The 144179-nt window shown below is 45.7% G+C and overlaps 1 protein-coding gene across 2 annotated transcripts; it reads right to left on the minus strand.

The window, feature by feature from the left end:
- Positions 1 to 4397: 4397 nt before the first annotated feature.
- Positions 4398 to 66111, minus strand: LOC142576561 (3-oxoacyl-[acyl-carrier-protein] reductase FabG-like). 2 transcript variants are annotated; one of them, XM_075686734.1, is made up of 9 exons: positions 65994 to 66111; positions 63974 to 64116; positions 59638 to 59730; positions 34941 to 35079; positions 21889 to 21929; positions 21200 to 21269; positions 19079 to 19115; positions 11217 to 11280; positions 4398 to 4676 (listed from the first exon to the last, which is right to left on the minus strand). In XM_075686734.1, exons 1-9 carry the CDS (start codon positions 66043 to 66045, stop codon positions 4470 to 4472), a joined length of 846 nt encoding a protein of 281 aa, XP_075542849.1. In that variant the 5' UTR covers positions 66046 to 66111; the 3' UTR covers positions 4398 to 4469. The 2 variants fall into 2 exon arrangements, with proteins under 2 accessions (XP_075542849.1, XP_075542850.1); XM_075686735.1 differs by having other exon boundaries at positions 63974 to 64155.
- Positions 66112 to 144179: the final 78068 nt, after the last annotated feature.

Consider the following 144179-nt stretch of genomic DNA (forward strand, 5'->3'; position numbering starts at 1 on the left):
GACAACCATCCTCTTACGGAAGCGAAAATTCTAGGACCCTGGTCGCAGCCGACGTCGGCTCGAGCTCGTTTAGAAGCGCTAGTGCGGTTTTTAAAAGAAATGAGACTCATTGGAAAACTATAGAATGTACGAGCGGATGTGACCCTCATTTGTTAATGTTCTCTTGTTTTACTTACCTTTTGTGCCCTTGTCCTATCCTCCTGTGCATTGTAGCCAACCGCACACTTAATCTGGTTAACTCTCTGCCTTAGACCACTTGTTTTCCCTCCTTCTACCTCCTTGTCTACGAGAGTGTCATGCTGCGCATGGATTGCCCTCAACGCTGCAGACGGGTTCGAGCACTGGCTCTACGATAATAATGTGTACGTTCATTGCTTTTATTCAATATGAAAGAAAAATTGACGAAAACCACCTATAAGTCGACTGAATAATTTACTTTTGATGCTAATCCATGCGAGCTTTAGCAAAGACCATCTCTCTAATATTAAATGAGTTGAATGTTGGGCTAGTTGGAATTTTCACGTGAGAACCATCTTGAAACAGTCCGCAGCGGGTTGCCACAACAGAAAGGAAGACAAACACAAGCCCAAACTAACAACTGATTTTCTTGAAGTCAGACCCCTGATGTATTATATCCACAATCTGCACAGACGCACCGTTACAAGGAAAATTGGAATCGTCAAACAGGAAGCGGTACTCACTCTTGCCGGTGTTCCATTGTTGAAGCCCTTTGTTTCAAGGCTCACAATACAAAGGTGGCGGATGAGTGAATTTCTTTAACTTCAAGGAAAGCCGTGCATTGCGAAGGGCTGACAACACAGCTAGTTCTTGCGTAGCAGCGCACAGACGTGTTTTACGCGCAGACGCATCTTCACGAAGCTTAGGAGCAATACTACTCCAGGAACATGAAGGTCGTCTGCACCCAGTATCTGACACAAGCCGGAAAGTACTATCCTGTCAATTAGCCTATTCTACAATTGAAAGCGAAGGCCTTGTCCTAGTTAGAGCAATTCATAAATAGCATGTTTTTCTGCATGGCCAACTGTTCACATTGCAGTGCGATCATCACCAACTGACATACGTTGAATCAGCGAAACACCTTAAAAGGAAGCTTTAGCTCGGGCCGAAATCCGACGCGGCCTATTCAAATACATGTAAAACGCAAAAACGTTTTTCTGAGATAACCCCTGCACCAATTTTGATGAAATTTATTGCAGTTGATAGAGAAAGTTAAATGCTAGTAACTGTTGGAAGCGGTATTTCGATTTGGGGTTGGAATTTTGTTTAAAAGATTTTCAAATATTCGACAGGCTGAAAAAAATAGAAGCACGAAGTTTACAAATTCATAGCTCTGCATCAAGAACAGATATTGCTGTTCTCTAAAAAGCATCCATTAGATCATTCAAAGCGGACAAATTCGATATGTCATTTTACATCTTACGTGAATGTGTTACGTTGGTTACAAAGGTTCTGCAAAAGCTGTATTTCCATATTATAAAATGCTTTCATATTCATTCGTAACATATAAATTTTATCCGCTTTAGATGTGTTATTAGATGCAATTAACAGAATTGTATTATCATTTTTCGTTGTTGAGTTACAGAGTTGTAAACTTGATAGTTTTGTTTGTTGCAAATTTTCGATTTTCGCCAATTTTTAATAAAAAGTTGACGACCTAACTCAAAAAATCGAAACCAACAGTCACTAGATTTTAAGTTTTTCTTTTAAATTTCTTGTAAAATTTGGTGCAGTGCTTGCCGAGAAAAACGAATTCTCTTTTTACGTGTATTCAGATAGGAGCGCCCGAGCTATAAGCTTCCTCTTTATAACAGGGTGCTGCCTTGGAGTTTACTCGCTATGGAGTAGGACTTTAGAGTTGAATATAATCGCGGTGTGGGGGACAATGTCGGCGCTAAATATATGAGTCGGTGGATTTCACTGAACAGTTGTGACGTGCGGTCGTTGTACACACCGTCTCATTCGTGAAGTATGTTAGTGGTGCACTGATTCGTCCCTTGTAAGGTGTTGTTAGTTTGTGTTTGAACTTGTATTATACGATCAAGTACTGCTAGCTAAGTCTGTACAACGTATTGAAGTTGGAGTTAGTGCATTAATAACGTAGCATGGCTACCTGGAAGACGCCAACTGAAGCCACGAAGAAGTGAAGGCGTGTGCTCGCAACGAACATCGATGGAAGCGCGCGGCTCTCGGAACGGAACACAGCTGAGCTTCCGCTGCCAGGCTAGCCTTGGCATGTACGGGCTCAACCTGAGACACAACAGGGACCGAATCCGTGCTGCCAGAGCAGGCGGGACGAGACTGGCGCGTTCTGCTGTGAAACAGTGTTAGAGGATAGAGCTAAGGTGCGGACGAGACAGAACGGGTTGGTGTTGTTCCAGCGATGAACGAGCGTGCGAGCCCAGCGGTAGCAGGGGACCCTAGTCGAGAGTGCGATGTTCGAGCGAGCCACGTAAAAGGGTCCAGCACAACCCACCTGCTCGGGTCGGGGCCAGGGTGTCGCGTTGCTGTCAGCCTGTGCGTGCCATACTGTCACGCGAGCAGTTCCAGCTCTGCTCGTGCGCTGGTCGCCTGTACGATTTCGTCGTAGAACTGCACTGCAAGTCTGCAAGCGCCGATGCCTCCGACCACGTCACCAACTACTGTGAGTGACCTTCTTCAGAAGACTCATCGTATCGTCAGTAAGGACATCTGTTGTAACAACTCACATGGGCCATGGACGGCGCGGAGCGCTATAGAAATAGTTCATCGTCTTGCCGGCTCATCATAAGTGTTATTGTTGCCGGCTGTCGTTGACAACTTTTTGTTGCCCCATCTATGACTTTGCTACCTCTATCTGAGAATCTCTGCGCACGAGCCATCACAACCACGCATTTCGGATGCCATGGGCAGGCTTCGTGGCGGTAACTTTAGTTGACACCGTGTGTTCTTAGGTAAGCAGGAAAGACAATCCCGCTGCTGTATTAGTCTAATACAGAACTCGCTTCGACTGCGACGATAGGTGGTGTCGTGTCACCGTCTCCTTCATTACGAACCCATTACGTTCGAGGGACGCTGTTACATGGTTTCGGGAGCAATTTCTTGTGCAGCAAACTGGTCTGGTCCGAGTGATTTGCTCAAACGTGTCCTATATCAATTTATTTTGGCGCTGAAGAAGTCTGGTTTGGTGTGCTACTGTCCCAAGCAGGTTCTTTCTAGCCCTGCTTAGGTGTCGAATACTTAGGCGAATTTACCATTTTGAGCCTGTTTGTCTCTCTGTTTAGGAGGCTTTAGCTCCCGGTCCCAACATAGGACTAGCTAGACAGGTGGCAACCCCTTGTACAGGACCTGAATGAAGTTTTTTTCCTGTCTGTCCGTCTGTCCGCCCGTCCGTCCATCTGTCTGTCTGTCTGTCTGTCTGTCTGTCTGTCTGTCTGTCTGTCTGTCTGTCTGTCTGTCTGTCTGTCTGTCTGTCTGTCTGTCTGTCTGTCTGTCTGTCTGTCCTCTCTCGCCGACACACCGACTCACTGTCTACCTGTTTGGGCCTCCACTAGGTATGTGCTCCATGTTGTGATGCGTCGTAGTCGTTCGATTGTAGTTATTGCCGTTCCGTGGCCTAACTCATGTAATGCCTTAGTCGTCAAGAGTTCAACCCCAAACCTATGGCTCATTTTGTCTAATAGCTTGTGCCCCTAGGCAAAGGATCATGGTCGAGATGCGGTCCTGGTCGCTGCATCCTCGTCATTCTAGCTGCATCATCAGACACTCGTTTTGTCACGTCGTGGCACCATGGTCGTCATGCAGTGGCAATGCATTCGATGTCACACTGCCATTGCGATGCCGTCGTGGTCTTTCAATCGTCATCATCTCAGCTTCGTGGTTTTAGGCGTCATACTGTCGCCGCATTGCCTTTTAATCCCACCCAGTGGTCCAAGCTGTCTTACAGTCTGGGTCCGTTACACCAGCATCATAACTTATGTATTGACATATTATTGTCCCCATGCCGTTGCTCTTACACGCCGTAGTCGTTCCACCGATATAATTTCTTCTTCGTCATTCCATCGTCACTCTGTCGGCGTCATGTATTCGTCGTATTTCGCATTAACGTCAACATTGATCGGCAGATTAGTCCCACCGTAATATTTTTGTGTCGAATTTTTTTAAAATTCAAACGGGTTCCATGCGAACTACTATTACTGTCTTCCGGGACCTGTTCAAACTGCTTTCGTTCAATGTATGGTTGCAAGCCCAATATTACGTTTCCTTAGGGATTTATCTCTGATTATTTTGTGTGTAATATATCCTACAAGCAGCCCGCATTCTTCGCCAAGGACTAAATCCCGTTAATAGAACCATATTTAGGGAGTTCTGTCCAAAATTTACGCTGTGTCGAGACCTCATAATGAGCTATTTAACTTTATTAGAGTGCACACAGAATCAGGGCAGTTGATTCGGCGTTTGATGTGCTAATTCTAGTTGGCGGTAGGCTGATCTGCACCCTTCTTTACCGGCAGCATTGGCGCAATTGGTCCGACTAGGAGAGTGCCACCATCAACCGGCAGTGAGTGACCGGTTATGAACGAGGCGTTGTCAGAAGCCAGAAAAGCAATTGCATGGGCGGCTGCTTCGACGGTTCCAATGCGACCCATAAGGTTTGATTTTTCCATCCGAGATCGGAGCTGAAAGAAAGAGAAATACTGCAATGATCAGCTCTTACACTCTTGTAGGCGATGGCGAGAAGATTGGTAGAGTTATGGATAATTGGCGCAAATCTTTTTAATTTCTTTATTACGATGTCGTTTTGTTGACAATGGAGAACTCCTATATAAAGCTGTGGCATCGCGAATTTGGGCTCTGTTGGCTGTATCAGGTCGCCAGGTGCAGTGATGGTAAGGTCTCGCGTTATACGCATGGAGTTTATAAATAACCCGTGTTCTCACTGTGACATGGGAACTGGTGTTCACTTTCCCAGTTATTTTCTTAATGTGCATCGTCTAAGGCCAACATTCGTAGAAGCTGTTGAATCTAACCCGTAGATGGTCGCACGTATTCCGACGATTTATATTCGTAAACAACGAATACATGTGATTTTGAGAAGGGTATATTTCACAGGACCGGGTGCAGCCACACTCTATTGTAAACTAAGAAGGATTCTTCAACTTTTAAGCCCATTTCTCTACCACACCGCATAGCTTTTAGTTTGCCTTGATACGAGTTTTCTTTTTCGCGGTATCCTTCAAGCATGCTACGATTTCGAGGAAGAGAGACATCGTGAGGCGCTGTCTCCAAAGACACCAGTGACCAGCAGCGCCAGCAGAGCGAGCCGAGCGTTGGCGGTGTTGCTGCACGCAGGCACGTTTTCTTCACAATTGTCCCGCAAAAAAGAGCCATTCTGGTGGCCTAAGGTGTTGGAGGCTGAAGGTAATGGTAGGGCATGGGATGCACCACGTTGGCGAGGTCACATCCTCCCCGGCGCAAGTCGTACGTGTGGTGAAGAAAGTTGCTCGATCAGAAAATTCACCGGCGACGCCCGCTCCAAGACGTAGTAAGGCCCCTGATACTTTGGGACTAGGTTTGCGGAAAGCGCGCGGGAGTTTGGCAACAACAATAAAACACTAGAGACCCTGGGGCATAGGTGGGATTTGGGAGTGAGTCGGTGCGGCCTTTCTTCTGGCGCTGTTATCCTTGTGATGCAAAGGCGCGCGCCAGCCGACGGCACTCTTCGGCTTGTTGGGAAGCTTCGTGCTCAGGCGGGCACTCCGAAGCGTCAGGACGGTATGGAAGGAGACTCAATGTTCAGCGAAAGCTCCCGTCCATAAGGACGCAGAAAGGTGAAAATCCCGTGCTAACATGTATGGCGGTGTTGTATGCGAACGTTACGAAAGGGATTACGTGGTCCTAGTTACCATGCTCAGGTGCCGCGTACATCGCGAGCGTATGACTTGAGAGCGCGGTTAAACTGTTCTGTGAGTCCGTTGATCTGCGCATAGTGTGCAGGGCCCGTACAATGAATAATGTGGTAATCCGAAAGCAGAGCTTCGATGACTTCGGAGAAGGTGCGACCTCTATTATTAAGGGGTTCTCCAGGTTCACCATGTCGAAGGATAAAGTGACGTAGGACGAAAGAGCCTACATCCTGCGCTGTAGCACTTGGAAAAGCAGCAGTTTCGGCGTAGGGTGTCAAATGGTCCACAGCAGTTATGATCCTCCGGCCGTCACCTCGTGTCATTGGAAGCGAACCGTGGAGGTCGATGCGGCAAGCTCGAAGGGTTTGGCAGAGAAGAGAAGTGGCTGCAAGGCGTCAGATGCACGCAAAGGTGATAATTTTTGTAGTTGACAGTCAGGGCATCCCTCAACACACTTTCGTACAAAAATGTTCATCTTCTTGCAGTATTAGCGGTGGCGAATACGTTCGTCAAATCGATGGCCGTATAAGTATCGGTGTAACTTGCCAAGTGCCCAAACTAGAGCCAAGTACTTTTTTTCAGTCACATGTCTAATTGGATTCTGCTTATGTGACCGTACGACTCGCGTAGGCGATGACGTATTCGGAGTAGCCGGGCTTTGGTTGGCGAGGACGGCGCCAAGGAGAACGCCACTGGCATCTGTAGGTACTCAATCTGCAGCTGTCGGGTCGAAATGGCGAAGACTAGGTGGAGAGGTAAGAAGACGACGCAGCGTAGCAAACGCAACGCATGAGGTGCGGCCACTGCTGGCTGGTTGTATGACTGACAGAAACAACTTCAGTGACCTCTTTGGTAATGGATGTGGGGAGCGTTGAAGGTAGATGACAGGGCGGCTACTGAATCAAGGTAAGTTGACGAGAAACGTTTTCGCGCACGACGTCTTGAATGTGTTGAAGCAGTGGATACAGTTCCGAAACGGTAACAAGACTCGATAGCGAGTCGGCGGTTGACTGAGGCTGTCGAGTTAGGGTGCGTTGCTTGTTCTACTATCGTAGCTTTGACCTAAGACGATGACTTCCGGAGGGGTGCGCGGATTCCTGGCCAGGAATGTGTGGAATTCACCATCGTCGATGCCCTTGAGAATATGCTGAACCTTATCAGCTTCGGGCATGGCAGCATTCACACGTTTAAAAAGGTCGATCACTTCTTATAGTTCTTGTAAGTTTCACCAGTCTGCTTTGCAGGGGCTCGCAAGTGCTCTTCAGGGCATTGTTTACGGACAGCAGGTCGACCAAACACAAAGTTGGCCATGTTGGCATGTAGTTTTCACAGTTATGGTATCTGATCTGGGCAATGCCAATAAGATAAAGCATGACATTCGTCAACTTCGCGTGTCGTCCCACTTGTTGGATGCGCTAAACTATGTGTACGACGTAAACCAGTCCACCTGTCGGTTACATCTGTATTGCTAAAAACCTTAGGGTCACGTTTGCGAGGAGCCCCTGTGCACATGACGGACTCGGGCAAAGGCACCGGCAGGTCTGTGTTGTCGTTCATGATACGCGGAAGCGTTCGGGCTTGAACATCCAGCGTGGAGGTGATGGGGGAATTGCAGTAACCTCCATCATTTGGTAAGAGTTCTATTGGCGGTGTCCTTCAATGCCGCTGCGAGGTCAAGGAACGGCGAGGTAGCGTGAAGCACTGTCTAGGAAGACACCAGCGACCAGAAGCGCGAGCCGATCGTTGGCGATGTGGCTGGACGGAGGCGCGTCGTCTTCTTCCCAACCTCTTTATTTAAACGTTCATATTTTGCCTTATATTCTGATTAGCGGACCGCGTGACTGTCTTTCCTTCTTCGTAAAAATTGTTCAAATAATGTCAATACAACATCAGAAAACCCTTATCTACGGTTTACAAAACTCCCTGCAATACCACATAACAGAAACGGCTACCATGTTAGTATAGCATAAATTTACAGAAAGCGTCGCAGAGAGAGAGAGAGAGAGAATGTATTGGCAAGAACGCAGGGAGGTCGGCCTGAGCTGAGGCGCTCTGGTCTGCTACTCTACATAGGGGGAGGGGGAACGGAGACATAAATGTGTGATGAGGAAAGATTATGACATAAAAAGAGGGTTGCACAACGGGGAAGGAAGTTCAAGAATGTGATGATAAACATTCAGAAATCTCATCTATGAAGCCACTATCGCGCTACGTATCTTGTCTGCGGTCATTTGTTCAAGCGAACCTAAAGATAAAGGCGCTAAGACAAAGCTGGTGTGTGGGCCTCCCCTGCGTGAACAGCACAGGCACCAAACCAAAATTTTACAACAGGTAAAGAGTGCTGATAAGCGGCTGCAGTACGGAGAGCACTTGCAGGGCAATTTTAGCGGCAGTATTCTGGAGACCACCGAGAATCATGCGTATTGAGTACACCAAGTGCTTCAGCATTTATCGAAGGCTTTCCTTCTCATTGTATCTATCTCCTTGCCTGCCCGTAGTGTCACCACTTTTAATGGCCCTATCCTTCTTGGCTTCATGGCGCGGAGGACCACCAGGGCCCGCTGTCATGGTCATGGGTGTAGAGGGCCGCAAAGACTGTTCTGTGTCTGATCAGCCGGCGTTGGTGAATATTCACCCCGTGCTCTCATCGACCTTAAATTACCAGTAGGAGCGGTTACCGTCGTCGATGCACGAACAGATAGAGGTGGTCGTGGCGCCTGCGCCTTGCTATATAGTTAATCTGAAATGGCTTTGTGGCGCTTCTCTCCCGAGCGATGTTCACTTTGGCGAACAAATTTAGCAGCCGCTTTACGTGAAAATTGGTGTCGTGCCGATTTTCGAAGAATACGAACTTCTTGTTTAATCTTGGGAATTCCTTCGAAGTCGCTTCGTGAGAGCCAACGCACTTGCGACATTTAAATGAAGACCCATCACAGTTGGTGGTATTACGCCCTCCGCCGCAACGCGAGCACTTGACTTTACTTCAACAAACAGCGTCCACGTGTCCTATTTTTAGAAATGTCCGGCACTGAAGAGGCCTCGGAAAGAATGGTCGTACATGGTGTATCACGTAGCTCACTTTGACAGATGCTGGTAATGTCGAACAAGCAAATATTACTTTGACACATCGGGAGTTCCCTAAGCGGTGAACCTCAAGCATGCGCACCGCTGACCACCAAAGGAGTCTTCAGGTCCGCATACTTGATTTCAAGCTCCGCGTCACAAATCACACCAGTCGATAATGTCCTTCCCGTAAGTACTGAAGGAGCTGACGGTGATTTCGCCTAACAGCGGAGTCGTCTTTAACTTCTCCAATATAACGGAATTTTTCACATTTATTGTCAGAATAACCTTGCGAGCGTTGATCCTGATCTCGTTGCTTTGCCCAGGGGCGCCACTTTCAATATATCCAGTTAGACACTTCCTGCTGTGGGAGTTCATGCTGTGTGACATCGAGAGCGGCACGTAAGAAACCATAAAGTGTTCCTGCTCACTCTGAATCGATGAAGTCGCCTCAGTCGACATGCGGCGCATCCTCTTCATACGGTGGCTTATGGTTACGGTGTACTCGTTGTGAGAGACCATGATTGCTGGCGTTGAGCTCTCCCAGCAATCGAGCTTCTCCGATCTTCCAAAGGCACATCTTCCAAAAATGACCGATGAAGCAGACGACTGCCCTTGTTCAGGTGGTCATGGGAGTGTCTTCTTGCTCATCCTTGATGAAATGTCTCTCACAAAAATGGTAAAAACGTAAAAAAATGGACAAAGGCCTCGCAGGTTTACAAAGCGACGCAGGCACTGGTACGTTTAACAAAAGTGACTGGCCTCAGTGAGCGAATATAGGCGTGATGTTATGGACAACCGCACGTATTCATACTAATAGTACCTTCTTCTCTCTCTCACCTTTCTTTTCTGCCCTTAAACCCCTTCCCTTGTATAGGGTAGCAAACTCGACGTGCTCTTGGTGACTTCCCTACCTTTCTTTTCTTCTTTTCCTCTTCCTCTTACAGGAAGCGCGCTACGAGCTATGCCGGAAACACCACGAAGATTGTGCATTTTTGCGAACCTGTTCAGCTCAACCTACTAGAAACATCTCATGTCACCAACAAGAAGCTTTAAAAACGAGAACTTCAGCACGGTTAAGGAAAACCGCTTTGGAAAAGCCTTTCGAAGAAGGCATTTTCGTCCTAAGTTGTAGTTAGAATATTCTAACAAATGATACAGCCAGCGTAAAATAAAGACTCATTGTTCCAGTTTTGTTCTGGCTCGCCAAAAACGGTTCAGTTGCGGTTGATCTCCGGAGAAAAAAAGTAATGGTTCAGACCGGTTAGAAGCAGTAGAAGGGTACTTGCATAATCAAGGAACAATTGCTGCAATACAGGCCAACTTTCTTCTGTACAAAAACTTGAAGCTGCAGCTGGGCTGCACACTAAGGTTGCTTTTCTTGTTTGCGCAGCATGCCGTGTGTAATTACAAAATAATTATACAGATCAAGCACCAACGCCGAAATCTATGCGAAGCGAAGCTTCAGTGAAGGAGAGACAGAAGAGTCTATTGAGGAAATGCAGAGAGGCCATCCAGCCTGCTATTCTACACAGAGGGAAAGGTAAGATGAGAAAATAGTAGACTGAAGAGTAATGGTGAGGAGGGGCAGTGGCATTCGTTTAAATTACACGGCCTTGTTCGAATGAGCCACTCACATCTTTGTGTATAGGACTGTGTCAACTAAATAGTCTCCGATTTGTGATGGCTCGCTTCATTATTATGTCCGGTCGATGTCCCAGCAACAGTTCTTTACTGAACAGCTTGTTAGTAATTGGCGCTAACGTACTGATCAACACCTACAGTACAAAGTCAAGCTCCGTACAAGCAAAAAGTATATGCGCTCCCAGTCGCAGGTATTCCACGTGGCAGGTGCTTTGGACGCACTACAGTCTGGTGACTCCGTGCATAGGATGTGATGCAAAACATTGCCACGTTATCACTACACTTACTATTCGCCTTCCCGGAATAGGCTGAGAAGCGTACTAATGGTACCCCCTTTTTTAAACTCACGGGATGACTGTGTATATTTACAAAAAAAGGTAGCACAGTTGAGTCACGAGTACAGGTGATGCATGGATGAAAACGTGCAGACAAGATATAGAACGTGAACAACACACCGATATTTTTCTTGTGAGTGAAAAAAAAATTATTGTTTTGATTCAGTTCTGGTGCGAGCCGAAATAGTTTTTTTTTCGCTTTTCGGATCAGTTCTAATTCGATGCCCTTGATACAGTCATTCTTCATACCATGCGCATCACCAGGCCTTACCGTTTTCTGTGTCTCGGCGCTCATTTCCTCCCTGAATGCCATTTTTCTTTCAATTGGTCCCGGGCTGAAGAAAAAATGAAAAACATATTGAACCAGCTGCGCACGTGCTATGTATCAAAGCAGTCTCTCAAGGCACAGCTAGTGTAGCGCTTGCATAGCGGTAGATTCCAAGTTCGTACTCAACCTTTAGGCTGTAGGCCTTTTCCCCACAATTTAACATGTGTCAGTAAGTGATATATGTCAAAAAAATTATAGCAGAACTCATCTCTAAATATTTCTGAATGGCAATGCCATTAGCATTCGAGCAATGTAGCGACACGTTGTATATCAGAAATTACTTTTATTTAACATCTGTAGTCGCCATTGTGACTACTTCCTTCGGCTACATGCGACACACACTGGCTTTTATCGGCCCATTTTCCTGCACCACTCACATACCAAGGCGTGCCAGCAGCATGATGACATTACAACGACTCGATTGAACGACGAAGGTCCCAAGGTGATGGCGCCATTACGACAGTTGGCAATTCTGAAATGATGACAATACTATAATGAATACAGCCTGACGACAGCTGCATGTGAGGAATGCGAGGACGACGAGCGCGGGATGACGATGGCATGCTGATGACTGTACCACCAATAGTGTATGAGCGTGACGATGACGCTATGACAACAACCGTATGACGAAGCTGCAATCCACGGCGGCATGACGGCGTAAGTATAAGTGCATGACATCGACGCAACGATGAATTTAATTGAGTTTATATCAGAGAATGTTGCGGGAGACCAGGAAAATAAGCTGATCAAACAACTTGATTGCTGCGGGCACTATATGCACATATGAGCATTACGATAGTTGCAACAAGAAAAAACAACAACGCAATGAAAACTATGACATGACAACGCCGGCATAATTACGATTAAATAACGAAGAACTACTGACGTCGACGGAACGACAAAGGCAGCATGATGTTAATGTCAAGACGGCGATGGGGTGATGATGGTAAGATGACACAACTGCGAAGATGGTATGACGAGGTGCTTCGACTCTATACGACCTACTCCGGTGTCGTGCCAATTTGCTATGACGCCTGCTTGCCAAGGTATCTCACGGGCATGGCTTCATGATTATGATTGTATGACGCTGACGCACTGACCACGACGGAATGACGAAGAACGAATGGCGTGGGTTAAACAACAAAGGCGGCCTAATCACGACAGCGTGACGACAACATGAGGACAATGAGATGACTAGGGTGGGACTGTGACGTAGTGATAACGTTGTGCCCAGTCACGCACACACGCAAGCATAGCGTTGTACGGCCCCTTGCACCGCGGCTATATAATCTTGGGTTTACTCTAATAAGGCGTCTTTCCACACCCCTACGCGTCTCGTGCGTGTTCTATGGTCGACACGGTAAGATGACGGGCAGGGTCGCCGCAAGCGTATACCAGGTCGTCCCGTTCGGCTTCCAGCATCAATGGAGCTTCGGCATGCCGGACACGGAAACAGTGCCTACCCATCAGCAAGGTTCCCCGGTCTCCACGTTACTGCCACACCCGAGCGCTTTGGACACCACAGTTTGGCAGAGCTAGTGAACATGCAGGCAAGAATGCGATCTGTACGCCACAGCTACCTACCTCAGCAAATAGCTGAAAAAGGTACAAGCCGTAATATTTCTAATGGTTATTGGAGAGGACGCGCAGCACTTGCAAAATCTTCGTCTTCGATGAAGGGGAAAGCAAATCTGACATAGAATTCGTTAAGCAGAGGTTTGAGACATTCTACAAGGCGTCGTTGAACATAGCCTACAACGAGTTTCGTTTTGGGTCACGTAACCAGAACGAAAGGGAAAATTTACTGAATGGTGAACTGAACTGAGAATACTGACGAAGAGCTGCGAGTCTGGCGAATCGGAAAAGCAGACGCAGAGGGGAGGAGAATTATCCTCGGTATAAAGGACAAAAAGCTCCAAGAAAGGCATTTTTCGGAAAACGCTTCTTTCGCCAAAACAGTAGAAATTTGCAGCTCTCGAGAGCAAAGGAAAGAACAGTGCGCGGAAATCCAAGTAGGCCATAAAAGCCAAGCTGAAATCTACGCAGTAGAGGATTTCGGCACTGTGGGAAGTGGGCCAGAAATCATGAGGCTAATAAATGCCCAGCTAAAGGACGCGCATGTAGAAAGTGCGGCAAGAAGAAACCATCTCACTGTAGCCTGCCGAATGAAGAGCGAAATGCTGCACAAATCCGAACAAAGCGTCTCAGTGGTAGAGGCCCGGGAATAAAAAATCCTGGATAAAAGCTCCGTCACAGAACGGAAAGAAAGAGGTGCGCTTGTCAGCAAATATATATATAGAAGGACGCCCGTTCTTTGTTAGCTGAACGCAGGCGCAAATTGCTCGGTGATAGCACGAAGCAAACTGCAAGAGGTAATCAAGAAAGAAGACGTGAGCTGTGACGTCTTGAGTACCTTTTTCGGTCTTCAGGAGCTACCGGCCGCATCCATCTTCGTCTTAACGAAACTGATGCTTCCTTTGAGACAGATTTTATTGTTGTCGAAGACGACGTCCCATTGACATTGAGTGGATCATTCGCTGAGAAGCTGGGTTTACTCCGCAGAATTTCCTCAGTGGAGCGATCAGAGCTCTGTGAACCCGCGAAACGTTATGAAGATGTTTTGAATGCTTTGGGAAGGCTGAAAGGTATCGTATACCATATTGATAGAATAATACTGCGTGTTTCTTGTGGCCGATGCACGCCGGCTCCCCGACGAAGACGACGAACGCTCTGTGGCTCTCAAGCTGTTGGCTGAACTGGCCAGCGCTGCATTATCCCTTGTAAGTATGCTTTGTAAATAGTCGCCAGTCTTAATCCCTCGTTAGTGTAACATTTTGGTGGAGAGTGCTGTTCCCCGTCTTCGCCACGGAGCTCCACATCTGCCGCATCGCCCTGCTTTCCGCCATGGCTCCCGGTGACGACACTTCGTCTCTTTCTACTCCTGCGAGCCCAACAACAACGTACGTTACGGTTACCAATCCCCGCGATCCGTTCGCATTGATGGCCACCAAGTAGCCGCTCTTGTTGACACTGGCTCCCATTTTTCAACATTAATCTTAAAGCTCAGCGACGAACTAACCAAAGTGAAGACGCCATGGCACGGGCCCAGCATAAGAACCACCGGAGGTGAATTGATGACACCTGTCGGGAAATGCATGGCCCGGCTCTTAATCATCAGTTCAATGTTAGTCGCCACCCTCGTCATCCTTACTGAGTGTTGTAAGGAACTTATATTGGACATGGATTTCCTATTAGAGTACGGCGCCGTGATTAACGTCCGTGAGAGAAGCGTCACGTTTGCCACGAACTTAGATAATGTCACCCATGAGGAGCAACACCAACTTCGCTTACGTACTGCCGCGGATGACGTCACACTTTTGCCTCGGTGTTGCTCTCGTAGCCGTGCACTGTGACAGCCTGCAGAACGAGACTGGAGTCGCTGAACACATCAACGCGCTAACACTGCATTGCGGTGTCTCCATTGCTAGAGCGCTTATCAATGTAAGCCATGGAAGCGCCGAACTCTTGTTGACGAATTTCAGTAAGGAGCTTCGACACATAGAGGCACTGCTGCGGCTTAGTTCGACGAAGTAACACAAACGCAAGGCTGCTACTTAGCGCAGAAGGCGGCCTCTACAATCGACACAGCTGCGCTTATTGTAGAAGTTTTTCCAACGTTAACGGCCCTTGAGTGAAACCGGCTTCTTGAACTCATCTATCAGTACCAAGATTGTTCCTCGTCTGCGTCAACAGTTGGTCACACGCCACATACCAAGCACTGCATCATTACTTATGTCGACGCCAGACCCATTCGACAAAACTCTTATCGTGTGGCCCTAAAGGAACGCGAAGCAATACAAAAACAAACTGAAGACGATGCTGGAAGATGCCGTTATTTGACCACCTAATAGTCCTTGGGCATCACCTGCAGATTTAGGGAAAGAGAAGGTCGGTAGCCTGCGCTTCTGCATCGACAATTTGAAGCTCAATCAGGTCACAAAGAAGGACGTTCATCCGCTTGCCACGTATTGATGATTCCTTGGATAGGTTGCGAAACGCCTGCTACTTTTCGTCAATCGGCTTGAAAGGTGGTTAGTGGCAGATCGAAGGTGGATGACAGAGGCCGTGAGAAAACCACCTTTGTGACACCTCACGGACTTCATGAACTTCAGGTACTTCCCTTCGGCTTGCGTTCGGCGCCAGCAACATTTGAGCGTCTAATGGACACTGTGCTCTCTGGACTCATGCCTGGCATACCTGGACGACGTGATTGTCTTTTCCACAACGTTTGACGAAGACTTGCGAAGGCTGAAAACTGTTTTTGAAGCAATACGTTCTGGCAGTCTCACTTTGAAGCCTGAAACGTGCCTTTTTTGTTTTCACGAGCTCCAGTTCCTTGGTTACGTCGTCAGTAGCCAAGGAGTCCGACCTCATACGGATAAAATTGCTTCCGTAGCTAATTTCCCAAACCCATAAGCCAAAAAAGACCGAGCAATGTTTTCTGGGACTGTGCATAATACCGGCAATTTATTGCGAATTTCTCGTGTATCGTATGGCTGTAGCATAGCTTACCAGAGAAGATATCCCTTTTACTTGGGGCGAAGACCAGCAGCGGGCATTTCACGAACTCCGGCGACGCATAGAAGCGCCTCCCGTGCTAGCACATTTCGATGAAGACGTCCCGAAGATATTGCATACACGCGCTTGTAATGTAGGTCTAGGGGCGGTGCTCGTACAATGGCAGTTAGCACGAGCCAAAGCTAACTACTCCACCACTGAAAAAGAATGCCTCGCAATGGTATTAGCCGTTGTGAAATTTCGTCCGTACTTGTATGGTCGGTCTTTCACCATCGTTAGCGATCAGCATTCTCTCTGCTGGCTCATTAGTTTGAACGTCCTTCCGGCCGGCTCGCACACTGGAGGCTTCGACACCAAGAGTTTGACTTTATTGTCGTATACAAATAGGGAAAACAGCACGCAGATGTCGATTGCTTTTCTCTGTCTCCCGTTAAACCAGCAGCACAAGACGATGACGCCACGGACTTTCTGGTGCTCGTGGACACTGCCGATCTTTCACGCCAGCAATGGGATGACACTGAATCACTGCCGCTTATTGATTACCTGGAACGACGAACCAACAGCGTGCCGGGGCTATTTGCAAGACGGCTGGCATCATACTGCTTGCGCGGCAACGTCATCTACACGAACTTTTCACCTAGCGGCAGCAACTACTTACACGTTGTTCCTTCATCGCTTCGACGTAAAATCGTATACGCCTACCACAACTAGCCGACTGGTGCGCGCTTAGGCTACACTCACACATTGGTACGAATTCTGCAGAATTATTACTGGCCGAGATTCACTGTGGTCGTTAAACGTTACGTTCAGACATGTCTGGATTGCCAATGTCGCAATCCGCCATCCGTCAAGCCAGCCAGCCTGCTGTACCCTGTTGAAGCACCGGCCACACCATTTGCAAAAGTAGACGAGGATTTCCTAGGCCCCTTCCCAGCGTGTACTACCGGCAATAGGCGGACAATTGCCGCCACGGATTATCCCGCTAAATATGCCGAGACAGGTACTCTGCAGCGGGCAACAGCAGCTGAAGCGGCACGATTTCTTCTCGAATCTATCGTTTTAAGGCATGGCACTCCCAGATTAGTCGTCACGGACACAGGTACTGGGTTCTTGGCCAAGTTTTTGGATATCGTTTTACGTCTAAGTGGCACCGCCCACGGGGAGACAGTGGCGTATCACCATCAAACGCAGTCTGACGGAACGACTGAATAGCACACTGGCTGATATGGTAAGCATGTACGTAGATGTCGAGCATAAGAACTCTAACGAGGTTTTAGCTGATGTCACCTTCGCGTAGAACACGGCTCGTCAAGAGACCACTCGCAAGACACCCTTCAGTCTCGCATACGACCCTGAGGTTACGACAACATTAGACCGAATTCTCCCTCATGAATTTGATGACAACTAGGCGGGTGCTAAGAAATCACACAACGAGCAGAGACAGCTAGGTAGCTTGCGGGTCTGCGAATCCACGAACAACTGGTCTGTGACGCCAGACGCTACAATCTTAGGCACAGACCCGTAACATACAACATCGGTGACAAAGTGTGGGTCTGGACAGCTATTGGTCCCCATGGGCTCTCAGAAAAGTTCCTGGGCAAATACTTCAGGCCCTACATAGTTTTCCGACGCATCACTGACGTCCACTATGAAGTCGTTCCAGACGGCTGTCACTGTTTAAAGCGCCTACGGCACTTACTCGAGGTCGTTCACGTGCTTCGTATGAAGCCGTACTATGAAAACTGACAAGACTGCGCAGTTTTTATCACTGTTTTTGAAGCCTCTATCATTGGGGTGATGATCTTTTCTAAAGGGGAAGCAAATGGCATAACCATATTTGGCACAACTATATTGCCACGGGTATGTGCCAGTGGGGGCGAGGTTGAAGCAGCACGGGTTTTTAGGTTAGGTAGGGAGACGAACAAGACGTTGTTAGTTTTTTTGACGACTGATAAAATGTATTTCTTGGTGGTGATGCAACGGATCCTCGTCGATCCTACGTCGTTACAATACATTTGCGGCAGGGTCGTAGGATATTTATTTAATGCGACTGTGGACACTAAGCCGAGGTCGCGATCAGGTGTCAAAAATTCTATTGTGCAAAATGCACCCATCTCTTGGCTTTATTAAAAGTTTGCGTTGCACATTGCCCCCTATGAGCACGTTGCCTTGAAATCTGGCCAGATTGGGCATATATTTACAGAACTGTCAGTAGAACTGACAACCGGGCTAGTTGGTTATCGTTCATATGGAGGGCGGCAGCGCGAAACACCGAGAGAAGGAAGGAAACTAAAGCGTGGCATTTTTTCGTGAGTTTGCGCACGAGTATCTGCGTCCAATTGGGAATACAGAATGAGTTATCTTGTGTTCAAAAGTTGTATTCTGAACTGCATAATAAACTACAGACAATCTTGAACCAAAGCTCCGAACGGCATTAAAATCATACAGTTATGACTGAGTGAGCCAAGCAGCGAAAAACAAAATCACATAAGAGCGAAACATCGGAGACTGCTTTCAAATGCCCGTAATAAAGCAGTGGGCGCATGTCATGCATTTATGAAATATTTGGGGTGGTGTTTCCGCTTTCTTTTAAAGGCGCGATAGTCTCACTATTGAGAAAACTAGGTGTACTTGGTGGTCCAACGAAAAAAAAGTGCTCAAACCCCTCTCTACTCAATCGATCATTTACACATATGTAATTCCACCTTTACCATAGGCTGTCGTATTTGCTTAAGCTAATCTTGACTGGGCGCAAAGTTAGTCATGAAAACGCCACCGCAGATAGGAGTTATCGCGCCCACGAAAGTCACATTCTTGGAACCCTAGAACAGGCGGATTTTTCTGGCGCCTGCTGTAGATCTCTCCGTTTGGCGGTAATTCGCATAATGCGATAAAGGAAGCAGCGAGTCTTAGGGCCTCCATTTCAATTTAGATCTTCCCGATGCAAATAGACAACTCTACGTCAGATGGACTGTAATGGGAAGATACGGTGTATATGGCTACGGACAGGACAGGACACTGTCCAAGTGAAACTGAAAAAACGCAGACCCTTCGGAGCCCTACGGGTTCCCTATTCAATCACGATATGGTTGTGGTTTGGCGGCCCACAGGGAGAAGTAACGCAAAATATAAACGTAGACGGACGCTTTTGCGATGGACTCCAGCATTGCATGCGCTGCTGTTTTGACAGGAGTAAAAAAGGAAAGAAAGCATAGATAGGCACTCACTTGATAGAGTTTACACGAATTCCATACGGGGCATATTCTGGAAGAATAAGAAAACCATCTATTTCCACACTCTATTGCGTTTTGAATCAGTTGTGTTAACAGTTTTCATTGTCGCCGAATTATAACGTGTAAAACGCGAGCACACTTTGCGACGAAAGAGTCCCTCAAATGACCAAATACAGGATTTGGCATGGAATCCACAATAAGGGATTCGCATCCATATATATCACTCCTCCATAGGCTTACGTTCTGTCTAAGCAAAACATATTGAAGCAATTGTCCAAAATGTACGTGGAGTACGCCTGTACAAAGCACGCCTGGTTCAAAAGGATACAACAAATATAAACATTATATATATTTGAGGAAAGCAGTGTTTTAGCTCTAGGCGGAAACCGTGTCACAGGCAGCGCTGTAGGTCACACCTGTCTTGTGCGTCAGGACAAAGTTTATATATCTTTATGTTCCTAGGGAAAAACAAGAGGAAGGCAGGAACTGCACATTCAAGACGATGAGCAAAACGAGAACAAGGTAAAAGTGGGAGCCAACGTTTTCAAAAGTTGAATTGTCTTTCTAAATGTTTGGAAAAGAGAACTCCACTTCTCGAAACCTTGGCTCCCACTTTTACCTTGTTCTCGTTTTGCTTATGTTGTTGGATATTTTCTCGAGGAATATATTTCAGGACAGAGACTATTCCCAACACGAAGCCTTATTTTCAACAAAATAGAAGATAGCCAATATTGACACAGTTTCAAGGGCAGGACCCTTGTTAGGAATAAAGATTCACAGCCTGAATAACAATTTTCATTAAGCTTTTAGTCCTTAAGCTTATTTAACGTAACGAACGATTAACTATACCTTCGGAGTACAATACTACTAGGTATGCTCCTAATGCTCTCAGTAACCCTTGGGTATTCAATTTTCGCAAATTGCATCAATTATTGCTTATTTTAATGGAAACGAACATACACAGACGACTCAGCTCAGGTGCTTCGTGATCAACATTAGTATTTGCATAATGCTTGTTATTTTATTCGCAACATCCACTTTGTCCCAATTAGATCTTTTATGCGTCCCTCATTTGTCCGAAAGTACAATAAACTAGAAAGCGTAGCCGGACTGTATGTGGCATTCTAAAAGCGTTGTCTCAACTTAACCATTGCTCCGGGATTTGATTATTTGTTCTATTTTCTCGAAGCCGTCTGCTGCAGCCTTAAAAATATTCTTCTATGAACAGTTTTGTTTCTTGTGAAAAGGCGAATTACTCAAACCCTTATTTGGAAGTTTAATCAACGCACAGACGGCCCAAACAATTTTCTTATGGAATTGTTCAAGCATCGCTGAATTTCCATCACATATAGTGCAAGAAGCGTTCTGTGCCGTAAGAGTATTTTGAATGGTACTTTTTTAGATATTGATGATGTGTAGTGTTTGATGGCGTAAGAGCCACGTATGGTTAAAGAGCGTCATGCACTTTGTGATGGCTAGTCAATGCTTTGCCACTGATGTTGCAGCGACCGACAGATGTAACCTGGCTTTTACTACTTTTAAAGATTATGACTTGGCCTTGTCCGTTATGCAGTAAATGTTTGGCGCGAGAGTCCGGATAGAAAAATTACTCCTGGAAGCAGAACGTGGTGCCAGCCGTCACCGGAGCAAGACTTTTCTCGACCGATAGAAAGAGAATTTTCACCTTTTACGCTGTTATGGAGCCATTACGTTCAGCAGCTGCGAATTAAGATTATGCAACAGGTGACTGTACTGATAACATAAACAAAGACAAGAAGACATGAGGGACGTAAGCAACAAGGCTATCACAGACGCCAGGCAGTTCGTTTCATTGAGGAGGTGTCGCTATGGTTCTCAGGGTGCAGTACGCCGAGATGTTTTTCAGAGCTTGTCTCACTTCAGTGTGCTTCCAGTTGTAACGAATCGTAACAGTTATGCACCAGCTAGCCGAGCAGCAGGGAGTTATGAGCTACAGAACACTCATGTTTAATATAATTATAATATCTTGCTTAGTATCTTCTCTTCCACTGACGTAGCGGTTATAGTCTACAGGCATGTTTTCATAAAATACAGCAAAGTATGTTACGAAAATAAAAAAAAGCGAACGACACTTACCCACTGCTGAAAGCCGTGTGAGCGCATCAATTGTTGCTTTGCTGATGCCAGCCAAAGCCACACTGGGCACCTTGCATGAACGCAAATAGGTATGTATACATCAATCAAGCATAAATTGTTAAGTGAGTCATGTCGGCGCTGACAAAAGTCCCTGAATCTTGCTGTCGTTTTAATGCCATTAAAACATAGGTTATCATTCTGTAGCTAGCTGTACAGAAGAACAGGCTGAAATCTCTTATTTCCAGTAGCCGAATCAGATTCATGAATTGAAAAGTTTTTTTAAATAATTTTTTCTCCTCTTGTTCCCTTTGCACCAACCCAGGTTAACATTTCCTGACCTTCCACATTATTCCTCTTTTCCGCGGTACACCGTAGACTGTAACGCTGAATATTTCCGAATGATCTGGTCAACTGGTCGGTCGCAGCAGTGTTATATTTTGTAAAATATACAGACTACCTCAGACGTCATAGGCGGAGAAATTAAAAAAAGGGACACTTCCTTTGCGCGAAAGTTATCCTTGAAGTATTCGGCTCCAGACACATCAAATGCCTTTAGTGCATCCAAATCTTCGTTTTGCTTTTTATGTCCACATAAGTTTCAGTTCTCTTAACGTGAAAGACGCACCAGCCTTCTTTATTGGAAACTTCGCAGAGACAGAGAACCAATGTTCGAACATAATTCCACTTACCGGCCTCATTGTCCCAATGCTCGATACGTTTACTATATTTCCTGGAAATAAAAAGAGAATAATAACAAAAAGCAATTTATTTACATCAATAGAAAGCGAATAAATATTTACGCGGCTAAAAGCAGCAAGCAATCTAATTTTCTATTCCTGCGCGAACAATAGAATTAGTCGCCGTAATCGCTTTTTTTAAATATCAGCTGTAACGACTAAGCAAACTTTTGTCGGTATACCTTTGTGTGCACTCTTCAAAACACTGCCTTAGTACAAGAAACAATTGATAAGCAAGTTATATTTACCTAGTTTTTCAGGTCAGGAGTAATAATATTACGTTTATAGCAACCTGCCGGGCAATTTCACGGCAAACAGTGCCACCGTATAATGGCGCAGTTGACACTCATGGCTCTGATGCGCTCCCTGTAACATGTTTTCTGAGTTTGAGTTCCTGTCTTAACTGATGACGCTATTGCCCTGGCAAGGTTTACAGTATACAACAAATCATCCGCGAAACACATTACATGCTATACAGCCCTTCTCATATGGGCCCGTTAGGCGCATTGTTTCTCAGAAAACTTGGTTAGTCACTGGGGATTGATAACAATGCAAAATGACTTTTGTTACTTGTTAAGCACCTGATGACTCACGTGAATCCCGAAATGTAGGACCGAAAATTGTTTTCACTGTCTATGCACAAATGCTAGATATTGGTTATATCGAGCAGTTTGAGCATGCAAGTGTAACGAGCTGGTCGAGTCTCTAACTTTTTATCTCCATCTCTTCATTTGAGAAATTAGTCTGAAGACAGCTTGTAAGTACCTCAGTTTTACCTTTGGGTCAAGCGAAACATCTAAATGTTAAATAAGGTTCTCAAATTGAAGTTATGGTGGATAAGAAGACCCCAGGTACGAATAATGTACCACACCTACAGGCGACACCAGCAGGGGAAATTTCGTCCATGGCGAACATTGGGCTACGCCAGGGATTAAAGTTTCCCTTCGGTGCAGGCGAGACCCTCAGAAAGTGGTTTTGGCACGCAAAACCCCATAATTTATATATATAGTAGCCATCCTGACGATCTAAGGGCAGAATAAGATAAGGGGTCATGGCACTGCTTGAGCCGGGAGACGTGGACAATTTTCTGGCCGCGACGACGCTGGTCGGAAGGCGTTTCGATTGGCTCGATGAGGTAGTTGACCGCGGATGTTTGTTTCAGTACTCGTTAAAGACCGTGGAACTTGGAGAGCAGCTCGCAGGAAAGGCCTGGAGGAGTAGAAAGCACCCACAACCAGACCAGCAAGCCAGGAGCAAAGCACGTAGCCGTAGCGGATGAATCGTGGTGAAGCTTTTGGCGCCACTGGTCCTGGGATGTGAAAGAATGATCGAGCTGCCGACATTCTTCGGCGTAAGCAGCTGCTCTAGAAACAGTCGTCCACTCCGAAGCATCTGGCCGGTAAGGCAGAATCGTGTCCATTGTGCATGAAGGTTCGTGTCCGTAAAGGAGAATAAAAGGGGAAAACCCAGTGGTGCTTTGCGTGGCGGTATTGCAAGTATAGGTGACGAAAGGCAGAATGCGATCCAAATTCGAGTGGTCAGATCAAACATACAGGGCCAACATGTCGCCAAGGGTACGGTTGAAATGTTCTGTCATCCCATTAGTTTGAGGATGATATGCTGTGGTAGTGCGGTGAATGATGGGACACTCCTTTAGCAATTCTGAAAGGACCTCGGAGAGGAAAACGCGTCCGCGGTCGCTCAGTAATTCTCGAGGTGCTCCTTGGCATAAAATCAGGTTTTGAAGAATAAAACTGGTGACGTCTTTTGCTATGGCAGATGGTAGTGCTGAAGTTTCAGAGTACCGCATGAGGTTGTCGATAGCAACAGTAACCCAGCGGTTGCCGCTTGGAGTGTTGGGAAGCGGACCATGTAGGTCAATGCCGACGCGGTCGAACGCGCGCGCGGGGCATGGTAAAGGTTGCAAGGGGCCGGTGGCATGCTCAGGTGGCGTCTTGCGTCGTTGGCATATGTGGCGTCATCACCGGACATACTGGCGAACGAAACGGTACATACCACGCCAGTAGTACCGAAGCTGGAGGCGGGAGTATGTCTGGAGGCGGGAGTATATCCTTGCGTTGAGCAAGAACAGCGCCGAGCCCGACACCACTAGCGACCGTATGGATCTCAATTGGAGCAGAGGGATCGAAGTGTCGCAGTACTGGAGGCGAGGTGAGAACGCGTCGCAGTTCTTGCAATGCGTCGTCGCACGCCGGGGACCAGGCTGATAAGTCAGAACTGCAGGTGAGAAGCTGCGTCGAGGGGGCCATGATACAGGCAAAGTTACTGACGAAGCCTCGAAAATATGAGCACAGGCCGGTGAAGCTGCGAAGCTCTTTCAGGGTGGTTAATTTAGGGAATTCGAATACGGCACTAAGTTTCGTGGGGTCCGAGAGGATGCCGCCTTTTGGAACTACATGGTCGAGAATACTAAGTGTGCGAGCGCCGAAGTGTCATTTCCTGAAATTTAGTTGCAGTCCTGCAGTGGAGAGGCACGTAAGTACTTGCTCGAGGTGGCTGAGGTGCGAGGCAAATTCGGTAGAAAAAAAAACACAATGTCATCTAAGTAACAGAGGCTCGTTTTCCTCTTCAGCCCTCGAAAAATGGTGTCCATCATTCGCTAGAAAGTGGCAGGTGCGTTGCAGAGGCCGAACGGCATGACGGTAAAGTGATATTACTAGAACACATCCTATATTCTCCCATTATAGCCTATCTTAACGATAATAACCTGCTCCTCAATAACCAACATGGCTTTCGCCAAAATCGCTCATGTCAGACGCAACTTATGAACTTGTAACAGATATTCACATTTCTTTGCTCAGATTGATTAGTACAGACGCCATTTTTATTGACTTTTTCTAAAGCTTTCGATCGAGTACCTCATAATCGACTAAAACTGAAAGTTAGAAACCTACAGCTTGACTACAACACGACGCGATGGATTGAGGAGTTCCTAACGAACCGATTTCATGTTATCAGTCTCAACAACTGCTTGTCTAACCGCACTCACGTCTCTTCGGGAGTTCCTCAAGGATCCGTCCTTGGACCACTGCTATCTTTAATATACATAAATGACATCGCAACTAATATTACCTCACAATGACGTCTCTTTCCAGATGACTGCGTCTTGTATAATGAAATAAGCTGCCCTGCCGACATCCTTGTGCTGCAGTCCGATTTAACAAAACTAACTGACTGGTGTGACACATGGCAGATGGAAATTAACATCATCATCATCATCATCAGCCTGGTTACGCCCACTGCAGGGCAAAGGCCTCTCCCTTATTTCTCCAACAGCCCCGGTCATGTACTAATTGTGGCCATGCCGTCCCTGCAAACTTCTTAATCTCATCCGGCCACCTAACTTTCTGCCGCCCCCTGCTACGCTTCCCTTCCCTTGGAATCCAGTCCGTAACCCTTAATGGCCATCGGTTATCTTCCCTCCTCATTACATGTCCTGCCTTAACATAACATAGCCAAAACTAAACACGTAAAATTTGCTTCGATAACTCGACCTACCTCTGACCAATATACAATACGCGGTATTACTGTTGACTCAGTATCTTCAATCAAGTACTTGGGTGTCCTGTTTACCTCCAATTTAAGCTGGAATGCTCACATTGAACACATCACCACAAAAGCATGCAAAAAAGTTGGTTACCTGAAACGTCACTTACACCTTGCTAACACAGATACCAGACTTCGCGCATATAGTTCTCTTATCAGGCCTTCTTTAGAATATGCGTCAATAATTTGGCACCCCCATCACTCTAATCTCACGAACCTACTCGAATCAGTTCAAAATAAAGCTGCGCGGTTCATCCTAACTTCAAACTTTGTCCGCCTTAAAAAAATTACTTAATCTCCCTTCACTTGACATACGCAGGAAATTATCACGGTTAACCTTCTTCCATAGCATTTACCACAGCAACACTGCATTCGCTCGAGCCCATATTCTTCCCGCTCCCCACATCTCTACCCGCACAGACCATGTTCATAAAGTAAAACCTATATTTGGCAGGACTAACACTTATCAAAATTCGCCTCTAGTTTTATCTATTGCCGAATGGAATTCGCTACCTGCAAACATTGTCTCGCTTACGGAATCATCATGATTTCATGCAGCACTGCTAACCTTTTTAGAGTGTGTCAACCTGTCCGAACCCACATTTCCTTGAATATTTACTTAAACAGTGTTTTCAAGTGCTTGGCATTGTATAATATTCGTTCCGTTTCATCTGATATGTATCTGTGTAGGCTGTTTACCTAAATCATTATTCGATTGTATCCTTAAACTCGTGTTTTGATGGATACTGATTGTTTGCATCGCATTTTAGGTTCTTATGCGTGTTTCACGCTACTAAACATTGTATAAACTTCGTTACCCTTTTCTTTCCTTCCTTCTTTATTTCTTTCTTTTCTTTTTTTGTTTGCTTTTTTATGGTTCCTAATGCCTTCATATATTTACATTGTACAGAGTTCACTCATGCTTGAACGTTTTCGTCCCCCCCCCTATATGATGCCCTAACGGGCCCTTAGGGTACTCAAATGAATAAATAAAATATAGCCCATCAGGTGTTACGAAGGCTGTCTTTTGGCGATCGGCCTCTGCCATTGTCACTTGCCAGTACCCGGAGCGCAGATCCAGCGTGGAAAAGAATTCCGCTCCCTGCAGACAGTCCAAGGCATCGTCGATGCGCGGCAGAGGATTGACATCTTTGCGCGTTATTCGGTTAGCCGGCGATAGTCGACGTAGAACCGAATGGGGACATCTTTTTTTGACGAGAACAACCGGAGATGCAAATACAACGGGGATGTTCACCTAGCAGCACTAGTTTTGTGTTGTAGCGGTAGGCTTAAACAGGTCGGCGCTATATCGAAACAGGGAAGCCAGCACGTCTCGTCGTCGTCTTCTTTTTGACCAGCACCATGCCCACTGCCCAGTGCCTTCAGTACAATATATATATATATATATATATATATATATATATATATATATATATATATATATATATATATATATATATATATATATATATATATATGTGATGGCACAGAACACAGTAGTAATACTGTGAAAGACGAAATTAACTTTTATTGGGCGAACCTGTGTCCACAAAACCAGGCTACGCTTCAAGCACACGATAGCGGCAAGCAGTCGGCGATCGCCGAAAAACTCTGATCAGCGGGCCAAGTGCATCGGTCTTTAAACATGAGTTACCGAACGTTCCAGAGCAATCGCTGGTGCCCACCTGAGTTCTAGAAAGTTCTATGCCATCAGAATCGCGCAAAACGCAGTCTGATTACACAAGGTTCGGTGACAACGGACAGCGCATAGAACAATCGATAACATTCCAGAAACATTTGATACATGCAGGTGCGTCCCAGGCTGGGCGATAACATTTCCGTGCCTACCAGAAAAAGATATGCAAGTCCACGTGTCAATGCTCCCCTCTCAGAAAGCATCGTCCGAATGCTACAAACCTATCAGGAGAAGGCCACGGGCATTTCGACGATTGGGTGATGTCGTGCAGCATTTCGTCGACTTGTTGCCTAACAGCTTCACGTTCTCGCGTGTTTGTTACGGGGGTGCTGGGAGTATAGAAGATTGTATTTACAATATTTGTACAAAATGAGTCAGATTAGATAACATGGCTGACCACCAACAACACGCAGCAGCCAGTGTCCCGCGATCTTCTTCCTTCTTTCATCCTTCCGTAACAGGACCCCAGGGTGGTGAAGCGCCGCCTCGGTGCATGCTAGGCGAAGAATTGCGCGCGAAGTATGGCTTCAACCGCGAAATGTGGAGGACGTCAAGAGGCGTCGGACTTGAGTACGCATCAAACGGTAGTGGCGCAATCTCCTAATTTGCGTCGTTAACTAGACGTAGGACTTCATAAGGCCCTATGTAGCGAGAGAGAAGCTTCTGGGAGAGGCCAACCCGACGACATGTTGAGGAAAGGAGCACCCAAGCACCTGGCGCGAACTTAACATCGTGATGGCACCGGTCGTAACGCTCTTTTTGTATACGCTACGAGGCTAATAAGCGAGATCCGGCGACTTCACGTGCGTGTGAGCGCGATCGATGACCTCACGAAGGTACTCATATGCAATATGTAGCACAGAAGGTAGGACGGTGACAAACAGCAATGTGGGGTCGCGACCATATATATATATATATATATATATATATATATATATATATATATATATATATATATATATATATATATATATATATATATGGCGACAAGCATCCTCCTGGACTAACGAAGAAGACAACAATGGCGCGCGTTCAGCCATCTTGGCCATTCCTTTAAGTAGTCTGTGGTTATAATAGTGCTTCGCTTTAATCTATTCGACGCCCCGTCTTCATATATATATATATATATATATATATATATATATATATATATATATATATATATATATATATATATATATATATATATATATATATAGCCAACAACCACAATAAGCCAACATATATATATAATATATATATGTTGGCTGTGTGTGGTCTGTGTTTGTTGGCTTAGATAATATATAAGCCAACAAACACAGACACCAAGGACAACACGATATGACTAATAAAAATCGGGCCCCTCGGTTAACCCCCTTTTCTCTCGTTTATATATATATATATATATTCACGTGGTTGGGGCGAACACAGCAGCGAAACTGTAAATGGCGAAACTAAATCTTATTTGGGCCAACTTGTGCCCTCAAAAGCAAGTTACCCTTAAAGCACAACGATAGCGGCGAACACAGTCGACGATCGTCGGAAAATCGATCAGCGGGTCAAGCGCGTTGGCCTTTATACATCAGTCGTTAAAATTAAATTATCGGGTTTTACGTGCCAAAACCACTTTCTGATTATGAGGCACGCCGTAGTGGGGACCACCTGGGGTTCTTTAGCTTGCACCTAAACCTAAGTACACCGGTGTTTTCTCATTTCGCCCCCATCGAAATGCGGCCGCCGTGGCCGGAATTCGATCCCACGACCTCGGGCTCAGCAGCCCTATACATCAGTCGTCGAATGTTCCAGAGTAAGTGCTAGGATCAGTGTGCCTTCCACAAAGTTCTACATTATTCACGTCGCGCACACATGCAATGAGATTACACAAGGTTAGGTCACAGACAGCACATGGAACTATCGATAACATTCCAGACACTTCCGATACATGCAGGCGCGTCCTGCGCTGTGCGATGATATTTGTTAGGCGGTAAAACCTGTCGCCCGATGAAGCAACACAAGTACACGTGTCAATATATATATATATATATATATATATATATATATATATATATATATATATATATATATATATATATATATATATATATATATATATATATATATATATATGTGTGTGTGTGTGTTGTGAGTAGTGTCTGTTTCTCTGTGTGTGCACAAGAAGGGAAACCGAAAGGCTCCAATTTTGTTAATCACGACCGCAAAAGGCAGCAGACAATGAACTCGGGAAAAGCACAGATGAAATCAGCAGCTTGTTGAAATTGCAATCTATAAAGAAATTAAGACATAGTAATAAATTAAGACGAAATGATAGCATGCCGCCGGTGGGATTCGAACCTAAGCTTGGGAATTTACGCGAGCGTTCCACTACCAATTGTGCTAAGGGAGGGCCTATCAATTTGTGTATATTATGTTAAGCACAGGATCAATGGACTGTGGCAGTAGAAGAAGCAAATAAAAGTGAAAGCACGTATAGAAAAAGAACAATGCACTTTTGACTGAAAGGCGAAGAATTATTTGCAATAGCAATATTTGTAAACAGCTATAGGAAATAAGGTTAGCAGCTTTCTCGGCCGTATAAATGGTCTTATAAACCCGTCGGCCTTCGCTTCCTTCCGTTTCTTTGCTACGTGAAGTGACCTGCCGTTTGGACGGCGCGTGCTTTCTCCGACTCGGATGTGCTTGCAGTATGACTTTGAAGAGGGAATCGACCACCGGTATTAATCGTTAAGGTTGGTAACAAAGAAAATGGCATCGTCTTTACACGTAACGGGATATTTCCGCAAGGAAACTGTCAAAGAATGGCAATTCCTTCAAACCCTCATGAAGGCTAAGCTTTTGGTCGAAAGCAATAGCGACATTACAGAGGAAAAAAATTACGAAAGGAGGTAAACGCATCCGCACTTTGAAGACCGCGCAATGACCTTCCATGTAATAGTAGGCCTGATGTGCGCCGAAGTAGGGCCTTACCTCATGAATAAATGTTATTCTAGTTGACAGACGGTTTCGTTACAACTCCCACAAGCCACAGAAATTGTGTTTGAGAGGCTCAGATATTGGTGACTACATTGGCGCTAAAGAAAGCTAACTTCAAGCTTAGTATTGGAGCCAACTTTCTCTTGAATAAAATAATTTTTATTGGGGTTCTGCAGCGAATATACTATTCTGAGTGTACTGCAGGCATTTAGTTCATGTGCCAATTCAAGCAAGCACAGAAAAAATATTTGCATTTCAGAAACTTTTTCTTTCAGAATAACTTGGGAGGCAAGGAATTGAAAAAAATGTGTTCAAAATAAATGTATCTGAAACAAAAAGGATTAGTTACCTTGTTTCACTTAAAACCTCACGCGCTACAGTATGTTTTATCGTTTCAAACCTACCTGCTCACAAAAGTAGGCAAAATGCATGCGTTTTTGCTCCAACACATCACTCAATGAAGAATTCAACGAATGACAATTAACTGGTGACCTAAAGAAACAAAGGTCAACCTTCACTAATTCCTGAGCAGGTACCTTCATGCTCAGGTGGCTCATGAAACACTATGCTGTGCAAAGAATCTTACTCGAACGAGGGTTGTGACAGTCATGAGAAGTGTCTCCGGGAAATGCATGCAGCAGTACAACAGTATCTGTTTGCTTGTTTTTACTGATATCACTTTAACAGATTATTCGCGATTAAATCAATAATAAAAAAAACTGAGAAACTGGAGAGCCCGAACTGCGCCGCACAAGGCAATACTGTTCATGAAATCACCTCCAGCGCTTTTGGATTGGGCGCCGCAGTACTATAATTAACCTGCGGAGAGGGCGTACGAGCCCCTCCTGACTTTATGCACTGGGCCATGCTCTTAGAGGAATAGGCAGGAACATGTGGCGTTGATCGTCGCATCACATCTAGTATGTATTTGGTGTTCTGAGTTTGTTCAGAAATTTTGCAGCATATGCAGTATCTTTGTCTGTACAACGTGTTTGAGAAGATGACCAAATAAAACTGCGCAGAAGGCATCGACGCCGATTGTCAATTTAAGCGAATAGGCGAACGCTTCCAGGAAGCTACCCACACCACTAAAGGAATGATACGCATGAAATCGCACACTTGTTGCGGTGTGCATATAGGTAGCGTTTGTTTTCAGCATGAAATGCTTTCAGTTGCGGTTATGGGCAATCTTGAATTTACTTTGAGCTAAAAGACAGAGCGATTATCCTGGCTAGGTGGGAGAACAAAACGAGATCAACTGGACAACCAGTCAAAACTTGAGAAAATGCGGTCTCTGGACCCCAAACGCTTCTACAGCACCTGGTTACATGTGCTAGTTGCTGCCAAAAGAAGCTACGAAAATTATTGCTTCCGAGTTCTTCCAAATCTTTGTTCGCAATATCACTGAAGCTGTAGCTTCTTGTACGCTCAACTTTTATTTGTCATTTCAAATAGCGGTCGTTCAAAAGGCACACACAGGGCAGCATTGCAATGCTTTGGCATTGAACCAAGGTTGCCTGTGCTGTTTCGAACGTCAGCGGTCCGTCAGTTCCGTTGCGCCGATTTTGCGTCGCCTCAAGTGTTTGCGCCACGGTGCGTGGCGCCTCCTTCGGGTAATTTTCTTTTTCTACCTGGGCACTGTGCTGCCTTCCCGGCGTCTTTTGCTGCCTGCTGTGACGCCTTCAGCCGGTTTTCTTCTTCTAGTGTGGCAGCGTCAATGTGGACTAGTGTACAGCATGACGCCGTGTGGTGTGGTCTACCGGGGTCTGCCGCTGCGAACACTCGCTACACCAGTTTTAAGATTGTGGCTACTATCATCTCCAACCAATCTGCTTTGCCAGTTGCAATTTTACGCTTACATCTATTCTCCATTACAGGGGAGTCGGCAATTTTTTGTACTGCGTAATTCCGAGACAACAGAGCCATTAACCAGAAAATCCTTAGCGTTAATGCAGGTGGAAAGCGCCCGCGCATCAATGAGCTATGAGATTATCAAGTGGCATTAACCAATGAACGTGCCAAAAAAATAGTTTACGCGAGTGAACGTCGCCATTGTAGCGGCACCTTCCTATCTGCAGTGAAAGCCTGACCACAACCAATTTGCAATTCCACGAAAGCGGGCGAAAGTGCTGAAAAAAGCTAGTCGCTTGCAATCGGAATGCTACGTTACAGTGATTCACTTGTTCCTAGCTGCACTAAAAAAATATTGCTTGTTTCAATCACAATTTATGCGGTTCTATTTTATCTAATCATGAGTATGTTTTATATGTCAACAAGGTCAAGAGACGTTGAATGTTGCATTGACGTACCAATTGATTAGATATCAGCAGACATCATACACTGTGACAAATACATAAGTATTAAAAAAAAGCGCGACAGCGTTTAGTACGTAATGTTTATGATGACGTGCACGTCAAAGTGCGAGCAGTTGTCGAGGCCGACAAGACGGACACGGTAAAGACGTTTGGCTCAACAAAATGTCGTTGGAAGTTTGGCTTGTCCGTCTACTCGGTCGTCCGTGTATTCCATTCGCGCTTTAGTCTACTTGCTGTGGAATGCAGGCCTAGTCTACTAACAAATGTTTCTTGTTATGAAATACATATATTCAGTAGAGGACAGCTAAATGAACGTCACACATGACGTCACAGGAAAACGTGTTTGAATAAGTGAACGTGTTCAGTGTAGCTAGCTGGGAGGCATTTTGTTTTCAGCGTAAGAGGCATATAGGAACACGATAAGCGCACAGAGCGAGCGCTCAGACGGACAGCACATGACACAGCTTGTATAGTGTCTTCATTCTTGTGCGCCTATGGTCATTTTGCGTTGCAAGGAAAAAATAGGTACGCATATGCGACGAAAGCGGCTACGACTATAGGGCGCACCGAAAGGCAGTACTTTGCTTCTGAGATCGCAGCTACTTCAACTTGCGCTTTTTATTAAATGATTTTGTGTTGGTGACTCTGGTATGACGGCGTAACCGTCATGACAGACGTGTTTACGAGATTACAAGTCTGCTATCATATATATGCCTCCACATTATGACTTGCGCAAGACAATGATTATGTACACCAACAACGGCCTATATTGTTAGCAGCTGCTGAGTCATCACAAACGTGGCATCGCGCATAGATTTAATCTACCATTTTGGGGTAACAGGCATCACATCAAAACCGAATAAAGTCACTAGTATGACACTGATAACATGCACAAACTTATACTGTTTAGACTAGCGCCATTTACTTAATTTTACATGAGTGAAATATTGCTACGGAGCAGCCGCCACAGTGTGCCTGCACTGAGGAGAAGGAAGACGACTTGGCCACCACTTGATATAGCGTCGCCATCATTGCCACCGCTTGTCTACGTGTAAATATATTGTAGACTCGTACGTCAGCTACACGTAACATTAATTTGGTGGAGGTGGACGTTCCCCGTACCCGTCATGGAGCTTCGCAGCGGTCGCAACGGCGACAGTGCAACTTCGGCTCCTGCTGGCGGCACTTCCTCTACGCAACCGTCTACGCCTGCAGCCCCGACCTACGTCGCCATTTCCCCACCTCGGGATCCTGGTGTTTTCAACGGAGTCGGCAGTCCTGATGTTGACGACTGGCTCCGCTTATACGAACGTGTCAGCACCAGTCACAGGTGGGATTCGACTATTATGCTCGCGAACGTTGTTTTCTACCTCGACGGAGCTCCACTTGCATGGTTCCAGACTCATGAAGAGGAGATCTCGAGCTGGGATCTCTTCAAAGAGAAGCTCCGCGACCTTTTTGGCAATCCCTTCGGTCGTCAAGTCAATGCCAAGAAAGCCCTAGCCACACGTGTACAGACGTCGACCGAGTCCTACGTGTCCTACATTCTCGACGTCTTGGCCCTTTGTGCCAAGGCTGACCCGACCATGTCTGAGGACGATAAGGTAAATCACGTCCTCAAAGGGATTGCTGACGACGCCTTCAATTTACTGGTGTTTACCAACGTCACCAGCATCGATACGATCCTCAAGGAGTGCCGCCGTCTTGAGCATGCTAAAAGCCGCCGGTTATCCCAGCACATCACGCGACTTCCCAACACAGCTGCTACGTCATCCTGTGACGACCTCTTCCACCAGCCGTCGCGATGTGACAACTTGACCCGCATTATTCGTCGTGAGGTCGAAGCGGCCCAACCGGCGGCCCCTTCATTTCCGTCACCTGATCATTCTCCGGTGACAATCTCCTTGATCCAGGCCATCGTCCGTCAAGAGTTATCCAACGTCGGCCTGCACTCCATTCGTTCCGCATGCTCGGAACCTCTCTCTCCACGCACGGCTCCACCGCGCCCTTCTTACTCTTATGGACAGCGCAACCCCTCCGAATGGCGCGAACCGTGGACGACAAGCCGATCTGTTTTAACTGCCGACGCATTGGACATGTCGCTCGCCACTGCCGCAGCCGCTGGACTTCCCCCACACGCTATTCTCCTAATTACCACCCTCGCCCCTCTAGTGCGTCCTTTTCCTTCGCCCCTTCTATGCCCACCCCATCATCTTACCCTGCGACGCCTTTGACACGACCCCGCTACTCCCGCTCGCCTTCTCGGGAGGCGCTTATGATATAAAAAAGTAGGAACATTACCTTCTTGCACAAGCCAAACGATATATCTGTTTTAGTGTGTCAGTTTCACATAGCTTGAACATTTTATCCTTCTAAAATGACAAAAATGATGTCCATTCCTGCATCTGGGGAATTATAATTCATTAACGCAAAATTAATAAAAAAAACACACAAACCTTTAGTCTCCTTGAGGTAGGGCAATACTTCCTGCGTTATGTGGAACATGGAGCGAAGATTTGTGTTAAGTTCGGCATCAAATTCCTCGAGCGGAATTTTTCCTACCCGACTGATTGTCGCTGACCCAGCACAGTTGACCTAAATAAAGACAAAACAGCAGGCATAACGCTTTAAAACCATACTGCTTGTTATATCGCCGTGGTGTGCTGAAACAGACAGTGGTGATTAGAAAAATAAGTCGCTAGTGCGGCATGGTGACATTAAGATAATCAATCGCTTTTGTTGTGGAGCTGACCCGAATGATGTAGTACGGCACATTGCGTGGCCATGTTGCTTGATAGAAGCCAAATCGCCAACTCTTTGGCCTTTCAATGTGAAGTTCGCAGAGCAATGACGGTTCTTAGAACGCAACTGCTCGTGTAAAAAAGGTAAATAAGCTGACGTTCGTGTTACTGACTCGCACATTTTATTCTGAAGAAGAACATGGTTGTCGCTACTTTGATAAATAGAACATTTGCTTCCCGAGCTCCACATGCTGCTTTCAGCGAAGAAATTTTTCTATGCATTTCTCACCATCATGGTAATATCATGAAAATTTAGGGTTTCTAGCCTCGGACGACGGCCTAGCAAGCCCCAATCGCAACAAGAGAAATGAGACTTAGCAGCCATCACCACCATCACCCGATTTATGTCCACTGCAGGACGAAGGCTAATTACAACTGTCTTGTGCTGCTTGCTATATTTCCCGCCTCAACATTTACTAATTTAACCACACCAACTAATTGTACGCCGTCCTCGGCTGCGCTTCACTGCCTCACGCAATGCAAGGCCTGCCCAGCTGTATTTCTTGATCCTAATGCCCACCGGAGCCCGTTTGCTCTCCATACACCCATTTGCACTCCAATCAGCTCCGCTCTTTCCTGTCCCTTAACGTTACTGCTAAAAGTTACGTTACGTTCCTCTTCGCGCAGTCCTTACATTCGACTGGCCGCCGTCTGAGGAAGGGGGGGGGGACTGGGGGTTAGTCTCGCGACCCCCACCGCCCTGGACCCCATCAAGGACAGAATAAAATTATATATATCTCTCTCTTCCCAAGCATTTTGGTTAACCTAGGAATTAGTGGCCCAGATGTTGGTACGGGTATAACGTAAACACTGTGCACTTTTGTTTTCAAGGATGGCGTTAAGCTGTCCGTCATAACTTCGTAACGCCTGTCGTAGGGTCTCCCACCCGTTTTTATTAATCTTTAAATGTCCTTCTTATCAGGGTCAGCTACGGGCATTTGCTTTACATAAATGTACTCTTGCTCAAATTATGGAGTCTCGCTGCCAAGTATAAATGATCGTTCTCTTGCGAGGCAATCAAAAGTTCCCTTTATCAACTGCATATTAATCTTCAAGCCTGCTCATGCACTTTGCGGGTTAAGGTTCTTGTTGCACCTAATCTCCTGAGTTGTAGAACAGGACAATATCATGAGCAAACCATAGGTAGCTGATTTATTTGCCATTCATTCTCCCTCCTAACCCTGCCCAGTCTAATAGCTTGACTGCTTGCAGTGAATAGCATAGCAGAAATGGTGCCTCCTTGCCTGACGCATTTTCCGATATGTATCTGCCTGTTTTATTTTTGGAGATCTAAGGTTGCTGTGGCGTCTTTATGAATATTTTCTACAATATTCGCGTATGCTTTCTGCAACGTTCACTGCGCAATACCTCCATGATTGCTGTTATCTCTACTGCTTATAGTGACTAATGGGAACTCTTATAGAGAGCATGTTCAGCGAGCGAAGCAACTTTATCAGGAATGCCTGCAAAAGGATCGGCCTTCCCCTTAAGGGAGGCATCGGCGTGACGCTGCCATGACGTCTTCCCGGCGTGACGCACCTCTACTCCGGCCGTGGCCGCACTACTCCCTTAGGTCGACCGCGCCTGCCAATCTTTTGGGGTAGCAGCCTCCCTCCGGTTTTGCTCGGTTGTTGCCTTTCGAGGGCCGCCGAGATCTGCTGGACGGCCTGGGCTTCGACCTAGTCATCGTAGCACCTCGTTGCGGCCTCGAGCCGCGGCGGGATCGTTGTCGTCGTTGCAGCTTCGTGCGGGTTCTGGGCACAGTCCCAAAGGATGTCAGCTGTGAGCTATAGTGGACTTTTCCGTTTCGCACACACAACACAGGTCACTAACATAAACACTCCGACACACGCGCCTCATCAGCACCGGGGTGAATAACGACCCCATCTGAAGTTGTCCGTATAACACCGCTTCCTTACGGGTCAAACCGGGATGAGGTGGCGGCATATTCCTGCTCTCTAGTCTGTACCACTTCACAATTTTGTTGTAGAGGTCAGTCAGTCCTTGGTTTCCCACCACCACGACGGGTTGACCGCAGTAGCAGCGGCACGGTTGGTTAGTCCTCGTGGCGCCGCGTTCGCCGTCTCGTTATGGTTTGCGTTGGCGTGATCCGAAACATCCCTGCCCATATGCGCCGGAAACCACTTTATCACGACGCACCGATTTTCACTCGCGAGATCGACCGCACGCAACGCACGCGTGGCTTCACCACACACCATTGCTCTGGCGTAATTTTTCACTGCCGTCCTAGAATCACAGAGCAGAGTCGTGCCCTCGGGGTCGGCGATGGCCAGGGCAATGGCCACCTACTCGGCTCGATGCGCCCCTCCAGTCCCCACACTCGCAAGGAAAAGTATGCAAGAAAAAGATGCGTCTTTGTTCGGAAAGTTAGCAGGTAAAAAGGCGGCAGCAAAGAAGGAGCAGGCATCTTGTGCGCAGACAGCGACGGAGTCATACCTGACTTATATACAAGATGTGCTTGTCCTTTGCCGCAAAGCCCACGACGGTATGACGGTGTCTGAGAAAGTGGGTCACGTATTAAGGGGCCTAGCAGATGATGCCTTCAATGTGCTAATCTGCAAAGACTGCGATACCGTCGATGCAATCATCGAAAAGCGCAAGCGCTTTGTGACCTCCAAAAGTCGACGCATTGCCCATCATTTCGCTCGACTTCCGAACACGGCAGAAACGTGGTCGTGCGAAGACGTACCTGAGCCGCCAGCGCCACTCACCGTAGAATACGTGAAGATCATCCGACGTGAACTTGATGCTGTACCTGCTGCTTCTACGTGCGGCCGCACCTGTGACCATAGCTCCCAGATGGTGACACTAGTCCAAGCTTTCGTTCATAAGGAGCTCTCCAATGCTGGCCTGGACTCTGTGCGCCGCAGTTCCTTACCAGCCGATCAACCGCCGTCCCTCACATTCGCGTGGCCAAGTTCATAGGCCGCCGTTCCGTACTCGCAATCCAGCCGAGTGGAGAACTGGTGGTGACCGTACCATTTGCTTCTACTGCCACGTGACCCGTCATTGTAACAGCCGGTGGTATTGCTATCAGGCACCCTATGTATACAACCGCCACCCCGACGTGGATCACGGCCGATTTCAGCCGTACCACGAGCCTCCTCAAACCTCAGGCGGCTAAGTTCCCTCAATTCCGTGTCGTCGCTCACCATCTCCACATGGTCACCAGTCCCGTACTCCGTTGTCTCGTAGCCAGTCATCTCGCTCGCCCAAATTACGTCGCCCTTCGTTGCCGATTGAACGACTCTCTCGGGAAAACTAGGCGATGTAGCTCCCAGAGGTGACGCTGCATACGATGACTGGCCTGCGAAATCCTCCGACCACATTGCAGACCAAAAGGAACCTGATAGACGTTAAACTGAATGACACAAATGCTGTTACTCGAGTGGATACTGCACTCTTAAAAAAAAGAGAGTCAAAAGAGGGTCACGACTACCTCGACTCTCTTTTTTCAGTCGCTGACTACCTTTTTTTCCAAGGGTAGTCACAAAACGAAGTCGGGAATGACGCATGAAATGGATGACTCCCATGCTGCTTGAAGGGAGTCAGTGAAAGGCACATATGATGTTATAGGTTGCAGTGAATGTGGATTCGTTGGTTCACTCAATCAAATAACTGATTGACTATACCAAAGGAAAGAGCACGATATGTAACTACCCGAGTTCAACTCTATAGCCGCAAAAAGTAAAATGCGTTTCATGCAGTGCTGTATTACAGCATAATCAGGATAGCAAGAAAGGCAAATTGTTTTTTTAATTTTTCAGTAAGAAATAATTGAAGCAGGATGGTACAACACCAAACTCCAAAAGTAATAACACTGGTTGGTATATTTATGCAACGCACTGTACATTAATATGTATTTTGTACATAAAGATACCTTAAGGGGGGGGGGAGTGCATGAATATTGATTGCCCATGCACAGAATGGAAAAAACAAGAAAAAAATACTACACGAATATACACACAACGTCAACAGAACACAAACTGTGAAGTACCCCCACTTAGAGTTCATAACATAAAGCTAAGCAAATATTACAATTTTTAATGAAACCACTAATTCACATCTGGGTACCACTTTCCCTGCCAGATAAAGATCGAGGAACTCTGGTAATACCTCATCTTCTGGCTGCGCCGCACAGACTACATTGCATTTTGATACCTTACGTGCTTATCGATGTCTCCTGAATTCAACAAGTCCCATCTTGTCTAACAAGAACAGAACCTCATCCTGAGCAGCAAAAATACCTGCAATCTGTCCAAATTGTGGGTCGTCTGCCTTATCCGTCGTGGTTGCTCAGCGGCTATGGTATTGGGCTGCTGAGCACGAGGTCGCGGGATCGAATCCCGGCCACGGCTGCCGCATTTCGATGGCGGCGAAATGCGAAAACACCCGCGTACTTAGATTTAGGTGCACATTAAAGAACCCCAGGTGGTCGAAATTTCCAGAGTCCTCCACTACAAGTGCGTCATAATCGGAAAGTGGTTTTGGCACGTAAAACCCTATAAGTCAATTTCGTCTGCCTTGGTCATTAAAAGCACATCTCCCACATGGTATGCCATTTGCGGCATAGTGACTGACTTCGCCTGCCATACGTTACCTGCAGGCAGGCGCTCCTCAATGCACGTATGTAAAACAGATCTTCGCACAGGTTTCAGGCCTGACATGGTGTGGCGTTGGTTGAAGACAATCTCACGGAATTCATAGCTTTGAGAAAGTTGGTGAAGCTCTGCAAGTGTTTTACATGTGTTTTTGAAGTTTTTCATCTTTGATGCCTTGAACCTCATACGCCAGATTTGTTTGAGTGGTCCGAAAAGAGATCATGCGTGGGTAGTGCACAAGGAAATGTAATTTAGGGATTATGCGGGCTTCTGGGTAGCGGGTAACGAATGAACGGAGAAATTCTTGAATTTTCACCTCCATATAAACAAGAGACTCTGAGGGAAGCTCATCATACAAAAGCATGCCTACAACTTCCCTGAATAGGAGGTAAACCTCCCAGCCTTCGTTTCCCTCTATAATTTTAGAAGCGAAAATCTGAGGTAACAGTCCGAAAAGGCACCACTTCTGTGAAGCAGTGTCCTTTAGAGGGGTATTGCCTCGTACGAAGGCTTCTGTGGGGCGTGGTGGTCTGTCAACGCTTTAGATTTAGAATCTAAGAACGTTATGGTCTGTTTGTACCATCATTGCGGCCACAATGGAATGTGCAAACTTTGTGCACTGTTCTGCAAACCCCTGTGCAAAAAACGTGCAAACGGCTGCTCTGTTCTTGCTCAAATTTTGTAGAGCGATCGCATTTTGGCGTCGACTTTACACTTGGCACAGTTAAGTGCCTTGCTTGTAAGAAAAAAAACGCAAATTTGCCTGTGCCCTTGAGGCTGCAAACAGCTGCCGTAACGGCGCAAGCATAAACCAGTTTCGCCGCCTGCCGTCAGCTTTAAAAAGCAGCGTCTAACGGAGGATGGTCGCCTGTTCCAGGAGCAGGCAACACGCGGCAGCGCTCCCTGATATGCTGCTTTCTAGCTGACGACAGGCGGCGTTACAAGTTTATGCGTACACCGTCGCGGCAGCAGCTCGCATTTTCATGAGCGCCGGTAAGTTTGCATTAAAACGAAGATCAGGCAATTAACTGTCCTAAGTGTTATACTAAACGAAGTAGGCACCAAAATGTGGTCATTCTGCCAAATTTGAGCAAGGATAGTGCAGCGGTGAGCGAAAACTGTTTTGCGAACGCGCGCAGCGAAATATTCAGGATCCAGCACATGACTTACGGCTTTCGTATTTACTTCGACTTTGGATTCGCAACTATGAGAAGCACGGCTATGGCTCTGACGGCACCTTGCTATCTACGGCGGTGAACGAGTATCTAAACGCCAGTGGCATTCCTCTCTTGCTTGCGTTGTGCCTGTGAAATCTGACAGCGGTGGCAGCATGTCGTCCGATCCGCCTTCAACTGAACTCTCGCCGACTGATGCGGAAGGAGCGGTTTGCCTCTTGTTTGCGTTGCGCCTGTGAAATCCGACAGCGGTGGCAGTATGGCGTCCGATCCGCCTTCAACTGAACGCTCGCCAACTGGTGCGGAAGGAGCGGTTTGCCTCTTGCTTGCGTTGCGCCTGTGAAATCTGACAACGGTGGCAGTATGTCGTCCGATCCGGCTTCAACTGAACGCTCGCCGACTGGTGCGGAAGAAGCGGCTTGCCTCGTTTCGCAGGAGCCATCAAAGAAAATCGTGAAGCTCACAGGCGCCCGGAAACTCGCCGACCTCCACGAAAGCCTGCGGACGGGAGGGTTCGTGTACCTGATGACAGGCAACGATCTTCTAATACAGGTGAGCGTAAATGTACTGCGCGTTATGGAGCGCAAAGAGGATTTGGTCATTGTTTGGTTCATTTTATGTTATTTTGTATACAATGTTTTTTGCAATGTTGTTTGCCTTCCTTCTTTATTTTGTGATTTGCCTCTGTATTTACTTTGCCCCTCCCCTCTGCAATGTACAACCGTACCTTGAGGGTATGATAAATAAATAAATAAATAAATAAATAAATAAATAAATATGGGCAAAGTAGCAACAGTATGCGTAGCGGAGATGTCGAGCACGATTAATAACTTCGGTTGCCGCGCTTTGAACTAACAGATCGAGTCTTAGGAAATTGCTCTGTGTCACTTCACTGTGCTGCCAACTACTAATATTTTTGTTTCGTCGCAGCCAATGCACTTGACCTTAAATTGAGAAGTGTAGCGCATACTTGCCCGTACGAACACAACGTTGCTCAACTATAATTATTGCCGTGTCGAGAAGCCGCAAGGAAACTAGCCTTTTCAGGACTTCCATCTTCTGAAAACTTCTGCAGTTGGTTTACTACTGATATTGGGGTAAGGTGTGCAATCGCTTCCCTATCTGGTAGGAGAGGGAGTAGTAACAGCTTCAGTCAATGTAATGGTGCTTTAGTTAGCATAACTGGTCGCAGTATGCCATATTCTGCAAATTTCTTCAGCGTTTAACTAATAAAACAGGCAAGGCGACGAAAACGGACTTGTTGTTTGCCTGTTCAATCTTTGTCGTCATTTGTGCGCTGCAACATTCACACAGCAATGAAGTTAAATTGAACCAACTGAGGAAAAAAAATTGCTGGCATTTTCAGCAATAGGACTATGAAAACCTTGGGCAATCAGCAATATGGTTCTATCTTTGTGAAATCATCTGTTCTTATACACTGGTGGTTGCTGACATTGCATAAATAAGCTTAGCCTTGTTAGCTTAATGCGTCCTGTACTTAGCTCACCTATGGGCAGCAGGATTAGTGCTGTGCTGTGCTGTGACGGCTCTAAATAACAAACCTGTTTGGGACAGTACAGCAACCATAAAAAAAGGCTGTTTAATTAATCAGTGCCTGTTCAGTGCTTTCAGCTTCACTTCTAATGTGGAAAACTATTGATAAACCATCTGGGTGTGCTTTCAGATCTTCCAACGACCGGTTCCAGTGCTACGTCGACATGGGTGAAAGCACGACGGTGTGTGATGGAGCATTGATTAACTTGGTTGTCTCTCCAAGCCACGCCGAAGCATCATAGGCACCAAAAAAGCCGTATGCACCCGATCTTATTTAATCTGTACTCATGCATTAACTCTGTATAACATTAAAACCTGTCGTATGCTGGAAAGCTATAATATCGCTATTAGCAGTACTTTGAAGAGCCCCTCACCAGGCCACATAGCTAATTTAATTATACGCTGGAAGTTGTTAGCTGCCCTCTTGGGAGCATTCTACTGCAAAAATTTTCAAATTGGCTCATTAATAGCTGAGATAGAAATATTGCAGTTCCGCAAACCCATGATTTAAGGAGGCGAGCGTCACAGCCAAAAAACGCTTGGATGCCCCTTGCCAAGCCACTAGTGGAGAAAAGGCTGCATGTTGTTCCATACATGCATGAAGTGGCCCACGATTTAAAGAAAGTGGCCAGCAGGTACAAAGTACCTATTATTTTCTTGGCTCCATGGAAGCTTACTGGCCTGTGCCCACGCATCTCAGACCCACAGAAGCTGACCCTTTGTGGTAAAAATCACACAAGGCCATATGTGACTTGCGCGGTCGGTATGGTGTACGAAATTCCACTTAATTGCGGCAAGGTGCATATCAGCCAGACAGGCTGTTGCACCAACGATTTGGCAAGGGAACATGAGCTGTCTGCCAGGAATAAGATTAATGCACATTTGCCTATGCACTGCAATTACTGCACTTGTGAGCCATATCTTTTCCACATCCGCATTCTTGGTAAACGCAAAGATTGTCTGCATGGGAATTAACGGAGGCCTGTTTCATCAACATGAAATGTGACGTCTATGTCAGTGATACATCTGTGGCTTGAACTGAATTGAATGACAGTTTCTGCACTGTATGACTGAATAATAATGGGCAAGCTTGTTTGAGTATTGCGTGCAAACGTATGTGCGCACATGGCCACCTTCACCTATAAATATGAACCTGTTTGCTTTCAGTAAAGTAGTAGCAAGGGACACTCATTCCTGTCCTAAAGCTTTTTTCTGCCCCTGGTTGTATCTTAACTTTGGGGAATAAGCTCATGGGAATTTAGTAAACAAATAAATGCATGCCATAGGGGCAATTCCACTATGTAAAAATGAAACGTTTTTTCCCCCCTAATATTTTTATGTATCTACATAGTCCTAGTTCCACTTTTATAGCATACCACTGTCCTTGTTAAATATTGGAATGCTCTGCTACTAATAGATATGACAAATGAGGTGTATTTATGAAAACATAAAAACAAAAAGCTGCAAAATATGTTTTTTTAATTTTGTGCAGTCTAGACAGCCCAAATATAACTGATGATATATGAAGAGCTTAAGAAGCACAATCATGTTTGGGACTCCTCAATCCTTCCGTATCATCCTTCAAAGTCTTATCCGACCTTGACATTTGTATCTATCTCAGTAGCTCAGATTTATGTAATGCTGAGGGAAAATTTGACTTCCTGTTTGAAATAATAGCCATGTTTCACCAAAAAAGCTTATAAGCAAAGGCACCAAGAAGTTATCAGAAAAAATGCGTTCATTGAAATATTAATTAATTAGCCACCAGAAATGTGATAGGGAGTTAATAATGTTTGGATAAACACAAGCGGTCTAGTTTGTGTATTTGAGAACCAGATTGTTCTAGTATATTTTTGTTCTATCAAATCATCCTTGGCCTTCATATGACCTGCTTTTGTTCTCTGTTTCTGGTCCCAAGACAATGCTAGTCTGGTCTTGGCACTTTATGGCCCAGTATTTGTCCTTCACAAAGCAATACCTGTGTAGACGATTTAGCTAGCAATAAGTTTTCCTCAGAAGGAATGTTTGCAGGTGCGTCACTATGGTTGCTTATTTCACCTTGGTGGGGGAGCTTCTTGCTCATGGTACCAATGTCTGTGAAGGGACCAATAATGCGCCTTCCTTGTGCATGGTACCAATGCGAAAAGGGGGAGAGGGATCATGGTGTGTTAGTAAGGAGGTATCTGTATAGGGGGTGATAAAATTCCTCTTTAAATTTCGTTTTAACAGCCCATTCATGCTGTAACGAGTCAGTTGTCTCAGTCAGTTATTTTTGCTGTTCGTACATCATTATCCTTGAAAAGCAATGGGCTCCATTTGCTATGGCAAATGTGCCCATATTTATAAAGAGCCCTTCCTGTATTCTTAGCTCGTCACTAACTATATAGTAGGTAAATTTGAGCATGTGGAGTGATAGTCTGTGATACCACATCTTATGTTTTTCTAGCACTGGATTTTGTTGTTGATTTCAGTGAATACTTCTCTTTTTAAGGCTGTCTGGTAGTGCACTTCGACAGGCGGAGAATGCAGTCAAAGGAGAGTACAAGGAATGGAAAGAGTACAAAGGAGTACAAGGAAGTCAACGTAGACACTGCCTCCGATGCCCATTGACGTTGCTGCTGACCTCTGAAATATTACAGCAGGAGGCTTGCCTGACAATCTTCAAAAGAAAATTGAATGGATTGCCTACAATTCGTCATCTCAGACAATGTAAGTCACAACAATTACCTGGATGCATTGGTCAGCAAAATAATGAGAACTCACACTCACCAAAATTCTATTCAGCCGGGTTCATTCGGGCTAAGACCTACAGAAATTCAACTCAGTCGGACTCACTGAGACTCACTTTCGAGATCAGTCTGAGTGAGTCGACTCATGCATCAGTTTGCCAACCTATGGCAGATGTAAATAAAGTTGGGATAGAATGTACTTAATGAGAATTCATTCCACAGTAATGTCTCAATTATGTTCAGTCGTGCATTTTTCCCAACCTTGTATTGCAATATGAATGGTAAGCACAATGTTAATTAGCGTATTACGCTCCATTCTCATGCGGTTATGTCACTAAGGCAAGTGGAAGGTGTCTATAATCAAAACAAGTTTTTGTTGTCTAATTCATGATTATAACTTAGTTGCTGCATAGTTCCCCTTGAAAATGCTCGATAACCGAGGGGAAAAAATTGTTTTCCTAAAGCTTTGCATTGGGGCAGTGAACAATGTCCAAATTGTGCAGTGCCTTTTTAAGTGTTTAGCAGTGTATATGGCATTGTTGGTTCGAAATTTTTTTATCACTGATACATCGTTGACTAGTTCTGAATTACAGTTCACTCATAACCTCGAAATTTAAATATTCAATGGCAATGTCGACATTGCAGCCCTGAGCCCATTTTCTTTATTCTGGCGAACAACATGAACCCTGACACTAGCAGCGCTACATTTTATGCGGGTATACAAATACCAACTGAATTGGATGGAAAGACAGTTGTGGCTAGATGAATTCGTACAGTGCTGCATGCGTCATGTCAAATTTGCGAGTTCGGTTACCACCAGCAGCATTTCTTCTACTTTCATTCCTTTTCCTTCACAAAAAACAGTCATGAAAGCTACAGGAAGGTTAACACTCAGTCATAATTTATGTCATGCTTCAATGGAGCAATATCCTCCGTGGTTTCCTTGCCATGAGTCTTGGGTTAATGAGTGGGCGAGGGCGCTAGAATGGCGCGTTGAATAAAGCTTCTTTAGCTGCTGGTTACAGTTCTTATAGGTAGTGTACACCACAAAGGTAAACGGTACATAGACAGAAGTGCCGACTGTCAACAGAGAGGTTATTATTCAATGTGCCGAATTTACACAAGCAAGTGAAAGAGCTATCTGAAAAACATTAACTTCTGAAGATAGAACAAGAAAAGCAGACTAGTGGCCAAAAAATGAACTATGCTGGAAATCGGGATACAAAAAAATATGATTGCATCACAAATACAGGCCGTTCACGTGACTTCCAGAATAACTTTAGCTCTTTTTCTGATAGGGCAGTCAGAAAGGCATCTGCAAGGTCAAGCGCAAGATTTGGCATGTTGAATCCACATAAAATGTTGTGTACGGAATTTCTCTTTCATGCGGCGCTTGTCATATGGGGCAGACTGCCAGATGCCTTCATGAGAGGTTGTGCGCAACCATGCATATAATGTGCGCAATGGCAGAGAAAGTTTTTTTGGCACATCATACTAGCATGCGTGGCTGCACTCCTTGGTTTGAAAGAATGTCAGTTATTCACAAGCACAGGGATGGTCTTACCCATATCATACTTGAAGTAGCACAATTGGCATGGGAGCCGAGTGCATGCATCAACAAGCCATCCATTGCCTTATCTGAAAGAGAGCTCAAGTTTCTGGGAAGTCAAACCTACGGCCAGCATTTTTTACGCAACTCTACATTTCTTCGTGTGCCTCTTGATGGTCTGCTTTGTTCTTTTTAGTAGTTATTTTTCAGATAGCTGTATCACTATTGTGTGTATTCAGCAATAAAACCTCCATTGGTAGTCAGTGCTTGTGTCTATGTCCTCGTTTAACCTTTGCACTGAACACTCACGATAATGGATCAACAACTAGCTTAATAAGCTGCCCTTGTAAATTCTTATAGGAGATGCTCCTTCAAGTTTGTATTCATGGCTAATTTTCCCTTGTGTGCATGTTTCAGTAATAAGCTAATTTGAAATATTAATTAAAACCTTTTATAACATCTTGTTTGGTGAAAGTATTTTAAGAGTTTGTGAACTCTGGTCATGATTATCCGTTTATCTTGGCTGTTGCAGGACAAAAGGATTAAATGTTACCCCTGTCCTGTGTCAAATCCATCTGATCAATTCTCTAACCTCGGTCTTGTCACGTACCTAATGCTTTCATGGTGCAGTTTACTTAAATTCTCCCATCTGATGACTCACAGTTCAACTGTTTGATATTATTTCATGGAAATGTTGCATATTGTTTTTTGTGTATTGTTTGATGTCGAAGGTTGATGCATGCTTTTTTAAACATCAGGTACCCAAATAAATTGTGCAATGTTGCTGCAAGGAGCCTCGTAAACAAGTACCCAGCTCTGAGGGACACATTGCACCTTGGCCATGTAATAGCATTTTCTTATAACTTTTTATTATTTCTTTTGCACTTTTAGATGTTAAGCGTATCCTGGCCAAGGCAGCCGCATTTCAATGGGGGCATAATGCAAAAACACCTGTGTACTTAGATTTAGGTGTACGTTAAAGAACTCCAGGTGATCCGAATTTCCGGAGTGCCCCACTACGTCATGCTCCTTAATCAGATCGTGGTTTTGGCGCATAAAACCCCATAATTTTTTTTTACATTAAGCATGCTGCCAAAGCCTTTCTTACTACTTTGTAAAGTTTATGGCCATCCTTGCTTGCAGCTGTTCAGGTCTGTGTGCTTGTGATTGAGTAGAGATGTGGTGGTTTTAAAGCTTTGCAGCTCAACTGAATATGAAGATATCAGCAGCACCTCTGCATCTGGCATGCATATGGCCACCTCTTGTAAAATTAATTACATGCTCAGCTAAATATGTATTTGGTTAAATAATACATTTTTGTACCTGTAGCCATTTTCATGCATTAAAGTTTTGACCAACACCAATACTGAAAGTAATTCTCAGATATTGTGTTGGAAGGTGTGCTAAAATAGCTCACTTGGTACATTTTGGAACATGAAGGAAACAGTGCAAAAAGCAAGCTAAGGTTAGGGCAACTCCATGTTTAACTGTGCTGTGTTTGCAGTTTCTTTAAAAACCTGAAAACTGGAAGTCATTGAACTGTTGATTAGGTATGTAAAGTCAATTTCTTTCATTTCATTCCAGTTCTCATGGTATATGTGCCCAAGAAACAAGTACAAAAACATGCGAAAGTGAATGCCACCAGGATGCCCTGAAGTCGATGCAGAAGTGAAAGCAAGAAAGGCAAGCGAAATTGTGACACATGCTCAAAATCTGGATTTTGAAGACGGGTGATCAGCTGCAAGTTTGCATGCATATTTCACTAGATAAACTGACTCTCCTTCTTTGTTATGTGGCTTAGTTGAAACATTAAGTTGCTTCTCTCGATGTACTTGTTCATTTCATTTACATTTTTTCTTTAACAAATGCAAACATGCAATCCAGCTATAGCAACTATATCTGCAATGCTGTCATAGATTTTGTAGGTGATCAAAGAAGCAAAATATCATATCGCATCGCCACCTTGAACCTAGAGTGAAACATTAGTTCAAGATGTAGTGGTAGATGCATTTATAGACTACTAATACAGCATTCGTACTGTAATGTATATTGATATACATACTAAGATGTAGTGAAAAGTGTGTGGCTATGCTGCTCTGACACTTCAGTTGTTTTAACCCTTCATTGATGAGTTCTGCATACAGCATACCAAAAAATATAAATTTTTCTTGCTGATTTTTTGGCATTGAGTAAGAAGTTTCTTGTTAAATGTATTGAGCCAACACTGAATGGCAGCAAGTGTCATTTGTCGGTTTAGAGCAGGAACACAGGATGGGAAAAAAAGGACATGGGACTCATTTTCTTTGGAAAGCACGGTCAGAGGAACAAGCCAATGCAAGATCTGCTGTAGTGACCTCAGACACACAATGCAAAGAGCTCTCTGTACAGATTCCAAACGCAGCCATATGTCGCTTGGGGAGAAGCCCACTTCTTCCCCCATACTACTAAAGGAGTTTCTAAAAAATATCCTTTATTTTCGTCGATTATGCTTATTCTCAATGTCTTTTGCATTTAGGTATAAAATAATTTCTTTTGTATTTATATGCGTGCACATTAAAGGGTTAAACAAATAAAGTGGTTCCAATGAATGTGAATGCATAACTTTAGCGACTCTAGTCACAATGTGTTGATCATTCCATAATCTTTGTGAGACCATGAAACAGGAACTAGGCAGCATGAAAATCACTCAGCAGTACCAAGAAGGAAGTTTCAGCACTTATACAGTACTGCAGAATACACTTCTATGCTGTACCTGTGGTGTACTTTTTATTATGTGGTCTTGATTCCACTATGGAGAAATAACTGCTTTGCAAGTGCATTGCAGTACTTTAATACTTTAACTGCTTGCTGCAAAAGGAAAGTGCCATTAGCGTATTACATAAGGATAATGTGTTATGAGGCAGTCGCTAGACGTGGTATGTCACAGCACTAAGTTGCCGGCGGCCATTATAATTAGCTGTTTTCTGTGGCATTTTTAACTTGACAGAACATAGTGAGCATTATTTGATCAATAAACAATACTACATAATTCTGGCCCTTATTTGGAACTTTGTCTCATCTCCGTGATGAGCGCAACCCGCTTTTGATGTTACTGAGATGGAGCGACTCCTTGCAAAGCAGCAGGGTAGTCTTGTTAATGATGCTGTCATTCACACTTACGCAGATTGTTTAGTAGGCATTAGCTCAGTGCCATTCCCCTATAGAATCACAGCTTGCATTTCATACATGTATAATAGAAACATTCTGTAGATTTCATGTGAAAATGTGACATTGGAGGGCATTATGCTATAAATTCACAGCAGTGAGCCCCATTATTGGAAGACAGCTGTTGTCTCAAATTACTTACAGCAAAGTGAAGCCATGTACAATGTACATGTGCAGTTTAGTATGGGCCACAATGACCAAAACAAACATAAATAATGTTCTCGTATTGCAAAAAGAAATTGTTCGAATAATCGCTAATGTTGACAATACAACTACCTCCAAGTGTGCTTTTGAAGCACATAACACTGTCCGCATCAATCACTTGTATAACTTTAAGTTGTTAAAAAAAATTTATTTCTCAATGGCATCCACTGCCAATTTTCATTCTACTCTGGCATCTTTGGACATGTGTCGTGCTAACATACACATAAGACCTATTAATACATGGAATATACCATGTTTTTGCGCTAATTATAAATTTCAAATGTTGTCTTATAACCTGCCCCATGTTCTAAACACCTATAAACATACAAAAGGGTATACCAAAGCTGAGCTGCGGAAATATTTTGTTGAAATGTGATTTTATTTCTTTGCTAGTAGATGCTGCATGTTTGCTTGGTTATTACTTTTAGTATTTCTGAACATATGCGTGACCATTTCAGCGTTTCGATTTTACTGTTCAAATTTTGTGCAAAGATTAATAAACTCTGTATGCATAAATAGTGAATGTTTCTCTTTATTGAATGTGACTATTCTATGTGTGTCTGTTGAAGATTTCCTGCACCACTCTTGTGCTACTGCTTGTAGGGGTTTTCTGGACGGTCAAGCTGTGCAGGCAGCTTTTTGCCAAAAACCTACCCTCCAGTTGAATCTGGAAAATGAACTTATACATATATTCTTATACTTATTTAAATATGTTCTGCCTATTGTGTATCCACGTGTGTGGGCTTGTGATATGCCCTGATGGCAAGGCCATTTATGGTTCGTTCAAAGAGAACATCTACGGATGCGTTATAGCTATTCTCTGGCTCCTCTCTTCCTGCTGTAAACTGGATTCTCTGCTTATAAGAAATAAGTGTTCCTTGTGATTACTATATGTGCTCTTGCTAAAGGTTACTGTAATGTGTTCATGTTCTTATTGAATAAAATGTTTACAAAGTTTTAACAGTTGTGCTGTTCTTTCAGATCTTAACCGGAGTAGGCAGCATTTGATGCAAACATGGAGGCAGTGCTAATGGAAACATTTTGGAGGTGAGACAATAGTCTTTTTTGACAAATTGGATGAAATGACGGCCAAGAAGTTGCACTTTTGAAACATTATGGGATGTACTTACTATGCCGGCACCACGAGGATATTGAACTGGCGCTATTTATAATGTCCGGTTTTGCATTTATCTGGCCTTTAGGCATATTTCTTTTCTTCCATTAGCATCAATGCTGTATGATTGCTTTGATTTGGTGAGATGTAAATTTGTCGCTTAATATCAATATTGAAATTTAATTCCTCTGTCCATGTATGCCTCCATGGCATATTGAAATAAATGAGTCCTTTGTCATGGCAAAGGATTAAATCCTTTTTCAAATGCCTGAAATGCTAAATTACCTCATAAGTTTGGACATATTGCAGCTGTTTAGTATGCTTTGTAAACTGAAGCATAATGTTTCTCAAGGTTGGCCATTGATTCCAATTTAGCAAATCAGACTGTTGTCTTCTGTTTTTGCCAGGTATAGTCCATTGATGCATTTGAGGTTAATACAGTGATAGTAGCGAAATATTTGCTCTTGGTGTTTCACTCAATGTAGTGTTATGTGCTCAGTGTTTTTTTAGTTTTTTATAGTATTGCAGTTTATCATAACATATAATGGTGGCTGAATAACTACGCATTTGTTGCACATGCAAACTAAAATCTATTATGTTGTGAGCTTCCATCTTAGTGTAGAGATAGTCTATTCACTACCCAGGCAGAGGTCACAGCAGTTGCTGCAAGGGGTCTGGTTAAGTACCAGGAGGTAGTTTCACCAACTCTTGTGATGGTAATCATGTACACCACCATTGTGAGTCTTCAAATGACTACCCTAGGAAGGGTCATTGTTGCCATTCCAAAGGGTACCACTGACTACCAAGGGGTACTTGCATGGACCACTGAGGTAGTCACATCAACTCCTGCTTTGGGGGTAATACATACACCTCAGTAGTTCTTGCGGGAGAGTCACCGGTACTGAGGGAGTCGACCACACTGTGTCTCCAAGAGAGTACGTGTTACCACCCAAAAGGTAGTTTAACCAACTCTTGCCATGGTAGTCATGTACACCACCATTGTGAGTCTTCAGATGACTACCCTAGGAAGGGTCATTGTTGCCATTCCAAAGGGGTATCTCTGACTACCAAGGGGTACTTGCATGGACCACTGAGGTACTCGCATCAACTCCTGCTTTGGGAGTAATACATACACCTCAGTAGGTCTTGCGGGAGAGAGTCACCGGTACTGTGAGGGAGTCGCCTGCACTGTATTTTCAAGAGAGTACGGGTTACCACCCAAAAGGTCATCATATGTGCGACGAGCAGATACACCCCGAAAAGAGTCGCTTGCGACTACCTTTTTTTTAAGAGTGTGGGGCTCACATATCAGTGATGAATTCGGAGCTTTGTCGCTGCCATAAGAAGGTCCTAACACCACCCACAGTACCGTTTATTCGTGTCGCCGATGGCGGACGTTTCCAGTGCTAGGGATGTGCTCCGCTCGAATAAGTGTTGCTGACCGACCCACAAGCGTACTACTTGCCGTGCCTGAGAAATCCTTCAGTGAACTCATCCTCGGTATGGATTTTCTGTCTGCCCATTCTGCCCTCATTGACTGTGTAACCGGCTTGCTTCAGCTTGACCTATCGGGCTACCATGGCGCTCCTACTGCACGGCAACCGCGTTTGTGCTCAGTGAATTACGTACGTCTACCTCCTCAAGCCGTTATAGATGTGAACTTCCGATCTTTTTCTCCCACTCCATATGGTGATTACCTCTTGAACCCGATCGTTGACGTCTTATTTGCCAAAAACGTCACTCTTCCTGATACCCTTAATAGAGTAACGGATACTCAAACGTCTCTACCCACATTGAACTTTAGCTGATGCACGCAACATATCCCACGCGGCATGACTCTAGCCCACATCTCTCCTAACGATGAGTGTGCCGGTTCTGCATTCGTCACAGACACTTCCTGGTCCTCTGCCCCTTCCCCTTCCTCGCACAATCTCGTCGACGGTGATATTGACAAGATGGTAGCGTCTGACGTCCTTCCTGCTTTCAGCGCATATTGAAGTCCTACCCGACATCTTTGGCTTTAATGGCCATCCTTTGGGACAGACATCTGTGGTCGCTCATAAGATCCATACTGGGGACGCCAGCCCAATCAGACGACGTCTTTATCCCATGTCCTATGCCGAGCAAGAAGTGATACAACGTGAAGTCGACAAGATGCTCACCAAAGACCTCATTGAACCTTCATGCAGTCCATGGGCATCACCGGTCATCCTAGTCAAGAAGAAAGATGGCAGCCGGCACTTCTGCGTAACTATCGCCACTTAAACCAATAAATGCGAGAGGACGTCTGCCTTCTGCCGCGAATCGATGATGCTCTCAACATCTACACGGCTCTGCCTACTTCTCTTCTATCAACCTGAGGTCAGGACGCTGGCAGATATCCGCCGATGACCAAAACTGTGAAAAGACCACATTTTTTTACGCCCGATTGACTTTACCAGTTTAGGGAATTGCCATTTGGACTGTGTAATGCCCCAGCCACATTTGAAAGGATCATGGACTCCCTCCTTCGTGGATACAAATGGTCAACATGCCTTCGTTACCTTGACGATGTCATCGTCTTCTCACCGACATATATAAGCTACGATAGCCGCTTGTCGGGAGTTCTTGAAGTTTTCGGCAAGCAGGCCTTCAGGTCAACTCTGCCAAATGCCGTTTTGGCCGCCGCGAAATCACTGTGCTTGGCCACCTTGTAAGTGCTGAAGGCGTGCAACCTGACCCAGAAAAAATTCGCGTTCTCAAACACATTTCAATGCTACGTTCCACTAAACACGTACCGAGCTTTGTTGGCTTGTGCTCCTATTTTCGACGTTTTGGCAAGAACACCGCCGACATTGCCCGTCCACTCACGCGACTTTTGAAGACGGAAAGTCTTTTTGGGGCGTCCTGAACGGGCCACTGCCTTTCGCACGCTCACGACTTTACTTACCTCACAACCCATATTGGCCCAATTTGACCCGTTGGTCCCCACTGAACTTCGCAGCGACGCCAGTGGACATGATATCGGGGCTGTTCTCGCCAAGCAGTAACAAGGACGAGACCGCGTTATCGCCTGTGCCAGTCGCCTTCATTCCTCTTCAGAGTGCAAATTTTCGATCAACGAGCGCTAGTGTCGCGCACTAGTCTGGACTGTCGGCAAGCATCGACCATACTTGTGCGGCCGGACCTCTTCGGTGACCACAGACCACCATGCGCTTTGCTGGTTGTCTTCCCTCAAAGATACCACTGGACGACTTGGTCGCTGGGCACTGAAACTGCAAGAATACAGCTTTGACGTCACTTAGAAGTCTGGCAGACTGCACCTACATGCGGACTGCCTATCCCGTCATCGCGTGGATTCTCCTGACATTGTCAGAGCACGATTAAAACGCCAGTGCCTTCGCGATATCCAATTTAACCGACATACGCTGCGATCGTCTCCTCGAGGCCACTTTGCAGTCAATTACCCACCGTCTACGCTCTCATCATAGCCCCGTCCAAACAATTATCCGTGCTTCGTGACGGAATCTTATACAGACGCAACACCAGCTCCAATGGCCCAGTGCTTCTACCGGTTGTTCCCGAAACACTCCGTTCCACAGTTCTTGAACAGCTTCAAGACGCCCGAGCCGCTGGACATCTCGGAGCAACATGCACGTACGATCGCGTTCGGCGCTGGTTCTTCTGACCGGGCCTCCACCATTCTGTGCGTCGATACATTGCTGCTTGTGAGTCCTGCCAGCGCCACAAGCATCCATTCTTGTCTCCAGCTAGTCCTCTTCAGCCCATAGACATTCCCGGTGCCCGGTTCAACCGCGTCGGCCTTGATCACATCGGGCCATTCCCAACATGTCTGACTAGGAAGAAGGGGATTGCCGTATCTATGGACTACGCGACACGATACGCTATCGCGCGGGCACTGCCGACAAGCTTTGCCGCTGATGTTGCGGAACTTCTGCTTTACAACGTTGTTCTTCACCACGGCGCTCCTCGACAGCTGCTGACCGACCATGGTCGCTCATTTTTATCCCAAGTCTTCGACGACATTTTTCGTTCGTGTTCCATAGGTGACAAGTCAACCAATGCCTACCATCCGCAAACCAATGAGCTTACCGAGCGCCTCAACCGCATACTGACTACACTGCTCTCCATGTACGCTTTCCAGACCACCATTATTGGAACAGCACCTTGCCTTATGTGACATTTGCCTACAACTCGTGAAGCCATGACACCGCTGGCTTTCCCCCCTTTTATCTCTTGTTTGGACACAATGCCACATTGCCCTTGGAGACTCTTTTACCATCACCTGTGCACCCTGTTACAGACTACGCCCGCGATGCAGCTTCTCGGGCTGCAACGGCTCGCCAGGTTGCAAGAGATCGTCTTTATGCATCCCAGCTGTCGTCCCAGAAGGCCCACTATGATCGCCATGACAGAGCCGTTAATTACTCTTCGGCCTATTTGGTACTTCTCTGGCCACCTTGCCGCCACGTTGGCTTGCCGTCCAAGCTTCTTTCCCCCTACTCCGGGCCTTATAAGGTCCTAAGCCAGATCACTGACGTCACGTCCGAGATCGCTTAATTGGACAGTCGATCATCTGTCGCGTCCTCCACTGATATCGTGCGCGTCTCCTGGCTTAAGCCTTATGTTGCCGGACATGATCCTACTTATCCTTAAGCGCCGAGACGGCGCTCTCACCGGCTGGGGTTCTATGTCAGGCGCTATTCCCGCGCACGGAAGCATGCTACCTGCCCAGCATGGAAGAATGCCCCAGAAAGAGGTTGAAGACAACGATCAGACTAGCGCTCGTGTTGTTGTGCTATCTTGCCTGCAGCCATCTAAATCTGTATATATCTTGTAAATACAATTTCCTATTCCTTTTGGCTACTCTTATCCCAGTGGCTATATTTTCTCCCGCTTTCCTTCGATGCCTGTCTTGCAAAACTCTTCTGACCTGATTACTAGTTAAGGGTTCATCCAGAAATTCTCATCAATTTTGGAAATCAACAAGATTGTTTATTCCCATAGAAATTTAAATAATTGGAAGGATGAAACTTTGCTCTATTATTCTACGTAATCGCTACCTTTTCCTACGCATTTCTATAGCCGGTGCTCCAATTTCTGTATCCCAATGTCGTAGAACTCCGCCGACAAGCTGTCGAGGAAGCGTTTAACCTCTTCTTTGACTTCATCTTGGCTCCGGAAGCGTTAGCCACTCAATTGTTCCTTTAACTTGGGGAACAAGTGATAATCATTGGGCGCGATGTCTGGACTGTACGGTGGGTGGGACATGGCAGTCCACCCAAAGTTTCTCAAAAGTTCCTGACTTTGAGGGGAGACGTGAGGTCGGTCGTGGTCGTGAAGCAGCGTTATACCGGCCGCCCGTCGTCCTTGGCGGCGGTTCTGGATAGCTCGCCTCAGTTTTGTTAATTTTGCATAATAACTGTCCGAGCTGATTGCTATCCTACGTTCCATGATATCGATGAGTAGTATCCCCTTACGGTCCCGAAAACACTGGCCATGACTTTGCCAGCAGAAGGAGTTTGTTTGAACTTCTTTGCAACTGGTGACACTGGTTGACACCACTGTTTGGATTTTTGTTTCATTTGAGCACTGAATGAAACAACCACGTTTCGTCGCCCCTAACAATGGAGTGAAACAATCCTTTCTTATTTTCTTGACCCTTTTGCAGAAACTGGCGAGCACAGTCAAGACATATCTCCTTGTGGTCTGATGTCAATAGCCGCTGTCATCACAACACTTGTGATCACAACACTTGTGATACCCCGATTTTTCAGTCAAAGCTATTTCCACTGTACCGTAAGCACTCCCAGGAATCTGAGCAACAAGTTCACGGACGGTGATACTCTTGTTTCGAAGCGCTTCGCGTTGGACCATCTCGATAATCGCCTCCCAAATTGATGGTCTTCCGCTCCGTTCTACATCGTGGACTTCCTTCCGACCGGCGCTACACTCCCTGCACCATTTTCCGACGTTTTGAACGGACATGCACTTGCCGCCATACACCTACACCTCTGTATGCTGCATGCAATCATGTACTGAAGGCAGTTTCCTACTGCGGACAATAAACATGATGGTGCCACACACATGAATAATTCACGGGTAGAGTTCCTTTCACGTGCGAAAATCGATTTACTGAACGAGCCTCGCAATTGGCGGGATCAACAATGGGAACCCCCATATTCATATTGGACGGCTGCTGAACCAATAATACACGGCGCAGCGAAGCGCAGCCAGGGGGAATCGAGAGGGGGGGAACAGCCGCACGCACCAGTGTTGCCCGATTTCGCCTCGCACCTTCCCGTGTGGATGGAGCTCTTTGGGAGCCTTATTTGTGGATCAACCCTTACATATCGAGGTTCTATATCCTGTTCGTCACGACTTTCAATGAAGGTTCCGTGGTTACTCTGGTTACAGTACAACTCAGTATAGAAGTAGTTTCCTGCCTTTACTATTTGAGCGAAATTTCTGATGAATTTCGCGTGCTTACCCTTCACTGCCAAGTTTCCTTCTCACTAATTTTATGGCAACGTTTTCTTTTCTAATGGTTCCGTAATAATTCCCGCGTGATAATTTCGGCCAGCACAAACTGTTTTCCTGTTTATCAGTTTTGACATATGGTTTCTTGAGTTGCAGGCTTCCATGAGTTTCCGTTTCCTAATTACGTCGTTTGTTGCTTGGGAGAATTTCCTTGTAGATTCATTGGGGCCTTACCTCTCACACCCATAGACACATTTAAGATCTGCCCAAGCGCGGTCTTCATTTTCGCTACGTTATCATTACGCTTTTATTCTAATGCCGTATGTTTATTTTCGAGCACTACTCTGAATTTACGTACTTTTAGATAGTTCTTCTAGGCTGGCCTCCTTCTTCACCTGTTTTCCTTTTTCTCGTTAATTCAAAACAATAATTCACCTCACTAACCCATGGTTTCGGCCCTTACACTAATTAACACTTTTACATCGTGCACTATGCTGGTGCCGGTGCAGAACGTGAAATGTAGTCAATTTCTTGTCTCCCCGTTAGCGCTTTTTCAGGTCCCCTTCCTCTTATTGCACTTTCCTCAGAAGGTATTTGTCATTTGGTGTCCTTTATTATCGCAAATTGTACCCACGCACCTTCTCTAATATCGAAGGAATCGATGCTGCCGTTGCCAATTACCTGCCCTTAAGCCTGTTTCTTTCCCCACTTTGGCATTGAACTCATCCATAGCTTCAAAATTCTCAGTTTGAACGTTTTTCTCGCACACCGGGCTCGTCATCCTTCTCCTGCGTCTTCCGATCCCGACCAGCCCTCTGTTCTGCATCGCGGTCACGCGCGGTACCGAATGGTCACGTTGAGAGAAATTCTCCTGCACTACCGCAGGGAGCGGTTACGCTACCCCCCAGCACACAAAACACTGAATAAGTCTCAATCTACCACTTGGCGACTCCTTCAGACACGAACCTTTCCGAACCCCGTGCTTTACAACCGCATGTACCCCGATGCATACTCTCCACTCTGCAAAGCGTGCGAGGCCCGCGCTGACCTCGATCATATTATCTGGCAATGCACCAAAGCCTCACCCACCAACACCTCCCACACTAACACACGCATAACTACGGCCGAGCAGTGGGAGACATTGCTGCTCAGCTTGGACCCAGAGGAGCAGCTCTGGGCCGTCCGGATGGCCGAAGACGCCGCCAGAAAGCAAGGACTGGCCGCCGTCTGAGGAAGGGGGGATTGGGGGTTAGTCTCCCGACCCCCGCCACCCCTGAACCCCATCAAGGACATAACAAAGTTTTATCTCTCTCTCTCTCTCATTGGCGATTCAGTGTCCTTGAGAACTGTTCTATGTTTTCATTATCATAGCTAGACGTTAGAGCATATATTTCTCCTGTGCAATGGGGAAATGTGGAACCTTGTGAAATGCATATTACTGCCACCGCTACACGCAAAACAGGCATTAAGCGCTCAGCGATCAATGGTCGTAAAAACTTTCACAACCCCATATCAAACGCTAAATACAGTTTTTCTTTTTCACTCAGATTTACTGTTACCTGTTCTAGTAAGGTGCGTCGTCATGGCATTCCATACCTCCTTACTGCTAAACTAAGAACTTCGTGAAATTTTGGCTGCGAGGCCACCTATGACAGTACTGTTCCTGAAAAACAAAGGAAAGGCGAGCCGGCATTCATTTTTACGGATGAAACAAAACTCACCACAATATCGATTCTCCCGAAGTGTTCTGCTGTATGTTTGATAATGGCAGAAATGGCTTCCGTATTCCAAATGTCACACGTGGTCACGAGTACCTAAAGAAGACATATGTTTCCAGTCACTGAATTATGTCACTTTGTTAAATTATTCTAGCCTGCCGACATGCAAAGTACCATTTTGCAGCATGATACAAATGGTGGTTGCGAATATTAGCTCATGCGCCAAGGTGCTCTTATATGGTTCGTTTGTTGATCAGGCTCCGGTGCATGCAAAGGCGAGCACAATCTCAAAATTTGTATTTACTAATACAAAACCAGTAATCTTTGATTTTAATCCTACAATAATGATACCAGTTCTTGAACAAGAGCGGAAGTTCTTCGATGGTCGAGAAATTGCTAACAGAAGTGAGAACAACAAAGGTAAAATTTTGAAGTGTTAAACCATCATCAGCAATATACACATGTACAGATGACTCCTTGCAAAATAATTGATTAAAGAAGCTGCAATACCAAGGAAAAGCAGCGGAGCGGCAGCTGCGGCAACCAGCGGTGCAGGCTACCAGAACGGTGGCTTGAAAGGGTCTGGACGCAAGCTCGTTGGTATGAATCCATGGTAGAAAAACAGCGTTGAAACCCGGGCAGACGGGAGAAACACTGGACGGGCGTTGACGGCCAACGGTGTTTTATTGTGCGTAGGGAAATATGTAGCTTGATAAAAGAGGGCGAAAGGTAGGGGGAACGAGGGGTGGCGATTAGGGGGGTTAAATATCCAGTCGTACATGGGTCTGGAGGTAAAAACGAATAAAAATGTAATAATTAGTCAAGCAGATATCTGTATTCCTTGTTGGTGAGGAGGCTTCATGAAGGGGAGTTGACGCAAATCGGGCCTTTGCGCAACATCGCAAATGTTTCAAAGATTTCACGTGTTCGACCGTTTCGGTATCGACGCAGAACCTTTGCGTCTTGAAGCACCGGCTTGGCAGCAGCAATTGGCACAGTGGATGGCGAGATTGCTACCATTCTTGCTTTGACTCTAAGCATGTTGTCGCAACCGGTCGTTTAGACACCGTCCGGTCTGCTCCAAATAGGTTTTTTTCCACATGTGGTGGAGATTTCGTAGACAGCTTCCTTTCTGCGCTGCATAGGGCGAGAGGTGTGATTCTTACAGAATGCGCCGTTGTGGGATTGAGTGGCGTTCACTTTTATGCATAAGGAGCCGAGCTTATTGAGGGCTGAGAAGACAACACGAACTGCCTGGACACCCGGCTGATATTTTGTTCCCGTGGGAAACGTGATGCACTTATGGGATAATAGCTAGTTTTCATTTGTCGATTTCAGGCGGTGCCTTATCCCTGGCGGATCTGATTTCTTGAACAGGAACTTCTGCCAGTGAACAAAATAGGTCTTCCGGGTAGTCGCTTGCTCTAAGGCGCTGGACTTCGCTGCTAAAACTTCGGTGAGTTTGATGATGGCAGGAGAGGGTAAGGGAATACTTGAGGGCTCCTAGTGCAACGACACGCTGAACATGTCCGACGACTCGACGTGCAGGGAAGCAGGTGCTTCTTGCAGCGGGGGGCGTATTCCCAGCAGATGTGGCTGCTGCTGAGGAGGAGCTTGAGTTCAAGAAAACGGATAACTCCTTCTATCGGCAGTTTCTTAGTGAAGGTGATGCCTTCGAAAATGGACTGGAAACGCACTAGAGTGAGCCGTACTTGCAGTGCAAGCATGCGCCACCCAACTTAATTATTTTCTTCCTTCGCAGCCTGCTCAGAGCGTTAATCAAAGCACCCCGCGGTGAGGCGTCGGTGGGCCCTACAGTAGGATAAATACAACTATTGCATTCAGCAAAAACGAGGAAAGTGATGAGCATTTACGTTCTGCACTCTATCTCGTTTTCAAAATTCCGCGATTTCTGGTCCATCATCGCATTACAATGGCGTAGCAGAAAAATTATTTGTGGGCTCCTTCTGGTTATTCATTTTCAAAGCTTATGTGACACGTTCATTGGCGTACACATATAGTTTCAGGAGGTACCTTTACTCCGGATTATTTTGCAAGTGCTATGTGCTGATATTCTGCATTACTCCAGTCTCAACAGCTGTGAAACATCCGCCCGGCCATCAAGCGTACGATACTCTATTTTTACTGGCTGTTTCCGTCGACAAACCATGGGAGAACGGTCTGACGCAGCAATACCATTGAAGGACACCCAGGGTAATATACACAGTTACGCTTGAACGATAGACTGGAGGCAGTTTCCTACCGTGGACACTATAAATGATGGTGCCACGCACACGGATAATTCACGAGCAGATTGTTTCTTCGGGATACACTGGTAAAAGTGTGAACGCGTTGGTGGATGGCCGCATGCTGCTAACGGCTTATGTTGCCGTGGTGAGTGGTCACAACACCTTGACCCGTGTTTATTGAACAATTACAAGAGAAATCACAGAGGCAGTTTCGGTTTAGCGGAAAATATTTCGCCATTGGGGACGTATGCTATCTACATACGAAGACTGAACAACTGATTCACCACTACGTGTTCCACGTGCTCCTGGATCTCCTACGAATGAATCGCAGCTATGTCGAATTGGTATTCAGGTAAAGTAACCCTACATCTGTTCCTGAAGAAGAATAGATAGGTAGTCCTGAGATGCATTGATTACTCGCGCGCGTTATAGGTGTTTCAAAAACTGATTCATGAAATCATGGAAGAAAAATTGCATGCTGGGGCGCTATAACGTAAAACTATTCCAAAAGTTTCTGTTCCCATTCTGCAATCAGCCCTCCACGATTGGTCAAAAACTTTTTTGGGCCAACCTCATTTCACGTGTCTATTACGCAACGTCACGGAAACTGGGATAGCGCCCCATCTTATATGACGCGTACACACTGATTATGCATGATTTCACCGAACAAAAACAAAATAGTCATTTCTGATTCGACGCCTTTTCGCCGTTAGCCCTCGGCTATTGGTGAAAAACTTTCGCGCTGCACCTACTTCACCTGCCTATCGCGTGACGTCAGAAAACCACAAGAACGCAACACGTCAACGTGACGTGCATGCGTTAAAGATGCATTAATATGCCGAACAAAACTGAATTGTCTTTTGAATAGCCGCAGGCTGCCCCGTTCCGAAAGGAATAAAAGGTGGCTACACGCACCTGCCTGGCTAGCAGGCACTGGCTACACGCACCTGCCGGAGAGCATGGGTTTATTTGTGTAGAAGAAAACTCTTTTGCCTGGCCGTGTAACGTTTTCGAGCACTACTGGCACGTTTGCGACCTCGTTCTGCCAACTCTTATTTAATGAGGATCCGTTTTAGCGGCTTTCTTTAGTTTCCGTTTTATGCCGCCGCGATTTTTGACCAGCCACCACAAGCTAAGTAGGGGAAAGTGGATCAATCGCAGATGCCGGCGCCTTCCTCTGTCCGGCTATCTATTTTCAGTGCGCTGACTCGGCCCCATTGACACCTTTTTCATTTGAGCGTGCTCCTCACCTCCTGGCAGCCAATTACAAACGAAAAACCGCTCAACGTAAGCAATTGGGTTCGTTCTCAAAGCAAGGAAAAGCGACCTCCTATAAACTAAGAGGGAGTTTGATTGGTCTGTTCAGAGAACCCTGCGGATGACCGCCCGATGCATGCGTCGGCTGTCTCGCGAATTTGACGTCAGAAGATAGGTATAAAAAAACATTGGAATAGTTTTACGTTATAGGGCCTCTGGATGCTTACTATGGAATGATTACAGTGATTTCACAAACAACAAAGAGGCAGCAAGACAAAAGGAACACTGGTGTGAACATAAGACTGCTGTCCTGTTTCCTTTCTCTTGTTATACGTGCTGCAAATGTGCAATGCCTTCCTGAAAACACTTTAATAAAATGCACTATCGCGGCTTGATCATTTGCGAGAGAAACAACGACGATCCCGGGATTGCAGACCCATTCGTTCGCCACTACGAAGGACGTGTAGTTAGGCAGCGCAACATTACGTAGCTTCTGGGTTTCTATTCTTATTGCACAGAGAATTGTCCGAACACTTTGTAAAACGCAAACTGCCTGAAATTGCCACTAATCTTAGCGCGAGTCGTAATTCTCGGTGAACGTAGTCGCTCATTCTAGAGAGTACTTCACGCGTATCTAAGAATGAAGGTCGAAAGAGGGTTGTCACCCTGCCTCATGTAAAGCTCAATTTTGGCCTTCGGCAGATTGCCCTTGACGGCAATCATCGCCTCTTCACTTTAGCAGCAGGACGATGGCTTGTACTTGCGATAATTACCACACACTTACTTAGCAATAAAGTGAACCAGGATGCCTTCATAATGAATCAGCAACCTACTTCCACTCCGCGATCGCTGTTGCGCATGCACTGTGCTGCCACCTCGTCAAGTGCGGTCGCGTTCCTCGCAGTGATCGAAAGAGAGCGGCAGCCAAGGCTGACGAAGTGCGCAGCCGTTGCCTTGCCGATTCCAGAAGATGCACCTGTGATCCGAGCGAAGGAAAAGAGCAGTCAAAGTCGTTCTGAAACATAAAGTGTGCCAGAAGTATAGGTAGGAGTAGCAGTACTGTCATATTTTCCTTTGGAACATATTTACATGGAAGAAGAGTACACAAAAAGATGCACCACAGCATGGTGCAGAAAGGAGCGCTCTTGGTATGTGTGTTAAGTCGTTAAAAAGTACCTAATCGCTAAGCAAACGCATTCGATGCAATTGCATTCCCCTTCGTTTTAGACGGATAGTGCGATATGTTGTGGTGAGCTCGGTTAAAAGTAGGTGAATATGATTGAATAATAGTCTCAAACTGGGCGAGTAAGTACTCATGTCTGTGCCCGATTTCCATTTTTGGCCTTGTGCCTCGCTATAAGGGCATTTTTTAACAGATATCTATAAAACTTTTTTTTGAATGTCCTATTCAACGCAACGTTTCTTCCAAGACACGGCGACCGGGTCTTGAGAAGCACCTGTACGGATTCGCCGACCTTGAATATTCGTGTTGAGAGTTTTATTTCGCGAACTTGAAATAAGTCCACTTGGGCTAAATAAGTATCACGTGACGAGACACTCGCATACTGCGTTGTCGCTTGCGTCCTCAAACGTGCTCCGAGCAAATTGGTGCCGCTACACGCTACACAGACATTTAATATTCAGCTATAAGCAACGGTGACACCGATTAAATACGACATCCTTCGCATAACATTTATTGAATTGCATGCTCACGTGGCACGGCTATAGGACATAGTGCTATGACACTTGTGCCTGCTCACAGAGGGAGCGCGACGTTTTTAAAATTTAAAGAGTGCTAGGTTGTGGCTGGTAATGGCGACCTAGATCGTGGATATTATGTCGGGGTCACCATTTTATTTATTGTTAACTTTATCTGCACTGCTTCTATCTGCGTCGAATTTTTGTGTGTCATGCAATGTTTGTTCCTGCAAAATAGTGTAGCTTTAGGCTGGCAGAAAATCGTGCAGCAAATTTTGAGGTATTATGCGTTTTATTCGGAGTTTCACGACATTTACGTCACAAAAGCTAGAGTTATGCAATGAAATCGGCGAAATATTTAATAATGAGATCACAAGTTCACAATTGAGTGCAACGCACATCGTCTTTTTACCACTGAGCAGCATAAGCTTCGCTGAATATAACAAAAAGCAGATGACTAACTGTGCAGTCAAAATACATCATTGCTATCACATATCGTGTACAGGCTTTCTTGAAGTTGATGCGTCTTATTTAAAACACCCTGAGTAAAGCAGAAATTGAGCAAGCAAATTTTCAGGCTGCCGTCACAGCACGTGGCGCACAGATGAGTTGTGGTTTATTGGCCAATATCTTGCCCCCGTAGCTGGTCTTCATGATTACAAAATGAGGAGTGACGTTTATTCGACATGTACAGGTAGGCATGCCGTACTATCTTTTAATATCTCGTGACGGAGCATAGTTATGATGGCGTGCATAGCGATCGGTTGTGTCTGCGTATAATTATGCCCACCTAAAGAGCTCTCTTTACCAACCAAAAAAGCGCGATGGCAAATTTAGCAAATGTTGTATTCCAGAACACACACAAGAGGAAGCGCTGCTCGTATGTAAATTATGCCAGTCTACGCTTGCGCACAGCTGTGGCGTGTTCGTCAGTCTTGAGCACCCCCATCAAATTGATTTCGCAATCTCTCCATTTCCGGCTTAGCACACTTCTTTTATAGTCACCAAATACTGAATGATAGAATATTCTCATTCAGTTATGCCCACGAAGGCTTTATATATCGTTAGATATCGAACTATATCGTTAAAAATAGTCGGAGTAGTAGGACCTGCTCAGACAAGAAAGGGCATTTTGTAAATTGAGAAATCACATACCAGTGATGAGTGCAACTTTGCCACACATATTGGGCATTGGGACAGCGTTCATTAGTAGGTCGACAATAGCTGCAGCTGGTTCCAACGTAGAGCAGTTTTTCTGCAGACGCACACTTTGTTGGCGAGCAGGTGCGTCAGCAACGAGGCGGTTCCTTTTATGGAGGAAAAGGCTTGCTTGCTACCACGCCCCCTGGGATTGAAATCAGAAAGCTTCCCGTTCGTTATAAAAAGCGGAGAAAAGAAATGAAAACCGATTTGGCTGTTATTCCTGCTCATGGTAGTGGTCAAAACTGGCTTCAGCTTTCGACCTAATATTTTACTGGCTTTAGAGTTTTAGACTTGTTTTCTCCGTGGCCAGGTCGCTTTCTAGCACGTTACAGAGCGAACTATGTTGCAGTTATAGTACTGACACACACGCGCACACTGCAGCCTACAAGGCAGAAACAGGACGTGTATAACATTGCAATCATGGAGGAAAGTAATACCTTACTAGGGTACAATTTTACTTTTCCGATACAGGCGGCTTCAGGACATTTACGCGGCTGCTTCCGGTTCTCTATTTTTTGAACTCTGCACGCTCCCATGTGTAGGGTAGCAAACCGGTTAGGCTACACTGGTTAACCTCCCTGCCTTCCTTCTCCACTATTTCCTGCCTTCTCTTTTTGAACTCTGCAAAGTTCACTTCCATTTCAAGGTTGCTATTGCATGTTCGCACAAATAAATTTCTTTTGCAGCGTAGTAGAAGATGATGCCGCTTGAGAATGGGAATTTGTCGCACTTGGGTCATCGCACACCAAATGCCCTAGAAATGTGCATCGTCTATCTCGGCTTTTCTTTTTTAAAAAGCGTATTGTTATTTCTTCTCTTGCAGAGAACAGTTATCGCAAATAATTTTTTCTGAGAAGGGTTTACTCGTGTGCCGCATTTTCAAAGTTATCGGATGAGAATAAAAACGGGGTCAGGAGAAAAAGAAACATCACATAAAAGTTGTTCCGCTGTTATACGCTGCACAACTTTGCCCTAAAATACGCAGGAATCCGCAATATTTTATAACGCCCATTAGAAACTTTAGTAGAGTAGCGTTCCTTAAGAGTCCCAATTTCGAGAAAAATCTGTTAAATTGATACATTCATAGCTCGGAACAGTACGACTTATTGTATTGACTTCATTTGACTGATCTAGTGACCTCTATTAGAGCAAATAATTTACTTCCTGCAAAAGAAATTACTTCCTCAGAAAATTCGACATTATATGCTTTTTTACGCAACCTAAGTTACCACAGGAGCTGTGAAGGCTGATTGGTCAAGGGGACAGGGAAAGTAGTCACGGATAGGCTTGCAAGCATGTAGAATTGAAGGTTGCTCATCGTGCAAGTACAGCGCATTCTAGTAGCCCAGACGGGAACGGAAGAATATGTAATCTAGACACTCAGCGGACCACTCAATATAATGTCATGCAGATTCCACATACAATTTGACACACACCTCGACAGGAGACACGCAGTGACCTTGGACGATGCGTGCATCCCTCTACCGGGGGGGGGGGGGGCGAGGTGAGAAAGTACTGGCTATAAGCATGCTGCACCCGCCAGGACTCCGACCATTGCTCTTCGAAGTGTGCCGCTCGTGGTCATTTTATTGTCCGCTTCGGGAACGCTACATGGACGCTCCGCGCAACGGCCGGGCTACTACGGCAGCGGACGAAGCTAACGACGACAGTTAGCTGTGACACATGTCGATAGCGGTTGGTTTCCGGGCTTTGCACGGCACTGAGCTTTTTCTCCGAATATGTATATAACCAATGGTTCATTATTTTAAGAAGGAGGCCGAGTCTGTCGAGGTTTGATGCCCCTCCATTCCTCAAACACGGATAAATGCGCCGTCTAAAGGCCAAACAACACATACGCGTGCCGGTACGCGGCCCAGGCTTCTTGCGTTTGCCGTGACTCACGAGTGATGGCGGTTTGAACCTACAAGACGTGCGCCAGTAAGCGCCCGCTTGTGCTTTGGGACGTTCTCATCCGCCCCGCGTCAACTGCGTGTCCTCCTGTTGGCACATGCTCCATTTGTTGAATTGAAGAAAAAAAATTGTTTTGACGCCATAAGCACAAGCTTTGTTTACATGCATGCGACAGCGGGGCTTCGCTTTGCCGGTACGCTTTCACCTGCATGGTTGTTGAGGTATTCTTTATGAAAGCAGGCTGGTTCACTTTATGGCTTATTCAGGGAGCGGTAAGATTCGGAAATTCATACCATTGCGGCCCTGCTAAACTAACAGTCACGATGATTGCCATCTAGCGCCACCTGGCGAAGGCCAACATTGAGCTTTACACGAGCCGCAGTGACAACCCTCTTTTTGCATTCAAGCTCAGATACGCGTGAATCACTGTACAGAATGACCGACTAGGTTAGCCGACAGTTACGACTCGCCCTAGGATTTGCAGAAGTTTCGGCAATGTGCGTTGTCTAAAGAGCTCCGACGATTGTTAGCGCAATAAAAAGAAGAATCGAGAAGCTTCATAACGTAGCGCTGCCTAACTACAAATAATTTGCATTGGCGCAAGTATTGGTCGGCAATCCCGCAGTCGCGATTGTTTTTCGTGCAACCAAATGATCAAGCAGCAATAGTGCCGTTTACACAAAGTGTTTGCAGGAAGATTTTGAATATTTGCAGCGCATGTAAGAAGCAAGAGAAAGGGAACAGGACAGAAGGAACAATTGTCTCTTGTACAAGACGAGCTTTCATTTTATCATCCTGGCTTTTTGTCTGTTTCTTTCTTTTACTGGGGGCAATGTGCGAAAACACGCTTCTGCTTAGATTCAGGTGCACGTTAAAAAACCCCTGGTGATCCAAATTATTTCAGAGTCCCACACTAGGGCGTGCCGCAGAGCTTAATTGTGATTCTGGCACTAAAAGCCCTGCGTTTTTAGTCTGATGATATCGCTGTAATTTTCCGCAGTAAGCTTCCAATTATTTCTTGAATCTATAGTTTCGCAAGTAATAGATGCATCTGACCCCACCTATTTTTTGTTCTGGAAGACATGCAGGGTTATATTCACGGAAAAAGTTTTGACAGGTCTGCAATTGATTCCTTGAATAAGACCTGATCTGAGAAGCACCTCGAATACCCCGCAGGGGCGTCTCCGACAGCAGGCGATTGGTGTGTTGCGACACCATGTACCCAAGCACACGAGGGTTGGACCCTCCCGCGTGTAGCTGTGCGCGGCTTAGCCGTGTCTGGGGAAAAGAGGATCCGGGGGCTTAAGCCGATGCTGGGTGACGCGTCAGGGGGCAGCGACACAACGGCCACCGGTGGCTGTCCGACCCACAACCAGCGAGTCGGCAGTTACGCCATCTGTCCCCGCGGAGGTTGCAGCTAGCGCTGCTCCGTCAACCCACCAGACGGGGCCACCGACCCCGAAGGGGGAGGCAGCTGAGGCTGCCCCAACCTCCCCTACCCCTTCCAGCGCTGGCAACAGCCGGCGCAGCCTAATCCCCCAGGGAGTCCCATCGACCTCCGGGCTGGTGGGCGCAGGGGTCTTGCCCTCCAAGGCAGGACCCTCGCTGGTAAATTCTCGGTCGCAGGAGCACGTGTCTGCGCCTCACAAGAGGCAATGGACACTACACCTATCCTCAAGGCGCACCAAGCGCCTAAGGAGCGGCGAGGCTCCCTCGAACGCTCCAGAAAGGGCAGAACCCCGATTACAGAGCCTCGAAAGAGCTCTTTAACCTAAAGCATCACTTCCGTTTCCGTAAACACAGCACCAATTTTCTTTAATATGGATACACAAATCATTCAATGGAATGTCAGAGGTCTTCCTAGGAATCCTGATGATGTGCAAGAACTCATCCATAAACACAATCCAAGAGTGCTGTGTTTACAGGAAACACACTTAAAATCAAAATACACAAACTTTCTTCTACTATATGTTACCTTTCGCAAAGATCGCGATGATGATGTCGCATCATCGGGCGGTGTTGCAATTGTAATTCAAAAAACCATAGCGTGTCAACGGTTACATCTACGAACGGCCCTTGAGGCAGTGGCGGTTCGAGTTGTTCTGCTAAACAAACTTATCACTATTTGTTCGCTTTGTATACCCCCCATTACAAACTAAGCAAACATGAATTTCAGTCCTTTAGAGATGAATTGCCAGAACCCTATGTTGTTCTTGGCAATTTCAATGCACATAACTACCTGTAGGGTGACCATCGTACAGATACGCGAGGTCGTCTTGTTGAACAGTTCCTTCTCTCTTCTGGTGCGTGCCTGCTGAATAAGAAGGCACCCACATATTGTTCTCTCGCAAACAGAACATTTTCTTCAATTGACCTCAGCCTAGTTTCCCGGTGTATACTGCCCGAACTCGAATGGGAAGTTATCAAGAATCCTTACGGAAGTGACCACTTTCCCATACTGCTAAGAACACGTACAGAAAACGAATATACACCACACGCTCCTAGGTGGAAGATCAGTACAGCTGACTGGGAGAAATTCCGAGCTCTCACTAGTATCTCATGGGCTGACATGTCTTCGTTAGAAATTGATGCTGCTGTGGAGTATTTCCCAGCGTTCATAATAGATGCCGCATCTAAATGCATATCGGAAGTAAATGGCTTGGCGTGTAAACGGCGTGTCCCGTGTTGGAACGACGAATGTAAGATCGCTAGAAAGAAATAGAACAAAGCGTGGGGGTTGCTATGCGCCTCTCCCACTGCGGAGAATCTTGTTAACTTTAAGAAAATAAAGTCCCAAGGCAGGAGAACACGCCGACAGGCCAGAAGAGAGAGTTGGCAAAAGGTTTTATCGGGCATCAACTCTTATACATATGAGGCCGAAGTCTGGAATAAGGTTAATAGGATAAGAGGGCGACAAACATATTCACTCCCATTGGTAAACACACAAGGCGATACCCTGCAAGACCAGGCAGACTCACTTGGGGAGCATGTTGAGAGAGTGTCAAGCTCAACAAATTATTCACAATCCTTTCTCAAATTCAAACAAAGAGAAGAATGTAAGCCACTCATCAGAAAATCTCGACAAAAGGAACCATACAACCGTCCCATAAGCATTGCCGAGTTGAGAGGTGCCTTGAGTGCATGCAAGAGCAGCTGCACCGGGATCTGGCAGAATCATGTATGAAATGATAAAAAACTTGCACACTGGCACCCACGTTACACTACTCGCACTCTTCAACATAACCTGGGCTGTGGGATACCTTCCAACAGCATGGAAAGAAGCCATTGTCGTCCCTGTTTTTAAACAAGGCAAAGACCCTTCTTCAGTGGCAAGTTACCGCCCGATAGCCCTCACAAGTTGCCTTTGTAAGGTATTGGAAAAAATGATTAATCGGCGACTCATTCATTTCCTTGAACAGAGAAGAATGCTTCATCCCTATCAGTGTGGCTTCAGGGAAGGGCGCTCCACAACTGATCACCTTGTACGAATTGAAGGAAACATCCGTGACGCATTTGTACACAAACAGTTTTTCCTATCCCTATTCCTCGATATGGAGAAGGCACACGACACAACGTGGCGCTACGGAATCTGGAGAGACCTGTCAGAAATGGGCATCCATGGTAATATGCTAATCCTAATAGAAAACTATTTGTCCACTCGTACCCACCGGGTAAAAGTCGGCAATGTCCTCTCACGTCCTTTTACACAAGGAACTGGTATACCCCAAGGAGGCGTGCTCATCTGCACGCTCTTTATCGTGAACGCTTCGCGCTGCATTACCGCCGGCCGTCTTTTACTCTGTCTACGTGGACGACATTCAAATAGCTTTCAAATCTTGTAACCTCGCAGTCTGCGAGAGACAGGTACAGCATGGCTTGAGCAAAGTGTCAATGTGGGCAGACAAAAATGGATTTAAGATCAATGCTAAAAAAAGTTCTTGTGTTCCTTTTACAAGAAAAAGAGGCCTGATCCCAGATCCTTGCTTAGAACTATGTGGACAACAGAAACCTGTAAACAAAGAGCACAGATTTCAAGGTATTATACTTGACTATAGACTAACTTTCGTCCCCCACATTAAACAGCTTAAAGAAAAATGTCTGAAAACAATGAACCTAATGAAACTTCTATCCCAGACTACGTGGGGTAGTGACAGGAAGTGCTTAATGTATCTTTATAAGAGCTTGATTCGGTCTCCATTAGATTATGGCGCCGTGATCTATCATTCTGCCGCCCCAAGTGCGCTAATGATGCTAGATCCTGTTCACCATCTAGGTATCCGCTTAGCCACGGGCGCTTTCAGGACAAGTCCCGTTGAAAGTTTATATGCAGAATCGAATGAGTGGTCACTTCATCTCCAGAGAACATACATCAGCCAAACATATTTTCTGATAGTCCTCTCTAATCCTGAACATCCGTGCAATAATACCGTTAACGAGATGACATGTGCTCCACCCTTTCATAATCGTCCCTCCGTAAGACAGCCTTTCTCAGTGCGTGCGAGGGAGCTTAGTCATGAAATGCATGTTCCACTCCTTGAGCTTCGCCTAATGCATCCAGCCAAGCTGCTACCTCCTTGGGAGTGGCAGCTCATACAATGCGATATATCTTTCATGCAAGTTACAAAACAGGCTCCAGAGATTGAAATCCACATGTATTTCCGGGAACTTTAGCACAAATACTCCTGCACGGAGTTCTACACAGACGCATCAACGTCGCAAGACGGGGTGTCCTATGCAGCCCTCGGTCCGTCCTTCTCGGAAAGCGATGTACTGCATCCGGAAACTAGTATCTTTACGGCTGAGGCCTACGCACTGCTGTCGGTCGTAAAGCATATAAATAAATCAAAACTCCAGAAATCAGTTATATATACGGACTCCCTTAGTGTTGTGAAGGCCTTGATGTCATTCTCTAACCACAAAAATCCGGTAATAAATGAACTCTATTCCGTTCTATCTAAAACGTATATAGGTAACCAGCATGTCATCATATGCTGGGTGCCAGGTCATAGGGGCATCGAAGGTAATGTTCTGGCGGACCAGATGGCCACGTCAGTTGCATCGCATTCTGCTAATCCCACCGCGGCAGTTCCTGTCACAGATCTGAAGCCCATCTTACGGAGGAAACTACGGAACCACTGGCAACGCCTATGGGACGCGGAAACAAATAATAAGCTCCACGTGATAAAGCCAAAGTTAGGATTCTGGCCCTCTGTAACAAGATCACGCCGAACAGATGTCCTATTCTGTCGTCTCAGAATAGGACACACATTCGGCACCCATAATTTTCTGCTAACCGGAAATGACCCTCCAACCTGCGGTAGATGCAAGGAGAGGCTTACCGTCCTACACGTCCTCCTGGAGTGCCGGAAAGCCGAATCTGAAAGAAAGAAACATTTTCCCCTAGCATACCGGCAGCACATTCCCCTTCATCCAGTAACGTTACTCGGCCCAGAACCGCTATTTGACACCAACGCAGTGGTAAGTTATATGAAAGATGTGTTGCATGTTGTTAGCCCCACATGTTCGTAGCGTCTCCTCTCTTCAGAGGATGGCGCTGTGATAGTTCTTTCGTATAGCACGTGCCCTTGTGTTTCAAGGGCTCCGGCGAGGCAACAGTGCTCCAGGTATTTTTACCATCTCATATATTTCCTTTTCTGCGTCATTTTTTTACGATGGATTTTAATGTTCATAGTATTCGTCATTTGTGATGGCCATAATTTTAGAGCAAGTAGATTTTACGCACTTTACAGCGACTATTTTAGGCCACTTTACAGCCAAGTCACATCTTTTCCATAATACATCGTCAGCATTACCACTTGTCATGGCGCTCTTTGGCCAAACCTGGCCTTTACGCCACAAAACACCACACATCATCATCATCAAGCACCTGGAATACTGGGTAGCAAATTAGATGTTGAGGCTCCGCTTGCCAGTATGATACTTCCGCGTTGACATATTTTTTTTCAGCTAAACGCAAACTGCCTCTATGCGACCCTCTAATCCACCGTGCATGAGACGCGCATGGACAATCAGCACAGATGCAGGACGACGACTGTGCCTATGCGCCTTGAGTGCCTCTGGGTCGTTAATGTTCAGCATTCGATAAGTAACCTATTTGAAGAAACGAATGGGCGATATTGAGGAACTTGAACAAACACATCAAAACCTTGTCTGAACGAGAGATAGGGCCGCTGTAGGTTTTTCCGGTGGTGTCTTTTGTGTAGGGAATTTGGGATAATCAGCGTCTGCTTGAAAGCCACGCGTGGCTGTGACGTGTCGAAATAAATGCAGTAAAATATGGCGTCTAGGATGAAGCCGAACGCATACAGTCGTGTTGAAATGTCACATCTCCCTCGTACCTGTGTGGTAGCCTTGGAGATCTTCGCGCCGTAATTCGCAGAATTTTGAGGTGTTTCCTTTGAGTCCGACTAGTTTAACATGACAGGCCCCGAAGTCGCAGCAAAGTCGGTGTGGCGTCGACAGACGTATGCGTGAGCAAATATTGCCGTAAATATTTAGGTATAGATTGCTATGTGGTAGTGATGGTCAAGAACACAGTAGCGTATCTGTGAATTGCGAAACTAACTCTTTATTGGGCGAAGCCATGCCCAAAAGCATAGGCTACATTTAGAGCACAACGTAGCGGCGAATACAGTCGACGACAGTCGAAAATATGATCTGCCGGTCAAAGGCGCCGGCTTTCATAGATGAGTCATCGAAGGTTCCAGAGTAATCGCTAGTGTCCGAGTGTCTTCCAGAAAGTACGACACAATTCGCCTCGCGCATATAATCAGATTGCACAAGCTACAGTGATAACAGACAACGGATAGAACCATCGACACCATTCCAGTTGGTTCAATCATGCAGGCGCGTCTTGCGTTAGGTTGTTAGTGGGTGAAATGCTGCCCCCCCCCCCCAAATAATAAATAAAGAAGTGCACGTGTCAATATATGTGTAGAACTGTGGTTGAACAGTGCGAATAAAACAAGGCCACGAGGTAAGAAATACCGTGGACAAGCGCTTGTCTGTGGTATTTTTTTACTGGTGTCGTGGTGTTATTCGCGCTGTTCAACCTCAGATCCAAATATCAACCTACTAGCCCTCGTCAAGATCTTACCAATATATATGCCACGACTTGCTGTATGACATGCGGTATATGCAGGTTGTATGGCCACACCATTGTATAACTAAATTTGCTTACACCTTGTCTTACATCCTTCACAAAGATTTTCCTCTGAATTTTCAGAATGACAGCCCACAAACAGACGTCATGAAACAAAATAGCGACAGTGCATTGCTTTTACGTTAAATATTCTGAGATTTGAATATTAAACGTGGAAAACAACGGAAACATGAAAATTATAGATTTTTTGCCGCTGCTGTGCAATACCTCTGGGATCGGCGCACACCAGGCCGCGTTTCTCCCAGAATACTAGTCTTCTTCATAGCGTTCGCCGCTAGCCTTTCCCGATAAACATTACAGTCACATAAGCTGCAGCTACCGGCAAGCGTGAGAAGCAGTCAGGGAATTTTTAGTTGAAATTGAAATTCAATCCACAGCGAAGAAATGTTGCGAGGAGAACAGGTAAAAATCTGTAAAAACAGCTTCAGCAGTTCTGACCTCCCAGCATACAGAGCAACAAATTGGCGTGCGGCGAACGCGATACACATATATACAGAATTTGACTGATCTTTGAGGACAAAAAAGGAACCAACATAAGAAAACAGGGCAGAGAAAAAAGAAGAAAAAAAAGAGATCATTATTATACAAACATGGCACCCAATCGCATTGATGAAATTGTTGATATGCCGTTATTTGTTTCCCTAAAATGTGATTTAGAACCGTCGGCAATGAATATTTTAAAATTTGTCTCCCGAAGTTTGATCGGCATTTGGTGACGTAACAGGGTTCGAAGTATCGTACGTTATAGGTAGTTGTGTTGTGCTGCAATGGGGCCAGGTTAGTTGAAACAACATTATTTTTTGTATTCGTTGTTTATAAAGGCGGCATAGTTTGTAGCTGTATAATGATGAAATAGGAAATATATCGTGCTTTCTGAATAGGTCTGCAGTATGGGAACGATACGGAACTTTGCAGATCAGACGTAAGCAATATTAACACTTTGCTAATGTTTGCAGCTCTTCCTGGTGACAGCCGTAAACATAGTTTCAAACTGTGCCCCTATGAAAACATAGAGGTGTAGTTTAATGTAGAAGAAAATAGTGAATTATATAAAAGTACGTTAACTGAGGTAGGGAAATAATAACAGTGGCGGCGAATGATGCCAACAGTCCGTCATAATTTCTTAACCATATACTTCACGTGTTCAGCACATGTCACATTTTCTGAAAATTATACCCATAATGATTCAATGGTCTTTGCTATTTCCATATTGGTGTCCTTTAACACAACGTGCGGCAGTTGGATTTGTCTCTGACGGGGGTCATATAGGACAGTTTTATATGTGACGGTTAAGTGCTTAGCAATTAATCGGAGCCCATGTATTTATTTTAGGCAGCGCACTATTGAGTTCATTAGCAAAATTTTGGAAATAATTATTTGAACAAGATAAACTGGTGTTATCCGCATAGATCATTTACTTCCGTTCTATGGCGTTTCACTCTTAAAGGCGAAGCCCTTAAGCCTCCTGCAAATATTTTAATTTCTTTTTTCGCAACTAGCCAAAATTTACGTTACGATGCCTGCACAATGGCACGGACAGCATCGTCAAGTGCCATTGTCCTTGTTGTTTTGCGCCAAACACGGGTCAGAGTGCTGGGCCACTTGCCAAGGCAAAAATAAGCCTAAGAGCAGTATACGACCAAGCATGTGTGCCGCAATGCATGTGTTCACATTTTTCTATCTGTACCCTGAAGATACAACCTGCTCGCGAAGAGCCCGCGTGCGTGGCACAGTTGGGCGTAGTGTTCACGTTACAAAACTACGTTGTGTATGTGGTTCACGTATCACTTAAAACACAACTCTGGGCGTCCTTCAAATTAGTTACTGCTACTAGTCAGGCCGTTGTCCCATGGTTTGACGGCGCAAACATCCAGAAAAGATGCAACAGCGTACGGTTGAGGGCCTGACAGAAGTTCCCCACCTGTTGTAAACGGTGCGCTGCGGAAAATCAGCGTACTGCACTTGCAAAACAACCCGGAATAAATGTACATGTTGAGGCTACATTGCAGCGCCGTTAAACGTGACACTTGGCCATTTCAAAGGAACCACCAGAAGGAGCGCACAAATAATTTTTTTTCCATTTTTATGTAATAGTGCTACCATGAAGCAAACATGCATATATTTTAAAGCAGTACAGAGTACAGAATGTGAACGACCCTGTTCACCCGTCTGCTCGTTTTGCTGAATATCGCAAAAAGTCGCATATGAGAGATTTGTTGTGTATGCCGTGGAGGGCATCACCGGCTCTAGAGGAGGCCTAGCCTACCTGTTCTGGCATATTTATTTGGGAAGTACCCGCCGTGGTTGCTCAGTGGCTATGGTGTTAGGCTGCTGGGCACGAGGTCGCGGGATTGAATCCCGGCCATGGCGGCCGCATTTCGATTGTCGCCTAAATGCGAAAACACCCGTGTACTTAGATTTAGGTGCACGTTAAAGATCCCCAGGTGGTCGAAATTTCCGGAGTCATCCACTACGTCGTGCCTCATAATGAGAAAGTGGTTTTGGCATGTTAAACCACATAATTTAATTTTTTTTTAAATTTGGGAAGTAAATCGTGGGACGAGCAAATTGGCGTTACTAGGTGTTTTTTATGTGTGCGCGTGTGTGTGTGTGCTTGCTTTATGGTTTTAAGAAGCTAGCGAAAACACTACTCATCAAGCCTTTGCGCCATCTCTGCCAACGCTGTAAAATTCCTTAACTTTGCGGAGAAAGCAGAAGGTTGAACGTTGCCGCGGAGACTTTCGCGCAATTGAAAGACGGAGTTCCGTGGAACGTACAGTCTCTAAATATGATTATTCCAAAAACGGAAAAAGGCGAGCTCCGCAGTTGAGATGGCAGAAAATCTCGGATTTTGCAGAAAAAGAAACAGCGAGTTTTGTAAAACGTAAATTCTCTAAATTGAGCCCAATTCATGAAATTACGCTACATGCCGTTAGTTTTATGTTGCAGGAACGGGGCTATGAAATGCGGAGAGACCGTGGTAACGAAACGTATACACATAAAGGAGACAAGAAGAGTGAGAAGAAAAATATAAAGACCATTGTTTTCATTGGTCTTGTGTCCATATTTCTATGGCTGCATTTCCGTATACGAATCCATATGAAGTTGCTCAGCTTTATGTTGCTTCATACCAACAGGGGAAAATGCTGTCCGCAATATTTATGTGTTTTGTGAACAACTATTTTGGTGTTTATTTCTAGCCAACGGGGAAAAGATTTGGTTCATTGAAAAGGGGTATTTCGTTCAAAGGACTAATTAAGTTGTACATACAACACCGACACCTTCCAACATTTCAGACATAGTAGTAGCAGTAAAATTTCATGGGCGTTTGTGTTGATATGTACTAAAGCCATTGTACCGCAAACACAGACATATCTTGAAACGGGGCAGAAATCAATGCACACAGCAGGACATATATCCCATTGAATATGTTGTGGTTGCACGTTTCGTCCTTGTGTCAATGTCTTCTGCACTGTTTCATCGCACAATGTCTTGTGCACTGTTTCATCCTTGTGGACTAGGATTCTATATATGGCATATACAAAGCATGCGTACGATCTCGTGCACGCGAATCTACAAGCTAATGAAGTCTGAATAAAACTGCACGTTTATTATGCTTTACCAAAAAAGAGAATGCGCATGTATGGACACCAGAAATGGACTGACAAGCGAAAGGACTGATTGAGTGCGGATGCTTTCTGCTTTTCTTCAAAAAAAAAACACCATTCGATCAAGATTCTTCAATTATTACGCCCATTAGCAACATTTCTACTCTGACAGATAAGAAATAAATGCTTTCTAATTCAGAAATATAATTACAAGTGCTTTTGTCAAAACAAACAGTTCAGACTCAGTTTTCTTGGTACATGTTCATAGCCTTATAGCATGAAAAGGTTCCGATGAAAAGAACCAAGGTCAATAGACGGTTTGCTTGAAACAGGCAAAAATTTTACGCGCATATTAACGCATTCAGAGATTACATTTTCTGCATTTACGTAGTGCTTCCGCGACCGCCATACGCGGGACTATAGCTTTCCAGTTTCACTGCTCCAATTGCTCCTTGCAGATTTAACTGTTCCTTTAAAGTATGAGGCCCTCTTGAAAAGAAAGCTTGAACCACTCCTGTTGTACAATTACGATGCAGAAGAAGCAAGCCAGAGGTACGGTCACGATGGCAAGTTGATGAGAACATACCTGGCACCAAAGCAGGTGCGTCTTTTACATATGGTTTGTTGCGTCCCGAAAATATCAACACGTCCTCCCCATCTTCTGAAAAAGTTGTAAGTTTGTGCTTTGTTTACCTAAATTTTGCCGTTGTGTTACTCTGTGCTTCTTGAAGCAAGCTGTTGTGTTTTTTACGTGAAGGAAAGGAAAGGATCCCACACGTGACAGGTGCGGGCAGTACCGTTTATTCTGTTCATACCTCGACTTGAAATTCCATAGCCAAACAAATATTGCAACAAGTTTTTTTTCAGACTCAATGGCTTAATGTGAATGTGCCTAATATGGGGAATTCTTTAACAGAATCCTGCCTCTTAAGCATCTCCTACAATAGAGCTAATTTACTAACATTTCGAAACATGAGTGCTTCTCTTGAATTCTTAGAGCCAATGAGGCCAAAGCTATTTGCCCCAAATTTCTGCGACTTTCATGGCAACACGATGGCCCAATTCCCTGCATGAAACTTTGGATTATATGTGCAATGTTGCGTTTTCAACTTATTCTAGCTCATACGGCAGCGGGGATCCTCCGTGGTAATTAGTTGGAATTGATATTATTGGCCTGCAGCCTGCGAGAAAATATATATAGGGCCGTAGCTACAACACTGTTTTATTGGGATTCAGCCAAAACGCGGATTCGGCAAATTCTAGAACAAAACTGCTTCTAATTGAATAACGCTTGTACATTTTTGTAGTGACATCCTTTTCTCGAAAAACTAAGGTTAATTTCATTGTCGTCAGGCTCAGGCACACAAAAATTGAAGGACGCTTAAGCTTCGCCTTCAAGAGTGGAACGCGATAACGTTCCCGTTGAACCGCCAAGGGGTGTAATAGAATGCGCTACGGCGCAGCGATCACTTACGAGGCGCCCCGCATCGGACTTTGCACCCACCAATCACGCGGTGAGCGTCGACCAACGCAGCGTTCGGCGCGGCAACTAAGCGTGCGCCTGAGCAAGAGGAACGAACCAAAGAACTCGGTGTCTCGGGGTGGGAAACGATCTACGCCAGCCAAACGTCGTGATCGGCATGGGCAGAGAGATAGATAGATAGTGATGTAAAGAAAGGAAGGACGCTTGATTTTGCTACCCGTGAGGGAGCACGGCGAAGCATGGTCAGGGGAGAGGGAGTCGGGGCCGCGACGCTCCTCGCACCGGTTCCCGCACAGCCCGAATGCTAGAGCCCCTTGATAATTTGAAAGTAGCGCACTCTCCTCCTCACGGCGCTTTCCTCCTCATTTCTCCTCGCCCGCCGGCTGCGCACTGCGCGCTTTTCCTCCTGGGCTTCCGCGGACAGGCCGCAGGATTCTATGGAGGCGTGTTATTTTGGGCCAGTTGCGCGCCCCTGTGGGGTTGAAAATTTTGAGAAATGCTAATAACAGCACCGATAATGCTGGAGGCAACGTTTATGAGGAGGTTGGTTTTTTCTTAAAGCCGTATGAACGGGGTATACCGATGTAAATGGAGCTTTGAGGCGAGTTCTATACTCCAGACAATTTTTCTTCCTGATGATCAGATGCTTTACTTCGCGCGTCTGATATAGTATTGCTTGTGACACATCCCTTTCTGTGTGGCTTATTAAGCGAAAGCCTTAGACCTCTGTTTCAAGGTCCCGTTGTGAGCTACAGAAAATATCACGTGACCGAAGGTGGGAAGCGAACCAAAGCATGTGCAGCCGCGTATAAGAGATGCTTAATGATTAGCAAAGTAATGATTGATTAGTGATTCGATTAAGATGAATTCGGGTGTATTAATGAGGGTTAAGGTGGATTAAAGTCGATGAAGGTGCATTAGGGAGAATGAAGGTGGATTAAGGTGCATAAAGGAGGACTAGGTTGGATTAACGTCGATGAAGGCGCATTACGGTAAATGAAGGTGCGTTGAGATGCATTGGGGACGATTATAGAGGATTAGGGTGGATTAAAGTGCATTATGATGGATAGGGGTGGATTAATACGGCTTAAGGTGCATTAAGGAGGATTATGGTCGGCTAGGGTGAAATAAAGTGAATGAAGGAGGATTAGGGTGGACTAAGGTACATGAATGTGGATTCGGGTGGATTGATGTGAATTAAGGACGATTATAGGGGATTAGGGTGGATTAAAGAGAACGAGGAAGCATTAGGGTTGATTAAGGGGAATTGAAGTGCAAAGAGGAGCGTTAGAGTAGATTAAGGTCGATGAAGGTGGATTAGGGTGCATTAAGGAGGACTTTCGTGGATTATGGTGGAATAAAGTGAATGAAGGTAGATTAAGATCGATGAATCAGGGTTCGGTGGATTAATATTTATTAGGAGGATTATGGTAGACTAACCGGGCTTAATACTCAATAAACCCTAATTTACCTTAGTCCACCCTAATCCACTTTAATGCTCCTTCATCCAGCTTAATACTCCCAATCCACCTTAATACAACCTAATCAACCTACATCGCACCTAATGCACCTTAGCCTACCCTATACGGTCTAAATCCTCCTTTATCAACCCTAATCCATCATAATCCGCCTTAATCCTCCTTCATCCACCTTAATCCTTATTCATACACATTAATCCAACTTAATCCTGCTTAATAGTTCCAATCTACCTTAATACACCCTAATCCACCTCTGTCAGACCTAATCCAGCTCCATGGCCCCTAATGCACATTAATCTACCCTAATCCATCCTAATCGATCTTAATCCTCCTTTATCGACCCTAATTCACCTTAATCCATATTATACGACCTTAATATTCCTTTATCCACCTTAGTTATCACTAATCCTTCTTCATGACCCTAATCCACCCTAATCGGTCTTAATACCCTTTCATCAACCCTTCGCCATAATCCGCCTTAATCCTCCTCCACCCACCTTAATCTTTATTCATGTATCTTAATCCTTCTTAATACACTCTAATCCACCTTAATCTTCTTTAATACCCTGTAATCAACTTTAATCCTCCCTAATCCACCTTATGTCAATAACTAATGATTCATTAACTTGGGTAATCATTCTCTTATACAGGGGTGGATATGCTTTGGATCACCTCTGGCCTTCCTTGGGTCAAGTGATACTTCCAGTATACAACGCAACCTTGAAACAGAGATCAAAAGCCTTTCGCCTTAAGACTTAAAAAAAACTCAATGTTGACTAGCTAACGCTCATCACCTGCAATACCACGGGTATACTTGCCACTAATTTTCTTCAGCGCGCGAAGCAGAATCTATAATGCTGCACTTCCGACTGAATAAAAACAGTTAGCGACCTGCGAGGTGATCGAGCCGCCCAAGAGTATTAAGCATACTGAGGACAACCGCAACAAAAATATAACAAAAATTTTGGCTGCAGCGGTGGAGCGCATCGTGCACGAAAGCCTGAACGGTCTTCTGTTTTACAGGGAAACCTGATGTTTGATCTGCGCGCCTCGAGACTACCTGGCTGCCTGTGCTGCCACCTTTCCTGAAAATCCGCTAAACGCGACCAGATAACACGGCCAGCTCAGCGGGGGGCGTCTCGCGTCATTTTGGCTGCAGCGGTGGAGCGCATCGTGCACGAAAGCCTGAACGGTCTTCTGTTTTACAGGTACTGCTACAGACCACTTGGCAGGACGTCGTGGCCTGTGTTGTCGCAGCCCTAGAGGATTATCTTCGGTGTTTCTACCTTTGAAGGACATTCCTGCCTTTCATCAACAGGGAAACCTGATGTTTGATCTGCGCGCCTCGAGACTACCTGGCTGCCTGTGCTGCCACCTTTCCTGAAAATCCGCTAAACGCGACCAGATAACACGGCCAGCTCAGCGGGGGGCGTCTCGCGTCATTTTGGCTGCAGCGGTTGAGCGCATCGTTCACGAAAGCCTGAACGGTCTTCTGTTTTACAGGTTGGTCTATCTCTGTAATTTGAACCTTCCTATTTTTGCGCTCCGCTGCTGCCGCTGTCAAACTGCTTGTCTGTGTCTGCTGCCAAACTGATTGTCTGCGTTGATCCTTAATGCGTTTTAGCGCATTAAGGATCATTGTAATCCATTGCAATTGTAATCCAAAAGAGCATAGCATGTCAACATTTACAACTACGAACGGCCCTTGAAGCAGTGGCGGTTCGAGCTGTCTTGCTAAACAAGCTTATCACTATTTGCTCGATTTATATACCCCCACACTACAAACTAAGCAAACATGAATTTCAGTCCTTCATAGATGAATTGCCAGAACCTTATGTTGTACTTGGGGATTTCAATGCGCACAACTGCCTGTGGGGCGACTCTCGTATAGATGCGCGAGGTCGTCTTGTTGAACAGTTCCTTTTCTCTTCTGGTGCGTGCCTTCTTAATAAGAAGAAACCCACATATTACTGTCTTGAAAACAATACCTTTTCTTCAATTGATCTCAGCATAGTTTCTCCTTCTATTCTGCCTGAACTCGAATGGCAAGTTACAAAGAACCCTTACGGAAGCGATCACTTCCCCACAATACTACGAACACATAAAGAAAAGGAATATCCACCACAGGCACCTCGGTGGAAGATTGAGACAGCTGATTGGGAGAAATTTCGAACTCTTACTCGTATCTCATGGCATGACATCCCGTCGTTAGAAATTGATGCTGCTGTGGAGCATTTTACAGCCTTGATAATAGATGCCGCATCTAAATGCATATCACAAGTAAATGGCTTGGCATGTAAACGGCGCGTCCCGTGGTGCAACGACGAACGTAGGATCGCTAATAAGAAACAAAACAAAGCGTGGGAGTTGCTACGCGCCTCCCCCACTGCGGAGAATCTTATAAACTTTAAAAAAGTAAAATCCCAAGGCAGGCGAATCCGCCGACAGGCCAGAAGAGAGAGCTGGCAGAACTTTTTATCAGGTATCAACTCGTATACAGATGAGCCCAAAGTCTGGAACAGGGTTAGTAGGATAAGATGCCGACAAACATACTCCCTCCCTTTGGTAAACACACAAGGCGAAACCCTGCAAGACCAGGCAGATTCACTTGGGGAGCACTTTCAGCGTGTGTCGAGCTCAATCAATTATTCCCAGTCCTTTCTTATACATAAAGAAATAATAGAATGTAAGCCAATCATACGAATGTCCAGGTAGAATGAACCGTATAACCGGCCTTTCAGTATTGCCGAGTTGAGAGCTGCCTTGAACACATGCAAAAGCACTGCACCGGGACCTGACAGAGTCATGTATGACATGATCAGAAACCTACATACTGACACACAAGTTACACTACTTACACTATTGAACACTATTTGGGCTTCCGGATACCTCCCATCCACATGGAAAGAAGCGATTGTGGTTCCTGTTCTGAAGCACGGAAAAGACCCCTCCTTGGCGGCGAGTTACCGTCCGGTAGCTCTAACTAATTGTCTGTGTAAGCTTTTTGAGAAAATGATCAATCGCAGACTTATACATTTCCTTGAGCACAACAACATGCTCGATCCCTATCAGTGTGGATTCCGAGAAGGGCGGTCGACAACCGATCATCTTGTGCGCATGGAAGGAAATATCCGCGATGCCTTTATACATACAGTTTTTCCTACCGATATTCCTCGATATGGAGAAGGCATATGACACGGCATGGCGTTACGGGATCTTGCGAGACCTGTCGGAAATTGGCATCCGTGGAAATATGCTGAACACATTTGAAAGCTATTTGTCAAATCGTACCTTCCGAGTAAAAGCCGGCAATGAACTGTCACGTCCCTATACGCAGGAAACTGGTGTACCCCAGGGAGGCGTGCTCAGCTGCACTCTCTTTATCGTTAAGATGAACACGCTACGTGCTTCACTACCACCTGCCATTTTTTATTCCATATACGTAGACGATATACAAATTGGCTTCAAATCTTGCAACCTCACAGTATGAGAAAGACAGGTACAGCAGGGCTTGAACAAGGTTTCCAAGTGGGCAGACCAAAACGGATTTAAGGTCAACCCCCACAAAAGTTCTTGTGTTCTTTTCACAAGAAAGAGAGGCCTGGTCCCAGATCCTTGTGTAGAACTGGGCGGACAACAAATTCCTGTCAGCAAAGAACACAAATTCCTTGGTGTTATTCTTCACTCCAGGCTCACTTTCATTCCTGACATAAAACATCTTAAAGAAATATGTCTTAGAACAATGAAATTACTTAAAATCCTATCCCACACAACGTGGGGTAGCGACAGACAGTGTTTATTGAATATTTACAAGAGCCTAGTTCGATCACGGTTAGATTATGGTGCCGTAGTATATCACTCTGCCCCACCGAGCGCGCTTAAAATGTTAGACCCATTCACCATCTGGGTATCCGTCTGGCCACTGGCGCATTTAGGACCAGCCCTGTTGAAAGCCTATATATAGAGTCAGATGAGTGGCCACTCCATCTTCAGAGAACAAACATCAGCTTAACGTATTTTCTCAAGGTTCGCTCTAATAAGGAACATCCGTGTTTCACAACCGCTAACGACATGACGTGTGAAACACTTTTTCATAACAGACCCTCTATGAGACTTCCTTTCTCACTGCGTGCAAGAGAACTTAGCACGGAAATGGATGTCCCAGTTCTCGAACAACGCCTAATGCCTCCAGCTAAGCTAGTACCGCCCTGGGAGTGGCAGCTGATAGTGTGACACATCCTTTGTAGAGGTCACTAAACATGCGCTAGAGACACATATCAAAATGCATTTCCTGGAGCTCCAGTACAAGTACTCGTGCACAGAGTTTTACACAGACGCTTCTAAGTCGCATGCCGGGGTGTCCTACGCAGCCGTTGGTCCATCCTTCTCGGAATCCGGTGTACTGCACCCTGAAACAAGTATATTTACGGCTGAGGCCCATGCACTATTGTCGGCTGTGAAACATATCAGAAAATCAAATATTCAAAAAACAATTTTATTTACAGACTCCCTAAGCGTCGTGAAAGCCTTGAAGTCACACTGTAAACACAGAAACGCCGTAATAACTGATCTCTATTCCATTCTCTGTTATGCGTATATGTCTAACCAGCATGTCATTATATGCTGGGTGCCCGGACATAGGGGCATCGAGGGTAACCTTCTAGCAGACCAGATGACCACATCAATTTCAATGCATACAGGTAATCCTACTGCTTCGGTCCCTGTCACAGACCTGAAGCCTTTTTTAAGAAGGAAACTGCGAAACCACTGGCAACGTAAGTGGGACGCAGAAGTATACAACAAACTGCACGTGATAAAGCCACAATTAGGTTCTTGGCCCTCCGTAACAAAATCACGGCGAACAGATGTCCTATCCTCTCGTCTGAGAATAGGACACACATTTGGCACACATAACTTTTTACTCACCGGAAAGGAGCCTCCAACCTGCGGTAGATGCGGGGAGAGGCTGACCGTCCTCCACGTCCTCCTGGAGTGTCGGGCAGCTGAATCTGAGAGAAAGAAACATTTTCCCTTAGCATACCGGCAGCAGATCCCCCTTCATCCCGCAATGCTACTCGGCCCAGAACCTTTATTTGACACCAACGCATTCCTAAGTTTCATGAAAGATGTCCTCCATGTTTTTAGCCCCACATGTTCGTAGCGGGTCCTCTCTTCAGAGGATGCCGCTGTGATAACTCTTTCGTATAGCACGCGCCTCTAGGCCCTTGTGTTTCAAGGGCTCTGGCGCGGCAGCAGTGCTCCAAGTAATTTTACCATCTTATATATTTTATATTTTGCATCATTCTTCTACGATGAATTTTAATGTTCATAGTATTCGTCATTAGACATCGCCATAATTTTATAGCACGTAGATTTTACGCACTTTACCGCGACTATTTTTAGGCCACTTTACAGCCAAGTCACATTTTCCATAATGCACCAACATTACAACTTGTCATGGCGCTCTTTGGCCAAACATGGCCCTTGCGCCACAAAACACCACACATCATCATCACTAGCGTATAGATCCACAAATATAGAACTCACTCTTTCTGCAAAGGTGTTAGGGGTACACTTCACGAGTACCCTGCAATGGGACGACCATGTAAGCTATGTACTCCAAAAACTTAGCCGCATAACAGGTGTTTTAAATCGCTACAGATATACTTTACCCGTCTCTGTAAAATTATTAATTTATAATGCCTTATTCGTGTCTCACATACATTATGGGCATCTTGTATGGGGCACTACAACTGAATGTAACTTGAGTAAATTATTTCGTATGCAGAAGAAAATAATACGTGTCATCGCTAATGTACCGTTTGCCGCCCATACTGAAAACCTGTGCAAGAAATACAACATTGCGACAGCCCATGACATCTATACCTGCAGATTATTACGCGAGTATTACTTTAATACCAAACGTAACAATACTTTACTTGTAGAACTTGGAAACCTATCCTTCAATTCATACCGTTATTCAACTCGTACACCTGAAGTCTGGAAGGTTCCGCGCTGTAGAACTAACTACGGTTGTCAAATGTTGTGGAACAACCTTCCAAGATTACTGCAATTATACGATAGAGCAGGCTTCAATTTACAGAATTTATCACTGTCAGAATTTAAAACTCTATTGATTTCACTTTAGAGCACGTTTGTTAATGATTAATAATGTGTGTTATGTCTGTCTTTTTTGTCTATGTTACCAAGTGTATATCATTTATTTATTTCAATGCCGCAGTGTATCTTGCATTGTTATTGTGGAAATATTTCACTGTTCTTTCATATATTGTATAACAGCAATATTTTATGGCCACTAGATAAATGTAAATTATATGGCGCTTGATGTGTTACCCCATGCAGCCATATTGTACCTAAGGGGGTGAGGTTACCTCAAGCCGCGCCTGTGCGGATTTTTTTTCCTCATCCACCTCCATTCACCACTCCTCTGTACATGTGTGTGTGTAAATGGAAATCAATAAATCAAAATCAAATCAAATCAAATCAAACGCTGGTGAGCAAGCCGGAAGAATGAAAAAAATGTAGCATTACGGGATGCTTTGGTACGAGCTATAAGAAAGACGCCTCAGCTCGCAAACAACGCTGTTCTTTGTCGGAACAGAGTTCTTTCGGCCAATGTCATGCAGCCACTGCTTCCTGCGCAAGCCGTCATGCTTTCCATGTGGTATCATAAAAACGGCATAAACATTTTCAGGCTTTTTGCTGCAGTTATATGCGCAACAGCCCGGCATAGCGCTAGCACATAGAGCAGCAAACAGAGTGTACAACGTGCGCTATGCCGAGCCAGCTGTGCTCAGGAGGAAAATGGCGCGAACGAAAAAGAAAAACACAAGCAAAACTCCAGATACGCGCGTTTCCAAGGGCAACGGCAGGGCGACCAATCGTCGTGCAGAAAAACGGGGGCAAGACTGGTTGCCGCGGGGGAACGAGCGACGGGCGAGGAGGTCGCGCGGCGGCGGCGGTAGAGTTCTGTGTCGCTACTTCCAAATTATCAAGGGACTTTACCCAATGCGCGCGTGGCGCGCCACCTGTTCGGGCCGCACCGTGCATTGAGAGGAGGGGGTCTTCTGTGTTTGCCGCAAGATGGCTCTGCGTGTGCGGAAAGCGCAGAAGAAATGTAGCAGAATTGTACGTCACTACGCGTATTGCTGCGACTTGTGCAATTTACATGCTCATAATTACCGATATACACAGCAGTATAGCTTTCTACGGCAAGTTTGTAAGGCAACACCGCATTCACTAGAAGTGTTTTTGTCCCACTTTCAACGATGGAAATCATGGCTGAGGGAGACGCGTCTTGGCTACCGAAGTGGAAGGACGTGCGTTTCATGGGCTCCCAAGGAGCGGTGGTTGCGGCTAACAGCGGCCGCGGTGACAGGATCGACGGAATGGATACCGAGGGATACGGAGTGGTTTTGCCTACTCTGCCATCAGGTCGTAGTGTTTTGAATACTTTATTTTTGCACGCAGATGTCCGATCGAGGCCTTACCGAGTGGAACATTTCCGGGACACGTTGGCGCGTCTTGGTTCGCTCCCCGAAGTGGTAGCCTTGGGGGCATATCAGATGAGCCACGTATGGGCTGCGACTTTCAAGATCACGGAAAGGATAAAGAAAGCTTTGGCACGTGGCGAAATGAAGGTGAAGGGCCAACGTTGTTTGGTTATTGATCAGGCAACCCAGGACGTGCGTCTGAAGCTTCACTGGCTTCTTTTCAATGTGGCTTACGATGATGTGCGTGTAGCGCTTGCTCCGTTCGGAAAGGTGACCGAGGTCTCGAAGGAAAAGTGGAGAGTTCAAGGTATCCAAGACAAGGGGGTCGACGACACGCCTCCTGCGTCTCAAGCTCCATAACGGCATTAAGGTTGATGACCTTCCACACCAGCTTGGCGTAGCCGGTGACATGGCCCTTCTAGTCGCGCCCGGAAGAGCGCCACTGTGCCTGCGGTGTCACAGTAAGGGCCATATCAGACGAGAATGCCGAGTTCCTCGCTGCACGCACTGCCGTCGTTTTGGACACGAAGAATCTCAGTGCGTGAAGACGTACGCAAGTGTTGCGGGGCCGGTTGGTGGAGAAGACACTGCGGAACTCGTCATGGACGAGGCTGACGCTGAAGAAGCCGCAAGCGAAGCATCGTCGAAGCTCGAGGAACTTGATGCGGCAACGTTAACCCCGCCCGACATGCCCCAAGACGCAAGTGTTAACAAGGAAAGCCGAAAGCTGGCCGACGCAGCTGGCGACGCCACCGGCGTCGTGAAAGTGCAGGATGCCTCAACGCCGTCGAAGTCACCTGAGGAGCCAGCACTCATGGAAGTAAGCGAGAGAACAAGCGGAGCCTCAGTCTCCAAGCGCGGCCACGACGCTACGCTGGACGAGCATGAGGCCCTGGCTGCAAGGATCTCGGAAGGACCGTCGCCAAAGGCGGCGATCATTCGGCGGTCAACGCTGAGGCCGCGTCCGAGCATACCTCCGGACCGGAGGGCGGCGGAGACGCCACCGACCTAGCCGCGAGAGCGTGTGCTTCGCGGCGTCTCTTCTAGTCTACGCAGTGACCAAGCCAAACTCAAGGGACGATGGAACGCCATGACAGGGACATCAACTGTGCTTTCCTAAGGCTGCCATGGCAGCTGCGGAAGGTTTGTGCAAAAGACGAAGGCAGCTTTGGCCCCAGACGCATTAGGTGGGTACCATGCGGTTCGTTTGTTCTTCAAAAAACATAACAATGGCTCAAAACACTGCACTTCGTTTTGCTACTATAAATGTCCGCGGTCTTTGTGCCAAAAAGCGGCAATACCAGCTTAGCCGGCTTTTCTTAGAAACAGATGTTGATATAGCAGCGGTGCAGGAGAGAAAGATAGAAAGTGAGGAACAAACGGATCGCATGGTGCTGCAGTTTCGCAATAGATACAATGTTTGTGTATCACATGCTGTTTGCACTTCCGCGGGGTGCGCTATCTTCATTAGAAACAACCTGGGAATTAGAGAAGAAGGGGTCTTTACTTGTGAAAGTGGAAGACTGATTTTTGTGGATTTTTCCTTTTTGGGTGTAGGTTGGCGCGTGATACGTGTCTACGCCCCAAACACTGAAAGTGAGCATGTGCCTTTCTTTGAGAGAGTAAATCAGCATTTACAGTGTGACAGGAAAGTCGTATTGCTAGGAGACTTTAATTGTGTATGTTAGGCGGCCGATCGAGTGAAAAACCTTCCAGTGCGTGACAAAAGTGCTTTACTTTTAAACACACTAGTGCAAGAATCTAACCTGGATGACGTCGGTAATTTCCTGTGTGCTACCGGCATGCCTGCATTCTCACATTTTCAAGGGCAAAGTCACGCAAGGCTAGATAGAGGGTATGTCGCACTGGAGCTTGTTCCGATGTGTGGCAGCTATAGTGTGAAACACGTCTCGTTCAGCGATCACAGCCTTGTAACTTTTAGTGTAGGTTCCAAAGAAAGAAAATCGAAGTTTAACTGGAAGTTGTGGAAGTTCAACGATGGGCTGTTAATGAACGAATCGTTTTGTGAAAGCGTGAAGCAAAAGTTAGATAATTTCATCGAAGCCGAAGATGGCAACGTACTAGAATTATGGGAGAACTTTCAAGAAGGAGTCAAGATCAGTGCTATTGAAGAAGCCACTAAACAGAAATTTCTTAAAAGGAAAAAAGAAAATGAACTGCAACGTGAGCTTCATCTTTTTGTACACCGTGGAAAGCGAGACCCGGGAGCCGAAAAAAAGAAATAAAAGAACTGAAAAGCCAGCTTGAGCTTATCGAAGAAAAGTTCAAAGGAGCAGTTATAAGGGCACGAGCTGAAAGGCTTTGGCTAGGTGAGACACCGACTAAACGAGCCTTATCTGACGAAAAGGCATACGCGAGGCGAAATGAAATCAGAATGATTCAATACGAGAACGAGATCACGAGCCAACCTCAAAAAATTGAAGAGGCGTTTCTTGATCATTATAGCAAATTATTCGGGACTGTTAAAGACGTCACAGAAGAATTCAAGACGGACTTTTTGTCAAACATGCCGCAATTAGAGGAAGACATTCAAAAACGTCTGGAGTGGCCTCTGAGCATTACCGAAGTGGAAGGAGCCATAGATGATTTAGTTGTAGGCAAGTCTCCGGGACCTGATGGACTCGGAGCGGCCTTTTATAAAGCCTTCAAAAGTGATGTCAGTGAGATCCTGTTACGGTTGTTTAAGGAGGCCTATGCGCAAAAACAGGTTCCTCCTTCTTTTCGGACATCGCACGTAGTTCTGATACCGAAATCAGGGGACCCAGAAAAATTGTTAGCTGTCGACGCTTGCCGGCCGATATCACTAATTAATGTAGACTATAAGATATTTACAAATGTGCTCGGAAAACGATTACAGGGAGTGGTGACCAGAATAGTAGGGTCGCATCAAACATGCGGCATTAAAAAGATCTATCTACACAAGCATTCATATTGCCAGAAGCATTTTAGAATACTGTAACGACCTAGGTGAACACTGCGCCATGTTACAGTTAGATATGCAGAAGGCATTCGACCGTGTGGCCCATAAAATTCTTTTCAGTATTCTAGAACACATAAAGGTAGGGGATTTGATCTTAGATGGGGTAAAGATGTGCTATCAAGACTGTACCGCCAGCCTCATTATAAACAAGGAGGTTACCAAAACCTTTAGCGTCCGGTCATCTGTGCGCCAGGGGTGTGGTTTGTCGCCTCTTTTATTCGCAATTTACCTAGAGCCGCTTTGTAGGAAAATCAAGAATGACAATAGAATATCGGGTTTTAGAGTGCAGTCCGCGGAAGTGAAAGTGCTGGCATACGCGGATGACATGGCGTTGTTTTGTCGGGATAAAGAAAGCATCGAAATCGCGGTCGCAGAGGCTTTATCATACTGCAGAATGACAGGCAGTGCTATCAACTTTGATAAATCCCAAGGGGTACGGATCGACAACTGGGAAGACCATCCGAGTACGTTTGCAAATATCCGCTGGACAGTCACGCCGGCAAAGTACCTAGGGGTGCCGCTTGAGCACTACCGTGACGCCGTTGATTACTGGAATGCCGAAACTGAAAGGGTTCGTGAAGGTACACCTAAATGGGGAGGCCGCAATTTCTCTGTTTGCTCGTGCGACAGTGTGCAACCTGTTTGCCATCGCTAAAATTTCTTACGTGCTCCAAGCGTTGCGCATATCAAGGGCTAACATACAACGTTTACACAGAGTGCTCGCAGTGTTTGTGTGGGGTTCAAGCTGGGAGCGCACCAGTCGCACTAATCTCTTTCGTTCGGTTAAAAATGGAGGATTAGGTCTGGCACATTTGTTCATTAGGCAGATTGTGTCGAGGTTTGTTTTCTTGCGGGACCAAAATGACCCATTTTTAGTAACTATGTTTCAAACAAGGCTGAGCGAAGCTATACCTGAGTTTATTGTATCGTCACATCGGTGCAGTCAAGGCAGAGCGCGTGGTTTCCTAAAAGAGGTAGTCTTGGCTTTTCAGCTGTTAAAGGTTCGGTTTTCCATGGAATACTTAAGGAGGGTACCACGAAAGCGCTTATATAAGGACCTGGTAGACACAATGTTGCCGGTGCCATTGTATCGCTCGATGTTCTGCATTGGACCTGAAAAGGATGTACTAAAAAGAGTAAAACGAATGCCAGTACGCCCGTCGGTAAAGTCCCTCTTTTTCCAGCTCCACACCAATACTTTACCTGTAAAACCGTGGCTAGATGAAAAAGGCCTTTCCGTGCCTTGGAGCGTCAACTGTTTACTATGCCGGAAACCCGAAACAGTAGAACACATTTTTCTTGACTGCTGGGATGCTGTGTTCCATTGGGATATCTTACAGAGAACACTAAAGAAGGACTTGCCGATTACACCATATGGGATTCGTTTCTTGCCTACTCTAAATGAAGACAAAGTACCCTAGGACATGTTCGTGCTCGCGTCTTTACATAGGTTATGGAAAACTAGAATGGCCGTGAGACATGCCGATGCCAATGCCCGGCTTGCTAGAGAATACGTCATTGAAAGCATTTGTCATATTAAGGAAATGTATAATTTGCAAAAAGAAAAACCAACACGGCTCAGTGTGATGACTGAGCTAGCGAATTTCAAGCGTTTTTAGCCCTGTGACTGCCAACCAATGGCAGAGATTTTGTCGTGACCGTTGTGTATTGTGAAAATGTCGTGTTTTGTAGCCTTGTTGCCATGTCGGTAATAAAGAAAAAAAATCATGGCTGAGTGGTAGCGTCTCCGCCTCACACTCCGGAGACCCTGGTTCGATTCCCACGCAGCCCATCTTGCAAGTTGTTTTTATTTATGAATTGCCTGCCGGGATCTTTCGCTCACGGCCAACGCCGACCACACCGGCTTTTCTGCGACACGAGCTGCTTAACCCTGTGGCGTAACAAGAATTTCTTCCATCTAAATTCGTCCAGCAGAATTTATCTGAACATGCCCTACCGTCTGGGGTGCACATTTTGCCCTTTCAAAGGCCTTCAAAAAGCCACCGGGTATGTTTTTTGGGCAAGAGGGCAACGGAATTTCTTAAGACAATTACAGGGGTCCTGGATGAAAATAATATTTAGAGAGGAAAAATTCGTCGGAACGCTCATCGCACGCACTTCCGTCACCGTGTTGCGCTAAAGCAATCTAAGGGCTACTAAACAACAATCGAGGAACAAAATATAATAGGAATGATACGTACAGAAATATGCAGTCGACGACGCGAAGAACTATGCACCATGACGAAGTTAGGAAATCTGCAGGCATAGGATGGAGTCAGTTGGCGCAAACCATACGTAATTGTTATTGCTGGGAAACGTCTTCGTTCCGGAGTGGACATGGTGTATGTGAAAGAGCATTGATGCTTTTTTTCTCTTCCTGTCCTGCATAGTGTCTTCGTACTGACTAGCTCAAGCTACATAGTAACGAGAACTAAACAGACGTATTTCTTGAAAGACGTAAGACTTTGATGATGATGATGATCTGGGATTTTTAGGGCGCAGCAGCCGTGCAGACTTTGCGCGTGGTATCCTAATCATTCATGTTGCGCTAAAAGCTGCAATCAGAGACATTAATTTTGCTATGATACCAAGGCATATGTTAGTTTTTAGTGCTCTGAAGACTAGCGGCCTGATGAAGACGAGCCTTTTGCGCAAATGTTGAGTCTACAGAAATCCGTGGTTCGACCAGTGTTGTAATATTCGTTGGTGCCAAAAAACTTCCCGGCTAATGTTCTGAACGTATTATACACAATTATAGCAAATTGTCAAGTGTACTAAAGAAACCAAGACCTGTAATCGATCTTACCAAGTACTGTCTTATGATGAATTCCAATGGCAGATCCAGATCAAGTTTTTCTGCTCTGTATGGAGCAATCCTATTCCAATGGCAGAATGGCAGCGTGAGTTGTGTGTTCCAATGGCAGATTGGGACCAGCCGCTGATCCCGGATTGCTCCGTGGAACAAAAATATTTGCTGCGCCGAAATCGGCAGATTTGACCGGAAGTCCTCGTGACGTATTTCCTTCACCCGCCTCTGCTTCCTGTCACGGTCGCCTGTTTCCGGTCGTGGGTAGCTATGGACGACATGGGAAACGTGGACGCCGCTTCGCGCCGTGCGATTTTGTTCGCGCTCCTAGACAGGTCCGACCCAGACAGTACAATTTCCAAGTCGAGTGATGATTCTTCTGACACGGACAGTGAATTGTGATGGTGGGTAGCGCTTCCAAGCGCTTGTTCCTTTCTCTATTCTAGCGCCCTCTCACTTGATTTTCCTGTACTAAGTGCCCCCGCGGGAGCGTACGCATTCCCTTCGCAGATATGGTGTGCGGACATGAGAGCGATCTCAGTCGGAGCGACGCGCTCCGACGCGATCCGGCCGAGCGCTAGCAATCTAACATTGGAATTCAACATTAGTGTAGTGGTAGGTCAAACCGCTCCTCAGAAGTGCGCGTGTCCTTTCTGGGAGAATAAAATAAATGTTAGGCATACGGTGACAGCACCAACCCACGCAAACTGAAGTTGCAAGCAGAACTCCCTAAAACACGAGGCGTTCTAGCTAGATACAGTCTACCTGCATAACCATTACGTAGAAATTCAATGAAAGAATAGACATTCATGTAGCCTCAACTTGTATGTCTGAAATAGGTGCTGTAATACAAACATGCCTGGACACATAATCGAAATGAAAATTCTCAGTAAAACTATATTTCCTAGATACCACAGTTCACACCTTGCGAAGTACAAGTGGCTGTCTAATTGACAGTCAGAAGATCGAAAGTTTAGAATCCTTTCTGGTAAATAACTAACGATATCCCTAACTGTAACAAGCCATAGAGAGTTGAATTTCAAACTCTACACGGTCAATAAAGCAGTTCGGAAATACTACCAGGCAAGTTCGACAATTAAATTATTTCGAATTCATCTTCAAGTATGACTCCGCATGTTAATTCTCTTGATGTTACACGAAAAACTGGTAGGAAAGAATATCGAAATCAGTCACCATTGTGATTTGTAAAACAGTATACGTAAAAGTTTAAGATAGAGACCATAAGGTTTCCTTGAATTCGTTTCAAGCAGCATCTCTTTCTATTGATATTAGTCTGATCTTTACTGAAAATCATGGCATCAAGCTTTCACTTGTTTACACTTTTCTGGTGCAACGTGAACACGACAGACGTGGAAGTTAACGCCACATCTTTATAATATGCTCTAAGTGCTTTTAGAATGCAAGTCGAAAACAAGCTTCTACCACGTCTCCCAATACCGAGCTATAGCCTACCAGTGTTGAAATATTTGCTTGCAACATCCAGCACTGTTTTCACAGACACAGCTTGAATCGCTGTGTCTTAAGCTTTAGAAACAGCGCATAATAATTGGTGAACAAGAACATTTGAAGCTCTACCCCAACTGCACAGTTACCTTCCTCTGCACCAGCACGTATGGATCGAATATGTCATCCGTATGACGCAGTTTGTGATTACATCCCAAAGCACAATAAAAGGTAAAAGGACACCGACTACTAAAATAATACAGAAAAGATGTTTCGGTTTCCCTGATGGGAGACTTATTCACAATGCCCTTTTTAGCAGCTTTCGTCATGATGCCTTCCGACTAGACAGGCATCCGACAAAACCTCGACTACACTCCAAAGCACAACTCTCGTAACTGCGCGTCCTGCAAGATTGCATTATGCCTAGGCTATTACTGGGAGACAGCACCAAAAGATGGGAGAAGGCTAGAGAACACGAGAGCAGGAGAAGGCTGTATAAAACACGCACACACATCTACATATTAGGCTTGTTTCTACTGCGTAGTTGAAGCTGCAGGACTTCTGGATGTGGTGAACTTCCGCAAAGTTGATTAACTGCTATATTTGCTTCTTGCAACAATTCGCGTCGACGCTTTATTCGATTCACCTTTTCGCACAACGTACCCACATGACTCGACATGAAAAATGCAAGGAAAGTTCTAAGTCTCGCAACAGTGTTTTCGAGACTATAGCTGCATTCTGAATACGATACAACAGTGGCCAACTCACTGTAACCAAATTTTGTACCTCGGTGTACAAGTCGTCGCCCGCTTCGTGATACCTCGAATCGTTGAGTACGCTTTTGTAGATCCCTTCTGACAACAAAGACCGTTACAGCCGAAGAGTGCGGTGTTACGGACTATTTGGATGTCGGACGTAGTCCATTCCAACGTATATATTCAAATAACAACGCACAATGGTAGAAAAGACACCTTAACAGACTATGTAAGACAAAGAAACGCCTGTTTCTTATAGCTAAACGGTCACTCAAGCAAGAACACTGGTTCTCATATAAAACCACTGCCGCTACGTTGTTTTCTACCTTAATGTCTGCGAAATTTTCAAATTAGAAAGTTACCCTTCCGAAGCTATTGGAAACTATAACTAAAACATTCTGGGCTTCTATTAAAGCGATATCGTTGCAAAATTCATTCTAATGTCACCAACAGGGAACGCGATCCCCAACCACGCATGCGCTGATCTGTTAAATAACACGTTCATTCAGGTCTTTTTGGCCGTCCTCGCACGTTACTCCGCCCCCGGAAGTGCAACCTAAGGAAATACCCCATAGTTGATCCCATACTATTTAATAGTAACGATGATAAATCAATCTTAACTAAATTACAATTAAAACCATCACGTGACGTTGGTGGAAATGACATTTAAGTTTTTACACAGTACTAGTGAGAAAAGTCTGCTTAGACGATGTGCCATTTCACGGAATGACCGCGGCGATGCTCTCGCCTCATCGGGTGGAGCGGCCATAAAACGAAAAAAGTGTTGCAAGCCAGCAAATACAACTCCAAATTACCTTTGAGGCACACGTTGTCCGAGCACTGCTGTTTTATAAGCTGGTCACGATCACTTCCTGCTACATCTCTCCTAGCCGTCAACTACACAGAACTGAATTTCAGAGCCTTGTCGGTGAACTTCCCGAGCCCTGTAAAGTTGTTCGAGACGTAAATGCCTATAGCACCCTGCGGGAAGACTCCCGTTGTGATGAGAGAGGCCGCCTAATTGGAAATTTTGTTTTTCCTCAGCTGCATACTTAGGTAATACGAAAGAACCTACATTGTATAGCGCTGCAAATAAGACATTCTCCTCCATAGACATAAGCATAGTATCAGGTACATTCATGCCGTATCTAAAGTGGAAACCCGCCGTGGTTGCTCAGTGGCTATGGTGTTGGGCTGCTGAGCACGAGGTCGCGGGATGGAATCCCGGCCACGGCGGCCGCATTTCGATGGGGGCGAAATGCGAAAACACCCGTGTGCTTTGATTTAGGTGCACGTTAAAGAACCCCAGGTGGTCAAAATTTCCGGAGTCCTCCACTACGGCGTGCCTCATAATCAGAAAGTGGTTTTGGCACGTAAAACCCCAAATATTATTATTATTAAAGTGGAATATCATGAGGAACCATTACGGAAGTGATCTCTTTCAGATTGCTTAAATCTAAGAAGAGAAGTTGAATGCTTTTCACAATTTCCCAGGTGGAAAGTTGATTCAGGTGATTGGACGTGGTTTCGGGAATTCATGCAGTTCAACTGAGATCAAGTTCATGCGCTCAGTATTGATGATGGAATGGCCTATGTAACAGATTTTATACGTGAGGCCGCATCAGTATGTATACCACAGACTAGAGGTTCGGCTTCTAAGCGGTGCATTTCCTGCTGGAATGAGGAATGTCATGAAGCACCTAAGAAGCAAAACAAGGTGTGGCGTTTCGTTCGTAACTATATAACTTGAGAAACCTTTATAAACGTCAAACATATGAAGTAGCAAGGAAGAGATTCGCAACCTACTGCGAAGAGAGAGACAACTGGAAAAATTACATCGTCAACATACATTCTTATACGCATGTCGGAAAACTATGGAACATGGGAACAAAATTATAAGTTCAGCCGTCTTACTGTCATGCAACAACCATTTGCCGTTGATACATGGAAGGCAATAGCGTTGAAGACCAAGCCGAGGCTGTTGGCCAATATTTGGGCCTGCGTTCAGTTAGGCAAGCTATTGAGCATGTTTTCTTAAGCATAAAGTAATAATATTCAGAGCGTAGGTTAGGGCGTGTTGGTATTCCATAACTGAGGTTTTTTTAGCGCACGAGAAGGGACGAAAGACAGTGGCGAGACGAGGACACAGCGCTATGTCCTCGTCTCGCCACTGTCTTTCGTCCCTTCTCGTGCGCTAAAAAACCTCAATAATATTAAGTAAGGCACTAAAACGGAAATGCAGTAAAAATGAACCATACAATCAAGCTTTTCCTCTTCCACAGTTCAGAAATACCTTGACCAGCTGTGGGAAGCCTGCTTCTGGATCTGATGGAATCATGTATTTCTTGATAATATAGCTTCTCTCTGGCACGCAATTAGCATGGCTGTCTCTTTTATATAGTATCTGGAGTGCACGATACCTTCCATTGGCACCGAACAGGACTATCGTAGTTTGTTTTTAAGAGGTAAAACGCCTATCCTTAGTGTAAAGCTACCATCGAACTGCACTTACGGGTTACGTCTGGAAGTTAGTCGAAAAGATGATCAAGTGCCTATTATTACACTTACAAGAAAATTGCTCGACCGATATAAGTGTGGATTCCGAGAAGGCCGATCCACAGCCGATAATCTCGAAAGGACTGAGGCTTTTTCTCACAGACAATGTTTTCTGTCGTTGCTCTTGGCATTATAAAAGACCTGTGGCACTGCTCGTCGTTATGGAATTTTACGAGACCTCTTATAAAAGCGTGTCCGTGTCAATATGCTTATCCTAACAGAAGGTTACTTATCAAAGCCTACATACGGCGTTACAATTGGCAATACTTTGACCAGGCCATGCTCTGGGGAGCTGGTGTACCGGCAGGGTAGAGTCCTTAGTTTTACCCTTTGTATTGTAAAATGAGCTGTTTACGTTCGATCATTCGAAGACATGACTTTTTTCTGTAGATGTAGATGGCTTGGAGTTAGGGGTCAAGTCATGCAACCTCGCAATATGTGAACAAGAGCCACTTCGTGTGAACAAGGGGCCAGATTCACTGTGGAATGTTATGCTGTAGCGCTCACTCGTGACAGCTTGCGCCGCAATGCAACAAGTTACTGGGTACTCATTGCACGCCGAAGACATGGCCGCTGCCGTATCATCTTCTTGGCCACATGCAAAGTAAAGCAGTTAGCAAATAATCAAACATCTCCTACAGAGGGTATGAAGAAGACATCCAGGGCGAGTTGTTGGCCTGGTACATAGGCGGTTTCATAGCCGCACAGGGACATCCTCCCAGGTGCAGCGGGAGTGAAAAGCACAACCTGAACAAGCCGATCATAATCGTTGATGTGCAACAAGAAATTAATGCGCTCACGCGAAACATCGCCCCTGCCAAGGACAAAATAAATATGAAGTTCCTGCGCAATCTGAATGACGGCAGCATTCCCTTTCTTACCGACTTCTTGAATCGTCATTCGGAAGCGGATAGCCTACTGGGGAATAAAACTACGCGGGCATCATGCTTGTTCCATAGCCAGGCAAACCCTCCAGATTAGAAAATCTGAGACGAATATCGCTGATTTATTAAGCCTAGGGAAGCTCCTGGAACACGCTCTTCTCAACCGACTTCAGCCCAGCCTAGAATATAGCGACTTGCTTCTTGAAACGATGTTCGGATTCCAGCCCTACCTGTCAACCCACTACATCATCTCTGAGTTGAACGAAGAAGTCCTTCAACACATCTCACCACACAACAATGGAGTGATCCTAGCACTCGACCGCAAAGGCGCTTTCAACAATATTGCTCAGCAAACCATCCTTAGAAAACATGTCTCACTAACTGTGGTCGTAATACTTACAAGTACATAGGCGCCTTTCTAACCAACCGTACGGTAACAGTACACATGGGCTCACTCAGAACCCCGACGTTGCCTACGTGCAACCAAGGAACTAGATAACGTGCTATTTAATAAGCCACCCGTTTCCACATTGGTACAGCGAACTCTCACTTGAGTGAACTTCAAGGGGCTGAAGGAAATAGTTCACTTAACTGAAAATTCACTAAACTGAATATTCACTAGACCAACATAAGACATGGCATAGAGTCAAAAGTTTGAAGGGCAATTCATGGAGCAAAAGACATGGCATTCATAGTGTTAGAAATGTGTGAAATGGAATTTGTACATATCAACAAGTACAAGGTTCATAACAGTGATAATGCTGCCTTTCTCACTTAGAAAAAAAAATCTGTAATCTTCTTCTGCAGTTGCACTTTTAAAGCACAGGAAGTAACAAAATTGTCCAAAGAGTGAATGTTTTTGTACACTTCTTCTGGCACAGCTTGCTGTTGAGACACAGAGACTCTCAACTTTCCAATGTACCCTACTACCTCAGCTACAACTGCATCCCTCCAAGTTCTCGCTACCTCTTGGTCGGCATCCTTGCTTTCGCCGCAAATCGTTGTCTACGCGATCCCATGTCTATTCCAAAATCGTGTAAGTCATCCACTGCTTGCTTCGAAGCCGCGAACGTCCAGAAGAAGAGCAAATTCCTTGGCTTTGCCCTGTATCATCGGGCCGGACACTGGAATGTTTTGAGATCGTAAGTCGCGAAGCCATACCGCAATGGCATCGTCCACTTCTTTGAAGTATCCCGTGAAGAGTTGTTTCCTGGCGGGATTCATCAAAATTTCTCCTTCAAGCTTCGATTTTTGTTTCACAATCGTTGACAACGTTGACGGTGCAATTCCATAGTCCTTTGCAACGTCCACTTGCCTTTGACCGTTGTCCAGGCGCTGAAGGATTTCCAGGTTGTCTGAGAGAGACAACCGCTTCCATTTCGTCGAACTCGGCTCGAAAGTGGGCACGCGAATTGGCCGTTGTTACTTAAAACTGGAAGGCTGAATGGAGCCGATGAAAAACAGACCACGTGGGTCGTAAAAATAAGCCTTGGTCCTCTGAGCGAGTTCGTTAAACTGAAATATTGACTGTTCCGAAATTCGTTTCAGTGAAACATTTTTGCATAGAATCTATACGAAAACTGCCGGGGATATTTAAAAAGTTCGTTATTCTGAAATATTCGATAAACCGACGTTCGTAGAACTGAGAGTTCACTGTATTATGAAGCTACCTGACGAACTCAACACAGTGCAAGGAATGAGTCACGCTATATAAGCCATCATATGACTATCTGTACCACCACTGGTTCCGAAGGAGAGCAACAAGTTGCACTCCAACAAGCGACCGAAATCGTCCAACAAGATGCAAAAACAAGCGGTCTGCGATGCTCCTCCGTGACGTGGCAACTATTACTGATTCGACTAAAACCTCGGAAACTCAATGGAATAGCCAACGTCACACTCACCCTCGACTGCAAATAAATACCCAGAGTAAAGTGCGTCCGGGTCCTCCACATCCAATAGGACGGTGGAGGCGCATACACTGTTCAAAGCCTCAAGCAGAGCACCTTCCAAATCATGGAGGCCTATCTCACTAGAGAGGACTCCGTAGCTTGGAGGCTGCTGCAGACGGATGCATATGCGAACTTAAAACACACTCAGTAAAATACAGCCCACACATTACACTGACAAATGCCTAAGGTGCCAGGAAACACCCACGCTCTACCATATAACGTGGGCCTGCCAGAAAACAAATGCGGCACCAATAATACCAAACCCAAGTGCGGAGCAATGGGGAGGAATGCTCTCCAGCGACCGTTAGGACGTCCAACTAGGGCTGATCCTACAAGCGCCAGCTGGCAGCGGCATCCAGCGGACCCCTGTACGGGGGCAGACGGCCATTGCTAAGAAGATGGAAGACACCATCTGACAACGCGAAATTCTTCAAATTTTTCTAGAGCTCAAAAAAAACGTTTTTCCTCCTCCTCCTACTCCTCCAAATCATGCGAATATCTAGTCGCATCACCACTAAACAATAAGGTCTGAAAGAAGACGACATAACCTAAAAAAAATTTAAGTATACATCATCATCACCATCAGCAGCAGCAGCAGCGGCGGCGGCGGCAGCGGCGGCAGCGGCAGCAGCAGCAGCAGCAAGCAGTAGCAGCAGTAGTAGCAGTAGCAGCAGTAGTAGCATTAGCAGCAGTAGTAGCATTAGCAGCAGTAGTAGCAGTAGCAGCAGTAGCAGCAGTAGCAGTAGTAGTAGCAGCAGTAGCAGTAGTAGTAGCAGCAGTAGTAGTAGTAGTAGCAGCACTAGCAGTAGTAGTAGCAGCACTAGCAGTAGTAGTAGCAGCACTAGCAGTAGTAGTAGCAGCAGTAGCAGTAGTAGTAGCAGCAGTAGCAGTAGTAGTAGTAGTAGTAGCAGTAGTAGTAGTAGTAGCAGTAGTAGTAGTAGTAGTAGCAGTAGTAGTAGTAGTAGTAGCAGTAGTAGTAGTAGTAGCAGTAGTAGTAGTAGTAGCTGTAGCAGTAGTAGTAGTAGTAGTTGTAGTAGTAGTTGTAGTAGTAGTAGTAGTAGTTGTAGTAGTAGTACTAGTAGTAGTAGTAGTTGTAGTAGTAGTTGTAGTAGTAGTAGTTGTTGTAGTGGTTGTAGTAGTTGTTGTAGTAGTAGTAGTAGTTGTAGTAGTAGTAGTGGTAGTTGTAGTAGTAGTAGTAGTAGTAGTAGTAGTTGTACTACTAGTAGTTGTAGTAGTAGTAGTAGTTGTAGTAGTAGTAGTAGTTGTAGTAGTAGTCAATATTTTATGTCGACTGCAGGACGAAGGCATCTCACTAAAATCTCTAATTACTTCTGTCCTTCGTCACCTCATTAGAACTTCCGCCTGCGAATTTCCTAATTTCATCGCCCCGCCATGTTTTCTACCATCCTCGACTGCGCTTCCCCTCTCTTGGCATCAATTCTGTAACTCTAATGGTCTAACGGTTATCCATCCTACAAATTAGACGGCCTGCCCAGCTCCATTTTATTCTCTTCATTTTATTCAGAATATAGGCTTTTCCCGCGTGCTGTCTGATCCACACCGCTCTCTCACTGTCTCTTAACATTACGCCTATCCTGCCCTTATCCTGCAAAAACGTACTTCCTTGTATCTTGTTTTCTCCGATAGTTACGCTGCACATATTTAGTTCCATCGTTCTTTGCGCGATCCTTAACTTGTTCTTGAGCTAATTTGACAACCTCCATATTTCTGGCCCATCTACTTACATCTACTTAGGGCAGGTAGTGACCACGGATCCGGATCATGAGACTGAAATAACCAGAAGAATAAGAATGGGCTGGGGTGCGTTTGGCAGGCATTCTCAAATCATGAACAGCAGGTTGCCACTATCCCTCAAAAGGAAAGTGTATAACAGCTGTGTGTTACCAGTACTCACATATGGGGCAGAAACCTGGAGACTTACGAAAAGGGTTCTGCTGAAATTGAGGACGACGCAACGAGCTATGGAAAGAAGAATGATGGGTGTGACGTTAAGGGATAAGAAAAGAGCAGATTGGGTGAGGAAACAAACGCGGGTAAACGACATCTTAGTTGAAATCAAGAAAAAGAAATGGGCATGGGCCGGACATGTAATGAGGAGGGAAGATAACCGATGGTCACTAAGGGTTACGGACTGGATTCCAAGGGAAGGGATGCGTAGCAGGGGGCGGCAGAAAGTTAGGTGGGCGGATGACATTAAGACGTTTGCAGGGACAACATGGCCACAATTAGTACATGACCGGGGTAGTTGGAGAAGTATGGGAGAGGCCTTTGCCCTGCAGTGGGCGTAACTAGGCTGATGATGATGATGATGATGATGATGATGATGATGATGATGATATTTCTGGCCCAAATGTCAGCACCGGTAGAATGCACTGATTTTTTACCTGTCTTTTCAATGATAGTGGTAAGCTCCCACTGAGTACCTTGCAATACCTGTCGTATGCACTGCCGCCCATTTTATTCTTCTCTAAATTTCTTTCTCGTGATCAGGGTAACCTGTGAGCAATTGGCTTAGAAAAACGTGCCGCTTTACAGACTCTACAGGATGACTGGCGGTCTTGAACTCTTGTTCCCTTGCCAGTATATTGAACATTATCTTTGCCTTCTGCATATTTTTCCTCAATCCCACTCTTATAGATTCTGTTATGGTCCTCCAGCATTTGTTGTAATTTATTCCCAGTGTTGTTGAAAACAACAATGTTATCTGCAAACAGAAGGTTGCTGAGATATTCATCGTTATCGACTGCTAAGCCCTCCCAGTTTTATAGCTTGAATACTTCTTCGAAGCACACAGTGAAGAGAATTGGAGAGAGTGTCTCCTTGCCTGACCTCTTTTTTTCATACGTATCTTTCTACTTTTCTTGTAGATAACCAAAGTAGCTGTGGAATCTTTGTAGGTATTTACCAAGATATTAATGTATGCCTCCTGTACTGCTTGATAACGTAATGCCTCTGAGAGTGCTTGTATACCTGTTGAATCCAATACCATTTCATAATTTATGAAAGCCTTATAGAGGCGTTGATAGTGCTCTGAAGATTTCTCGGTTAGCTGATAGATGGCATAGATGTGAAGCCAGCTGGTTCCCTTGGTTAAATGAAGTGTTGTCCTTATTCAATCGGGAAATATATTGGTGAATATTTTATACAGGTATGATATCTCCTCCATCTTTGAATAAATCGACTAATAGTACTACCATGTTCTCCTGACGCTTTTCCCATTTCATGTCTTTCAAACCCTTCTATCTTAATCGCTAATTATAAGGCAGCCTTTGTGTAGTGATCATTACTACTTCGAATGAAGGTAGCGTGGCTGCTGTACAGGATTCTTTGGCTGCTTTTACTATATCTTTGAATTTACTGATGACATCTTCGCTTGTGCTACGCCAAGGTTTCTTAACCTTGACTTTATGCTGTATAATTTTTTTCTGCGGCCTCAGTCGCTGTCACGTCGTAATTTCGATTATCTCTTACTTGCTCCCTTGTTGATCAATTTTGTCACATCTTTTTTGTTGAACACTTTCTAGCATTGTCGTTCCTTTATTAGGTCGTGTGTAAATTAGGAGAGCTTACCTACTGCTTGCCTTGGTGCCTTACCGCCTCGCGTACAAGAGGTCGGCGGTTCGAATCCCGGTGCCGCGCAATTTTTCACCGGATAAAAAAAACCCGCGTGTTGATAAAATTGCATAAACAGGCCTGCAGTGTGGCCTGATACCGGTGACCAGAACCGGCAACGCACTGCCTCACCAGAGCAGGATTGGCCACCCTGGTGCAGTACTTGGCCACCACCTCGTATATGAACACAACAATCAAAGCCCGGCCCTCAGTCCCCAGCAGCTGCGAAGCAACTGTCCACGGCGGCGGTCAGACCTGCGAGGCAGCAGAGGGTGCTAAGAATCTCTGGCTCCGGACAGGCCGCCGTTGGAATATGAACCTGGCAACGTTTAACGCTAGAAAGTTATCTAGTGAGGCGAGTCTAGCAGTGCTATTGGAGGAATTAGGGGGCAGTAAGTGGGATATAATAGGGCTCAGTGAAGTTAGGAGGCCAAAAGAAGCATATACAGTGCTAAAAAGCGGGCACGTCCTGTGCTACCGGGGCTTAGGGGAAAGACGAGAGCTAGGAGTCCGTTTCCTGATTAATAAGAATATAGCTGGTAACATACTGGAATTCTACAGCATTAATGAGAGGGTGGCAGGTCTTGTGAAATTTAATAAGAGGTACAAAATGAAGGTTGTACAGGTCTACGCCCCTACATCCAGTTATGATGACCAGAAAGTTGAAAGCTTCTATGAAGACGTAGAGTCGGCGATGGGTAGAGTGAAAACAAAATTCACTATACTCATGGGGGACTTCAATGCCAAGGTAGGCAAGAAGCAGGCTGGAGAAAAGGCAGTGGGGGAATGTGGCATAGGCACTAGGAATAGCAGGGGAGAGTTATTAGTAGAGTTTGCGGAACAGAATAATATGCGGATAATGAATACCTTTTTACGCAAGCGGGATAGCCGAAAGTGGACGCGGAGGAGCCTGAACGGCGAGACTAGAAATGAAATAGATTTCACACTCTGTGCTAACCCTTGCACCATACAAGATGTGGACAAGCTCAACCTTCAACTTCAATTGCTGCTTCCTAAATCAGCCGAGATGCAGTTTTCATTCATTACCTCTAGGTTATCTTCATCTCTCTGTTCTATGGCTGTATGTTTTTATAGATGCACCAGCCTGAATTCGTCTGATTTTAACTTTACTGCGTCGAGGTTGGCCTCCTTACCCTTGGCTAATTTTACTTTTTATTTCTTTATATTGTTACGGTAGAAAAGAGGAGGTGCGCACCGATGCCAGTGGCCAAGGAACCGGTGCCGTCTTGGAACAAATTCAACACAGCCATGAACGTGTCATCGCGTACGCTAGGTGTCTTTTGTCACCTGCGGAGCGGAACTACTCTATTAACGAGCGCGAATGTTTGGCCGTTGTGTGTGCAGTAGCGAAATTTCCTCCCTATTTATACGGCAGTCCTTTTCTATTGGAACGGACCACCACGACATCTGCTGGCTTTCGTCCTTAAAAGATCCCACAGGGAGGCTCGGACGATGGGCTTTGCGGCTACAAGAGTATTCCTATTTCGGTGGTGTATAGGTCTGGTCGCCTACACAAGGACGCCGACTGTTTGTCCCATTACTTTGTACACACGCCCGCCAACGCCGACATGGACGTTGCCGCAAGTGTTCTTTCTATTTCCCAGCTTTTGGACATGGCCAACGAGCAACGCCATGGCACTATTTTGAGGACCCTCATTGACAGAATAGAATCTGCTCCTACTGATCCATCGTTACGGAGGTTCGTTCTCAACGATGGGATATTGTATTGACGCAGTTTTCATCCTGACGGTCCTCCCCTTCTCCTTGTCCTTCCTCAACACCTCCACTGAACCGTGCTTCAGGAGCTCCATGACGCCCCAACTGCCGGACACCTTGGCGTTGCTCGCACTTACGGCCGCGTGCGCCGCCGCTTCTACTGGCCCGGCATCGCACGCTCCGTACGGCGCTATGTAGCTGCTGTCCCTGTCAACATCGCAAAAACCCAGCAACGCTTCCTGCCGGGTACTTACAGCCGATCGACATTACACCTGAGCCGTTCTTTCGCGTGGGTTTGCACCTCCTCGGCCCTTTCCCCGAGTCCAGCTCCGGTAACAGGCAGGTCGCTGTGGCTACTGATTACGCGACGCGCTATGCCATCGCTCGGGCACTTCCCACTGGCTGCGGGATATCATTTTACTACATGGCGCCGCGCGACAGCTCCTTACTGACCGCGGCCCCACTTTCCTCTCCCAAGTCATCGCCGATATCCTACGATCATGTTCTACCAAGCACAAACTGACCACCTCCTCTCATCCCCAGACCAGCGGCCTTACTGAGCGACTTAATCGGAATATAATTGACATGCCGTCGAAATACGTTTCACCCGACCACTAGGACTGGGATGTGGCGCTGTCCTACGTCACGTTCGCCTATAATTCATCACGCAACGATACTGCTGGGTATTCCCCCTTTTAATTACTCTCCGGTTGTGTCCCCGTATTACCATTGGACGCTTCCCTCCCCTTGATACAGGATCCGAGGACCGAGTATGCCCGTTACGCCATCGCCCACGCTGACCATGCGCGCCAGCTTGCCCGTACTTGTCTGTTCGCATCGCAGGAATGTCAACGACAGGCTTACAATCGCCGCCATCGTGACACATATTTTTCACCAGGCTCGCTCGTGCTACTTTCGCTCCCTTGCTGCCGAGTGGGGCTCTCCGAAAAACTCCTCCCATGCTACAAAGACCCTTACCGTGTTCTACGTCAAGTGACCAATGTCACTTACGAGATAATCCCCGAGTTCCGTCGTGGCAGCCTGTTCCACATCACCTGACCTCGTACACGTCTCTCGGCTTAAGCCGTACTATGCCCTTACCGACGGCCCCTTCTGAAGCACCGCGATTGTGATTTTCTGCCGGAGGTCGTGTTACGGTGGAAAAGAGGACAAAATCGTCGACGGTAAAGACGAAGGTGTTGCAATAGCCTCTCGGGGTTCTGTGCTGCTGTATATATACGCGTCGTGTAAATACATCGTGTAAATAGTTTATACCCGTGACAATAATAAGGGAAATCCTTGTGCTCACTAACTTATGATCACTGCACTTTGCCCTACCTAACACTTCTACATACTGCACTATGCGGCGATCGGCAGAGAGTATGAGATCCTCCATTACGGCTCTTCCAGGTTTAATTGTTGTTGCTACTCTTCCTGTGGAGCCTATTCATTATTCAGAGCATGTTAGTTTCCGCGAATTCTACCAAGATCACTCCTCTAGTATGCGTAAAATAGATGTCGTAGTTGCCAATAGATTTTCTTTAGCCTGCTTTTCCCTCGCTTTTGCATTGAAGTCGTACGACTACAGTATGCTGAGCTTGTACTTTTCTCATCTGTAATTCAACACCTTCATATAGCTGTTCCATTTCTTCATCATCGTGATGGGAGGTTGCAGCGTAGCCTTGCACTGTCTTTATTCTGTACCTGTTAATAAGTTTTATTGCGACTACTGCTGCCCTCTCATTCTTGCTGTGGATTTCGTCCAACCTGTCAGCTATGACCTGATGGATTCTAGGTCCTGCCTCGTATTGTTGCTTATCTGGACGACCTCTGTAGCACAGGACGTGACCGTTAGTGAGCACTGTATAAGTCTCACAAGTTTCTGTAATCTCACTAAGGCCAACAATATCCCAAGCAATATCTAATAATTCCTCATGGAGTCTTGCGAAGCTAGCTTCACTCGAGAGTGTTCGTGTGTTGAGCGTTTCCAGGTTTAGTTTCCAGTGGCGGCCTGTCAGGATCCAGAGGCTCTTAGCAATCTCTGTCGCGTCGCAGGTCGGACCACCGCCTTGGTCAGATGCTCCACAGCCGCTCGGGGCTGAGGGTCATGGGTTTATCGTAGGGGCCATGACGGAGGCAGTGGTCAAATACTGCACCAGAAAGGCCAATTCCAGTGCTGTTGCGGGAGTGCCTTTGTAGAAGCTTAGTGGGGTTTCCTAATTTAGTTGCACTGACCACTATAGCCCCACTGGCTTTCTGCATGTTTGTCGGTGTCAAGCACCACTGCAATCCTGGAGGTGTAGTGCACTGGAGGAGGATTCGAACCTACGACCTACAGATTAGAGAGCCGGTGTTCAACCTCTGTTCCACGCCACCGCCTCATTCACATGGCTACAAGTGGTGCAGCTCCAATGGATTCCTAAAGCATGCTGCTGGCCATAATGACGTTCCAACCACACCAAGCCGTGCTCCCACGAGCCGCTTGAACGACACCTAATTTGGGCAAATGCGTACTGAGTTACATGTGCATTAGCAGTCATCCCATACCACAGAAAGGAGTTGAAAGAGGCAACCAGAACAAGCGAAATCATCCCCATGCTAGCGTAAGACTAATTTCCAGCGGCGGCTTACTTCTCTAAAAAGAACAAAACAAGAAAAATGATTTGAACGTCTTACTATAGCATTCGAGATTGCTAGCTCAGTCACATCACCCTGTAGGCGGCGAGGTTGCCTTAAAGGGCAGAAGACCATCAAAGAGGAACCTACATGCCTTAACACTCACTTAAATAATCCACAATAGATGGGTTACTTCTAGGCATACTTCTGTGGAAAGCGTACAATCAAGCGCTCGGCCTACCACCGGTAACAGCCCACTGAAGCTCCAAAAGCGAGGAGCCCATAATTAAACAAGAAAATTCATAGACGTCCATCTCGCAAGCCAATGGGAACGCCTAGTGGTCCCGCCAACAGACAGCAAGGTGCTAGCGCACCTAGCCTACACCCCGAATGGCTGAGGATACGAACAAGCAATCTATCTGGCCTTCAACCTCTGGGAGCACAGAAAGGTAGGCGCCCCCCCCCCCCCCCCAGAAGCATGCACGCGGAAAATCTGGCCGGTCGTCACCAGGCTTGCGCAAAGACCCTCCAGAGAAGATAGGGCAGCCTCCTAACCACACGCTAGACATATTCCACGCAGTACTTCTGAAAAGCAGCCATGACACCCAGCGTTGTCCACCATAACCTTCAAGAGGTGGTCTTGAATACGGTCCGCAATGTGAATGCACTCGAAGCGGAGGAGGCAGTCATCGTCTTGGCAATCATCACCTCCAGCTAAAGCAACCATTAAGTTGCATGTTGTAACAACGCCAGGGGCAGGATATCTTCCATAGCCCGCCAACTCCTCAAAAAGCCTCTCAATACCCGTACGTTGAACTAGTCAGAACTCCATGACACGAGTCCCTCCGTGGAAGTCAGCGCGCGCTGTAGCCTGCGCTTACGCCACCTTAGCTGCATCTGTGAAGCCCGTAGCTTCACGGCACAACGCCATCATAAAATACCACAGCTAGAACAAACAGCAATACCAACCTCCTCAATAGATCCTCTTTTGCGAAGACTCAGTAGAATAGCTACAACTAAACACCAACACATACCCCCATTTAAGCAGGCTACAAGGAGTAAACGCAAATCATACTCGTACAATGCCTCCTTTGTAACGAATAGCTTTGTTATATCAATTCTTGGGCAGTGCACACACAAACACAACAAGAGAAAGAAGATACGAAAGCGCCCCTTTCTTGTTTTTCGATTGTGCGTGCGCTGCCCATGAGTGAATAGGTTCTAACTCGCCCGGTGTTCAAATCCTGTACCACACCACATGGGTGAGCCCCGACATACAGGCAGCCTCGCAAGTACCAAATTCCGCACATGAACAGCGGGAGGCCGTGCTGACTGTTCCTAAGGTCAGCAACTGTTTCTAAGATGAGCAAGCTTGCCATTACCTCCACTGCAGGGAAATGCGCTGTAGGCCTGAAAAAAAGTGTGTATGTAATGGTAGCACTGGTACGCACTTCATACTTGCGACAATGGTAACCGTAAGTCGATTCATAACTTAAACAGCCGTCGCAGCTGCCGTCGTAACAAGGAATTTCTGAGATAGGGGATAGCACTTTTACGAACAAAATCATCTCTTATGCGCCGCACTAGCTGACTAGGGTGCGCATTGTATTGCGCTGTTTCCTTCGACTAGCCATATGTCACAACTGATAGCCGAGAATTGTACATCGTTATATATTTGGGGCACAGTCTAATTTCTCATTTCAAGGTGCACAGATCAGTTTAATGCATAATTGGTGATGATGATTAATATAGTGTTTTGTGGCGCAAGGGCCAAGTATGCACAAAAATATTTGACCCTTGCGCCACCAAACGCTTGCATAATTGCACGTGCACATGCACGTGCATAGTTGACTTTGGCGTGTGCTGATGTGGAAGTAACATTAATGCTTTGTTGTTAACGTCTACTTGTTGTCTGATAGGCTGTGTTTCTCTATGCACGCAGTGGCTGTGATGATTATCAAGATGAAGGTATTGTATTGTGTGTAGTGGAACAAGGGCCAGCGATGGACAAAGAGCGCCTTGTAGGTGGCGAGGTCGAGCCAATGGTTTGTAAATGAGATGTATAGGTGAATCGCGATAGGTAGATGTCACTTGGCTCTAGAAGGGCCTAAAGCTCAGTCGCTGTAAATTATCTAGAATGTAGAGGTATTGAAATAATGACCGTGAGTAATGGTGTATCCTGTTATCATAAAAACTCTATTAAAGAATGACCTACTAAGAATATGGGTAGTACTAGCACTTGTACCTCACCAATTATCCGTTGATTACAAGGGCTCGGAGATTCGTGCTTTACAAAATATGCTGATTCTCCCGTAATCGAGATTAGATATAAGCACGAAATGGCTACTGGCAAGGCAGATCGGTTGGAGTAATTATGAGGATTACTCACAACCATCTCATAGCAATCATGGCGCGCCGTACGCTACCGGTCTGGTCACTCAGCATGGCATCATCTCGCCAAGGTGGTGACGTAAAACGCGCGCAGCGGAACTCACGGACCGCTGGCGTTGAAAAGAGCGCAGGCAGCCCTGTCTCAGAACAAAAAAAAATTACAATTAAATGTATGGTGCACTGCACCTGACTTCATCGTACTAGAAGTTACAGCTTGAGTGATATTGTGGACAGATATTCGGAAGAACTCGGAAGCAACATTTTTTGTAGCTTGTCTGGACGGTAACTACCGTATGTAATGCGGTCCTGTACTTAGGGTTGGGGGCCAGAGACCTCATTTTCATAAGTTTTTACTTGTCCGGATGATCTCGTTTTGTTCTGTCAACGATGCCCGGATAACGGCTGTGGCTTCTGATACAAGGTCACTATAAGGTTGCCGACAACGGTAGCTAAAAGCATTTCACGCTTAACACCTTATCACAGCAGAGTTCTGTAATGGGAGGATGTGCCACTTATACCGTCGTTTGATAACACACACGCAATGTTCCAGCGTCACGTAAATATGGTAAAACTGACTTATTGTCAAATAGTTGGCCGATGCCTAAAACATTGCAGGATGTAGGGGAATATGTTGGTTGTATGCGAGGCCAAAGTACTTTCATTAGTTGCTGCTTCCCGACACTCTAACAAGGCATGAAGGACTGTTCGCGTCTCGCCACATTTATCGCAGACAGGAAAGTCGTAAATGGTCAGAAGGTAGGAGTGAGTGCCAAACGTGTGGCCTATCCTATGACAACAAAAATAACGTTATTTTGTGTTGTCTTTATTATTGGTGGCCACTTTCCTACGTTTGGCTTAACGTGAAGTTTATTAGGCGCTTCAGTGCCCCATGTACGTTGCCAATGGCGCCTTAGTTTCTGGCGCAGCAAGTATTTTAAATCTATGACAGGGACAGCTGAGGAATACTTCATTGGTTTCGGGGATACTGATTGATGTGCCTAACAGTCGGCGAGCATATTACTGTCGAGACCTCTGTGGCCAGGTACCCAATATAATGCGATATGTTGAAGAGATGCTTACAAAGCGCAGATGATTGCATATAATTTAGTAAAGACGGAATTATTTTTAGAGGGATTGAAGCTTTGAGGACGCCCAATGAACCTGTATATGCTGAATGCCCTTATTGAATGCGTATAAAATTAATCTACCTTACGGAGGAGTAAAAATTTGGAGGACTTTAAGCTTCGCCTTTAAAAGTACTTTACAAAAAACAATAACTTGCATGTATAGACACTAGAAATGGACTGACTAGCTGAAGGACTCGTTGGTTGCAGATGCCTGCTGCTTTCCCTGAAAAAGAACAAACACCATTCAATCAAGACTCTTCAATTATTACCGTCATTGGCACCATTTTTACTCTGACAGATAAAAAATAAATGATTTCTAATTCAGGAATGTCGTTACAAGTGCTCTTGTCAAAACAAATTGTTCAGACTCAGCCTTGTTGGTACATGTTCATAGCCTTATAGCATGAAAAGGTTCCCATGAAAAGCACCAACGTAAATTGATGGTTTGCAGGAAAGAGCAAAGGTTTCACCCGCACGTTATCACAATCAGAGATTAGATTTTCTGCGCTCCAGTTGGGGATATTGCAAGCAACTGGGCGCGCCGCTCAGTCGCCCCCCAGACACCCATGCGCCGACGTGCACAAATGGCGGACGCCATGGTCGGTCTATGAACTGTAGAAACACTGGAAAAGCCGTTTTTTTTTAGTTTTCGCGTAACCTAATTATGTTAGCCGCTGACCCGGGGTCACGTCGTCTGACGCTTGCGCAGCTTTTGCGTCATGGCGTTTGATGTTTCAATGAGTCGCCTAACAAATTCTTGTGCTGCGCCTTTACTTTGGTTTCCAGTATGGCAGACTGCAGTGCACTCTACTGCAGTAATCGTTGTGCGAGCTGCGTAGCAATTTACTATGCCAGGTGATCGTTTTTAAGTTTCACAGAATTCATAAATATGGCCTGTTGCAGACGCATCTAGGGTGCTGTGCAGGATGCGCCGAGTTTGGCGATACTCGGACTCTTCACGAGCTCTGGCGACACCCCAAGATGAAAGCACAAATGGTACCGAGACACAGTTTATATTTCGACAAGCCTCCAGTTTCATTGGTTTATCTAGATTCAGTCTGGGTGGCTATCATTCCTTGGCCGTTGCCTTCTGGGCGGTCGAGAAACTGGGGCCCACGTGATCATACGGTCGGTGCATGGTCGTGCTTTCTTTCACTTGTTTGTCGTTCCACCGAGTGCATTACACGCACAAGCGATTTATAAAACAAATGCATTTAGTACAATATTATTAGTTAGTTTAACGTGGTTTAAAAGCATTTTAAAGCTTACAAGATGTACACGGAATGTATATTCGACTAATTTGTAATTTAGTACGCTTCGCATTATACCACGAGGGAACGCTGTGGTGGCGTCATCACATACATTCATCGGGCGAGCATGGCGGCTAAACATCGAAGAGGCCCAGTGTAAACAAACTCGTACAACAAGCTTGCAGTGAGCGACGTAGTGATCAGTCTCAACGATGACCACTATTTCTTGGATAGTTCTGTTCCTCCGGGAATAATCATTCCCTGCACCCCGTAATACTGCCAATAGCTTCGGCGATATTACACATCGAAACGTGCACCTACTGTTCACGGCCTAATGCTGAAGATACAACTTGTCCGGTGCAGCTTCTGTGAGTGCGCTGAGTTCCTACACTCTGCGTGACTGCGAGTGTCTCGAATATTGCATAGTGTGTGCAAAAGGAAGACAGCCGATATAACTACAATGCGACAAGGATGCGACCAACACAGTGAAGGAGACATCGACAAACTGCAGATAAGTATATTTCTACTGTTTCATATTTGGCATAATAATACTTCACGGATTAAGTCACTTTCGTAATAACTAACTGAATCTCCAGCAGTTTAAAAAAGGCATTGAGAACCAATGAGTGTTCGTGCTTTTACATGTATGTGGGCCCGCGAAAATATGGAAAAGATAAACGTAACCTTCACTAACTTGGTGAGATAACAGAAATTCATCAGTGACATTCAGCCCGCAGAATCTATGAAAGAATATCTTTATCCAAGTCAAATATCAATAGCAGGTACTGATATAAAGCAGGAAACTAATACATAAATTTCATGGGTTGAATAGCACATGGGAGGCATTCCCGACTCGTGATCGCCACGTTACCGGTATCCTTGAAAAATGTTTAGAATCATTGCATTCTACCGGTTATGCAATATGGGACATAAACCTGGAGGTTAACAAAGAAAATTGAGAAGTCGGGGACTGTGCAGTAAGCGAAGTAACAAAAATTGTTGGAGATAGCATTAAAGCAGGAAGACAGTGGCGTAGTAAACCGTGGCAACTGATATGCTAGTTAAGATTAAAGGGAAGCTAAAGAGTCTGTCGAATTCAATAAGACGCTCATATACGGATGCGGGAACCTTATAATCCATGAAGGTAAATTTGAGGGGGGGGGATTTTTCACTTAGGAGCGACGCAATCGTCCGTTAAAATTGCGCTGTAGCTCCGTCCCCCGTCGAGCGCCGCGCGCTGCTGCTGACGCTGACGATGCGAGCGGAGACCGGAAACCGCTGCTTAGAGACGTCAAAACTGGTGTTCCGCTCCTTCGCAGTCTCCGCGACCGTGCCTGACCGGGCTTATTTCTGCGTTCCTGCAGTCCTAATCCGCTTCGCTCGACCCTACATTACTCTATTTGTGTGTATATAGGAGTGGTAGTTGACGTGCGCAGAATCAATTGAACTTTTAGGCCGATCATGCCGTCGTTCTGTGCAGCCTACGCTTGCACGAACACCAGCGGCCGCGACGATGTTCCGATATTCCATTAGTTCCTGCAAGACAAACTTTCAGCTAATTGGAAAGGCTGCTGTGAAGCGAAACAACTTCAAGCGCTCAAGAACAAGTGTTGTGCTCTAACCACTTCCGTGACGATTACTACTGGAATTTATCAATAATGCGTGCTTTGGGTTCTCCTAAAAAAATAGTTAGCACGCTGAACGGAAGGTGCATGTTTATCACCCGCCCTTGACGCAGGTTTCATCGCCAAGCGCCGTGAATTTTCTATTCGCACGTGTGTTGTGAAACAGCCTGCATGCAGCTACCATAACGCAGTGCAAGCGTTAAGTTGCATGTGTTGGAAAGACTGCTCACGCCAAGACGCTGCACTCCCGCTTCTCTCGCACACATAACAAACCGACGATCTCACGTAGCCCACGGAATTCACCAGTTACGAGTAGCGTGCGGATGGCGCGCTGATGAAGGTTCTATAATACACGTGCTACAACAGCCGGTCAACTTTTCTCCCGTTTAAACCAGCTTTGGGGCAGCGCACAAATGCTGAAGATCGCATCACCGCTTACGTTCTACGAGGAGGCATGCAGGAACATAACACTACAGTTGTTTGCCCGGAAACGTACTCACTGGAACGCTGAATGCAGCTTAGCAAAAAACATACTCGCCAAAGAACATTTCCAACACAAGGAGATGCTAACACTTCGCCTTCGTTCGCGTGGAAAGCAGTGCTTTCACCAGCATTTTTTGCTTCTTAAAGAGGCCGGCTTTTCGCAATCGGCTCGTACATGTAGTATGTACAAGTATGTACGTACATGTAGTGTGTACAAGTATAAACCCCTTAAAAGTGATCTTGCACGCGACAGCGACAGCGCTACAAGCGAGGCGATGGCTGTCGCGTTCACTCGTCGTCTGCAAGCCGAACTCCATGCGAGCGACGGCATTGAGCGACGACTTCCCGGCATGAGGGCAGCAATATACGCGCCGAAACTAGCGTGACGCATGCTTTATCAATTTGTGTTGATGTATTTTACTGAAGAAGGAGCATAAAATATTTCTGAAGGTCTTGCACTAGGTTCTTATTCTTGCACGCGTAAAATTCAATAGTTTGCTTGTTCCGTGCGACAAACAGTAGTATTTGAGTTATGTACATACAATTTCGGCTTCGCACAATTGGCTAGTCGCACATAGCATTTCCGGGCGACGAAAGACGAGTTCTATATTTCTAGAAACGAGCGATCGAGCGACAACACCGAGCGAGTTGTTCAAGCGATGGCCCCTTTTGTCGCTCGAAGCCGTCGCCCGTCACCGTCGCGCGCAAAATCGCTCTCGTAGAGTTCGGACTTAACGCCGAACTCCTCAGAGAAACGCAAGCTCTCGAAAACTTCTATGACCGTCTCAGCAAAACACCACCAAACTACTTTGCACCGTGCTTCGTGTGTAGCGGCAGCAGTCGGTCCGGACGAACACCATTGTTGACGTCACGAGGCACCCGACCAATCACAGGCGGAAATGAGGCGCGCGAGCTGGGCGTGTCTGCTGCTGCACTTTTCGTCGAAATAAAATACGTTTGCGCTTTCTTTCGCTCAATTTCGATGCGATATTCGAATTCAGGGGGTTGAAAACCACGGCGTACTGCTCTTCACTCATTTTTTCTGGAAAAGCTTTCAGCTTCCCTTTAAAAAAAAGAAATGGAATCGGTGGGCAGGCCACGCACGTCTTCAATCGCTTGTAGCCCATTTATAACAGGTGATTACATGAGCGTGAGAGAATGGATGTCAAGGAGAGAAAACTGCAGCCGAGCATGGTAGAAAATTGCGTAATGGGAGAAAAATATGATGTTTGTAGGCATAGGATGCAATCAGCTCGCATAAGACGGGATTGTAGGGAGCTGCACTGGTTTTGCAGTGAACAAAGATAGGTTTGTGGTGCTGACAGTAGAGACTCGTGAAGGTGCGAGGACACCTCAGCTGTTGGCACACTAATAAACATTACAATTGACTCTGAAAAAAACAACCCGTTATGAAAAATAAAGCAACGTTGTCCCGACAAATTGTTTTATTATGCATACACTAACGGCTTGCACAGTTAAGGGCATTTAGTACAAATAGTGCAATGAGCATTTTTATTTGTAAATAATGGTTTATATGCGGTTGATTCATTCCAGCAATGCACTTTTTTTGCAGCAAAACATTCTGCTGCTGGACGCACTCAACCGCCTGGTGGCAGCAGACGAGCGCCAGGCACATGCTCTTGAGTGTGGCAAGGTCCAGAGGGCTGCTCTGCAACAGTAGGATCAGCGCCCTCACTGCTCTCCAGTCGAGCCCCCAGAACACACCTTATAAAGAAGCTTTCAGTTTGTTATTTTGTTTATTATTCAAGAGCATGAATAAAATTATTGCAGTAAACAATGTGCTGTGCATAATGGGACACTTGTAACATGCACTTGATGTCTCTTCAAAATGGCCAAAAACGTAAGACCACCTGTGCCACTCTTGGACCGCATAAATGAAAAAGACACTAATGCAGCATATACGTCATTGTGCTGTTTGTTCTTTCCATGTGCAAGAATACAGTGAGTGTTGATTAGCCACAAGATGAATGGTGTGTGTATTTCACAATGAAAAGACAGGAAACGGCATGAGCTTAATAATGCTATGACCTAAAGACTCTGCATATGAACGCAACACTCCCCGATTTAAATGTGCCATTACATGCATGTTCGATGCCACATATTCTTTAACAATGCATTATATTGAGAGGGCACGGCATCTGGCCTGCGGACAGCATGGCTCACCCGCTGCTGCTGTTTGTGCAGGTTCTGCCGTGGATTTTGCATGCAACGCCCACCCCGGTATCAACGACAAACATCACCGTGATACAACCATTGATGCTTTGCGCGGGCCACGTTACAAGCAACAGCACATTCAAGGGATATCGACCACGAGGTGTGACGTCACCAGCAGCCGATCTACTTAAGGAACGACGCGACACCGACCAGATCAGAGGGCACGGCATCTGGCCTGCGGACAGCATGGCTCACCCGCTGCTGCTGTTTGTGCAGGTTCTGCCGTGGATTTTGCATGCAACGCCCACCCCGGTATCAACGACCAACATCACCGTGATACAACCATTGATGCTTTGCGCGGGCCACGTTACAAGCAACAGCACATTCAAGGGATATCGACCACGAGGTGTGACGTCACCAGCAGCCGATCTACTTAAGGAACGACGCGACACCGACCAGATCAGAGGGCACGGCATCTGGCCTGCGGACAGCATGGCTCACCCGCTGCTGCTGTTTGTGCAGGTTGGTTCCCCATCCACAGACTGCTGTTACCATAGTGACAATAGATTTTTAGTTGTCCTGCCGTGCCCTGGTAGGCTTCATTGCATTGCTATTGACTGTTGGTCCGTGCTGATGCTGTTGATGTCGGGAGACATAGAAGAAAACCCCGGGCCTAAGACAGCTGAACTGTTACAGACGATTATTGATAATCAAGCCGCGTCTGACTGCCGGTTGACTAATATCAGCAAGGATATTGGTCAACTTAATGAAAAGACTGATAGACTGACTGATTCCTTGGCAGTGATACAAGAATTGAACAAAAGAATTGAATATCTTGAGGTAACAGTTCAGCAACAGGCCAGGAAATTGACTGAATATGAAAACTATAGTCGTCGTAACAATCTGCTGGTTTTTGGTGTTTCTGAAAAAATCGGCGATTCAGAGACGGAGTTAAAGGCAGCTGTCATAGATAAAATTTTTCACGACACGCTGGGAGTTGAAGTAAAAACCGTCGAAAAAATTCATCGTATAGGGAAAAAGAACAAAGAACGACCTAGGCCAATTATTATGAAATTTTATGACAGCAGAGAAAAGCAACAAGTGCTAAAGAACTGCAATAAACTGAAAGGACAATCGGTTAGTGTAAGCAATGATTATGCAAAGGAAACGGTAGCGGTGCGAAGGAAGTTGTGGGAAAGTGCCTCTGCTGAAAGGGCGCAGGGCAAGAAAGTCTTTTTGATCGACGACAAGCTCAAAATAAATGACAAGTTATACACATGGGGCAACGAGAAGAACGCACGCTCGCTCCTGAACTCCCGAGATAAGTTCAAGCAACGCACTAGAAAAGCAGGCAACTCGCATGATGGCTCTGACATCTCGGATAATTCCAGCGAATCAATGCCTGAACTCACCCCGTCATAGCTACGAATCTTATCTTTGAATGCTGGTAGCCTTTTTAACAAAGTAACCGAATTAGAATATGTATTACTGACAGAAAGTCCACACGTACTCGTCGTAAGCGAAACATGGCTAAACAACGGTGTGCCTAGTCACTGTATGGTACCCCCAAATTACCAGATGTTCAGATGGGACAGGGATACTCGTGGTGGGGGTGTTGCAATCATTGTCAAAAGATCTATAGATGCAGTAACGGTCGAGTGCACTTTGCCTGAAACAGTTTGGTGCAAAATTACTTATGCGAGTGTTACTTACCTTGTTGGTGCAGTGTATAGGCCGCCTGCCACTTCACCAGAGTTTTTGGATGACCTTAATATGTTCTTATGCACTCACTTGAACCGTACCACCAGACTAATAATGACCGGAGATTTTAATTTGCCAAGCATCAACTGGGACAGACTGATACCTGGGAACGTTGAAATTTCTAGTTCCGAAGCACTGCTGCAAATAATGTTTTCGCACAATCTTAAACAAATCGTGGAAGAAGACACGAGGGTAACACTCGAATCCCGATCACTTTTGGACTTGGTGTTTCTCTCGGGCAGAGTGGGTGACTATACTGTGTCTGTTAAAGACGGGATATCTGACCATAAAATGGTTTCTGTGCACATTCCGGTCAGAACAAACACTCGTGGCCAACCCTTTGTACCTGTACAATTTAAGGATTATAGGCAGGCAGACGACACATCCATTCAAGATTTTCTAGAAATGTCATATAGTGAATTCGAACTTGCCTGCGATTGTGAACCAGTTGAAGATCTATGGCTACGTTTCAAGAATATCATAAAACATTGCGTTGACAGATTCATTCCAACTCGACAAAAGAAAATAAAACCACGTAACCCTTGGATTAATCGACCTATTATACACATCAAGCGCAAGATAAAGAGGCTGCGCAGGAGAAAAGACAGCTCAGCTGAGGTATCGAAATTACGAAAGAGTTTAAAAACGGCTCTGATGGAATCAAAAGAGCAATTTTTTAATAAAAAACTATGTAGCTTCGTTAAAACGGCACCTCTGAAGTTTTGGCTTTACCTTAGTGGCAACAAAGAGGAAATAAATAGAATTCAAATTAGTGACAACATAGTAACAGAAAAAACAAAAATAGCAGATCATTTCAATAACTTTTTCCAGTCTGTTTTTTCTAAACCAAGCAATGACGACTTTGACGCGTACCCGCCTTCCTCCCTCTCATGTTCGATGGAAGACCTGGTCGTGACTCAGGCCGGCGTGTTTAATCAATTGTTACTTTTGGATTCTAAAAAGGCTAGCGGGCCGGATGGGATTCCAACCCAGTTTTTAAAGCGATACGCTGAGTGGATATCATTTTTCTTGACAATAATCTTTACAAAGTCCCTACACACTAACTCGTTGCCACAAGATTGGCGGTGCGCAGTCGTAACACCTGTTTTTAAAAACGGCGACCGACTACTCGCAAATAATTATCGCCCAATTTCCCTGACAAGTATCAGCTGTAAACTATTAGAACATATCATAAGTAAACATATACTAACTTTCCTCGAGGATAACACGTTCTTTTATCAGTATCAGCACGGATTCCGAAGAGGGCTATCTACCATAACACAGCTCATAGAAACGATACATGATTTTAGTTCAGCCATAGATGCCCAAGAACAAATAGATGTCATTTGCATAGATTTTGCAAAAGCATTTGACAAGGTTCCACACAGTAAATTACTTTTCAAGTTATACAGAGCAGGAATTAGCGAAACCATTCTTAAGTGGATTAAAGCCTATTTGAACAATCGCAGGCAGGTTGTGCATGTGGATGATTGTTTTTCTTCTACACTAGAAGTACTTTCTGGCGTTCCTCAAGGATCGGTTTTAGCTCCATTACTGTTCCTAATTTATATTAATGATATTAACGAGGTTACCGAATCTCCCGTAGAATTGAAGCTTTTTGCAGACGACTGTTTAATTTATTCTCGAATAACACAAGGTACCGACCAAATTAGAATAAACCGTGTCCTTCATTCCTTGCATCTTTGGTGCGAAAAATGGGACATGGAAATTAATTACACAAAATCAACTTTTACGCATATAACTAATAAGAAGACTGTGCAGCTATTTTCTTATAATATTGGAAAAAATAATCTAAAAAAAGTTGATACCTTCAAGTATCTAGGTGTTACAATTGCACATAATCTGCAGTGGCATAAACATATTAATAATGTGTGCTCGACAGCTTCCCAAAAACTTTACTTTCTGCGGAAGAAATTGGAACATGCAACAAAAGAAGTCAAGCTGATAGCTTACAAAACATTCATCCGCCCATCCTTGGAGTACGCTTGTGTTGTCTGGAGCCCGCACCAAAAAGTCCTAAAAGATAAACTGGAACGAATTCAAAGAATGGCAGCTCGTTTTATTTCGTCAAGATACAGAAGAAGGGATTCAGTGACGGAAATGCTGAACTCATGTGGGCTCGAGTCACTTGAAAATCGAAGGAAAAAATCAAGACTAAAGCTTTTATTTCAAATAATTCAAGGGCACTTTAAGATTAAATCAAATAGATATATTCAGCCTCCGGGAAAACGGAGCGCGAGAACAAACCACACACGATCCATCAAGCCTTACGAGTCACGTGTTGATGCTTTTCGTTTTTCTTTTTTTCCTGAGGTGATCGAAATTTGGAATGGTTTGCCTGCTGAAGTTGTCGAGCAATCGGACGTGCACAAGTTCGAACGTTCTATCGACATCTTTTGTCAGGAGCACCCAACTTGATGATTATGATATATGAATTTTGTATGTTGTACAAAATTGTACATTGTTGTACATTGTATTCCCTCCCTGTAACAACCCTCAAGCGAGGGTCAACAGTATCAATAAATAATAATAATAATAATATTTGCATGTGCTAATTTTCACACAGCTTAAGCCCATGCATAGCTCACTTGTGATGTATTCATTTAACAGGCCAAATAGTTGTACACTTTGTCCTTTTGTGTTGTATGAAAAGCGGCATCCTCTAGTCGGATACAACTTCACAAGACAGGAGAGGCCCCGCCCAGATGACCAAAGCGCAGCAGCCGATTGCCTCCACGTCTAAAGAAATAGTCCCTCTCCAATGAGCGGGTATTAGTGTGTCCAGCGGCACGACGTAAGTGTAGCGTGCGTGCCCATTGGTGCAGGCTTGTGTTCACCTGCCGTTGAAGTGCAGATTCTGTGGCCTCCTAAAGTTGTATCCGACTATAGAATCACGTAATGCCTTGCGCTGCTTGCATAGACTTTAGCAACTTGATAGCACACAATGATCAGGAACAGAAATCTATAAAGGCACCCAAGCAAAGCTGGCTGGCCACACTTCCATTATGAGGGGCTGTAAAAAGGTCTCACCAAATATTTCTATGACATCCTTGAAAAAGAGGTGGTGTTTGGCACTTCTTTAGAATCAAAAACGGATTACAGTGAATATTGTGTACGACGTTAAAACAAACTTAGCTTGTTTACTTGCACAGCATGTAATGGAAGCTTGTGCTTCACATAGAAAACAAACTGCTCTGTCCAGTACAGTTGTCGAGTTCGGTGTGGCACCTATTATGTCATTAGTGTCAACATATAAATTTTCAAAGGCCATTCATTTCACCATTATTTTTGTATGACGGTTCTTTCAATCAGTGCTTGTATTACATGAGCAGGTGGATTTGAAAGCAAAGCTTTGTTTGCAAACCTTCAGACTTCCATGATTGTGTGGCAAGGCACTGGCATAGTGTCGAATAGCTCACACTTCCTCGGTCCTGCACCAAAGAAGCCCAATGCTCTATTTGAAGTTGGATCACACAACGATTCGACGGCACACAAAGAAGAGTAACATACACAGCAGAACGTTCTGCTGTGTATATTTCTCTTCTTTGCGTCCCGTCGAATTGTTGTGCAATTCAACTTCAAGCTTCTATAGCAATACAACCAGTCTTCAACCTCACCAATGCTCTAGTTATTAAGCCAGAATGGCGCACATCTTTGAAATGTCCCAACACGAATTAGCTCTCCCACAAACCACAACAAGCGTAAAATTTTGCTGCACAGGTGTATGCACGTGCCATATTCTGTACCAATAAACTCACAGGAATCAAAGGGGCAAGCATTAACCAGCCTTACTGCTGCCGTTACCATCATCATCATGACACCAATAGAAAGACAGTGCTGCATTTCAGTAAAGGGAGTGCCGGAATGAAAGGTGTGACAGCGAGGCTTAGAATAAAAATAGCAGTTCCAAGACATGTTAAATGCCAAAATACGCTGCATATCGCTCATCCTACTTTGGCATTGCGGCAAGCTTTTACACGTTTGAGCATGTCACAGTTTGTGTAATCATGGCTCTAAAGCTGTACAAAAGGTCTATTCGCTCTGCAATCTCTATTTTTATCATGGCGCGTTAAAGACCCACTTTTCATGGGAAGCTGCACTACATTTCTCCCGATATGTAATTTTGCCTTGGTGGTTCCCGACATCTTCACGCACACCGAGTTCTGCAGAGCATTGGATCTGCATTGCTCTACTGCTGAAGAATTAGAGCCCCATTATGAGACGAAAATATACGATTTGTCCATACAGAATAACGCTGCCGACCCCCCCCCCCCAAATAGATTACACTGGCACATGCACCAACAGTGAACACAGCAAACACTCTGAAGTATTTTCTTCATGCAAGCCAGCACACTAAGATTCTCAATGCATTTTCATTTCGCCATAAATGCATAGGCACAACCGGCCAGGCGCGATATCCGCATCTCGCACTGCAACGAATTGTGCAATGCCTTGCTGTTTCATAGTGCGGCCGACAGATGACGCATGACGAAAATTCAGCATTATGCATACTAGATAACTTGTACTAAGTAATCTCATAAAAAAACCCAAGTTCTTTATGACACTAGCATTCACAGGGTACTTCACACAATTTGTGATATTCATTTATCGATTTATGCTTCATTAAGCTCTTTCCTCAAAAAGTGAGCCGTTTGGAAGGCACCCTGATAGACAAGGAGAACAATCGCTACAAAGTAAGCAACCAGCGAAAAAGTCAGTATCATAGGCTGCCGCGTGTGTGATGTCGGTAACACATAATTTAAGTCGGCTACACATAAGTGACAAATTTGGCAATACGGTGCGTCTAGACATTGCTTCAATGCTAATCACAGTAACGCTGACATTGAAGGCGCCTTAATTCCTACGTACGTTCCGTCGACACACCCGACTACGTTCGTAATGTTTCCGCGAAGCAAGAAGTGTTCTTTTATAAATGCCCGCTGAGCCGCAGTCTTCGGGAAAGCCAGCCACCGCTTCCGCACTGCCGCATCAATAAGCGCATCAGACATCTGTGACACAGAGGATCACAGTAGTTTGATGACGTGCAATGTAATGCTCGGCGTCGACGCTTTCCTGAAAACTCCCAGTCCCGTAGAAACGGAGGGCGCAGAGGACTTGCTCTTCAACGGCGAGCGAATGAAGCCCGCCAGGCTGTCTCCACAGACGAGAGTCTTCGCCTAGCTCGTCACACAGTCAGCGCACTGATGTCTTCAACAGGCGAAAATGACGCTGAAATTCCACGGCGGTCATGTACCTGAACGGGTCCAGATGGTCGTACTGACGCTTGCTGCAGCTGGATGCAATGACGCAGGCTGCTGCCGCCGCCGCCATGTTCCCGAGTTGAACTTGGAAGGGGTTTCGCGATGTACGAGTTTAGCACGAGTTCGCCTGTCAATCAAAGCCTTAGGTCACGCCCCGCGCGAGGCATGTAACTCTTGTGCGCGCACCCACCACGGTTAGGCAACGCCCAATTTATCTTTCGGCAACAGCGACGCGGTGCCGAGCTGACACGCATCAACAATATTCACCACCGCCATAAAACACGCACAACGCACTGTCATCGGTGGTGTACTGCGCACTACGATCAAAAACAAAGCGTTGACTGTCGCTGGCTTATGCGTATATCTTCTCGGGCTGAGATGACCCCACAGCACGGTTTCATTGCCTGCAATGTGGCGACATAGCGCACACTAAATAATTATCGGCATGTCACTGTAGCTGCTTGCAAGGCGTCGATGGGCCGAAGGTGGTGACGATGCTGAGGAGTGCGTATCGCAGCAGTCGTTTGAGATGGCTGCTCTGTCATCGGTGATGTATCGGAGCCACAACGTCGTAAACACGATCAGCGTCCGAGAATCGCTCGCTCTTCTAGACCCAGTGCAATGGCATTTCTTCATCACAAACACTGCGCACTCAACAGTTCCAACACCTTCCTCAGTTCGAAGTCTCATTTGATAACCGCACACAAGAGCCCTCACCTGCCAAAATGTGATTGCTGCGGTGTCGTTACGATATCCTTCTGCGATCGCTGCTGGCTCCAGCATAAGTAATCCGCAAGCACCTTGGTGCCCGCAAAACAATCAGATACTGCGTACATACGCTCAGAGGCACTTTCACTGGGCAAGCGATGACAAGCGATGAATTTTGTCGCTGTGAAGAACGCACTTCTTCGCAATGCATCGCCGAGGCTTCGCGCACAAAGATAAACTTATAGATTTTCACTGAACTGCGTCATTACGGGCCGTACGGACCGCCGTTTTGCAGCGACAGCCGTTGCTCCTGTATTTATTAGTGTGCCGTTTTTAGTTGGTAAAGCAGGGGCTTTAAAGCGCCTGCGATGAACAGCTTTACCACGGCGCTGCGTTTATACTCCCCTAATAAAGAAAGAGTGGTGATCACTGACATTATTGAGAAGATCACTGTGGCGCCGCTAGGCGACTTCTCACCGTATGAACTGCCTCGGACGTGCGACTCGCTTCAATTTATCCGCTTCTAAGCTTTCGCCTCACTGTCGCCACTCGCGGCAAGAAGTGCAAAATTTAATAATTTGCTCGATATCCGTTCATCATCAGAAATTTCTAGCATTCAAAACGAAAAACATACACTTAAAGAAATAAAAATGTTCGTTATTTTATTTGTTGTATTTTAACGTATTCGTTTCGGCGAAAGCGTAGCTGCAAGAATGCGCTGCATGTACCCTGTTCGCATTCGATGGAGGATAGAAAATTAGTGCCCGAAAGAGGAGGCACGCCCTTGAGGCGCCCGGGAAAGGCGTGGCAAGCGGCTCACGGCAAGTGTGCAGACAGACAGCGGGGCAGTTACGGTATTGCTAAGTTGCGATAATCCGTTGAGAACAATACGCGGCGCTGGCGCGTTTCGTTGTGCAGCCGTCTGTGCTTGAAACGTGGAAGCAGCGTGCCGCGCAGTGTCCGCTCATGTTTTCATACGCGGCTTTTCATACGCGGCTTTCACGCTACCTCCGTTCACTGACTGCCGTCGAGCAAACTCGGGTAAAACTCGGGTGAACGAGAAACTCGGCGCATCCTGCATAGCACCCCTAGTCCTTGAGATGCATTGTTCAGAGAAATGGAGATTACTCACGCAAAAATTGAAACATATCGAACTAACGAAACTTGACTAACTGTAATTTGAATTACTTACTTTGACGCACATTTTGTAATGCACGAAGTGTAGCCGGCGAGTTTTCAAGGCATATCCACTCGGAATGAATTTTCATAATGACTATAGTTTGCGGATAAGCGTCATCAAATGTGCCATCAAAGTTTACTGCTGTTTCACTTGTGTTTTAGCAAAACATTCTTTTATGTATTGAAGCACAAAAGTAAATGAACGCTCATAATGTCGTTCCACACGTTGGGAAACAAAATACCGAACTTTTATCATCCTGGAAATTCCTTTCAAGTCGATGCGTCTTGCAAGCTCGCTGGCTACAATTCGTAAATTGCAATATGTGCTGTAAAGGAATGAATTAACAAGTTTATTATTGCATTTTTGGTAATCAATGAAATTTGTGTTTCAATTTCTCGTGCAATTAATGTAGGTCTTTCCGAATAATCCAGTTCAAGCACAAGAATTATACTATCTGCTACAGGCGAGCTTTAAAAATATCATAAAGCTTAAAAGGATCACCCTGTAAAAGGTGTCACGCATAACATGAGCCAAACTTTGAAAATATGCAAATGCCACGCATGTGGACTTAAACAAGGCAATGTTGCTTGCTGGCGCCTTGGAGATACTCAGATTATTATTTGCACTCCGTCGAAATACATAATCAGTCTTATGAAATAATTAACTTCTCAAATGATATAACTAGATAAAAAGTGTGATAGGGAAAATAGGAGTGCAACATGAAAAGCTTCCGATAAAGCTTTCTGTTGCTCAATACATGCTATATAAGTGTTTTTTCCAAGCAAGAAAGAAACCCACGAATGCACAAAAAATTGCTGCGTGACTGGCCACTCGGGGCAATTGGTGTGTGTTACTCTAATGCTTGAAAAACACCTTATGAAGCACGTATTGAGCAAGAGAAAGCTGCGTAGCGAGTTTTTCATGTTGCTGTACAATTTTATATTTGTACTCCTAATATTTGTCAAGTTGATTATTTACGGTCAACTATGCAATTAGGCGAAATATAAAGCTCAATGTGGGTACGTCCAAGCGATGGCAAACAGCTTTACCTTGCTTCTGTCCAGATACGTAGCATTTGCATATTTTTAATGTTTCGCTCAAGTTAGCTGGGTCACCCGATATGCTGTGCGCACGGTAATCCATCCGACGCCGACTGCAATGTTTTCTTGCGCGTGGGCCGCGACAAGCCCACTCCGACAAGTTTAATATGAGAGGCAAGCTAACTTCGAAGCAGTGACAAGGTCATTCCTTGCTTGGTGCGAAATTCCATTTGGTTGTATTTCTCGTGCAATTATAGTAGGTCTTTCCGAATAATCCAGTTCAAGCACAAGAATTATGCTATCTGCTACAGGCGAGTTTTAAAAATATCATAAAGCTTCAAAAAGCTTCAGACAAAATGCGCAGAACAAGGGTGCATCAGTGACATTCTCGCGTTTATCTCGCGCTTGCCCCTAGCGCTGCAGCTGGTTTACTCAGTACATAAGGAGGTGTGCCTGAAACTGGGCATAAAGACCACGGCTGCTAGCGCAGTTTTGCTGCGTTTGGCCACAGAGCTGTGCCATGCAGCAGATAATTTTATTTTGTGCCAGATATGACTTGCGTGAAGTAAAAGACGGGCACAAATCTTTGACTTGAAGGCAAGCCGCCAATGCGTGTTAACTTGTGCTGGTGGTACCGTGTTAACTGACTGTAATTGCATTTCTCAGTACATTTGCAACTATTTCCGAAAGGCTCTTGGGTATGCAGCGTGCGGGGCACTCTGCGGTTGTAGCGCAACAGAATGTTCTTTTGCATTACCTATGGGCTGTTCGGAATAGAAAACGAACAAAGAGTTTGACATTGTTGCATATCAGAAAGCCTGCATTGCGAAGGAGGCGCTGTAAGTCTTCTTCAAGAATCTCAGATTCCAACTATAATCACCAGCATTCCTTTACGTTACACCCCACAATCTCGCTTTGGTGCGAAGCAGACTCAACTGAACGCATACATTCGGTGCTTGCAGTTGAAAACAGCGTTCCTGAGGCATGTGTGCAGTTACAGTATTGTACTGCATGCCAAACTGCACTACAAAATATCATAGTGCGAGGCTAGTAATCGTGAAAGGAAGCTTTTGACATTAAATATAGTTTTTCAACTGAGCTGGCCACCCTGCATTTTGGCGTAGAATACGCTGTTTTGCTGGATTAGCTTTACAGTGTAAGTGGCGTAACGTTCCTTGCGCCTCCTTGAGTGCTAACTTGAACCAAATGCCTCAGAAGTAGGATAGCGGAAGTATCACGCTGAATGCAACGCCTAGATTCACTGATTGCTTGAAAAAATGCCCAAAGGTGCCTGCTAATAGGACCTTCGTCATGGCACACAAAAGCACAGAACTAAAACAAAGGCAAGTGGCCCAGCGTGGCATGGTCTTTAACACGCGAGAGGCGCAATTATTCAGTTTTAAAGCGAAAGCATTAAGGCGCCCGCGTCTCAGAATATCCGGCGCCGTTGTCAGATGAAAAGAGGACTCGGCAGCCGGAGGTGCCGCGTTCCAGAGCTTACATCAACCTAACATCATTCGGTGCATTGGCCTCGGCGCTCCAGCTCTACCCGGGCTGACTGGGCGGGGGGCTTTGGTTCGGGCCAACGGTACTTCCCGGACAAGGGGGCTGCTCTGGTGCAGCACAACTGAGTTACTGCACTCAACACTCAAACAGCCATGTCAGTCTTACAGGACACAAGCCTGACTGACCCTCGGACGCAAAAGAGGTCAAGGCATACAACCATGGAGACAACCAAAGCCCTTCGCGGTGCAGCCTGACCACACGAGGGTGCGCCACGACCGGTTCCGGCTCTGGGTTCCACTGAGTCAAATAAAACCCCGTAGATCGACTGGCACAAGCGGCCGAGTCGAGTGACCTTAGGAGCATGCATCATAACTTAATAGAGAACTTTCCACTGGACTCAACAAAAATCACAGCAGAACGAGCCCACACTTCGAGAAACTTCTTGTCGCCCAAGCGATGCCGCTCCCGGGTGAGATGCAACCAGACCTCCTTCCGTGCTTTCGCAAGCACTTCGCGAAGGCACCACGCCTGTTCCCCCAAAATTGGATCACAGCTTGCCAACCAAACTAGGTATGAGCATTCGGCGAGATCAAGCACAAACTGGTTGCTCGCCTGCCGTCGGCGTCCGGCAAAAAGAATTTCGAACGAGCGCTGAAACTAGATTGATAGCCAGTGGCACAGTTCCAACGGATTGCCCTCAGATTGGCGAAGAATCTCCCATAGCACTTGCAATTGCAAGTACTTCAACCAGAATTATAGTCAGCGACTCTAAGGTTGCGGTCATGAACTTTGCCAGAGGTAGAATTTCTCCCGAGGCGAAAAGAATCCTGCAGACCTGCAGAGATAGCAGGAAAATTGAAATAATCTTGGCACCTGCGCACGCCTCCCTCGCAGGGAATGCGGCCCACGAATCAGCTCGAGGACTTACATCCCGAGCTGGTGGGCTAGCCGAAGGCTTCACGGGGCGGGACCGCTTAGTGTGTTACAGAGAGATGACACAACACTACAGACTAGGGCGGGTTAAATATCCTCCGGCTGATATATTCTTAAACAAGAGCCAGGCCTCCACTTGGCGTCGCCTGCAAACCAACTCGTTTGCAAGACCGGTATCGTGCAGCCTCTACTACCCGGGTCAGTACTCCAGCTAGTGTAAGCTATGTAAAGCCAGGGCTAATCTTAATCACATTTTGTGGGAATGCCCACAGGCTCCCTCTGAGGGAACAATAAAGTCTTTATAACAATGGGAGACCTTATTACTCAGCTCCGATCCGGAGATTCAACTGAAGACCGTCCGACTGGCCGAAACCGTCGTTAGGGTCCAAGGACTCCTGGCCGTCGTCTAGGTGGGAAGGCTTAAAGCCTTCCTTACATCTGTTGGACAAATAAAGTTTTACAATCCAATCGAACCAACTACCGAACCATGCATGCCCAACCCCATCTCTACCTCCAAATTTGCTCAGACATTTTCTTTCATTCTTTACAAACTTATTCCTTGGAATTTTGAGAACGGCAGCCCACAAACAAATGTAATGAAAAAAAACCGCAGCGCATGTCCTTTGTGTTAGCTCTTCTCTCAATGAAATATTGTAAGTGCGAAACAAAAACAGGAGATCGAGCCACGCAAGAAGCCGCGTTTCCACCAGAAAGCTCGCCTTCGAGCATAGCGTTCGCACTCAACATTTCCCGCTAAACTTTACGGTTACATAAGCTGCAGTTGCCGGGAAGCATGCAAATAGTTAGGGGTTCGTGAATGCTATCGCGCTCCACTCTTAAAGGCGATGGTTATGCTTCTTTCAAATTTTAAAAGCGAGAACTTTACTGGCCGCGAACTTGCGATTTCGCCGTGGCGATGCTCCGAGGAGGCAGACGACGTCACCACGCGCGCCTCGCCGCGGATATTTCGCTCTCTCTCTCGCTCCCTAGTCGCTACTGCGCATGCGCCACTAGTAGCACCGATCCACAGGTGTTCCGCCACTGCGCAGCGCTGCGCCTTTCCGCTACCGCCGTTTGGTATGACGTCACCCGCGTTCCTCGTCGTTGCGCTCGCCTTCGCTCGCTTCGCCAGCTGCGTCACACGCCATATCACAGGTCGGAGGATTGAAAAGGAGAGCTCGTGTGCGCCGCAACCGCAGTTTAGGCGGCGGTATAGACGGCGACAATTCTGATAAGCAGGAGGAGGCCTGGGATCGACATCGGAACGAGGTGAAGAGGAAACGAATCGCCCAGGAATCAGACGAACAGCGTGCAGAACGACTGGCTAAACGCCGCAAAATAGCTAAACAGCCAGACTAACCTAGACTTGCAGTAAAGATTAAGCAAGGCTAACCATGCTATGCCTTAGCTTTCGCTACGCATATCCTGGCATAGGCGAGCTAAGCCACTGCCAATTTATTTCGTAATCGCTCCAACTCACCTGGCAGGAGGCGCGGACTTAAGCTAGGTAGCACTTGGCGGTGGCACGGCAGAGGACGAGAGTGACGCACAGATTATTTTTTTAGCTTGATTTGCCACCCGGCATATTGTAGTAATGGAGCTAAAATAAGCATGCAGGTCCGTTTTGTGCAAATATTACAACAATGATTTATGAATGTGTTGTCCTTAGTCCATCTTTCAGTCTTCAGCTGTATCAGTGTTGAGCTTCACACTTTTGAACACAATTTCGCGAATGGTCTGTGCCCCAGGGCACGTCCAATGTAGATCGCGGGCCTCCACTGCAGGCGTGGTGGCGGAGCAATTCGGACACTGGAAAATATCTTTGTATGGTTTACCTGAAGTTTTACCTGAAGTAATAGTGATGGCTGATGTAAGGACTGCCGCGGCCCGAAAACTCAAAAGAGAGACTTCCTCCACCCCACAAAGATTGTGGCGAAGGCAGCAGACACGCAGGAGGATGGACTTTCGGTCAATTCAAACAGAGCGGGTTTAAGAACGAAGAGAACGAGGAGGAGTGGCGAGTGTCTAGAAGGCGTGATGCAATGCGGTCCACAAGGTCATTGTTGTAGTCCTGACCATGTGCCTGCACGCAGTGGAGAGTAATTTTCACGCTTCTGGAATTAGGAATTCTGTGTATCTGCTAACAAATGCGTAGAGTTCTAGTTACCTGTTTCAGATTCCTAAATGCACCGAGGCTGTCGGTATAGACGTAGGCTTCATTGATCTTAGGCTAATTGACAAGAGTTTCTATATCATCCTGTATGGTCTGCAGCTGAAACCATAAGGCGTCTGAAAAGTACGTTGCATAGGTGCGAGTGGCTTGGATCTCAGGGTGTGTAGGACCTGAAAAAGCTTTTTGGGCCTACTTTTGCGTTAACCGCGGCGTCTGTGTATACCACACAGTGTCCCGTAGGTATGATCGCTTCACTTGTTGCAATTGGTTGATCCTGCCGGTGGAGCTTTGTTGCCTCGTTATTGGTTAGTCATGTATGCTTCAATGATGGAAGATTGGCAAAGTTCATTGTCAAGGCCCGATCTAGAAAGAAGAATGGATCGCCGTGACTGTCGGTATGTGGCATCTTTTGAGATTTCTTGCTTGCTGTCTAGCTCAACGTGCAGAAGTGCTGTTAAGTTGTGCGTGCTCTTGAAGCGTTGGTATACGTGCTAGACGAGGGAGCGCCGTAATTGCTCAGATTGCACTTTTGTTGGTAATCTTAACTGTGGCCCACTTTTGAGCCGTCCGTTGTAGGAGCCGCGCTGCTTATATATTACGAGGGGGCATGACGCTGCATACGAGGAATCAGGCCAGGTGAGCGCGAGACCCACCACTTCGTGGCGCAATTTACGAGCCAGGTGAACTGTTGCCGCTGATTTCTTGCTTATGCTCTTGATCAACTTCACACTAGACCACGACTGGTGAACTTCCTGGCCAAGAACCCCTAGCTCTTCAGTCTGAAGAATAAGCGATGAGCTAATCTTGAGATTGAGACAACAGGGGGCTACAGCAACGACTAACAAGAGTCTTCATTTACACAGAGCACTTGCTGTTCAACGTCACGGTAGCAGTGAAGTTCATCCCCCAGCAGCATCGTGACGTGACGTTTCATGTACTGTCTCTGTTAATTAGATAAGATGCTTGCGGTAAAACATTACATCAGGGCATCAATTAGCGTTACAGCGTAAAACCAAGGCTTCCTGATGGGTGCTGGGGAAGGGCCCTTTAATCCATTATCTTGTTTTGCTTGCAATGCGCGAGTTGGAAGCCAACCGCAAACTGAAGCCTCGTGCTTGCCGCCAGGTTTGGTCACATGGGATTTTCTTGCGGATGAAGCGATTGCCTTATTCAGCCTAGCATCTCATGGGCGACAGATCGTTTCTTACACTGGCAGTTTACGCTTGTACACTTGCGGTTCTTATTTTACAGGATCCCCAAATAGCACACATCGCACAAACAGTCTACTGTTTTTACCGATATATGAACCTGTACAGCAGGTTTTCTCGTTGTCGCGGAACACTTTTCACCATTCTTTCCTCAAAAACAAAAACAATGTCTGCGAAGCGACACTTTCTTTCTTCGGCCATGTAGAAACGCATTATCATGTTCTGCGTGTGCTTGAAGCAACGAGGAGACCACTTTACAGTGGATAGGTTATGCGCGCCGACCGACTGTGCCGGCAGGTGTTGATGTGGCAGTTTTAGTAGCGTGGAGGCTCCCGGATTTTTAGCTTTCGTGGGAAGGTAGTTCAGTGGTCTATCCATGTTGGTCAGAAGCCGGTGTGATGTGCTAATCGTACACAGCCTGTTATGGGGCCTCAACGTTTTGCGAAGCGTGATATCCACAGTGCTCACAATTTGTTCGGGGTGGTGCGCGCTGAGGAAGGCAAGTAAGAAAGTCGTAGAGAGCTAAATGCTCAGATACTGGCAGCAGGAAACGGGACGGACTGCGTGCGAGAAAAAAAATGTGTTCGAGGAGCAGCAGTCATGTTCGGTTTCCGAAGGCGGATGTCAGCATGTCAAATGCTGACTCAGTCGATTGCTCATATGATAAATTAAGGCTCCGTGGCTGCGTTACACCGTTAGCCATATACCGGCTCCTTGTTCCATTGCTGGTTCTCCGTGTGGTCACAGCTAGCCCGTTGTTTGTAACCAGCTGGACTATTCCCCTGACCGTTTCTTGAAGCCAACGATTTTTAGACTACGCTGGCGCTACGGCTGATGTTTGGCCGGTAGTCGTCAGCGTTGCAAGCCTCGATACAGCCGCCGCCTTCCTTCCTCTCACTACTGGAGTCGAGAAGCTTGCTCCTGAATGCTGTGTAAACGACACCATCGGTAGGGGCATCATCCACAACGCAAACTGTACGAGTACCGCATAAGCAATAATTGTTAAAGTTATCGTATTTAAACTTACACTCTTACATACTAGGTTGGATCAATGAGCTTTTGTCTACTATTTCCCGGTCTGTATTTCTATCTAACCAATTGTTTCGATATATTTCAGTTTCATTTCTGATGTACCTGAAGATTATGTACTTGGCCCCCTCTTATATTGCGATAAAAATTATACGGACACTATAGGCACCTTTCTGGCGTGGCTGTTGGCGTCGTCGTGACGTTCCTGTATAAAGACTAAGGGCGATAAAATCGTTGCCGTGCGCCGCATGTTGCATGTGTGAGTGGAAGCGTGCGAGGGTGAGCCGGCAGTCACGGCTCAATCTCGCGCACGCAAAGAGGAAAGCGGGGAGGAGCGCGCCGCCTTTGGTCGAGCTCAAGGCTAGGGGAGGCGTCTTCTACTAGGGGCGGCCCCGTGCGCCCACGCGGACCGCTGTATCTTGGAAGCTACCTGCGACGGAGACAGAGTCCGCCACGCGCTGTGTTTCCGCTGCTTTGTTCGAAACTATAACTAACTCGAAACTATAATACATGTCTCTCATCTGGAATCCCCCCCCCCCTGAAGTTGGTCGCACTAACGATCTCAAATCAGTTGAAAGCCGCGACGCAAGGTTCATTCATCCTTCACATTCCTATAACGTTGGCGTTTCAGCCTTAAAAGGGCACTGCGATTAATCCCCTACCTATTATCTTCAGTATATAGCCACCCTGTCTCGTTTTCATAAGCTTTCGTAAGTTTTCATAGCCATGCATTACATATTGATGGTTAACGTGCCAGCGCTGAAACCGAATTTCCACCCTTTCGTTGTGTACGTAAATACTGGACCCGGGTTTTTCCGAAACAGCCCTCTTATCACCTGACCCCCGACCTTGGGCTCTATAACATAAAACCATTCCATCATCATCATCATCAGCCTGGTTACGCCCACTGCAGGGCAAAGGCCTCTCCCATACTTCTCCAACAACCCCGGTCATGTACTAATTGTGGCCATGCCGTCCCTGCAAACTTCTTAATCTCATCCGCCCACCTAACTTTCTGCCGCCCCCTGCTACGCTTCCCTTCCCTTGGGATCCAGTCCGTAACCCTTAATGACCATCGGTTATCTTCCCTCCTCATTACATGTCCTGCCCATGCCCATTTCTTTTTCTTGATTTCAACTAAGATGTCATTAACTCGCGTTTGTTCCCTCACCCAATCTGCTCTTTTCTTATCCCTTAACGTTACACCTATCATTCTTCTTTCCATAGCTCGTTGTGTCGTCCTCAATTTGAGTAGAACCCTTTGCGTAAGCCTCCAGGTTTCTGCCCCGTAGGTGAGTACTGGTAAGACACAGCTATTATATACTTTTCTCTTGAGGGATAACGGCAACCTGCTGTTCATGATTTGGGAATGCCTGCCAAACGCACTCCAGCCCATTCTTATTCTTCTGATTATTTCCATCTCATGATGCGGATCCGCCGTCACTACCTGCCCTAAGTAGATGTATTCCCTTACGACTTCAAGTGCCTCGCTGCCTATTGTAAATTGCTGTTCTCTCCCGAGACTGTTAAGCATTACTTTAGTTTTCTGCATATTAATTTTTAGACCCACTCTTCTGCTTTGCCTCTCCAGGTCAGTGAGCATGCATTGCAATTGGTCCCCTGAGTTACTAAGCAAGGCAATATCATCAGCGAATCGCAAGTTACTAAGGTATTCTCCATTAACTTTTATCCCCAATTCTTCCCAATCCAGGTCTCTGAATACCTCCTGTAAACACGCTGTGAATAGCATTGGAGATATCGTATCTCCCTGCCTGACGCCTTTCTTTATTGAGATTTTGTTGCTTGCTTTATGGAGGACTACGGTGGCTGTGGAGCCGCTATAGATATCTTCCAGTATTTTTACATATGGCTCATCTACACCCTGATTCCGTAATGCCTCCATGACTGCTGAGGTTTCGACTGAATCAAACGCTTTCTCGTAATCAATGAAAGCTATATATAAGGGTTGGTTATATTCTGCACATTTCTCTATCACTTGATTGATAGTGTGAATATGGTCTATTGTTGAGTAGCCTTTACGGAATCCTGCCTGGTCCTTTGGTTGACAGAAGTCTAAGGTGTTCCTGATTCTATTTGCAATTACCTTAGTAAATACTTTGTAGGCAACGGACAGTAAGCTGATCGGTCTATAATTTTTCAAGTCTTTGGCGTCCCCTTTCTTATGGATTAGGATTATGTTAGCGTTCTTCCAAGATTCCGGTACGCTCGAGGTCATGAGGCATCGCGTATACAGGGTGGCCAGTTTCTCTAGAACAATCTGTCCACCATCCTTCAACAAATCTGCTGTTACCTGATCCTCCCCAGCTGCCTTCCCCCTTTGCATATCTCCTAAGGCTTTCTTTACTTCTTCCGGCGTTACCTTCGGGATTTCGAATTCCTCTAGACTATTTTCTCTTCCATTATCGTCGTGGGTGCCACTGCTACTGTATAAATCTCTATAGAACTCCTCAGCCACTTGAACTATCTCATCCATATTAGTAATGATATTGCCGGCTTTGTCTCTTAACGCATACATCTGATTCTTGCCAATTCCTAGTTTCTTCTTCACTGTTTTTAGGCTTCCTCCGCTCCTGAGAGCATGTTCAATTCTATCCATATTATACTTCCTTATGTCAGCTGTCTTACGCTTGTTGATTAAATTCGAAAGTTCTGCCAGTTCTATTCTAGCTGTAGGGTTAGATGCTTTCATACATTGGCGTTTCTTGATCAGATCTTTCGTCTCCTGCGATAGTTTGCTGGTATCCTGCCTAACGGAGTTACCACCGACTTCCATTGCACACTCCTTAATGATGCCCACAAGATTGTCGTTCATTGCTTCAACACTAACGTCCTCTTCCTGAGTTAAAGCTGAATACCTGTTCTGTAGCTTGATCTGGAATTCCTCTATTTTCCCTCTTACCGCTAACTCATTGATCGGCTTCTTATGTACCAGTTTCTTCCGTTCCCTCCTCAGGTCTAGGCTAATTCGAGTTCTTACCATCCTGTGGTCACTGCAGCGCACCTTGCCGAGCACGTCCACATCTTGTATGATGCCAGGGTTAGCGCAGAGTATGAAGTCTATTTCATTTCTAGTCTCGCCGTTCGGGCTCCTCCACGTCCACTTTCGGCTATCCCGCTTGCGGAAGAAGGTATTCATTATCCTCATATTATTCTGTTCCGCAAACTCTACTAGTAACTCACCCCTGCTATTCCTAGTGCCTATGCCATATTCCCCCACTGCCTTGTCTCCAGCCTGCTTCTTGCCTACCTTGGCATTAAAGTCGCAGATTAGTATAGTGTATTTGGTTTTCACTCTCCCCACCGCCGATTCCACGTCTTCATAGAAGCTTTCGACTTCCTGGTCATCATGACTGGATGTAGGGGCGTAGACCTGTACAATCTTCATTTTGTACCTCTTATTAAGTTTCACAACAAGACCTGCCACCCTCTCGTTAATGCTATAGAATGCCTGTATGTTACCAGCTGTATTCTTATTAATCAGGAATCCGACTCCTAGTTCTCTTCTATCCGCTAAGCCCCGGTAGCACAGGACGTGCCCGCTATTTAGCACTGTATATGCTTCTTTCGGCCTCCTAACTTCACTGAGCCCTATTATATCCCATTTACTTCCCTCTAATTCCTCCAATAGCACTGCTAGACTCGCCTCACTAGATAACGTTCTAGCGTTAAACGTTGCCAGGTTCATATTCCAATGGCGGCCTGTCTGGAGCCAGTGATTCTTAGCACCCTCTGCTGCGTCGCAGGTCTGACCGCCGCCGTGGTCAGTTGCTTCGCAGCTGCTGGGGACTGAGGGCCGGGGTTTGATTGTTGTGTTCATAGGAGGTTGTGGCCAAGTACTGCACCAGGGTGGCCAATCCTGCTCTGGTGAGGGAGTGCGTTACCGGTTCTGGTCACCGGGATCAGGCCGCACTCCAGGCCTGTTTGTGCAATTTTATCAACACGCGGATTTTTTTTTTAATCCGGTGGAAAATTGCCGGCACCGGGATTCGAACCACGGACCTCTTGCACGCGAGGCGGGTGTTCTACCTCTACGCCACCGCTGCAACCTAAAACCATTCCAACCTGTTTATATTCCAATCTCCTGACGTTGCATTTACGTCACCATCGACGCAAGTATCAGGAGGTAACCCGTGGCGTTGTTTGAAAAGCCCAATAAAACGCAGTACTCGTTTAAAGAAGATCGCTTTTTGTTGCTTTCAAAGTGAATACTATTGCCTACGTTGAGCAGTTTTTTATATCTAATTGGTTGACATGAGACGAGGAGCCCGCTAATGTGGAAAGGGTTCCGTGGGGCCGAGCCAGCGCGCTCAAAATATTTAACTGGATGAAGAGGGTGGTGCCGGCGTCTGCGATTGGCGCATTTTTTTCTTACTTAGCTTGCGGCGGCTGGTCCAAAACCGCGCCGGCGTGCAACGGAAGACAGGGTGTCTACCAAGTCAACATTTCCACATTCCCTGAGTTTCCCAGGTTTCCCCTGAGCGCCTTTGGAAAATTCCCTGAAAGAGCCGGAACTTTGCTTTATATCGAGACGGGCTGACACCGTGTTGCCCGATGCTGTTACTCTCTAGTAAGCATGTTGAAACAGAAAAAAAAAGATTTAATCCAGTTTGAATAGTAAGGAGTAACAGCTATCTTATTCAAAAAGAAAACAAGAAGGAGGTGATAGTAAAATTCACAGCGGAACAAATGGTAAAACCCATTCCGAATCGAGTCGAAAGCTTTCAAATACGAATGAAAAGGAGATGCATACATAAGCAAATGTTTTCGCATATGAGCTATTTCTATCAAATGATAGCAAGCTCATTGGTATGATGGCTGAACTGTGTCACAACTAAGATTCTCTCTCAGCAGCTGGGAAATCAACCTCACCTGTCCTGACATACACTCTTAGCCCTGTCCTGAACAACAACCTGGCCAGAAACGGCATCTTTCGACGTACTGCTAAATATAACGGCTATGGCCAGCCAGACAAAGCGAGATATACGTGACACTCTTCAAGCGGCCTCCAAACCAACTAGTACGGCCTATATACACTCGCTGATACGCGGACCATGTCCGTATACGGCCCCGCACACCGATGTTTGTGCGCGATACACGACCGAATGCGCCGTAACCGAAACAGCCGAAGCGCCATATATAAACAAACTCACCACGCATGCGCGAATGAGAAGAGACAAATTTAAAAATTAAATTATAGGGTTTTACGTGCCAAAACCACTTTCTGATTATGAGGCACGCCGTAGTGGAGGACTCCGGAAATTTTGACCACCTGGGGTTCTTTTATGTGCACCTAAATCTAAGTACACGGGTGCTTTCGCATTTCGCCCCCATCGAAATGTGGCCGCCGCGGCCGGGATTCGATCCCGCGACCTCGTGCTCACCAGCCTAACACCATAGCCACTGAGCAACCACGGCGGGTCGAAGAGACAAATTTACACAAGAGAGGAGAAGTTTTGGATTGACATCGGAGCAGCCGTGCGGACGCGCCTTGTAGAAGCTCCCGTTCTGCGGACTACTTGGGCATACCGGTTGGAAAGTTTTGTAACTGCGTTGGCGGCGCCCTTCGCGCGCGCAGCAGGGTTGCATGTTTTCACCAGCGGACATGAAAGGTGTGCTGCGAGGCCACTGCTATGGCCCTAGGTGAAGTTTCGGTTTGACATCGGAGGAGCCGTGTGGACGCGGCTTGTCGAAGCTCCCGTTCTGCGGACTATTTGAGCAAACTGGTTGCGAAGCTTTGTGACTGTGTTGGCGGCGCCCTTCGCGCGCACAGCAGGGCGATATGTTTTCACCAGTGCACATGAAAGGTGCGTTGCGAGGCCAATGCAATGCCCCGCAATGTGATTGCGACGGATTTCGCCGTTCCGAGAACAATGAACCCTCTGCACCATTCCAGGCCATTTGGAGCTCATACTGTGGACACAGCGCAGTACAACATGCGCGAATTGGTTAGTAGCACGTCTGTTTTTTTTTCTATTTCTGTGTCGGGAGCTTTACTGACGCGCGTATAGGTGCAGTGCCACGCAGTATCGCTAAAAAGAAAGGGGGGGGGGGCAGGTATAGGTAGCTCACTGTACACGACACAGGGCAAACGGAAATCCGTGTTCAGCAACTATATTAAATGCCATGTACGTAAATTTTACAACGCTACTCGTTCGAAGCGCGCACAGGTGCGTTTTGGGGAAAAGTTTTGCAAGGTACATAATTTAGTACGTAATTTGCACTAATTACGTTCTAACCACGGGACACATAATAATTTGACTATATTATATTGCACTGAAAAACCTACAGTGAATTAAATTGTGTGTCAGCTTCGTGTGTATACATATAGCCTTTTCTATGCATTAGGTTTTTCGCGGAATGCATTACCAGTCGACAGCCTGTCTTATGCTGTGTACTCTGCTTACATCACATTCGTTTACTGGTTTACTCGCTTGTTTTGCGACTTAATTATGAAATGCCGGCGTATATACATTTTCAACAGTTGACATAATCCTCTATCTTTTGTAGGGACAACCCAGGACGTGTATTTCTCAGCACCCAGTCAACTGCCAGAAGTGGCTCAAACACAGGCGACGAGTAAGTGGACGTCAGTTGCAATTTCACATCGCCCAGTCGGCTCCTGGCTTGTACTGAGGGTTTTTTGTTTTAGTTTTCAATGAGATGGTGATGTCGTTCTAATGTGAATTTTGACCAAAAAAGCGCGATCACGTCTCACAGACGTAGATATGCTTGCCATTATCTGCGACGGACATGTGCTCGTGTTCGTAAAGCATTTGGCAGTATTGTCACCCAATAAGTCAGATATCAACACTGTAATTTGCCAGTGCCAGCAAGTATTGCGAGAAACACGATATATTATGAGGCTGTAAATTTATTTCATTAATTCGAAGGGAGGTTTTGCAGCAGGAAAATGGTTGCTATTCCAGATAAACATGTCTTTTTGTCACGAGTTATATAACCAAATTGTGGATGTGTGAAATTCCTAACATATGAATGTATCTTAATTCATCCTTTAGTAATGCTTCTAAAAGAGAGTAAAAATGGCATCTGACTACCTCTCCAATCAGCATATCATGCACATAGGGTAATAATCGGTAGTTCCACGCAGTGCCGCACTCTATATAACCCTTCCTTTCAGCAGTATTCGAACCTGTGGCTTTGTTTTCAGAAGGAGAAGTGCACATGACACTGTATATGTATGTATGAATTCGGTTTTCTTTGTATGTGTTGGCTCACTTACACAAACAGTGCAAAAATCAGTTGTACCATGAGGCTGACGACGACTTATGATGCTAGAAATGATGCACTTCATCTTTTATAGTACTTGATAAAATTTAAAGGAAAGCTAGCACATAACATGATCACGAAAACTAACTGCTGTTATAGCTGTTTTCCTCATAGGAAGCTTGTCCTTTATAGGCTGTGTTATTCTGAGCTATCCACTGATGTTTCAGTTTTATTATCCCTTAGTAAGTGAGATTGGGGGCAGTTAATCACGTTAGTGTTTAAATGGTCATCTAATTATGTGCATTTGTTCCAACAAAGTTGTCTAGATTGCTTTCTTGTGCAGTATACAGCTCATGAAAGCGTCAGCAACCACTGGGTAGCTAACATGCATATGCATTTCTCACTATGCAGGTGGAACTCAGCTGTACCACTGCAGTG

Source organism: Dermacentor variabilis, chromosome 3, assembly GCF_050947875.1.
Source record: "Dermacentor variabilis isolate Ectoservices chromosome 3, ASM5094787v1, whole genome shotgun sequence".
NCBI classification, from domain to species: domain Eukaryota; kingdom Metazoa; phylum Arthropoda; class Arachnida; order Ixodida; family Ixodidae; genus Dermacentor; species Dermacentor variabilis.

Excerpts from the sequence above, each read along its gene's own strand:
- LOC142576561 (XM_075686734.1), bottom strand. The coding sequence starts at position 66,045 with ATGAACGCTGTCCCAATGCCCAATATGTGTGGCAAAGTTGCACTCATC. Across the intron at positions 19,116-21,199 it reads CACACGGCTTTCAGCAGTGG|AATATGCCCCGTATGGAATT; the intron begins GTAAGTGTCGTT and ends TTATTCTTCCAG. Across the intron at positions 4,677-11,216 it reads GCGCCGAGACACAGAAAACG|CTCCGATCTCGGATGGAAAA; the intron begins GTAAGGCCTGGT and ends TCTTTCTTTCAG.